At 35.8% G+C, this 144,179-nt stretch overlaps 1 protein-coding gene across 1 annotated transcript; it reads left to right on the top strand.

The window, feature by feature from the left end:
• Positions 1–48,605: 48,605 nt before the first annotated feature.
• LOC135085504 (uncharacterized) lies at positions 48,606–114,694 on the top strand. The gene is made up of 2 exons (XM_063980301.1): positions 48,606–49,740; positions 112,842–114,694. Exons 1-2 carry the CDS (start codon positions 48,984–48,986, stop codon positions 114,275–114,277), a joined length of 2,193 nt encoding a protein of 730 aa, XP_063836371.1. The 5' UTR covers positions 48,606–48,983; the 3' UTR covers positions 114,278–114,694.
• Positions 114,695–144,179: the final 29,485 nt, after the last annotated feature.

Below are 144,179 nucleotides of genomic sequence, written 5' to 3'. Positions count from 1 at the left end.
TGTAACAATGACGTGTTTCTCAATACGGTTATTTCTTTATAACTATGCTACTATTTATAATGACAGGTAATTGTTTCTCTTGATGTAGATACGAGTATATGACCATTTCCTACATACTTGAATTGTTGAAATTAATATTGTGGGATAGCACAGGTACAGTATGCACGAATACCATGACAGACACCGCTGCGGCGTCACGCAAAATATTCACGTGTCTGAAACACGTGGAGTCGTGGTGTAGACGGGCGGTGCAGGGTACGCAGAACAGTCTATGCATAATTATCTGAATTTTAAGAGAAAGACACTAAGGTCGAAATCAATCAACTCATTCTTATACATAAAATTTATTTATTTATTTATTTATTTATTTATTTAGGAAAACCAGGGTTTTACAGTGTGTAATAATGACATAAGATAGGCAACGAGTAAACCACTTATAGGTTCCCACAGGTAAAAACAATTTAAAAAATTTAGTGAGCCTTTGCACCAGGGTTCCTACATACTACGTACTACACTACTATAATATACTATGTATAACTAGATAAAAAGTATTGGAAAACATTGCCAAACAGAAAAACAATTTAGCTGTCCTTAAAAAAACGGTCGCCTAGCTTTCTCCTCGCCACAGCAATGCTAGTACAAAATATGTCGATGTTAGTCTCCTCGACAAATTCGTTCAAGTTCCTACTCGCCCGCCAGAGAAAACTATTTTGCCTGTAGTTAGAGTCTACCTTGGGGATGTATAGTGGATCATTATTGCGCAGAATTCTTTTTGGAGCATTAAATTGAATGTTAGCTAGGAGTTCAGAGCAGTCAATCTCAGCTGTGATAACTTTTATAAGATATGTGATATCAGATATTTCACGCCTAATGGCAAGAGGAAGGATGTGGTGCCTTTTACAGATGTTAGAGTAGTCCGACGAACTATACTGTGATCTGGTACGGTAACAAATAAACCTTATAAACTTTTTCTGGATATTCTCCAAGCGAGAGACGTATGTTTGGTACCTAGGGTTCCAGATCTGCGACGCATACTCAAGGTGACTACGCACAAATGTGCAATATAGTATTTTAAGTGTCTTTACCTTGTTAAAACAGACTGAGCTACGCATTACAAAACCGAGAGCCCTTGACGCCTTAGCTACTATGCTATCTATATGGTCATCAAAAATCAGTTTGGAATCGTGTATCACTCCCAGATCGCGAATGGATGTCTTCCTCTGTAGAGTTTGGCCACCCATAAGGTATGGATACAATTTAGTATTTAGCTTGCGACTGAAAGTTACAATAGAACATTTGGAGGGGTTGAGATCCAGTTTATTGAACTTACAGTATTCAACCAGACGTGACAAGTCAGCCTGTAGGGCAGCAGCATCCCGTTCCGACGCAATTGTGGAGTAGATTTTCATATCGTCTGCGAAGCAAAGAAGGCGGGAGGAGTGCAGACAAGAGTTAATGTCGTTTACAAATATGACAAACAACAACGGGCCCAGTAAAGATCCCTGAGGAACGCCGCTAGGGATGGGTATCCAGCTGGAAATGTAATTGCTCACCACCACAGCCTGAGATCTATTTGAGATATAAGATGCGAACCATCTAAGAAGGTCACCTCTGATTCCAATCATTTGAAGCTTGTTCAGAAGAAGGTTGTGATCGATTCGATCAAATGCTTTGCTGTAGTCCGTATAGATTACATCAACCTGCTCACCATTATCCATATTGAGGGTTAAGTAATCATTAAGCAAGACAAGATTTGACACGGTTGAGCGCTTTCTCAGAAAACCATGCTGAAAATCACTAAAAGAATTTCTTAGAGCCTCATACACCTGATCGTAGACAACCTTTTCCAGGACCTTCGAAACTATACAGAGCTTGGATATGGGCCTGTAATTAGTTACTTCCATCTTGGATCCACTTTTATGGACAGGTGTAATAAAGGCCTTTTTCCATAAGTTGGGCACTAAACCTTCAAGAAGAGATCTTTTGAAAAGCATAGAAATTGGAATCGCCAAGCTTTCAGCACACTGAATGAGTAAACGAGCTGGAAGGAGGTCAGGACCGGCTGATTTAGCAGGGTCCAATTTTAAAAGTAGCCTCTTGACTAATCGTGGGTTAATTTCTATAGAAAAAATGTCGGCCGTGCCGTTTGCATGAGACAAGCCAGTTGCTGAGGTAGTTTGGTTCGTATTTGAGTTTAGAAAAGTTGACTGAAAAAACGATGAGAATGCATTGCATATACCTACGCCAGAAGTAGCCATAGTTGCATTATATGTCATACTACTAGGGATAACACTAGAACCACGTCGCGACTTAATGAATGTCCAGAAGTGCTTAGGGTTGCTTTCAATGGAATCTTCGACCAAAGAGATGTACTTCTGGTAACAGACTAGTTCTAGGTCTCTCACTCTTTTGCGCAGAACATTATAAGAATCTAGGTCAGAACGATTTCTATAAGTTTTATATTTTTTCAGGAACTTACGTTTTTCTTTTATTATCTTTATTAGAGAAGGCGAATACCACTTAGGGTGTCGATTGTGGACAGCGTTTACGGACGGTATGTATTTATTCTTTAGTTCATCTAATGTTCCATAGAAAAACGCAACGCTCTCCTCGAGTGACCTAGCAAGAAACTCACCTTCCCAGTCAATCCTTGAAATATGGTCATTCATTGCGGTGTAGTTACCTTTACCATACCTATACAACAAAGATGCAGCCGGTTTAAGTTTGTTAAATTGCAATAGAGACATGGAGAAAGTAATCGCATTGTGATGGGGATCGATAGGTACCAGTGGATCATCACACTCGATTACCGATACGTACTCATTCGATAACACCAAGTCGAGTAACCTGCCGAATTTATTAATCACTCCATTATATTGACTAAAACTATGAGTACTTAATTCATCCACAAGCAGTAACTCGTCCGGTGTTTTACAGTTAGATGGCGAAAAAGTACCATCATCATTATTCAGCCAACCAATACCACTCAGATTGAAATCGCCAGCAACTAAGAACTTGTCTAAGGAGTTGTTCAATACAGTATTATTTAGATTATCTAAGTAGTTTGATAGCTGTTGAGAAAACGAGTGACCTAAGTTTTGGCTGCATAAGTAAAGTACACATAAGTGCAACTTTAACGATTTATTATTTGGCTGATCAAAAAGTAAAGTGACCCACCCAAATCTTCAGCTGAGGAGTGGAATTGAGGCTGAGGTGAAACGCAAAGATCTCTGTGTGTGGCTATCAGCACACCACCACCGCGACCCTGTCCCGTCCGGACGTAGTCACGATCGCGCCTCCATACAATATACCGGTTGTCAAACAGTTCGGAGTCCGATATTCCGTCTAACAACCATGTTTCTGTCAGTAAGATAACGTCATAATTAGCGAAAGATAAGTTACGGAAAAATGTTGTAGTTTTGGATCGAAGCCCGCGTACGTTTTGGTAGTAAAATACTATATTTCCATTCCCATTTGCTATATTACTTGCATTCATTTATTAATAATTACAAATTTAGTTAAAAACAATATAATATCAAAGTAAAAACATAGATTTACGACAGGTAAATACGCCGGGTGAATAATAGCGAGCGGACGATAATTTATTCCGTAGGCAGTTAGTAAGCGAAACCGGTAGCAATAGTTAAAAAACAAAGATAGATTAAAGTCGCAAAGCTCAGTTATTCGGTAACTACGGCAAAGCAGGCGGCGGAACGCGCGAGGTGCCAGTGCGAGCGGGACAGATAGCGGTTCATCGCTGGGATATTTACGCAATAATGACCAGAAGCGCATAGCACAATAGACAGGCGATAACTCGGCGTAGGCGAGCGGATGAGTAACATGCGAGGCAGAGGTTATAAACATTTTAGCATTACTGAGGCGGGAGAGTATAATGTTTGTTAAAGTGCATGGGCAAACAAAAATTATCTGAATAACACAATAACATATTAAAAATATAAGTATTGGCAGTGTAAAAATAATAAATTAAAATTAAGCAAAATAAGATACAGTCTATACAAGCCTGTTTAAATCGCTTTCCGTATGTATAACTACCACATGCGATGTGTCATTTTTTCGGACATGTATTTTTCCATATTTAATCCATATGTAGCGATAGTCTTTAGCTTTCAAAGCTGACTTTGTCTTCGTTAAGAGCTTTTTATATTCCGAGGTCAGGTGATCGTTCACGAAGATCCGGTCAGAATTTCCACTGAAGCCTATCTCATTGGCAGTTATGGTTTTCATAGCTCGAGCTGCAGCGACAAACTCTTCCTTGACGTATCGGTTGATGAAGCAGATAATAATCGATTTATCCTTCGAGTTATGGATAGGTATTCTCGACACGTAGTTAATTTGCGTCTTGGGAAATTCGTATCCTACTCTCTTAGCTATCGCTCCCACAACCGAGAATAAGTTTTCACCCTTCTTCATGGGCACTCCTTTTATCTCAACATTATTGAGACGAGCCCATTGCTCCTTAGAGGAAGACTCGTTTTTTACTTGGCATAAAGCCTCCTGGGTTGCAGAAATAGTCTCCTGGATACGCGCTACTGCAGGCAAACTCGATTCCACCGTGGCCAGCCGCGCAGCATGTTCGTCTATTTTCGCACTGCTAAACTCAGAGGCGGTCTTGAGGTCAGCAATCTCGGATTTGATTGCCCTCACGTCCTCCAAGAGAGTAGATAAGCTGGTAAGCTGAAGTTTAATTCCGCGTATTTCGTTGAGGATGACCTCCAGAGATGCCGATTCAGGTGATGCGGGAATCGATGAGTGAGGCGAAGAACTTTTGCACGCGGGGCATCTCCACGCAGCCCTACGATCAGAGCGTAGCTTACGGTAGGCTGTTTCTGATATGTTGGCACAAGCGAAGTCCAAATGTCTCTTGCATGACCCACATTGAGCTCCATCGTTGAAAGCTGAGTTGCACATCGCGCACTTCATATTGTAGGAGACAGTATATTATAAGCAGATTATATAAAGAAGTTCGGCCAAAAGGTTGGCAACAACTGGTTTTGGTGGTAACCGGTGTGCGTACGTGTTGTACTGGTAAGCTCTCGGGCTTGACTTAAATCATCAGTTTCAGTGAAAATAATCAGTTTTTCCCAGGTAGGCACTTCGTAATTACCTATGTTATGCAGGCCCCATGAGCATACCTTTGATCATATTCAGCGTTGTAATAAATCAATGTTCACACACATGTGCCCGGTTACTGGCTGCTCTGTGCGCACTGGGGCTCGTGTGGGCACTCTGCTCACGAGTGCGCCGTACCTATAATTGATAGAGTCGAGTATATTAGCTCTGCCACTAAAGGGCTTAATTTAAGAAGCACCCAATTAAATCAGGTGACCCGTCTGCTCGTTTGCCTCTTGTCACATAAAAAAAATGATACTTAATGCATGAGATTTTGAATACTGTTCTCCTTTTTTTCAACAATAAAGGAATGTTTCCATTGAGTAAAATTTTATATCTACAGCATTAAGAGTTCTTTCCCTTCAGGTGGTATTACAAAATTCCACCCTATGTATATGTATAAGCATAGAAAAAAATTGCCATTGTTGAGAGGATAGATGGTATGCGTACCATTTTCAATAAATACATTTTATTAAACAACATTTTATGTCACTAACCTCAGAGTACCCGTCTCACCTACAGACGTCTACCGACCGTAGCGCTGTACAATGTACATGCATTAAGTGTCAACCCTAAAAGGGTCGCAAAATCGCCGCTCATCTATAATTCAGTGGCGGCCGACCAGACTGCCCGCCGCAGAGACTAAAAAGATCCAGTCGAACTTTTTTGTGTGTGGGTAATCGAGTGATTTTTGCTGCGAACTAACATCGTTGCATCTATTGCAAGAATGAAAAAAAAACCTTATATTGTTTGAGCTACACCCTCTAAAGTAATTCGTAAATAACAAAAAGAAAAAACATAACTACCTATTTGCATATCAATAATTGTTTATTGTCACGTGTAGAGATTGGCGTCACAAATATAAATAGTTGTCTTAGTAATATTCGAAATAAAAATGATTTGATTTGAATGCAAAGACTACTAGTTAGGTACTGTGCTTCTACTTCATTCTAGGAAAGTGAAAGATTTATTTAGATATTAAGTACTTCTAAAAGACACGACTGATCATACTTGTATTACTTCATCCCAGAGGTATATAATTAATCTCTTCTTAATTAAAATGTTACTGATTCCACGAGGAACTTTTTATATAATATCTAACATTAATACGTGGTCTTTTTAGGCCTTTAATTAAAATAAACTAAAAACGTATCATAAAGGTTGATGCTCAAATAAATAGGCAAAAATGTGATTTTCATTGTGCTATAAATCCGATGGTAAAAGTTGTTGACATTCATCGAGTTTCCTCGTAGGTATAGAATAAAATCAGCGATGCGACATAAAATTGTCCAGTTGCAGGTTATACTGCCTTCATGCGGATTACTAATGAACAGGATAGTAACAGTTAAGGATTTCCTTATATCCCCGGCTTACTTTATGGGGCGTATAAACGAACATAAAAAGATATGACCTCAGGATGTCGTCATTTTCACGGAAAAACAATGAGAGGAGATTCACGATCACTTAAAACATTTAGTCCCAGTTGAATCTAATAAAGTTAGTCATGCAATAATTCTGCAGTTTCTCGTGCATTATTTCTCGTTCCCACTTCTACCAATTTGAATTTCTGAGTAGCCAGGATCTATTAGCTTTACCGCGTATAAAACCAAGTAATAATATGTTAAGCTAATTCCATGAAAAAGTTCACTTCATTGGTCTCTCACTACATTAATCAGCATAATTTATGTGTATCAGTATGTGCATGAGCAAGCAGTGTGCACTCGAATAAAGAATATTAAATTATGAGAGAATAAACTATTATGTATTATTATTAAACTGAAAGATGTCTCTACATCTCTCTTAGCTCGTTGTGGGCATCGAAGTGAATAAAACAGTCTAACTTATGTAGCGTTCAGGGCTGCCCTAAAACTTCGGGGAGTACTTTGTCCCTAAGACTTATCTAGATACACAAGGACATGTATTTAGTTTTTTTCAGCGATAACTTTTGCGCCTACTTTCAAGGTTACAAGGTCCTTCAAATTTATTCACACGTTTTTCCAATGTCCAACATGCCTTGAAAAATATAACAGAATGTTGATTTTATTTATATTATTTTGGAATGCTTTAAGGCGATTAGTGTCCTCAATCCGCGCCAAATGGGCATTTTGTAAAGCCTACTCCTCTTTTACTGCTGGACAGAAATAGTTGAAAAAAATATATGTTATACAACAGTTCAAGGACTACATTTGTGACGTTTGAATTTTCGCTACGTCTCTTTGTTTTGGATTAAAAAAATAAATACGGGACATCGATTTTTTACTTAAATTCCCTACTCCTCCAAAACGGCTATGTTAATTTAAAAGATTTTTGCACGAATAGATTGGGAATTCTTTAATCTTTAAATGACACGTTGCGTTTTTCAATCGAACATTACTTTCATTCATAAATTTTACTTTTGATAAATTCCGAACGTTTTGCTGTTGAGGGGGCCTTCGCGGGGTGCGGGCGGCAGTCGGCCGCTGGCCTTCAGACGGGGAGGTTGTGTCACTCGCTACAAACTGACATTAGCGATCAAAATGAATTTTTTCTTTGGCTAAGTTGCACCACCTGACGTGACCTAACTTTGACCGTAGCTTTGGCGATAACCGGTGTTTTTTGTATGGAGTTAGACAGACTTTTGACGCTTGTCAAAGTTGAAGTAAGATGGTGCAACCCAGCTTTTGTTCGACAATAGATTTTATGTCAGAATTGTTCATAGAGTACGTGCAGTCAGACGATACAATTGAATTATGACGCGCTCAGACGCTATTTTCTACCTGAATAGAATCTATTAGTGTAAAAAAACTATAATTGACTCCAAAACAACTGCACTAGATAAATACAAGTAGAAAATTTATTACGTTATTTATTTACTAGGCCTTTGCAATCAGTATCCAAATTAGGAGCTAGTCAGAATCTGTAACTTAATCGATTTACGTGAAGAAAACAATTTATATTTTTCATACTTATTAGAATTAGATTTTAAATATGTTTCTTCGCGAAAATACCACAATTAAAAATAACACCTGTAACGCCCCTGGGTCTGCGGGTGTCTATGGGTGACGGTAATCATTTACCAACAGCTGATCCGTTTGCTCGTTTGCCTCCTGTCACATTAAAAAAAATTAAGATAAAGTGGTATTGAATTGTTCTATAGAGCTTATTAAAAATTTGGATACTGATTACAAAATTAGCCATTTTCGGAGTCGGTGTCGGTGTCCTACCTTTTGGTGATTCGTTTTGGAGTTGGTTTTAATTTTTAGTGAAATTAATCTATTTCATGCCTTTAGTAGACTATAGGTACCCAGTAGACCTTGTTGTTGCCACTGAAGGTGCATAGGTACTCAGTACATTGATACCATATTTTTCATGTTAAGTGCAAATAAACTTCCCTAAATTACCAAACCATGAAACGTACCTATATTATTAAAAAGTTTCGCAGATAAAAACTGAAATCCTCTTATAAGGTAATGAATTTTAAGAGCATGTCATGAAACCAAAATTATTAGCATACAAGAGCTTGTTTTAAAAAAAATCTTTTTATTTATGATGGGGAATTCACTGCGGCGTAGTAGCAGAGATTTTCCGTTTGTAGATCGTAATAATTTCGAAGAATAGGGATGTTTCGTGGATAAAGCAAGAAAGTAGCAAGAGTTTGAATAAGACCGTCGGTGAACTTACCAAAAAAAAAAAAACTCTAAATGTATTTTTCACTTTTTTAAACTTATGAAAATTTAAAGAGATGAAGCGCACCAAAGTTCAGAAGATGAGGCACATGACGTCAAGGCATGCTTAAAAATGTGGCGATTTGTGTCGTCACGCGGAATTTCATCGCATCATTATCTTCGTAATTACTTGTTTAATTGAAAAATAAAAATATCCTGTGTCCAATATTTTTTGATAATGTAAAATTGACGGACCAAAAGTCTTTTTTAAAGAAACTAGCCTATTCCTATGGCCACATTCCAGCTCCATCATCAGACCCTGCAGTTTCCCTTAGAGAATTGAAGACTCATGATTTTCAAAGTAGCGTACCTACTTACATAACATTAGGTACTGCAGGGGTTTGTCATCTAGCCTAGTTGTCGTCAGGAAGTTGGTCTAACTAATTCAGCTTGCAACTAATTCAGTTTGCAAGATTCCACCCGAACAAACATTTATGTAATTACCTACATACATCATAAATTGCAAGCTAAATAAAAGCTTGTAATAAAGTCGGGTTTGTTCAAATTTCGAGAACGACTGAACCGACAAAAGCATTAGAAAATTTACGAAAAATAAAATAAAATTTTATCCCGTACAAAATGTTCATGGATTTTGTTATTTTTATTAAATACCTTTACGCCTGAGTTAAATGAGACCGACATCAAGGTTCATCAATTTAAGTTTAAAATAATAGGCAGTAATGTATGAAGAAAGAGCTTCTATTCTGTATCTACCTATGCCCGTGTATTTTTGATCGGTGTCAAATCGGAGTTTTTGGTGCGGGGTACGCGGGTGTTGCTCGCGGCGTGAAGGTCAAACGCCCAAGGTCATTGAGGACTCTAATCGCCTTAATCTTGGCATCTTTTAACCGGTATGTGAACAAACATTTTTAAATTAAACTGGCTTCATATGGCACATTATAAGTACAATCTAAAAGCTGAAAATTGCTCCAAAAAAGCATTTCTTAAAAATATACTAGCTAATGAAACATTATTCAACTTAGCACCTTGATTCAAACTGGAAAAAGAAATATATCAAAAGAAAATTCAACGAAAACACGCCGCGCTTTTTATGAATAATAAAAGGCCAAAAATTCCATGAGCAAGCTACGTCGTTACCCCAACTGCTTTGTTTATGTTCTGGCAAGGGTATCAACAGAAGCCTTACTTTCATAACTTGTGAGTTTTAAAAGAAGTTTTTAAAACATTTTGAGTGGGAGAAAACTACACAAGTTCTGACTTTTTATGGTTTTAAACTTTTTCTTTCTCCACGAGTGGTTCAATGAAGATATTTGAGGCTTCTACGGCGGTGTTTAACTTATAAGTAGAGATTGATAATGAAATTGGTAGAGCTTAGCTCTTATGTTTAGCCTACTATAAGGCCCTTCAATGTATCCGCAGCGGCGAGCGGTAACATTGACCCGCTTCGCCTAATCGTCGCGAGGGATCGCTATCAACTCAATCCAGGCGGCAATTGTATTACAATTTGGTTCAAAGATAGGGCTGTCTACCTAGATTTGCTGATGTGACCGTTTGTATAGAGTTTAATGTTTGCGAAAGTAAGCTGTAGGGCAAGGAAAATATTTGATGAATGAAAAATGAAACTCTATAACGAGTTAAATGAATAAGAAAAGAAAAAGTTGTTCTACTCGTAATTTAAAGGGGTAAAATAATATTAAACACTCATCAGCTACAAATATTTAGTTCGTTACGAGTACGTTGTTTGATTTGTCGTTTTTTTTTAAATTCAAATGCAGTAGACGTAGCACGACACTCAATGCACGGAAACATCTCTTTAGAGTTAGACTCACTTGAAATGTATGATTCAGTCATTTGATATGACTCAAATGTGGCAGCCCCACCGCTGACCCACTAACACTAAACACATACTTAAGCGTCGATTCAAATGAGCCTTGAAGGACGAAGTTAAATAAACATTTGGGACGTTATTTTTCGTAATAAAATAAGTAAAATACCCAACCTTAGTTAAGGATTAGGATCTCGTCCTTTGTTGAAAATACATAATGCATGATATTTTAACTGTAAGTACGTTTTACTGATAGACTGCCAGCTATGTTGAAGGTTGGTTGGTGATAATACTTAACAAGGATACAGTGTATAAAACATAGAATAAAACTTTCTTGTATCGAATCAGGTAAGGATGGGAATTGTACTATGCTCTGAAGAAAACATTACAAAGGCTTGGAAAATTAAGAACGAAATGTAAATTAAAGAAATTATATATTATAGAAATCATACAATCACAGGATTCACACACAACCTTGAAAATAACTAACAATGTGTAAGCTAAATGTATTAATGCTAACCACACGCTTAAGCTACCTCAAAGGGTTATTAATTACATCATAATCGATATCCTCTAATTGGAAATTCCAGGAATTGCCGTCCTCACACTTGTACACGCTTCGTCTGATTACTCACGCAATATACGTACCTAATCTATTATAAGGAATATTGAATCCAGAGTGACAGACCTTGCCGAAGGTATTTTGTGACGAAAATAAATCTTTAAGGGGGTGAAAATGGGGATGAAAGTTTGTATGGAGAGACTAACTCATCATGCTGCTTTGGTATTTAATATTAAATATTGTGTTTTTGGACGTAAGATATGTACATACTTATACGTTTTTTTCCAATCACTTCGAAGATTATAAACCCAGAGACCCTTCATCATAGTTGAGTGATAGCGCGACTTCATACATCAAAATCGATCAATCTGTCAAGCTGCGTTCTAACCTTCTCTAGCAGGTCATCATAATGATGCAATAAGTTATTAACATTGTAACATAAATATTAACAGGGTGACTATGTTCTCGAAATTATTAAAAGATTATATTATAAGTATAAAGTATAATTTTGGCAGTTTTTATGCCTTTAAAATAATTGCTAGTGTTATTTTATTATTCATCATGCCCTATTAATGCAATTTTCTGCAAAGCAGTTAAAAAGGCTAATAGTGATAGGTGAATAAGTAAGAAATTAATGAAAATCATTCATAGCTCTCAACTCATTACTTAATTAAAACTGAAAATTACCAATGAAACTGAGTGCCTCGCTTGCATTCCATGATTAATCGCACTCATAACTCAGCACCACAACCAATAAACATAAAATGTACCTCTATTTGCCATTATAATTAAGTACTATTATTCCTGAGTGGTTTTTTTTTATTATTTTTTTTATGCATAACAAAGCAGGTATTTGACCACAATCGCACCTGATGTTAAGTGGGATGCAGTCTAGGATGTTAGGTTTCTTTGATTTCAAGGATTCAGTGATATAGGTCTCGTCTAGACATCGCAGGCTAATGTAACATACAATAAATATGCAGTAATTATGTGATCGAATCAGAAATGAGGAGATCCATAGGAAAACGAGAGTGACTGACATAGCCCGCAGAATCGCTATAATCAAGTGGCAGTGGGCAGGGCACATAGTTCGTAGAGCTGATGGCCGCTAGGGCAGGAAAGTTCTTCAGTGGCGACCACGAGCTGGAAGATGTAGCGTGGGCAGGCCTCCCACTAGGTGGACCGACGATCTGGTGAGGGTCGCGGGAGGTGCCTGGATGCGAGCGGCGCAGGACCCGTCTTTGTGTAAATCTTTGGGGGAGGCCTTTGTCCAGCAGTGGACTTCTTTCGGCTGAAACGAACGAACGAACGAACAATGATGTAAAGTGAAGGCGAGGATAGGAGGATTTGAAACGTAGACTAGACATGTAATAATAAGTTGAATATACGAGTACTACAAGGACGTCTCCGATGTGACGTGCTGTGGTTGAGTGTTGCTTTTGGAATATGAAAATGTTATTTTGTTAATATTTCAACAGTCAGAGTGGGATTTGAGTTTCAATCCCACATTACATATCATAGTTTTGATGTGGGAATTAATTGCTATGAAAGTGGACCGGTGGTAACGATCGGCGCGCTTGCCTCCGGCTACGTGCAGAATACAAATTATTTTGTGAAAATGGTAAAGCTTTTGAATGTTTTAAGCTGTGGCTAGTTACGTTCACTATGTGTGCAAAAGTGAACTGCGTTTAAAAAATACAACAATCGCTCAGGTGTTCTTGTGCATAATAATGTTCTTTACACAGCATGTAACGCAAAGTTTGATACCAAATCACGAAAGGTAGACAATTTGATTCAATTAAGGCAGAACTTCATTCAATTAGACAAGGTGCCTCATATTCCAAATTAATTCCAAAGTTTGTAGTTACTAAGTCCAACTTGTACTCGTACTACGGCGTAGCAGCCTTCCCGCGCCGAAGCTACGGTCCGAGCTTGCAAGCTCAGTCGCGAAGTGCTCGCGCCACGGACGGACGCTACGCGCTACGCCGTAGTCGCTACGATCGTCGTCGTAGTTTCAGTGTTTGACGATTGATGGAAACAGTAAGTATGTACTTTCTTATTAATAACTTTTTTTACTTTTTTTATGCGTTATAAGAGTATGATGTATAATATTACTGCGTTATTAGTGGCTTTTTTAATATTATGATACTTTTTTTTATGTAATTTCTTATAAAAATCTGTAACCCTTTTTTAAACGCAGATTAGAATTGTTACTGACTTTTTACACGAGCAGTGTGTAAAACAACAATTATGAGATGATTAATAGGTACACAAAATAAAAGTTTTCACTTTGAAAATCTATAGAAGTCTGACGAAGGTGACTGAATATTTATCCCCATTCCCCATTTACACACACTTCTTCTCGTCATCATCTGAATATTGTGCTGAAATTTGATAATATTAGGAAAATACTTGTAGAAGAATTTGAACTTGAACCCGACCACAAAGAGAACCTAAATCCACTGGCAAAATCAAATAAACCTCGTCAGTATTTCGAGCCGGCGCTATCGGCACAATAAACATTCTCGCGTGTGCCCAACAGCCGATTGAGGACGCTCGGCGCCGCTGGGCCGGACGGGCATCGAACCTGCGACCCCGAGGGCTCGAAATTATCATGGATATTGTGATCCTTTTCACGTTTCCTTTTTGCGTATTCAGAAGTAAATACACCGTATTTTTGTGCAGTGTTTGGGTGTTCTCCACATTAAGGAGTCAGCATCTGATTTATAGTACCTACTCGTGCAGATTTTTTTTTTTCTTTTTTATGTGATAGGAGGCAAACGAGCAGACGGATCACCTGATGGTAAGTGATTACCGTCGCCCATAGACACCCGCAGATTGACAATGGTTAACTAATCGATACTTTTTTTAAATATATTAAAGCTGAAGTATTTGTTTGTTTGTTTGGATGAACGTGCTAATTTCAGGAACTACTGTTTCGATTTGAAAAAATATTTTTGCGTTGGATAGACGAGGATGGCTCACGCTGATTATTAGGACTGGATCAATGAAAAATGTAGCAAAAACGGGAAAATTATCCAAACAATTTTCGCTTTTGTACACAGCTAGTTTTAACACATAAAAATGAGAATTTAGCTTTTTATAAAATTCCTATAATTGCATTTTTTATCATATTGTTGGTAGCGAAGGTCTCTCTTTGATCATTAACTGGCATTATCCTTTATTCAGAATGTTTTAACTGATAAAACAATAACTGACAAAACAATACCTATGAAAAGGTTAAAACGTTTTATAAATGTTACATTTTTTATGGTGTTCTTATGATAATGACACACTTTGACCTTAAAATTTTCTTGTAGTAAGAGACCGCTTGGGGTTTAATGGATTATTACGAACGACGGCATACTAAACCAAACGGTAGTGTTTCATTAGTGGTATTTAATCAGTGATTTTTTCAATAAAATGTAGTCCGAAGACAACACATCAACCTAAACACTGTGCCATCATTATTTTGATTTTATTACATAACTACCATATTGTATAAGATTTTTCTGAATAAGTACGCAGAAAGTCACGTTTATTTTCTGACTATATTAGTTGAAATGAGTCACATTAAGTGATTGGAGCGCCCCCGCGCGGCGACTGCGGGTTGTTACCGCCTTGTCGCCGTGTTCCCGGTATTGACGCCGGGAATATTCTTATTTGAGGGGACAATTAACATTTCGCCGACCTAATAGCTCGTGCCTAATGAAACTTGCTGAAACCGAGGCCTTGAGCTGAGCCACAGGGGAGGGATAAGTGTGACTAACAAATCAGTATGTTCCGTTAGAGGGTTTTCAACAAAAGTTGGGAAAAAATTAAATGATATCTGATATTGTGTTAAACTTGAACCAAATTTTTTTTTTCTTTCCTTCTTTCAAATGACTAGTTATTATCAAGATGATAAATTTGATGTGGCAGGCGTCCCGTAGTTTTATCAATATCCTGGCAACCAGTCCAGCAATTTCCTACCCATAGACCCGGATTAGTTCCCACCACTCTGCAATAGTCCTTGCACATAGCGGGTGCTGTCTTTGACTATATTTCCTCAATAGTGCACGCAGAAATAGTATCCGCTAGGTGAAAACATCCCAACACATTATCGAATCTCTATAGGGCCTCTTCGTGTTGGATCTGTATCCAAATGAACGCCTTCCAAAAGAACCGGCCACAGGAGAGATACAAATAAATAATAATAATATCTGAGTAAGCAACTTGTCACTTCCGGGACTAGATCACATTACTTACAAGGTCTGAAGCTCTGTTGATTACTTTCATCCCTCTGGCATTGAGATCTCCATAGAAGCAAAGTCAAGTTCGATCGAGGCGGCGACCGTGATGTCATGGGAGACGCATATTTATAAGGCAGCCGTATAATACTATGCGACCTATCTAAAGGTCAGACGAAGATATTACTTTTTGCAGTCTCTTGCATCAGTAATCTAGGCTGCTGTTGCATAGTAATGTAATATTTCCGAGAATAAGTCACGGGAAGAAAAGGAAGCACACAATATTGGCACTAAGAGCCGGAGTATCCGAATCAAGCTAATTTGAGCTTTCTTTTATCATTTTATGGGCTTCACGTGAAAGTATGTAGTAGTAGTATTGTGAACTACCGATTTTAGCTCTTGAAAGTAACCGCTAGGGGCTCTGTACAATATGCCATATGTAAACTCACGGTAGAGCTACTGAACTCAAGTCAATTATACGACTTGTATAGTGGCATCGGATATCCTTACCAACATCTTACTAATTGATATTGAATACCATCCCTTAATTATTATTGATGGATACATTATGCTCAAAGTAGAACATTTTTAACAAGAGAAATCGTTCGTTTGTTCGTTTCAGCCAAATGACGTCCTCTGCTGGACAAAGGCCTCCTTCAAGGTTTTCCACAATGCACGGTCCTGCGCTGCCCGCATCCAGGCTCTTCCCGCGACCTTTACCAGATCGTCGGTCCACCAAGAGAAATCATCCTAGGATAATTTTATTGGAACTAAATAGATCTACCGACTTTAGAACAATTTTATTTTTATAAACCATAAGTTAATTAATTTATTGACAATGTTGAACGTTTAATTTTGCCAGCAATTTTTGCAATTACAAATTGAATAATCGACTAAAAAGACGACGAAAACTTGATTTCATTTCATAGGGTCGTCCCTTATAATTTCGTTGGGACCGTAATCGAAAAAATACGGTCCGGAAAACTCTTCTCAATTAAGTTTACAAGAATCCGATCAAGTGTAAGATCTGCTCGAGTAAAAATGAAAAAATCTGATACAATCTTTCATAATGTAGTCAAAGTTATTCATAACAATAACAATTGTTATTGGAGTCCCTAGACTTTTTTATACCCTGAAGGAATGTTGATCAGAAATGGGATAGTGGCTTTTATAATATTAATCATCTTGTTTTTGCACGTAGTTGTAAAGAATAAAATTTGTAGTACGCTGTTTTCTGAACTGATTTTGAGTCACTGAGTCTTGAACAACAAATTAAATTATGTAATACTTTATTTCACATTTATTGTTCCGTAGCTTAAAAATCATTTAGGTAAATCAGTAGCCAAAAGGGTCTTGGGGTCAAGATCAGTCCTAAGGCAGATAAATCGTATTAAAGCAAAAAAAAAGTATTTAATCAAAAGTCGTAATAACAGCGTTCCTTTTATATGGTTTTCAGGGAGGTGTGTTTTACGCAAACCCTATGTGCGCCAGCTCATTTCTATTTTCATCCACATTGTAATGGACGCATTATCATCATAATAGTATCTTCATCTGCATGTAATATATCCGCTGCAGCCACAATGGCCGCTTTGTGCGCACGCGACGCTCGGCCCTGCGCAAGGCCACTGCCAGGGAACACGCTCCACATTATAACGACAGTATGATGATGACGTTACCCCAAGACTGGTCTCCGCCAAACCTGTTGGGTGAATGACGTTTGCTAATAAATTCTGACTTGGTTTGATCGTGTGGTCACGATTTAAAGTTCGCTAGTTTTATCCCCATTATCCGTTGTACAGTCATGGTCGTTCATTCAGGTCATAAGGAATTCATTCAATTCATATTACTATTGTACTGTCTTCCGATATATTATTTAGGCTGGGTTGTACCATCTTATTATTGTTCTGTGCTTTAACTTCAACAAACGTCAAAAATCTGTCAAACACCGGTTACGGTGCAACTCAGCCTTAGTTATTATCTGTTGGGACTGTTCGATTTTTTTTATTTTCACGGAACAATGCTTATTAGGTAATTAATTTCCTTCAATCTTGAATACATTTTAAGTGCATTGACAACGCGGCGCCGGCCTTGGTCCGGGGTCACTGCCAAGCTCACCCGTGATTGTAATCACGATGGAAGAGACAAATTATACATTTCTTTTAAAATTGACATTGAGTTTGACTTCAATGACGTTAATTAAAATGACAAAGGAGTCAAGTTAATTCAGTTTCCTTTCGATGAGATACTCGTATGATACCGTAGTGAAAATAACTGAAAACATTACGAAAACTGGTATTATGCCAGTGGCAGTGGCAGTTAAACCAATTGAATTAAGATTATAACATGAAATATTTATAGGAAAAGGTAAAAGACCTAGGGCAAATCAGGAAAAGATTTTAAGATTAACTGGGACCTCTGTGCTCAAACCGAATCATTACGTCATCAATTTGCCTGAGAATATTTTAATTAAATATCGTCTTTTGGTATAAATTATTTTAAGTACCAAAGTTTTTCTTCCCCGTAGAAATCATAGGATTACGGTTTAGAGTAGCTTCAGTCATAGGTAAGTTTCACACTTAAGATAAAAAGAAAAGAGAATCCATTTATATTATCGCCGGATGAGAGCTAACTTCCCCGCTCTTGTTTTTGCGGCCAAACACGCGAGGGCGGCGACCCGAGAGGCAATTGCTTCAGGAAAACAAACTGATTGTTCATCGCTGGCCGTGACCTTGGTGCAATGAGGCAAACAAAGTGTTGAAAAATGCAATTGTTGTTTACTTTCTCGTATAGATTCTTACAGTTAATATTTCCAAAATTTGCTGTAGGAAGAAAGGATTATTCCTTGAAGTGCGTCCTTTTTGAGCGTATCGCACTTTTGGTTTAGGTGGTGCGATTCGAGGAATACTTCAAAGAAAAAGAAATATTTATTTCAGTACTTGGTATGTTGCCAAAGCGACTTAAATGCGGTTTTTGATAACGTCGTTGTGGGATATCATCTGCCTACTTCAATCATGTCTCACTACCCGCCTGGAGCCGCGGGGATACTAAAGCCGTCGTTAGGCACGACTCAGAGGAACAGTCTGGCTGTCGAGGGCCGCCGGTATTCAAACTGCCAACTTTTGTATTCATTACTCGTCTGCCGCGTGAAGTCTCGTGAGACCAAAGTTTTAGGTTTCGAACTGATTTTATTACAGTTTTTTTTACAAGCCCCTAGGAATTGCGGTTGATGAAATGAAAATAACATGTACCTAGGTAAAAAGAAAGGACAATGACCAAAAGTGGTCCAAAGACCACACTCCATACATTTTTGGTCATTGTCCTTTGCGATTATTTCTTATTTACTTTCGTGCATCTCTTGGGTATTGCAATCCAATACGATAATATACTTTATAAAACTTTTATAAAAGAGATTTTAAAAATCAGATCAATAAAAACATTAATTAAAAATATAAGTATTTCTCAGACTTTTAAGAGTTCAGCGACTCTGTTTGTTCTTGTCGGGATGCAATTTAATGAACGTTATTAAACTCGTGATCAATCTTTAATAAAATATACTTTCTTTAAAAGAACATAAAACAGTGTGCATGTCACTCACTGTGCGTCACAAATATTACTTGTAGAATCATAGCTAAACAAATATTACGCACAGCTATGTCAATGGATACAGCTGTTCAGTGTCGGGCGGGCGCAAAAAAATATTGCATAGAAATAAAAACGTACTGTTTTCTTCTTTCTTTCTTATACATATCACGATAACTAAGGTAAGTTAACTAACAACTAAGTTACTTATTATGATCCACCATCAGTTCCTAAAAGAATACGATACTGTAACAAAGCTAAATTAATAACCCATGATGATAAGACCATTCTTCGATTTCGTATCTAATAACAAATGTATGTAATAGTACAAACAAGAGCAAATCCAGTTCACCACTTGGACACCTTATGTACATGCACAATAGGTGCTATTTTTGCAGCAAAAATGCTGTCGACTCTACATACTTTCCCTGGCCATAGACAATTATGTGCTGCGAGTGATGGCGGCAATTCGCTCCGGCAATAAGCGGCTGATTGCTTCGTTTGTTGTTCGTTATCACGTGTACGAGTACGCCTGTATTACCACGGGACAGGAACGTGAAACCAAGTCTAATGATGAGCATTAACATTTTAAAAAAATTACAAGTCTGTAAAATGATCTAGATGGGTTTATGCAAAATGCTCAAGAATTAATTTACTGAGCCTTTATTTAATGTGTTCATTAACATTGCAAGATTAAGTAGCAATGGGCAGGGCGGGCACATACGTAGTACGTACGCAGAACTGACGGCCGATGGGGCAGCAAGGTTCTGGAGTGGAGGCCACGTACCGGAAAACGCAGCGTGGGACATCCACCCACAAGGTGGACCTACGACCTAATAAAGGTAGCAGGAAGGCGCTGGATGCAGGCCGCTACCAACTGTGCGATGTGGAAGTAATTGGGAGAGGCCTATGTTCAGCAGTGGACGTCTTGTGGTTGAAATGATGATGATTATGATTATCGTTACACTGGAAGATGGACATTTAATAAAAAGTCGATTGATTAAGAACGCTATCAGAGTGATTCCAAATTATATGGCAGCTCATAAAGAATCATTCTGGATTATTGCAGGGTTGTTTGTTACAGTTAATACGACTGGTGGTAGATCATCGTTCATCGGATCGTTTCATTTGGCTTTTATTTGCTCAATTACATCATGCAAAATAGTATTTTACGGTTGCTCGGTGTTCAGCAAACAAAACGTGCGAATGTATTTAATTTATTTAATTTGGAACTCATTCGTTTATTTGCTGGCATTTTGATAGTCTTTTATTGTGCTAGATAGTTGAATATAGCGCTACCAAAATTCAGTTTAATTTAGCTCACGTGTTTGCTGCTGTTTGTAAGCCTTTAAATGAGTGAAAATTAAATAAATATGATATTATTTACTTTGTACAATATACTGTACATGCAGCATGTAACATGCTGTAAAGTGGCATTTAATTTTGTTAAATAGTTCAAATAATGCTTGCATGGGCTGTAATGCTCGTAGACTTTGTGAGCGATTAAAAGAATTTGGCAGAACTCCATCGCGTTGCTCTGCTAAAAAAATTAATTTATGCATGCAATCATATTTCTCGCAGAAGTGCGCGCGAAAAGTATGACGCACCATAACTATTATTTTACCCGCACTCGGAATGCGTTGTCGTCTGCTCGCTCTACTTATCTTATTGCAATTTTTTGTACGCAAATTAATGAGAGCAGTAAAGTAGGTAACTTCGACAATTTGTTAAAAAAATCGCACTTATTACTATGCTAAGATGATTAGCTTGATAAGCCATTAACTTGCATACGGGGTTCAGTTAGATTTGTATAAGCGATATTTTTGTAGAAGTGAATGACTTACCCCTTGTCTGGCGGGGTGTCAAGCATGACTTGTGACGAGGGCGATGCCTTAATTTATTGAAGGTACAATAGTGGGGGAGGCCTTTCTCCAGCAGTGGACGTCTTTCGGCTGAAACGAACGAACGAACGAACAATAGTGAGTCACCTGGCTTATTTACTTAACTTTTTCATAATTTTTTGCTCTCTATTCACACTGTTTATTTTATTATACTAACCACGGTTTGTTATTTGATTGAGATACTATATACTCGTAGATCATCAATCAGGATTTAAGCATCCGAACAGGTTTGGAAGATGACCTATAGATTAAATAATTCAGTAACTGTCTGACAGTTCACTGAGATAAATGTTCAATCGACGAGTGATTAATGCCGAACGCCGAAATCCAATATCGATACCTAGATTGGTTTACTGTTGATGAATTACATATTAATTAATTGGGAAGCTCACAGATGCATACTCTGATTGTACCATAGTAAACATGTAAAGATATTTAAACACTATACTCAGCTAGTTTGCACATGTGGAAGTCGTTCTCAATTCTTGACTCCTTAGGTACATAAGTAGGTACTCATGAAAAACGTTAATCTATGTATTTTTGACACTACTTCCTTAATAGGACTGAAATCATGAATAGTAATGTTACCTACCGTTTGTACAACATAACAAGTGATGGAGTTTAATTAAATAAAGTACATTGTTAGGTTAATTACTTGACATTAAAAACTCACTTCAATCTGGTGTTTTGTTGAAATTAGATTTCCGGTTTAAAAAGTTGTTAGAGTTTACTTTAGCCGCGCGGAAATCCTCAATTTCTTTGATTAATTAGGATACTAAGGATTTCCTCGCCGACAAAGTTTGATTAATTTTAAATGTCAGTTTAAATGAAGAACAAGTGGTTTTCGAAAATTGGAGTTTTTGCTAAAGTTATTATTATAACATTAATTAAATGTGATTATGAAGGGCTGTTTGAATAAAACGTAGAATAAATTTCAACAAAACACAAAATATAAGTAAAGAAGATACTTTTCAAGATAAGTTTTCCTTTTCATTAAATGAGTGTAGGTACTTTTGTTATGAGGTAAGACCGCCGCGCCGACTAAAAAGTTAAACAGTTTAGAATGTAGTACCTATAAGTCAAAGACCCATCAAGTTAAGAATTCGTGTATCTTAAGCCCATAGTAGTTCTATTTAGTAACAAAACTGTTTTTAGGGCTGATTTTTCAATCGTCAGATATCTTTTAACTAAAGAATAACCTTGTCATTTTGACATATTTCCCATACTAAAACACACATTGACAGTTAAAACAAAACCTGTTAAAACTTATCCGACGATTGACAAATCAGCCCGTAGTCTTGTACTTTCGACTATACATGGAAATTAGTTTGTCAGCCTTAGTTTACTTCTCGGTCTGAAACCTAAGTTAACTTACCTATGCCCATAGGAATAGGTACAAGAATTTCAGTAGCGAATAACTAAATGTTAATTTGATAACCTTTGTTCAATTAAAGGGCTAATTGAGTGGTAAATGCCAGTCACGATTTATTTACATTTCTTGTTGAATTTAATTTGGACTGTTGAACCTTTGCCAACATCTAATTTATCTTTCTTTGATTATTACGACCTATCACCATCAGGACTATTAGCATGACGTTTTCATAGCAAAAATAATATTGACGCGTACTAAGGAAATCGAGATTGAAAAGATTTCATTGTTTCCTAAATTCTGGAAAGATTTCTCCGATTTTCATTACTCCTATTTTGTAAGTCCTTAAGATTTTTTATTTCAACTATTTAGGTCCGAGAAAATTTGTCATAAGTATTGTGTCATTATCGTTTTTCTTGTACATATTCAATTAACAATCCTGACTGTGCCTCCCCGATTTCAGTATCCAACTCGAGGGCCCTGGTCTAGGCATGCTGACCTCGCGTGACCTACATCTAGCGCGTCGATAGAGCTAGCCTACTTGCACCTTTGTTGCGCTGTAATCGGGTTGATGAAGGCATACTTACAGTTTGGGAGTTCGAAACTCTTTCTTTTGTAGCGTGCCGTACATTGTTCTGTTTTCTGGCCTCGATCCAGGAAATTTTAGAGTATTTTTCTAGTTTTTTCTTGGTAAAATGATTCGGTTTTTGGTTATCCGTATCAACAAGTGTATTTATTAAACGGTATTATTTATTTATAAATCAAAACTTGAATGAAAAACACTAATTAGTACTCGTCATGCTTAGCTTATGGACCAAATTGTTAGCCAATATCAGCAATATTGTTATTAAACTCTATAAATCGTTTCTTTGTAAGTATTAAAATGCTTCAATAACATGAATGATTTCTTAACTTCTAGGTTAATACGACGACAGTTTTTTTTATAAAGCGGTCATTCAAATAAAGCAGTCCTTTGAGAGACCTCATGAAACAAACACATGTTTGTGCGATATCAAAGAAAAGTAATACAAAGGATATTCAACTCAATAAGTTTTTGTGTTTATGGGAGTTTCTTACGAGAGTTTCTAGGATTATAGCTGAGTAAGGTGTCAGAGGGCGTTAAACCATAAAATGCTAGCCTTATGGGGGTCAACATTCGCTATAGAAGTTTTCGTAGATAAATAGAAAGGAGTCTTCTAGGTATTTGATCATTATTTAGAGTCATTATATTTTCTTTCATTGCAAATATAAATGACCTAGCTGTACCTACTTGTTTTGCTAGTCGTATCACAAATTCAGTGTCAGATTTTACAAATCAGCAATCACGGAAAATCTGGCAATTCGTTAAATTGCATCATATTATTTAGTTTAACTATTGCATGAGCAGTCAATTAGAACGTCTTGTTTTTAACTAAGTGTCTAATTAAAACAATACCTAGCTATAATTTTAGGGTAGATCATTAAATAAATATTCAAATAACGCTTGGCTATGTAGATCCATATAATCTCATCAGTATAATTTCGGATTTACAACAGTTACTTATTTATGTCGAATATTTTTATTTTCATCACAAAACAAAATAAAAGAAAAAAAAATGTTTACAGGTATTCATAATAAGAAAATCAATTATTTAATACTAAGGTACATGACTGTATTATGTGCTAACTTTCATTTTTTTATTACCGTTCACTCCACTTTTCACGAACCGTTACGGTAATTGTCAGTTGTGAAAAAAGCAACAATTACTCGTAATTTCTCGGAAGGTCGCGAGTACTAATACCGCCCACGTCTGTGAATGGCAACTGTCACCACAATGTGACGTCACGGTGGTGCTCTGACAGCTCCTGACTACGAGACGAGCGCTGCCAGTGACATCATCGCGCTAGCAATTGTTTTTATTTACTAGCGATAAAAATTGCGCCCTTGACCTTTCTACCCCTGTGAGAATGTCGCAGACAAAGATAAATAAATCATTTTCAACGTTAATGACGAAAAAATCAGTATCAATAAAAGTTAAGTAAAAATAAAACAAGTTAAATAAAGATTTAAATAGTCTTGTTGATGACAGTACTTTGCACACTTTGGTGATACAGTATTTTTATACAGTGTTTATATTCGTTGTCTAGTACCCATAGTACAAGCTTTGCTTAGTTTGGGACTAGAGGCGCAGTCTAAAATGTCCAAAGATATTTATTATTATTATTATTATAATTAAAATTCTGAAATCAAATTGTAGCGAGCTGAAGAAAATATAAAACAAAATTAGAGTGAAATTAACAAACCCAAATCTATACTAATATTAAAGGAAAGGACATAGGATAGTTTTTATCCCGGTTTTTGAAACAGGAACGCGCGTGATAAAGTTTTTCTGTGAAAGACAAAATTCCACGCGGGCGAAGCCGCGGGCGGAAAGCTAGTAAGTCAATAAACGAACAGTAAAAAGCTAATGGTTTTTCACTGAACAATGAACTAAAATTATAGATTAACACCATTACCAAAATTAGAGATTAACAAATTTTGGTGTCATGTCATTTAGGAACTCATCATAATTTTTATTATCTGTTATGAAGCGTTTGCAATTTGTTTTTTCTATCTACGACTAAATTGTCAGCAGTGTCAGCATTTGTTTTACTTGTAGCCTGAAAGAATAAAATATCCATTTGAGCGCGCATGGAGCGAGCACATCGCTGATTTAATTGAACGCGCGGCATCTGGCTCCACTTCCCTTTACAAATTGTGACCACAGTGCAGCTGCGCCAGAAATGTATGGAATGTTATGTGTAGCTATTTGTACTGGAATAGTTATTAAATAACATAGGCATATCAGTCATGTCGGTTCGCGTGGTAAAGTCAAAGTGAAGAGCAAACGAAAGCATCACAGTCATGCCCCGGGCAATGTGGGAGAGATTGAATGGGTGACCGGTTTGCTACAGTTTCGTTGGCTTTAATACAGAGTGAAACATCTAGTTTTCAACAATCTGTAGTCTTCAAAGACACGTCGCAAGTTAGCTTACCCTACTAACTCTCGGTTGGTTTTCAACTTGAGCAAATTATGTAATCCAGTTTTGAATTGTTTCTGAGATAACTAAGACAAAATAACTTGCAATAGTTTGAATAAACCTACTCGTGCGCGGAACGTGCTCGCACGGGAGCGCATCGTGATTTGTGATATCGTGCGCGGAACGACGACGGCGACAACTTTTGTAATATCACCTCTGACTGGAATATTAAACTACTTCTCGATATTAGAAGTAGATTCTCCTATCGATTCATAGAGACACCAGGATAAGGAAACTAGATTTTTTAACTTTCTATTTTTTACTAATCATACTCCGCTTCTGAATTTGAGACAACGCTCTATCCAAAAAATATATATCTCCGCTCTTTGGATGTATCGGTTCAACGCCCCACTATGGTGCTTTTAAGGATATTTAAGTTACAGTAAATTGCGTTTGGGTTTTTACACTACGTTCTTGTTTATCAAATCTTGGAATAACTCACTATCGCTTATTCAAATCATGCAAACACTATATCAGGATTATTTTGACGCTGAAATTGAGCCGATAAATCGGCAATACTTCGCGCAAAGTATGGAAATAGATCGGCTTTATTGGCACAGTGCGAGTTATGAGCACGAGCGCGCACGCCATCCAATATGCTGTAAGTTTGGTAACTTTTATTACAAAGGACACTTGACAGTTATCTCATCCTGAGGCTCTATTTTAGCTCCACATTGTGACGTTATAAAATAAACCATCACGCACTTTAGCGAAGGCTTCTTGTGTTTTTGTTGATGGTACTTACTACCTATGTAAAGAAAACGACGAAAAATGATTTCGCATATTATTATACTGGCCAATGGGGACGAGCAGTGGATTATGTGGGACTCTCCCCGTTTGAAGGGCGAGACCTACCCAAAAATGACTGTCAAATGAGTCTTTTCAGTTTTTTGCTCCGGCATTACTTTGCATACCGTTTTGGTATAAATAATAATAATTCCAGAATACTTTCAAGTTTACTGCCAGGCTTGTAGTAAGATGCGCGTCTAATCTATCACAGGGATAATCCAAGCTCTATGTGGGCGAAGTCACGGCCCGAAGCTAGTTACAAAATACTTTTCTGATTTAAAACAATTTCGGATTATTCCTTTCTACACTTTCAGTAAACAATCTTGTTTACAAACATCTTTCATGTTCCACGGGTTTCAGCTATGAGCTCTTTCAATATGAGTCTGACTTTCACAATAAAAGTCAGACTTCGACTCTTAAAGATGAAACATGGATTATTGTAAAAGAGATTAAAGTATCGTTAAGGAATATGTGGCTGACAGCGAGGTCAGTGATGTGTATTAAAAGTTTCTTGCATTATTCAGCGATTCTTTTGGCCCGTCAAAACTTTAATTTTTTGTTGCTAGAATAATTTGAAAACTCAACAAACAATAAGTTATTGGGTGGGGTGGCATTACATTATCTGTAATTTTGGAAGATGGGGATTGAAAATAAATTGGATGGATTAATACCTACTTAAAACAATAAAGTTTAACACTTTACTGGACAGTGAACTGCTATAGCAGTCATCACATCACATTTATTGTGTCTGGGTTAGGTGTACTGTCCAGGAAAGTGATATGTGAATGTTTTTATGGGTAAGTATCATAGCCACTGCTGTCTTTTGTCAGGTAAGCTCTACTGGAATGCGTTAACTTCGATAATTACTAGTAAAAGCAAGACGCTTCGACGTCATCCCAGGAAGTATAGTACGAGTATTAATTCAGTACAGGTGCTCTTTCGACGTGACCTTTTGCGGCGGATTGATAAACTTTCTTGTGGCTCATGGTTACTCTTTGACATTTCACTTGCGGAAAATTACTTACAGCAACATTGTATGAGGCCCGCAGCCTTTTCCACGTGACCTTGTGAGGCTACTTGTGATTTACGTGTAGGGGAGTAGATTTATTACTTGGAATAACAGATGTGGCATAGCGTATAACGCTTCAAATTTACCACGTAGATAGTAGATAATTATCGTTAACTAATATACACTCAACATCAAATAAATCGCACCTCCCGCAACAAGCACTTTCAAACGTATGCATCCCCACTTCCCACTAATATTGGCACCGTTTAAAAGCCTAGTTCTAAGCTTCATTTCATTAAAGGAAAGGTTTTTACCCCAAAAATGTGTCTTTAGAAGGATCCAGAGGCACTTCTTCAAAAAATAGGTAGTTACGCTTGAGCCAACTTTTATGGCTATAAAACTGTTAAGTTGGGATTAATCCATCTGTTAAAGAGGACACGTGTGGTCATTATTTGGTTTTATAACCAAAAAATTTGGTCTAATTGATCCCAGAGGTGAGCCCAAAGTGAGGTCTCTTTTCAAGTCACATTTATGGTATATGATAATCATTTATTTAGAAATTAAATGTGTTTTTCTTTAAGGATATTTATTGGGCTTTCAAATAACACCAATATTGTTGGGGCACCATGATGGTGTCAGAAGAAAATCTTTAAAGTTCGCGTCGCGGAAGGTGCGGTTTATTTGATGTTGAGTGTAGTATGTATTGTTAATTATTTCATAAAAATAATGTATACTACAGGATTTAATTACTTAGGCACAAAGTAAAATGTGCCAAAATGTTTATTTATTTGTGTTAACTCAGCCACTTTACTATATTAAAGGCGACATCATCCTAAATCCATTACTCTTTTGTATTTTTATTATCTGACAGTTAATTTACACAGACACGTGCCGTCTTGCTCAATTAACTTACATTTTAAGAAACAAATACAATAACAAAAACTACAAACAAAAAAAACAAAGCAAGAGTCCTTTAGGCCATTATCTTGCTTTGTTTTTAAATCCAGCCGTGATCCTGGAGTGACCTTTTAATTATTTATTAGCTTTTGTATTTTCCTGTTTTGTAAATTAAGTTTGAGGATAATAACATAAACGCAAATCATAAAGGTACTTACTTACAAAGTCATTATTGAAATGTTATAGGCTCGCCCGACTCATAAGATCTAACTTCTGAGGGTTTATTTTCAAAATGAAATCATCACCTTCATTACGTATTAATAACCCTCAAAGATAATTTATAATCTGTGAAAGTCCTGCTCTCTTTACCAGTCTACTAAAAGCTGGAACTAACGGGACTATTCCAACCTCTCTTTCCCACCACTGCAACTCCTGTGTAGCCAGGATCTACAGCTTGACCGTCACAAAAACCCAACCAATGAAGGTCAAGTTTGTCCCGGAAAAAATCTGTTAAAAGCTGGAGCTAGGCCATAGTACCTATCGTAATGTACCTAATAGACTGCAAATCAACAATTTAATCGAAGCAGCAAGCATAATCAGGTCACCCGTCCGTCAACCAGATCATGGTATGTCTAAACATCATCATTACAAGCGTTTAGTCGGCAATTTTATAAACCGATGCACTGTAGACATCCTTGACACAAAGGACACAGTAGATTGATCGGCAGACGCCATATTTGCCGGTCTACTGGAGCAGATCGTCGCCAAAGCGGTGTGTAATCTGCTGCTGGACAAGGGCTGATACCGGAACTACTCGATAATTCAGGATAGAAATTGATATGTAATTAAATATAGATAATACATTTTAACAGTTACTTCACTACTTCGCTAACGTCAAAGACAGATACCAATAATAATATCAACTGAAAACAGTGCTTTCTTCAAGTCAATCGCTAAGAAATCGAGTGTACAACTCGTCGGCGTCGTCGAACAACGACGTATCTGAAAAATGTTAAGTTTCCAGGAGAGCGTTTTGAAGTTTTGGAACCGGTTTTTTGTGTCTACAAAAAAAACTACTTGGCTGATCGGTTTCAAATTTGGGGATGTTATAAACATAAAGATGTTATTTTATATAAACTATGTACCCATCTCCAAAAATACTTAGTTTTTTGTAAAAATCACATGCGTCATTGTTCTATGGACAATTTGAGGATGTATGTGATAAACCGTCGTTGTTCTGCGAATTTTTTTAATCAAATATATGACATATGTCACTTTTAGTCATTATTCTACGGAACTTCTGCCATGAGTACCCGTCGGATGATGAAGAAAGTTGGAGGAAATAAATAAAAAACATTGTTTATTAGGTTTCATTATTAATTAATTTATAATTAAAGACAATAGGTATCAAAGAAAATTAACAAAAATCAAGGATAGATAAACCATATCCACATACTGCGGCAGGTTATGCAGAAGATCAAAGAGTATAACTCGCCACTATGCTTGGAGTTCGTGGACTATGAGAAGGCCTTCGATTTGATCGAGATTTGGGCAGTGCTGCAATCTCTCCCTGCACCGCGGCCGTATCGACTCTCGTTACATCGAGGTACTGAAGTACTTCTACATGAACGCACCAATCCGGCCCGAATACAGAAGCAGAGCACGAGCGCGATTCCACTACAGCGAGGCGTAAGGCTGGGAGATTTTATACCAATTTCCAAAATTGTTCACCTGTCCAACTCCTGGAATGAAAGGATTCAGCATAAATATCAACGACGAGTACAACACTCACCTTAGGTATGCCGACGATAATATTATGGTCATGGCAGAATCATTGGAAGACCTCGACCCAATATTAAAGACCTTAGGTAATCGAGTATCCCAACGAGGCCTTTGGATGAACATGGAAAAAATGAGCTTATGTCGAATGTCCATGTTGCACCCTACCCAACTTCGGTTGGGATCTCAATTCTTGAGATTGTTGACAAGTAGGATGTCTACCTTGGACAAAAGATTTAGCTAGGTAGGTCCAACTTCGAGAAAGATGTCAATCGACGAATCTACCTCGACTGGGCAGTATCCTTAAAACTAGACATCTTTTCGTCCAAAATACTAAAGTGCCTAAAGACGAGAGTCTACCATCAGTGTGTGTTACCCTATTATAGGTCCAAAACGTTGGCTCTCAAAGAAGCTCAAAGTTGCACGGCGTGCTATAGCAAGGATTATGTCAGTGTTTCTTTACGAGATCAAATCATAAATGAGGGAGGTCCGTAAACAAACTAAAGTCGATGACATATCCCGACAGATTAGCATGCTGAGTGACAATAGGCAGGACACATAGTACGCAAAACTTACGGCCAATGGGGCACCAAGGTTCTGGAGTAGGCTGCATACCGAAAAACGAAGCGTGCGACATCCACCCACAAACCAAGGCGGAACGATGATCTCATAAAGGTAGCAGGAAGGCACTGGATGCAAAAACTATCACCTATAAGATCTTGCATTTTTTGAATAATGTTGGGATCTGCTTGAAAGGGTAAAGGGGGCATTGATTTGACGGTGTAAGTGCTACTTAGAAATGAATAAAATAAATAAGTATAAAATTTAACTTAGACGAAAAGCTTTCTAAGCATACCTATACTTACAGGGTGACGTGTAATAAGTGAACATCCTTGTAAGGGATAACAGGTTATTGTAACCAAATTTTTTTATGTAGGTATATGCCTAGGCAAAAGTCAAGCATTTCTCAGTTTTAATAGGGACATCCTAACATGGTGTTCCGATAAAAATTGAGCGGGCGCCCCTTTATCACACATTTTTCTTTTATTTTATTACTTTTATGTTTTACTGTGTGTTTAATAAAGTCTTTTATTATTTTTATTATTTATAGTTTGGGCTTTTTCTACCTTAGCTTAAAAGCAGGAAAATTTAAAATCAGCTACGGGATATTAATAATTATTATTTTGATTTTTTGTATGGAAAAATTACATTGTGTTTTGCGTAGGCAAATACTTATCTAATTTGATTGCAAATGACATGCACTATAATCCTTTACAAGGATGTTCACTCATTACAAGATGTCATCCTGTATACGCAAAAAAAAACTTTATTTTTAACACAATGTTTATTTTGAGTAACAAATCGTTAAAAAGAAACACATTAAAATCAAATTATTGTAGTCTCAATTTTTTATTTTATTTTTTAAGCAATTTAAAAATAGAACAAAGACGCAATTGGAATACCCGTCCCTAGTACAAAGTCGGTTGTGTATATCCGACGTCAAAATTACCAAACTTTACCGAAGTACAACGATGGTTCTGATCAAACGTCAAACAAAAGTCCTTAGAACAATGTAAGTTCAGTACATCCGCCACCAAAAACAATTATTTTGTACCAAACATTCTTAATGTTTATACTCATCAATCTACCTACAAATACCATAAAATAAAAACAAAAGGACACTGTTTCTTTTATTTTCGAACTTCCTAGTACAACGACGGGTGTGTACGTACGTCACAGTTTTTTTTTCTCTGACTTCCCTAGTAAAGAGATGGTTGTGACTTTCAGTCATCAAAACGATAAAGTGTCCAAACTTATAGATATAAAGACGAAATTCTAGATACATTCAATATCAATACGAATACAAATGTATAAGCTATTCCAACAAACGATGTGCAGTCTTCCGAAGTACAATGACGCTTGCACAAACACGTCTCTGTACTGCGTTAGAATAATCACATCCGTCGGTGTTCGATTCTGTATCTTCGATATTATTACGAATTTTGAAAAATTAAAAAATTAGTTTATAAAGGGGCTATTTTAGAGTAGTTTAATGCAAAAAAACAGATTTTGACGGTTGCGATCATAAGACGTTGTTCGACGACGCCGACGAACTAATAAAAATATGTAACTGAATAAGTGGTGTGCAAGCTGTGAGCTTTAGTTAGCTTTAGCAAAATATCTAAGTTTCAAAATACAAACAATGCATGATGATGAATGATTAAAAAAATATATTAATTTGCGAGCAGTTTCAGCATAGAGCCGCTCGGTCTGGCGCTTCCTATTTTCCAACACATTGGAAACTCGGTGGAAAGCAGGCTTTCCAGGGGGCGGTGTGGCCACTAGTGTTCACGGTGGGTTAGCGCGTTGTAGGAATTTCCACAGTTTTATTGATTTTGAAAGCGTATCGTGTAGTATACTGAGAAAACAGATAAAATTGAAGGTAATATTATGGCGTTCATTTTGGAGCATAAGGCATAATAGAATCAGAAAATATACTCTCTGTGTAAAGTAACAATTAGACAAAATATTTATAGACTGCTTATTTTTAATTTACTTTCTAAATAAATATTTTATTGTGCCGATTTAAATAATATAGGTATGCAATTTTCATGTTATGTCAGCACAGCAATATGGCCTAAGCATGAATGTGACCTGATTTTCAGGTGTTGTGATGAGCTTGTATAATAATCATACTGATGCAATTAAAATATTCATTTGCAGTGTTACAATCTATGCAAACTGTTTTTGGATGCCAATGACACCAAACAAAACAATTAGCATGTCCCCAAGGCCGTACATTAACAGAATTAGCCTTCCATTTCCGATGCGCCATTCCAATTTAGCTTCCACCGTCCACAGTCGTGGCTAATCTATGACGTGGGTCGGAGTACTATTGCGTGTTATCATTGCACGTAATAGTGTGGGGAGAGAGCACAACAAATGGCAACCGAGTGCCCCTTGTTAGCCAACGCTTAGGGTCATAGCTGACTAGATATTTTTAGCACCGGTCAGCTATTTATTAGCTTTAGTGGTTTATTGGAAATGTCGATACTTTGCACATTATTATAACAAAGTAGGCAGCAACTAAAAATCATGACATCGCAAGACAATACTATCGATCGTAGTCAGTTTGCAAAATGAGATTTAATCCATGACACGTGCGATTTCTATTAAATAAATAAATATATTTAAACATGACATTACTCCATCTAGTCCCAGACTAAGCAAGGCTTTTATTTACTATGGGTGCCATTTTGTGCTTAATACCTTTTATGTAAATTTATACCTACATACATTATTGAACATAGAAAATCTTCTATGCTTCTATTGAATGTATAATGTATAATGTCATCAAAACGCGATGTGGTCGTAATCATAGAGTAACTTTGTGATAGGAAAGTTGTAATATTGCTCGTCGCTGTAAATGTAGCAAGTCTGCTGTAGCCCTAACATGTGGGGTCAGGACAGGAGTTGTGCAATTGGATTCTTCGGGAAGTTGTTTGGCAACGACGCGAGGCTCGGTAAACTTATAGGCCGCTGTCCAGAACTACCCTGGAACTCAATTAAACTAGTTTCAAGGTTGTGTTGATCGGACTTTACGATAGAATTCGACCGGCTAACGTATTGAGAGTTTTAGGTTTGACTCTAACTTTGGTAACTTTGGCACATGTATACCTTTAGTTAGACGAAAATACTAATTGAAAGTAGTTGTTGGTGATTCCGCAACCAAGGGTGCTAACACAATCTTATTATATATCTCCGCAATCGTATGACATATTGTAGACGTATTTGTAGACTTTTCAGGTAGTGTGATCGATTTTTTAAATTAATATCAGAAAAAAACTGGCTGAACTATTTATGAATTTCGTGCACACACACAACTTTCCAGAATTACAAGGGCATTGGTGTATTAACTAAAAGCCCTTCAAAAGTACACACCTAGTTGAGCATACTGTCTAAGACATTGTTTATGGGATCCATTATCCGATGAGACGGAAAATTACTTTAGCTTAGTCATGGGGTTGTAAACAAGCTAGAGTAAACAACTTGGACATAAGGTCGTTCAAGATTCCATACATTTTATAGTTTACTATTTAATATAGATTTTAATTTAGTTTGTAAGAAGGATGACTTTTTCAACATTTACGAGTAACAACGTTCACTTAGGAAAATTTCCTTTCATTTAATTGCCAAATCAATCCGTCTTTGACTAACCACCCACTCAGTTCTTAGTTTTAGCACAGAAAAGATAATACGAGGTTTTAGGCACGAGTCGCAATTCATTGATCAAAAATTAGAAACCAGTCGAGTGTATTACTCAAGTTTAATATCGAGCATGACATAATGTTTGTGGAGCTAGATTGGAAAACATCGCTAGAATGTTTGCTTTGGCAAATCGGCTGGCGGTTTGTTAATGAGTTGGTACTTGCAGATCACCGGGTGTTTACTATTGGAGACATTTGTGACGCATGCACCGTGTTGTATATTTATAAGCTTAGGCGCAGACCATCGACTTTTAGTTGGCCGATAATTAGGCCCGATTTTAATCTGTATGAAGAACTGGCCGATACCAAATCATCGGTGTGGGCATAAATGTGATTCGGCGATTCAATTCTAGGAATTTATGGGTAGACGCTATAATAATAAAATTTAATTAAGCGAGGGCACGTCGCAAACAAAATATGTTTTCGTTCGATTTATTACAATTTTCTATTTTAGTACGGCTTCTCCATCCTTCGTACTTTTATTATGATAAGCACAAATTGAAACCCACGTGTTCACTGTTTAGGTTTTGAATAAAATAATTATTATAGAGTTATATAATTGCATAGAGTATCCTCTTGTTATTATTATTATTATTTATTAAATATGATGTTTACTTGTGCCACAAATACATTACTGACCTTGAGACAATTAAGATGATAAATTGAGCGAAACAATGGCCACGACACATAACATACTTTACGGTATAATTGACAATAGAATTTGCATATCTAATACATACAATAATAATATTACAAATAGCTAACCATACAAAATAACGTTGTTACAAGTTAAGATTAATTTGATTATAAGATGATTTATTATATTTTAGAGTTTTGGCGATGAAAAACATGAACGGATTGAAATTAGATCATAATTAACATGAATTTTCTGTAAGGAATCTCATATTTGATTTTGATTAAAGTTAAGTACTCGTAGTACTTTTCTAAGTCCTGGTTGCCTTTCAAAACAGTGCCTAGAGTTCTTGAAAATCTCTATCGATTATTATAAAAATAACATCAAAAAATAATACACGACAACAGTCTCTAAATAAAAAAAATATATCTTACGTAAACGTATTAGTGACACGTACAAAGTATTCCCCGAACTCTAACTCACACATTCACAGCACGTCCCGCTTGCGTCATCCTTCATGCGCAGGAGTGTCTGCAAGATACAAAGGACAGATCCTTAGCTTCTATGTCTTTGGGGTAAAGTTTAAAATACAATGGAAAGGCATTGCATTGTGCTATTCATGGTTACTTCTGGGATTTCGGATAAGGTGCATAATGCAAATCGTGATGTACAAATGTTGAATTGGAATCGAGGGTTCCGTTTATTGATTAGCACTTTCATTATTGGTTAAATTTAATTTACTTGCTAATTCAGAAGACAAGTGTCCCATTTTTCAATCACACGAGGTATAATATAGAAACTTAAAATTTAAAACCGCAAATAATAATATGAATAACATTTTCAGGAAGGTAATGCCTGATCGTCTTTAGTATAATAATACTATACGACATGTGCCACGCATTCAAACAACTACAAAAAAGTCACGAATGAAATATTTCCCAATCTGGTGTTGTTTACTATTTCTGCGTTTTTACTAATCAAACTTTCGTCCAATCAAATCGAACATTCAGATACTGTGCATTCGGCCCCAAAATATTTTTCCACCGTTATACCTACTACAGATCTTTATTGATTTTATTCATATCCTCTTACTAACAGGTAATCACTAAGGGCAAATATGCTATTAAATTAAGTAGACAATAAACATTATAAAACCCACAATACCCATATTTATCCAAGTACATCAGCAAATTGTTTAGAAAACCAATCCTTGCTGCATATTAATTATCCGCGAGCGATTATTAAGCAATTTCCACCACATTTTCCGGCAAAACACGTTACATAATCTATTGCGATTATATTAGCACGTACAGTCGACTTCAAAAATGAACGATACTCTATATTTGTGAATTGAGCAAGTGGGACAATGTGGACACCGCCCTTGAATATTAGATTTGGTACCCTTTTATTTCTAACAGTTTCGCCATAGTTCTCGTATGTAGCTTGATTGCTGTCATACAGTGCTCTGTACCTTAATGTATTTTGAAAGGTATATGTGACGCTGACTGTACTGTTTATTATGTACGTCCCGTCAGTACGTCCTTACGCAAAAGGTGCCTTAAGGCATTGTCTCCCAACTCTGTGGTGCCAAACCAAAAATTAACAAGCCAATTTCGACCTTATCACAATAGCAATAAATAGCTATGGAGTATCTCATTTGTTTGCTTTACATGACTCGTGATGAATATTTAAACTGTGCAAGTCTATTGGGTGACAATAAATACATAGTGAAAGAAAACCGCCAACTCAGAGAAAATAAATAACATAACAGCTGCTTTTTGTGACTGATCTGAGAACACTTTGGTTCTTATAAAAGCTCTCTCAAACTTTCATAATTTAATTATAATATTTTTAAATGGGGTAGCAATCAATACTTTTATACTGTTTAAAAAGTTTTCTCATGCCTTTGTTCTAATTAGAAATTCCACTCTCACTCAATACTACTCTCATGTACTATATTGTAAATTATCTAAGTGGTTGTTTTGCTTGTGACACTACTGAATTACGAATCTTTGTCAATAATTGATTTAATTAATTTTTTTTACATAATTATTACACCTATTTTGATGTATTCTTTGAAGTATAGCAAGTTCTTAATTTAGTACAACATGATCTGGCTGTTGATTTTGGCATGTACCTTGCTTATGTGATTGGCGTGTATTATTATTAAATTAATACAATATAGATGGCGTTTTAATGGAGTAAGAATATGCGAAATGTCTCTGGAACGTTCTCATAAATTGCGTTGTGATCGTATGCATAATTAATACGATCGTTTGATTGCTTTAATTGTAGGCGAAGTCTATTGTTGGGGACTGTACATTACGAGCATATTGCTTCTAAAACTATGTAGAGCCGAAAACGTTTTGCATATTGTTAATAATCCAATATTTAAGTGGGTAAACTCTATTCTACGATTAGATTATGTCGATTTCTCCTGTTAAAGCTGCTTCTACTATTACTAATGTATTTTATTCAGGAATTTATTTTCAAGAAGTTAAAGTTATTACTGTAACACATTTTAACCAAACTTGAAACTCTATACAAAGTGGTTTCCACTTTGCTTCTGTGCCTGACCAGAATACCCTTTCAAGACCACCCCATATTTTGTTCCGAAGTGGTGGTAGTGCAAGCTATATTAGGGACGTGTATGTTTAAAAGCGCCCTGAAACGGACCTAAGTAGGTTCAGAATAAATGATTTGATTTGATTAGGTTCCAGGGTCTCTGATTACTAAAAATAGAAAAATAGCCCTGTAACAACTTTAACTGACAAAAAGTCACGTGATTTACGGCCACGTAGTAAGTAAAAACAGCCGACACGCCGCATGCGCAAGCGCATTCTTTGTCGTTTTCCTGTATAATTCAGTTTGCGGTAATTAGTAGTTGCCCGCCAATGACTGGCCATTATCCGGTAATGGCTAGATCACCGTTAAGCAGCCGTTCCTACCTGATGGCTGGTAGCAGCTGCTATACTTAGCAGAAAAGATTGAAATCATTATTTACTAAACAACGAATCGAGTATGTGGCAGCCATTTAATGTTCCTAAATTCAGTCAGGATAGGACTTTATGGAGATCTGGTGGCGATGGTTTAAGCAAAAGCCAAATGACATTCTGAATCTCAAATTTAATACATTATACAAAAATATTTTTTCTACAAAAGTAAAGTCTATTGAATAACACTAAAGTGAGAAAGCTTTTGTTAGGGCAATCTTCAAGGAGCAAAATACATAGAATACCTATACGAGTACATAAAATAATAAAAATTCAATAAAATTCATTTATTTTTGCAAATGGGCTTTTAGAAAGCACTTTTACACGTCCCAATATTAACCCTACTACTGCTTCGGGACAATAAATGGGCCAGTGCTGAGAAGAAGCAGCGCAAGAAACTCAGTCACTATTGTCAGCCTCCTTTTCAAGGGTTTACAGTCTTTAGAATATACAAAAAATTATAATCATAAGTATTGATGCGAGCTAGGTAGTTAAACATTCCAAACATTTTTATCTTTTATATAATCATCAACTTTATAGTAGCCCTTTTTCATTAAGGTGCTTTTGATATGTGCTTTAAATTTATGAATGGGCAATTCTACAACAGTTTGTGGTAATTTATTGAAAAGTTTAATACATTTCCCCATAAATGAATTACCAATCTTGTGCAGTCTGAAATTTGGAACGGCAAGTTTGTTTTTGTTTCTTGTATTGAACTCTTTCTAGTAAATTGCTCTATATTTTTGCGAACATATAAAAGGTTTTCATAAATGACATAGAGTATTGTGTCAATGTCAATTAGTTCTTCTAGATAAAGAAAATATAGCCGATATATAAATAACGTCAAAAATTGTCTTTTTAGAGATAAATCGACCGAGGGAATAGTAAAAACGTCGGCGTCTGAGTTGATACGCTCCCCTGGGATGAGAGCGAAACACGATCTGAGGCCGGCGTCGACCGAACTGAGTTTTTGCGATGGGTTATACGAAAAAAGTTAATGCCTATAGGGAGTCTTAAGATATTTTTACAGAAAATTGTCTCTTCATATTTAATTTAAGCAGAGGCTGAAATTAAAATCAAAGTATCTAATTTGGTGGATAGATTTTTCATAGGTACCTAATTGGAAAAAAGTCTGTATCTACTGTATCCTATGTATCTGAAGTCTGAACCAAACTTGTGTAGCTTTTACTAAAACCCATATATTTTGTTGGCCCGATAAGTTACAATTAGATGCACGATTCGATTAAATGTTCCCTCCAGAAAATATGCTGACCTTCAAGATCTAAGGTTAATATGATTGATGTTGTGTTCAGACGTTTCATTTCGTAAACATTAATAGGTACACCCAATTTGAATAGCAAATGAGCACCTAAAGCTGTTAAATGAACACTTCAGCTCTCCGATGGATCGGCAAATGCGTGCTCAACGTATCGCTACATCATTACGTGCCGCATCAATTAGTGCTAATTCGTAATTCGTGTTTGTACTGGACCTGAGGGCACTGAATTGTGTACATTAATAGAATTGCCACGAATACGTGTATCACTAGTTATCCCTATCTAGTCTCTACTAATTTAATATCTATAAATGTAAATCTGTCTGTTGTGTATTACATTTAAGCTTAAGGGTAGATTAGTCTTTGATGTTGGTATTAAAAGACAGATTTTGTATGAAAACTGAACGTAAGAGATGGACTAAGGCTATTTTTGTTGAAATTGGGGTTGAATTTTGTAAGGGAATATCTCTTATTTAGGATTAAAGAAACTTGAAATTCGATGTACATAACTGTTGAAAGTTTAACAACTATCAAACAATAATGTAATTTTAGGATTTTCATTCATAACTTATAAAATTGTACACGAGTTGGAGGAACTTACTACATAGTTGTAAACGTGTTGGCAAATCTTTACCAAACTTTTCGCATATACACGTGACGAGTTTCTTGATGTTGAATTATGATGTCACATTATTATTGGACGTCTAGACCGCATGGTCATGGACGGTCCTACCTGTTATTTATACCTACCTATACATCACATACTGTTTTTTATCGCCAATAACCAATTTTGTTACTTAAATGTTGATAAATACACTACTTACAAATACAAATCAATGTTACCTACAGTCTACGAACGTTGCATTAAATGCTTCAAGTAGAACTATGAATATTCGTAGACTAGCAACGAAATCTTTTAAGTCAACTCCTTGAGCTGATCTCGCCACCATCTACGCTTATCACGATCTCCTTTGAGATGTAGATAGCCTTAAGTGCTGCCAGGTGCTGCCTCAAATGCCCAAGGTCAGAGCCCAGGGCTGCCACAAATGAATATTAATCAATATTTAGTATTCCCTCGTTGTTATTCGTGTCGCAGCGCTCATTGTGAAGCGATGTATTGTGGAGCTGTCGCGAACGGCGTTGTGGACTATTATGAAAACGGGAGCAGGGTGGCGTGATTTCATAATAGATAAAACAACGTGAGACTGAAGAGGGTTTTCGTGAGGTGGCATGTTTGTTGCAAGATTCTACAGTGAATAGCCATTTATCTGTATATCGACGCTGTAATATTTTAAATTGATTTTAATATAATAATTCGCAAATATCCTCGTAAAAAATCCTATTCTGGCATGTACATACTCGTAGGTACTCATACCAAATACATGTTATAGCTGCCAAAGCCAAGTGAAGCTTGTCATAGGACAACGGATAGATATAAACACGCCATGAGCACAACCATGACTCAGACGAAGTCCATAAGTATTCTCCACAAAACTAACGAATTCTAGGATTTGAGTCCGTGACTACTGGCTTTGTACTTTGAAACGAAAACATCTAGTAAACAGATGACAAAACAAGAAGTGGCTATTAATTTACTTGTTTATAAACTCTATTATAACATTCGTAGTGATAAACAATTCATATGAAGTCTGCGCGTACACAGTTTTGAATGAATTTTGTCATGAACAGAAGTAAACTTCCTGTAATTTTAATTAGATCTCATTAGTGCGTACATCGGTATAACTAATTATAATATGGTTTACGTAATTTTAATGGCGCAGGACCGGTCTTTGTGGAAATCCTTGGGGGAGGCCTTTGTCCAGCAGTGGACGTCTTTCGGCTGAAACGAACGAACGAACGAACGAATTTTAATGAATTAACAAGCGGTTAGTTCACGTATTCAGCAACTAAGAGCTAATCATATTAGCAGTTACGTGTGAATTCCCTTTGGTTTGTCTTCGGGCCCGATAATATGTTGTGCATATTAATACACGGCTCTGTAGCGAGACTTGCGGAAACACGCGCGACTGCGTGATTGTCTATGATCGGTAGTGTCCCGGCCTTTAGACTGTTTGATCAGTAGCAGCATGAGGGTAGTTCAAATTGTATTAATATTTTGAGTTTTTTTATGTGATAGGTGGTAGAAAAGCTGATGGATCAACTGATGGTAAGCAATTGCCGCCGCCCATGTACAATGACAGTGAAGTCACTGCACTGAATGCGCTGCCATCCTTTTAACTCCCACTCCCCCTCGATTGGGCCTCCGGTAACCTCACTTACTCAGCGAAACACAGGGCAAGCGCTGCTACACGCCGGTTTTCTGTGAGGCCGTGGTATCACTCCGGTCGAGCCGGCCCATTCATGCCGAAGCGTGGCTCTCCCACGGAACAAAATAGAGATTAAGCAAGGAAACATACTGATAACTAAAATTTTGGCTCAGATCTAGACTCTGTTCTGGTACTGTCACATTTGCTAATCCATGCATAATAATCCGCAGTTGCGTGTACGGGAATACGTCCGATGCAGTTTCCCGTATCGGACTGTGTGAACAATAGGGCGCTCGCGCGTGAGAAGTTCCAATTACCTTACGGTGTTGACATCTATACCGACTAATTCCGTTGAAGAGATAGTTATCTCAAAATTATCGCTTACTATGGGCCTCATAAGAAGACCTTGAGGTCACCCAAAGGGCGATGGAGTTTTTTCTAATCATCTTGACTTTCCTGAGCACTTGGTCTTTTTCAGCAACAGTTAACTTGAAATGTTTCACGTTGTTTATCCGTATCGTCCTTGTCAGCTCGACTGCTGCCTGAAATAACGCTGAAACTCAGGCAGCTGTCAAGCCGCGCGGTATCAAACTTAATTAAAAGTTTTAGAGCCATCTAGACCTTTTAATTAATTAAACAAAACCAACTTCAGGAAAATTGATACTTCTTTTCTTTAAAGCTCAGATAAAGTGCTATTAATAAAACTTTAATTAAGGTATTGAATATTTATTTTAAATGACTTGTGTTAGGAAAATTTATTTTGGCAGCCTTTGAGTTCGTTTATTGGATTATTTTTAATTAGTAATCCGTGTCGATTTGCCTGTAGGTTTGAATTCGATTGACGAGATTATTGAATGGAAATACGGATTAGTTGGGACAGAACTAAGCTATGATAGAACAATATCTGGAATATGTTTTTTTTATAAAAAAACTACAAAGTCGCAATTACGAACGATTAATATGAGAATAGGTTATCAAAAGTTCTTCTGAATGCTCGGTTTATCTCACAAGTTTAGTTAGGTAGTGGCTCGCTTGAACTTTAAATCTAATTGTCAGACGGTTAAGATATCTGGGGTAGACGTACTGATCATTACATTATCTTCTTCTTATCGCGGAGCTGTAATGTTACTGTCAAAGTTATTTTACGGAATAAAGGCGATTTTGCTTTTTATTACCTTAGTAACTAGATGAATTTCAATAACCATAGAACCTTAAAGTAGAAGTAATTTTTGCTTCGAAACCACCATAAACATCTTGGCCCCTTAAGGGATCTCAGCTAGTGAAAAAGCTCAGGGAACCAAAAATCACAATCTATATATATAAAAGAAAGTCGTGTTAGTTACACCACTTATAACTCAAGAACGGCTGAACCGATTTAGCAGAAAATTGTCAGGGAGGTAGTTTAGAGCCAGGAGAAGGACATAGGATACTTTTTATCCCATTCGAAATTAAAAAAAAAGTCTGCTTATTTATTGCCATTAAGGCGGAACAAAGTTCGCCGGATCAGCTAGTAAAATAATAACTTGAATAGTGTAAAGGTACACTTATAAAATTATGCTCGTCGGTCTTATTTTTTTTTACGGGCTAATAAGCAATCTCATAAATTAATGAAGCAATTCTCGAGCCAAAAAATGTAAGTCTATCACTTCAAACCAACCAAAGCATCACAGCTTCGCAACAACATAAATATTCGTACCTACTCATAATCAAGTTGGTCTAAAATACATTATTAATAAGACAAGTAATGCTATAGGCAACTGCATTATCTAATTAGTAATGTATTTTAGTCGTCTGTTTAACTTGAGCTATTATCGCGATCATCAGTCAACAGCGTGGCGGCTATCGAAGTGACAAAAACAACGTTTAATCTCAGAAGAATTTTTTACTTCCGCTCAATTAGTTTTAACTAAACTTACAGTTTGATAATAAATTTGTTATATTTCTTTGTCTCTACGAAGCGTAATGAATGTAGGAATTTTCACGCATGGTTTTTACAATTTCCTAAACATGATCACATTCGACTTAACCGATTGAGTCCCAGACGGCATTAATTAATGTCATAAAAATTGATTATCTATTGTGTCTAGATTCGCGGAGCTTGAAGGATAATAATTAAATAATGTTTTCCTATCATGAGTTATTACAGATTGTGCTTTGCTGTTGAAATATTGTGAAAGAAATAGGTAAACTACAGTTGATGGTTAATCTAAGCCATCGATCTAATGTGACGTTTAATGATTATTTTTTGCATAAGAGGAAATCGTAAAACAGTGTCATATCTACATTGTACATGTACCATACACTTAAAGCCTTTTAACAGTTTAATTATCCGAGCTAATTCGACATAAAACTTAATGGTTTCCTCGTCTTCAGTGCCCGCACCCTTGACATGCTTGAGGAAAATTCTCGAACGTTTAAAACCAATCCAACCTTGTGTTCTATGTGAGAGGATATTGACATATCAGCATATAACAACAACGACAACATGTTGTGTACTTGTAAACAAAACACTGCTGACACTAGTGGCTTACTAATTTAACAAAACGTCTAAAAGACGCGTCTGTCTGTACGTACAGTCGTTACATCGAACGAAGTAGCAAAATAACCTGTGTTACAACGAGATAAGACCGTTTATTAGCTTGATGTGCCGTCCGTACTTCAAGAAATGTCCTCTAAATGCCCCTCAAAGATTTTAAATCGGTAGCACGTGCCCGTCTACTGAAATTAAGTTCAAAAGATAAGGCTCAAAGTTGAGTTCAAAGTGGCTGTTATCGGCTTTCATTAAAGCGTAACGTCCATTTTACGTATTGCGAATTTCTATATTCATATGTATCGCGCACGCTTGGGTCCCACAAATATGGCACAATCCACCAAGTCTATTGAGATTACTAACGCTATGTAACCACGTTACAGTCTACGCTCGCCCCCTAGTAATATGAATTTATATACCCTAAATCTGCGTGGCTACTCGGCACGAAATAGCCAATATTTGGTAGTGCAGGTATATTTTTATCCTTGTCGCTTACTCCCAGTCCAATGCTGTAGAAAATAAATCAATCAGTTTTTGAAAATGATTTGACAGTTAAAGAAATGTAATCCGTTAAGGAACCGACCACGAAATGAACCTGCAACCTTCGATGATCGATCAATCGCAAATTTCGATGAACTATTAGAATAAGGAATACTAAAAGATAGTGTAGGTACAGATTTATACTTGTGTATGATAAGAATTTTCTTGAAACTTTCTGTGTCAAAGCCACGGGAAACAATGAAACGTAGTCGATGTATTATAATAAAATATAAAGGCCTAGACTGCCATGATCGAAAACACACACAGAGCCGATCAAACGGTTTTCGTTACGGAGCGGCGCGCGTATTTTGTTACGAACAAGGCAAAATCAAATTCTCGGTATTGGGAGTTACAACCGTTATGATCCACGTGCCCGACGACGTATTGATTCGTCCGAAATTATCTAATAGCCAATTTCGTTAATGGTAATTCTGAGTACCTTATTACTTAATGCCTGTGTTATGTCACCAGACGAACGGCCGGTCATTTCTGGCCACCTATTGCTTGATTGATTACACACGCTGCTCATGATTTAACTGTTAGCATTAATTAACAATCAATATGTTAATTAGTGTTTGATGTCATCGATGCAAACGTAGTGTTGCGAATTGTTGCGCCACATATGAGTATAGTAAATACTCGTACTAGTGAGGTGTCATGAAGTAAATAATTTAAGGCTTTGGGCACATCAACGTTTGATTAGATCTACTTTTTTAACTTAAACTTGCATTTATAAATCATATAAAATCGAATATTTTGATGGATGGAAAGCATATTGATAATAAGTAAGTTTAACAAGATAAAAATGCCAGGTTTTATCTACTAAGCCTCGTTACAGCTGTTTCTGTATTGCCAAATATGAAATTTTAATCAAGACTGATTGTTACATTCCGAATACTAATAAGTGGAAAATCACTGCAACAATCGACAAATGATTTGTGATTGCAATTGTTTTAATATCAGTAGACAAATATTTTCGCGCCTAACTGTAACAAAGGCATTTCTATGCATGACCACTTGAACACAAGCCTATTGATCGCGCTACAAACTGACAATTTGCAAGTGCAGGAATGCAATAATGAAGAATGGCGACGGGCGCCCATTCAGCGGCCGATTCAGAGAGATGGCTATAAATAGACGATCTCTTGGTAGCCTGCTATTTTTGTTGCCGAGAATCTTAATGTAAAACTGAGATACAGTGACTCTGAATTTTAAATACCTAGTGCACACTATGTCTTAAGGATTTTCGTACGTAACGTAGTTATCTACTATTATAAATTGTTTGGCTTGATTATTTATTGATTGATCAAATCACAACCAAAACTATGTGAATAGAGCTTCTGAATCGAATGTACCTACTACTGCTATTTCTATTTATTTATATTAACCGGCAGATAGTGGTGACTGAGTTTGTTGCGGCGCTTCTTCTCAGCACTTGCCAAATGTTGGTCTCGAAGCGCTGGTAGGGTAAAAAGATTATGAGATATGTAGAGGCTCCTTAAGAGCAAAATGACGATTTGTAAGAACTATTTATTAGTCTAAACAAATAAAGAAATTTTGACTTTGACTTTGACTTTAGAGCTGATCTTAAAACATAATACGTTTATACAAAAAATAAGTATATAATATGTTCCCAACGATTAAAACCCCTCCTGAAAACATGATGAAAAGGGTAGCTTAAAGTTTCCTCAACTAATATTTGAGAGGTTTTATTTGTAAAGGGCAAATAAAGTTGGAAGTTGAAGTTTATTTTGAAACAATTTACTAGAGTAAACAACACAATATGACGCAGTTTGTGTAGTTTTCGAACTAATATTACTTAATCCAATATCCTTTAAACCTTCTAAGAGCTTTTTGGAGCTTCAGAGTCAGAGTAAGTCAAGTGACTCCACAATTACTTATAGGCTTTACCTTGTTTGTCATATATTTTGATATCTTACTTTTAACTCACCGTGAATTTTAACTCTACATTCGCTTTTTCTTAATTTGTCATGTAAAATAATCAACTCCACTAGGAATTTTTCCCTAATAATTAAGCGGAAGGAGACTTACCGTCGTCCCATGGGAAGATTTCTTGTAAGATCTTTTAATATCAACCATGTGTCTTTTTTAATTAATGAACTCATTAAGGACAATGATGTCAGGAATCTTTTTAATTGTCATCTTTATCTTTGCTCTATGGCTTTATTACTTTAACTTAAAGTTTTAGTCCTTTGAAGCTTTGTTCCGCAATAGAGCTTTTTTACCCGACTGCGCCAGAAGGAGGGTTATTATTTACTATTATCTGCTAAAATCGTATAATCCTATGTGCTACTTATGCAGGTTTTTCAAATACTATGCTCATGCTTAAGCTTGTGCATTAAAGGTATTTTTACACATAAATAGTGGACGCCTTCATTAAGTATACAGCCTATAAATTATATGTTACAAAAATGATTTTTTAACATAAATGAAGGCAATAAATTGTACGTAGCTGTAGCTATATCTACGTACGAGCGCTTCGCTGCGAAATCAATGAACGCGGTAGTACGCTCTATTTCGCGTGGCCGTGTTCGAATTGCGCTGAAAAAATATTAAATGCGCCAATTAAAAGACTGCCTGATATAAGGTGTTATTATAGTATGCAATTTGTCGTCGATCGCACCATTAATTATACATGGTGTTTCAATATGACCATAATATCGATTTTTTGATACTTCGAGAAATGTTTGGTACAGAAAAGCAACACTTTGTTTTATTGCAATGTAAAGATGCATTACATTTGATATGGAACATACTTTTTTATTTTAGTTACTTATCTAATTGCACATTTTAAATTGAAGATTAAATGATTTTAAAGAAAGAATATCAGCAGAATTCATTGTAGGTACATCTAATGATTTAATTTAAAAACCATTTCATTAAAAATGTGAATATTTCAAAAACCTATTAATAATGTTTTGATGACATACTGTATACAAACACCAATAAGTAGAGGAGTAGAATCAATTTAGTTTTTAATAGCGTCAATCGACAACAGGTTGGGTCTGTGGATGTCCGCGTCATACCTGTCACGATACACCTGATGATTTTCGCACTAAAAAATAAATTGTTTACAAATTCAAGCAAAGCATAAACTCTAGAATAGAGCTCCTCAGGGTGCCACAAACCAAAAATTTTAATATTTTGAAACAGTAAAAATAGTTTTTTCTATTTAAATATTTTTTCATGTTTATTTTGTATTCAAATTTAGGTATTTAACATTACATTGAATAAAAATAGATTTTACTGTGCATTACGATTCATATAATGTCGTATTACAACTGGTGCTCAGTGGAACATGGAGCATAACTCAAAACAAATCCTTCAAAGGACCTAAATACGTGCAGGCCCTTTTCCTAATAAAGCTAGCTCTACCACCACTTCAGCGAGTGTTGAGACGAAGTAGCGGAAAAACTCAATCACCTTAAGCTACTTTTCGCTTCCCTAAAGCAGAAAAATTAGATGGAACAATTGCAATACTTATTTTTTGAGAACTGTGTAATGTACGAGAAGAAATGTTTGAAGTATTTGTGTAGAGTCGCACCTGCTACATGATATAACCATTAAAAAATTAAAGCGGAGCACGTACGAGCGATATGGTGCATGCGCTTAATCGGAACAATGAGATTCTATTGCGACTCTAATAACCAATTAGCTTACAATTAGATGATTTAGGTTCGTAATGCAATAGATTCAACCATGTCTATGATGTTGCCTTGATCTTAATAACTTAATGAATAGAGCTATAATTGACAACTGTGATTTTATGTAAATACTTAGGAGTAGATATTCGTATTGCAATGTTTTCAAAACGTTTAAAACCGTGTATTGTTGTGATTCCTCAATGTGTAAATAAACAGTCATTCTCATTCATAAAAAACAATAAAACAGTTCTTCTGTCACCACACTGTTTAATTTGAACAGTGTGTTGCTTTTCAACACTGCAAAATTAATGTTTAACAAGGGTTATGTTTAAAATAAAAGGATTACAGATTTATTAAATAAACCAAACACTCCTTACTTCAAAGTTTTTATAGAGTAATAAACTACACTAGTTCTTTATGTGTAGACTTTTTGTCTCTACATTATAAATGCACTTATTAACAATTCCCATGTGCGCCCAGTTTGCGTAAAATAAATTAAAAACTGTTTTCTTGTTTACAGACCGGTGCAACGGGACGCATTAGCGCTATAATACTAGTTATTGGATCGTTAAATCAAAGCTGGGATCAAGTGCCTGCGCCCGCGCCGGCCGCCGCCGACCGCGCACTCCGCCGCCGCGCCCCACGCCGAGCGCACGTCGCGTTCGCGCTCGACTAATACTCCGAGACTGTGAAACAAGTGACTAACGCTCACATCTAATAACAAAAATCTGTGTACAAACAAACAAAACTTAAACCAAACAGTGCTTATCACCTATCACAAGTTTCTGTGAACGTTTTCTCCTATAAACCGACAAGTGCATTGAGTAAGTGTGGAGAAGGCTACATTCCAAACCGGTGTCGTTCTTTAATGGACGAGTGTACTACTCTGTGTGTGTTTTGTTGGTGAGGGAAGTGGCCACAGTGTTACCGCGCTCGAAGCTCCTGCGTTTGTATTTTATGGTCGGAACGTTCAGAATGTAATAGAGAGAAAACAATAAGTGGTTTGTAAAAGGACAATGGCTCGCGGAACACTGAGCGAGAACGAGCGCCAGTGCTTAGACGCTGGCGCAAAAAGTCAACCAGAGCGTCTGCAAGAGACGGAAAAAACCAATGGCGACAGCAAACCCAACGGACTCAGAGTCCGCTTCCTTGACGAGGAAGGAAAGACGGAGAGGACGGTCAGCGCCGACGAGGTCGACTTCGCTGTGTCTCGCGTCAAAAAAATACACATCCTCAAAAACAGAAGCTCCAGTGAAACGAGTATTCTACTCAGAAACGCTTCCCTGATGAAGCGCCACTATAGTACCGAGCGTCGCTTCAGCGACGGTCAAGGAGACAACATAAACAACAACTCTATGAGCGAAAACCTGAACGGCAGGTTGACGATTCTAAAAGAGGACAGAGGAGATAAGACTGAGAGCGAGACCGAAACCAAAGATGCAAACAACCAGAGCTTTAAGAAGAACTGCAACGTGTACAGCGTTAACCAGGCAAAGACGCTGACGCCGGAGCGGAAGAAGTCGATCCCGATCACGATGCCGCGCCTGATCAGCCACAAGATCCAAGAGAATGGCCAGAGCAAGTCCATCTTGCCGGGTGAAGTGAGCTTGGGAGACGGCATCACAGGGAAGGACTTCACCGCCCGTGCGATCGGGCGCTTGTCCCGGGGCCTGGGCAAACTTCTTCGGCGGACCAACAGCGTCCGTATCAGCGAACCGGACCCCGTCTACAAAGTGGCGTATCTCGGCAACGTCCTCACCGGCTGGGCTAGAGGTGAGTCTTAAAATTTATCCACGTCATAGGTCACCCAATCTGCAAATTTTATCGGTTCTGTTTTGACTATTCGATATAATGTTTTGTGTTTGTCACGATCTTCGCTATCTCTTGTTTTATGGGTCAGAAATTTCAATTGCCGGGTTATCATTGCGATAATTCCGTGATTGGTCACCTGTTGCTGTAGTGGTAACTGACTAAACATCGCAATAAAAGTCTTGCAAAAACATAATGATTACATTTCAACACAACATCCTAGTTATCATTGATGATAATTGTAACAATGTTCACTTGAAGTGTAAGAATAGAAATTATAATTATACTTATTATCTGGTAAAGTAGTAAGTTTAGTATCATGATTCACAAGACTTAGCAAATGTAAATTTGCTTTAAGATTGTGTATTTATTCATTAGTGTGTTTGAATTGGTTTTATTAAATTATCATGGATTCATAACTATTAGAAACGTTAAGTGTGTTGCGTAACTGGTTCAAGGCAAATCGTCCAACCAAAGCGAAAAGTATTAAATACCTACGCAGCCTGAATGGATTCCGATCAAACATTTATTATTTTTGTGTTTATTAAACTCGTATACAAATTAGACTTCTTATCGATTTTTAGATTTAAGTATTATTGTCTTGATTAAATCGATTAAGTCGGAACGGAATTTGTGTTTTAATTTCGCAATAACTGTGCGGTTAGTCGTAATAAGTTTAATTGTAATTGTGATTCAGATTCATATTTCTTCACGGTTGTTATGATCAACCGTTGCAGTTCCATTATCAAATTATTGCCGAATATTATTCAACAAGACTACAGTTATTCGGTCTAGTTTCGTTACTTATCCAAATTGTTTCATCAGCTAGGTGCGTAATTTTATTACTTGCTAATCTGAATCAGCGATAATGTATTTTTTAGCTATACATTATATCCGAATGATTGGCAAAAATAAATGCCGGCTAGCTGAAATGATTACCTTTCGGAGAGAGGAGTATCAAATGATAGTAATCACGTTAATATCTGACTTTCGTTGCGCGCCGCCATGCACAGTGCGCACGATGCCCGCGTCGTGGACGATCTCAGTGAAAACGAACACTACAATTATTGAAGATCATTGAATATGTAGATCAGTTGGCGAATCATCCGATTGTATTTTACAAACTCATCTATGGGCATGCAAGAGTGGAAGCTGTCTCTTCCTTTCCACCGAAGTGGTCCGCTCTTTAGATATTTTCGCGCTTGGCTAAATCTTTGATTAATAAAGTGGAAGAAGACTTTTCCGAGTATTTTGATGCAATCACCTGCAGCGATGAGATTTCCCCAAACATTTAGCTATAAAATCTTTATTACATGAAACCAATTACTCTCGGTTTACAATTATACGTATTTCGGTGTTCAAAGCAGCGTGTGATTCAAAACAAATATTCCAGATATTTATGCGAGTTCCGATGATGATGTATGTTCTGTGTTCTCAGTCTAATTCTGTTCGTTAAAATAACAAAGCACAATCACTGTTTCTTTAAACGTTAGTATTAGGATAGTGTGAAACAAACATCTTTAATTACCTAAATAATCATCAGAAACTGATCCTGTCTTGCTTCTAAATACAAAAGATTACATTGGTGAAAATTCCAAACAAATATAATATGATTACCAAAGAAAGCCAAAATCAAAAATATTGCGAAATTGAATAATAGAAGTAACTGATAGTAATAACAAAGAAAGTGAAATTTGCCGATTGGTTTCGACCGCAAATGCTCGATTTACCCGCTTGTGTCATGCTCGGGGTCGACTTATCGCGGCGCGGGTCAGGATAGTGAAAGTAATACAAAATAAATCAAAATCAAATATGACAAAGCTTGGCACTTTCATCGTGCTGACTACTAAAATAACTATTATGCTCTTTACTCGGATGTAGTAATGATAAAAAAGATTCATCGCGAGGTTTGGGGGTTCACGTTGACTACCACGTCCGCTGTAGAAGTGTAGAGACAACAATGAGTTGTTAGTTGGCTAGACTAAATTTCCGTACGACTTTGGGTAACTTCATGGAGATGCTAACTAAGCAGTTAAATGTTTTGCTAACGTACTTATACGACTTGTAATGAAATTATGCTTGTTCAGTGGACTTTAGAGGTTTTCAGTTCATATTATTATAATATGGACTACAGTTATTCAAACTTCAATTATAAAATCTACGTATTCCTAACATTAGATCGCTCTTATACTCGTACCTAAGATTATTACGAAAACAATTTAATGTTCTCTACTGACCGAGGTTACAAAGATATCTAGTTCATTAATTTCTTAATCATTTTAAACATGTTCGAGCTTATGCTCTTGTATAATGTCTATATAATAGATTTCTGCAAATTAAATCTAATGATATCGATAATATAAATCAATTGTTCCTTAATTAACATTAGTTATTGTCCATTAAATACTCGATTATATCTTAATAAATCGATTCCTGTTAAATTAAATTAGTGAAAAACTCTTTATTTCTTAAATATTGCCTATAAGAATATTGGTTAGTAAAAATATTACTAACTAAAAGAGTTATGCACAAAATAATTAAAATGGTATATGATTTTTCTGTTAATGAATTTAATTTTGGAACTTAATTTAGGTAGTTTTTGTTATGATTTAATTAAGATTAAAAGCCTTAACGTAAATGTTATAATTAACGATCACTGCGGTGGAAAGTTGACGCTATGTCAACATAATTATATTTATCTCATGATGCTGACGTACGAGATTAGTGCAACTGCGCAGAAGCAAGATCATGGATCAGGTCATGTGTTTGCGGATAACCGAGGATTACAAAGCTTATTTGGACTTACTTGAGACAGGGATTAGCAGTTTGCAGTTGCAGGCGATTGTACTACAAATGTTTATAAACTTTATTAGAACGGGTTTAAAACGTTTGAAAGGGATAGAAAATTAACTGAATAGATTTTTCGTCGAAAACTTCGAAGATTATTGTTGAAATAAATGCCATTATGTAGAGCAAGAGTTTTCGATCATCATATGTCAGTTAGGTGCCAGAGGCGGATGTGAACCACCAAAAGCCTAAAGATAGCACCCAGCAAAAACTACAACTTGCACATTATCTGACTATATCATAACTCCAAAATATATCTCGTGCCTTATTGTTCCATAACCATCTATTAGATTGGAACGTCGAGTTGATTAATTAAGTAATATCAACAACGCCGGATAGAACACCAAAATGTCAGATGTAAAAGAGTTAATGTGAAGGTCGAAATAGCTGACGATGAGTGATAATTGCCTTTTGAAGTCTTACATTGGCAGAAATCTCTTGCTCATTAAAACCTTGAAATTTTGGACGTCGTCAGTTTTTGGTGAAAGAATACTAAGTTATGCTAATAGCGCATGTTTGTCTTCATGTTTTAATGGCTTCGAGTCCCCTCACCTCACGGCGGAAGCGCGGGCGCCGATCAAGGATTTCCGTCTCTTTTCGCTTTGGCCTCTCACTCGCACCTTTTAGTATACCTTATCGAAATCTTTGAATAACCTGCAGTTTCTAGTTTTAGAAGATTGGAGTTGAACAAAAACTAGTTTTCTAAATGACATAGATAAAAATATTTATCAAATTTTGAGGTGAGCGGAAACTGAACCCATTTTAATAAAATATTGTCATACAGATCAATGACAAAGGCATGTTAGAGTAGAGCAAGGCAAGCAAGGTTATTGCCTAACGTGAGATTCTAAAGTTAAATTACATAGTAGATCAAATCAATGAATCAAGAGAGGTTTTGTCAATGAAATACAAGGTTTGGAGAAAGCGGGTAGTCCGTAGACGTTTTTGTGCCCCATTCTGATTAATGTCACCCTGTCAAGTAAATGCGACGTGTTATTACGTCACTCACGTTACGTCCGTTTGATTTAACGTCGAAGAGTAGTTGTATAACGTATGTGGCGAAAGGTACTAAGACCTAAAAATGCCTTTGAACCTCCGTTTCAACAATCTCTGCAGTTCACTTTCACTTCTATTTTTTCCTGCAGCCCATTTCCTTGCATATCTTCGGATTACAAGAGGCAGGTGCAATTCTAGATACATTATACAATTTTCATCTTTAGTAAAAAAAATGTCGCTTCTATTCATTTAAAATAAACAAAGAGGAACTTAGGTTGTCAACTTGTCTACTTAAGAATCTTGATGAAAATGGAGGATGTTAGCACTTTCCTGTGGCTCTATCTACTATACTTTTCATGGATCTTGGTGGAAGCAAAACAGTAAAATCTTTTGGATTCTTCCTTAAAAAAATATCAATTATTTGTTATAATTGAGTTACATTTACCATCTTCGAAATTGGTCTTATATTACATAATTTGTTCTTAATCTTACGTGGTCCTAAATGACAGCGACTTCACCCAAATACTCGGCATTCGTCTGACATTGCTCGGTTCGGAACTTAGTCGCTAGGGCCGCCTCACACCTGACCGCTTTTTGTCGCATTCCGACCACCATTGTACGCTCGCTTCCCACCGCCACGCTCTATGGCTCCCATCTTGATTATACTACAACCTACAGAAGAGCTTAACACAAAGGAGTAGAGTTCAAATTAGTTGACTCTTTCGCGTTCATTCCGAGGAATCGGTGCGTTTTATCCTGATAGTTTTATGAAGTGATAGTTCCATAAGATATGAGGCCGTTAACGTATTCGGTCTTAAATGTAGAGTCTTAGAGTTCAAACTCACTGGGTACGATGAGCTGATTGATTTAATTGCGCTTGAGGTGTACGTTGATGATACAACATTTTTATACTTATTATATTGTACTATGTTTCAAGTACGTACTTGAAGAGGCTATTATAATTATGAAAATAATAAAGCAAGTGCCGACTTTATAGCTTCATACTATTGAGGTAAGAGATGTGAGTTAATTTTCTAAAAATATATAGAACCAAAGTTAAGTCCTCATAATTACAAGCTCAGCTTAGTTTGAGGCTAAGTTTATTATTGTATAGCTGTAAAAATGTACGACTCTACCAAAACATGTAAGAACTACACATCCTAAAAACAAGTTAAACTAACTTTAAGCCTCACAAACACCAAGTTGACCTTTACCGCAGCAGTTTAGTTTAGTTTTGGTTCCAACGGAAGTAGGTTGTTTGAAGTTTCCTTCGCATCTCGCAGACTGCTCAATTTTTGTTTTTGCTCCGATACTTTGCGACGTGAAGTACGAGTATGCGCGTGATTAAATATCCTTTTATGGAAGTTACTAATTGAAGGCTAATATTATCTTACAAGGTAATTTTTAAGATATTATATACTTTGACAAGCAAACCGCAACACGACTCTACCTACTTATTCACAGAATTGCCAAGGTCATAAAGAAAATCAATATTGGTAAATATTTCCTTTTTTTTTTCAAGTTCAAGTCCATGGACAAGGTAAAACTCAATTGGTATGGTGGAGTTCTGTTTACTTAATCATACTCTCGTACGCTATAGGCCGGCTGAATAAACTCATATTTATCAAACAATTGATATTTTTTGCTCTTTGTTGCCAATACAAATTATATTTCATTTTATCCCAATGTCTTAAGCATTGGGTCTTTTAATTTCTTAAATACAAAAGACAAGACACCAATGAAATTATGTATTTTAAATGCTTAAGTTACGATTACAATTTATTGCAAAATTAATTTAATAGGTAGGAGTACTAAGAACTGATATAAAAGGTTGTTATTTTTTTAAGGTGGCTTCACATTGATTGACGGGATACTCGTTTTATGAAATACGAACCCATTTAGAAATAAATCCGGTTCGTACCGATACCTGAGACGGTATTGAAGCTCTACCAATTCCGAGGGAAGAGCGATGGAGGGTTAAATCCAAGGATCATGAAAACAACCAAGGGGTAATTAGATTTTGTCGACTCAAGTAATTCCTTCATAATATTAAACAATTAATACTTGTTTTAACCTTCGGCAGGCAACACTTTTTTTGTATACGTAAAAGGCAACAGGGGTGACCAGTCACCCCACAAATATAATTTGAAATAAAATAGCTTTGTAATGAAAAATCAAACTTATTAATGATTAGATCTATTACTTTGTTTCGTTATAAAACTAAAAATGCTTTCATTTAACAGTTCATATATTTTAAATAAATTAATTTTTAACATAAAGCACAGTTAAAGCAAATATCTTTTCGATTTTCAGGGCATGAGGGTAGTTGACATTTTATACGAGATGTCATAACTTTTTTGTTTAGTTTTCTTTGACACAGCACTCACCTTGCCTGGTTCTATAACTTTGCTGAAGGTGCACCCTCAGGAGGTCCCTAGTTCATATTTAGAATGCCATGTGTAATTGCTCTATAATTCTCGCATCTCTCGCAAGAGTTACTATATTTCGTCGAGGTGTTTAACTCCAAGGTGATGAAACCAAGAAGACCAACATGTCTGTTCTTACATAGTAGCACATTTTGTTTGAATTGTGCTAGTAGAACGTCATCGTCGTAACAATTTTCGCTATTGGAAATAAAGTATTCCTCCTCCGACTGAACTGAGATTATCGTCTGCAATTTTAGAAATCTTATTATCATCTGAGCAGCGTTTATCATAGGAATTGACATCAGCAAGTCCATGAAAGTATTTTTCGATTTGATCATCCGAAAACAAAGCCATTTTTACTCCAAAACCAACCATTTACCTTAGTAACACGAAAAAATAAAGTATACGTAAAAGGCAACAGGGGTGATGAGTCACCCCAGCAGTGTCAAAATATCAAAAACATGAACCTAACGCGATATGTTGACGCATGCAACTGATAGCTCTCCCTCCAATTAGAGAATAGACCAAACGACAGAAAGACACAACAACTGCAACTAAACGTATGAAGACTTTTTTGACCTAGTGGGGTGACTGGTCACCCCTGTTGCCTTCCGAAGGTTAATCTACATTATAAACAAATCACTTTTTCCTTACCTACTAATTTGCGCTTGATAGAGCTTCAAATTATCCTATGCACAATGCACCAAGCCTTGCAAACTTAATTGGGTATGATTCCAGTGAAACCACATTTAGTATGTGTATCGATAAAGAGGAATAACGCTATGTAGCTGATATGTAGTCAAATCTGGAGTTTAATAATATTCCCCAATTATACTGCTAGCCAGATCAGTATTCAGCACTCGTTTGCATTTTTTAAACAAGATACATGAATAAAAATACACGTCACAACACTCAATTCAAAAGTTCTTTCACAATACGCTGTATGCTGATTCAATTTGAACCAGGCAGGGTGAATCGGACTGTGCGTTTTGCGTAAAAGCTAGCGCTAGACCAAATTGTTAATTCAATGGAATTGTCAGAAAAACTCTTTGAAGAATTGTCGAAGTGACAGTTGACAATCGAAGACATTTCGAGAAGGTCCCGATCGAGCACTTTATCTGTGGCATATCAATAGTGCGGCTAGCGGTTATCGCAGGCTGTTAACCCACATGCACACGTGATATAACACATTCCGAGAACGCCCGGCGCATTGCGCGACGCTAACTTTGGACGGTGGGTTATGAGGCCTTATTGAGTTACTCATAAAAGCCTGTGCCACTTCAACTTGAAATCGATTCAGTATGAGTATCATTGCTGTTAAACATAGATTTTAACGGTTAGCGTCATAGTAAAAATACAAGATGTCCCTGTATGTGTGAATCGAGACAAAAGAATTACTTCTACCAATAAAATGTAACCTTTTCATACAAATTGTCTTCAGTAATCAGACATACACACTATAGGGACGTTTTTTAAGAATTTTGATATTGTTTCTATAGGAAAGCTGTTGCATTTTTATAGTTGCACCAATTCTTTTTGTTTTATCCATACTTGCAGGGACATCCTGTAAATCGTGAAGCTCTATGAAAAAATAAAGGAGCATCGAGTGTCGTCGTTTTAACATGCTGCTGAAAGCGCAACAAAATAATTCACTGTGCAGATAACAATCGGAACCCACCAGAATACGTGCAACACTATCGCAATGATCTGTAGTAACTCACCGGTGTTCAAAAAGTGGTTTCGAAAGCGAAATCTAGACCTCATTTAGATACGCTCGGAAAACATACAAAATAGTCTATTTGTAAGATTTTAGTGTAAACGACAAAAGTACGGCAAAGATATAAGTACCATATTATGATAAAATTTTATCTTACTTGTACTGTTAATTGTCAACAAATTAACTAGTCAATGAGTTCTTTAAATCAAAATCATAATAATACAAAGTGCACCGGTGTCATTACATCAATCAATGTGACTAAGCATCATTATCATCGGTCACTAATTAGTGTCCACTACAGGGATACGACCCTATGAAATCCAGAGGCGAATGAAGGATTTGGCTTACACTCCCCACTGACTCGTGGAAGCTTTTTCTGATCCTGATAGACAAAGTACTGATGAATTGATGTCTAAATAGATTCAACCATTATTTCCCCATAATTTTTGTCTTGTTTTTAGCTATGCTTCGAATAGTCTGGCGCAGCGTGAACTGACAGGCGACCTTCGTGGCCCCGGCGCAGCCACGCGTAGATCCTTGCGCCCTCTCTAGACCTTTTAGGCAACGAATTTGACAATGTGTGTCTACCTACATGGTTCCACAGAGAAGAGAAATACTAATAAACTGAGAGAATTGTGACAAATTAATTTGAAACACACAAATATTGCTGAGGAATATAAGTAGGTTTATTTCTACCGAAAAGTACTTGCATGACTCTACGTCAACACAATAAAGGTAATCTCATGATCCCTCGCCATAGTCAAGAGCTATAAATTCCTTGATAGTCTCTTTGGGAAGTGAGCTCATGTCGGTACGTAATAGTGAATGATACATTAAACAACGGTTATATGACTATGACTCAACAGCGCAAGTCTGTGCGAAAGCGTTCATTTGGATAATAACAGAGTAACCCAGTGGGAACATAAAATTTTTGACTGCGCCTAATTATATCGTGTAGTATGGATCATCTTCACAATTATAGATTTCTAGCTTCTGCTTGCGCCTTCGCTATTGTTATGTATGGGTTATATCACAGATTGTAAAGTTTTGTTTTAGTTGTTACATGACGAAATAAGAAACATCCATCCACATTTGTTACATTTTTCTAACGATTGAATTCAAATTTCATAATCCATAGAATATTTTTCAGTTCATTTAGGCAAAGTTTATTATTGAACCCACCACACACGTTGGTAAATAATAAAGCCAGGTATAATATATTTGTTACCATAAACCGTTAATTTCTATTTCATGTTGTTTCCTCATTGCATATAAACGAGGAAGTCCGTGTAGGTATGCCGCACTAAAATAAATGAAGAGCCTACTTTATTGGATCAATAGACATAAAGAAATAGGAGTTACTGCCTGACATAGGTTGGTTTCTGTACGTTAATTTAGATTTTCTCACTTCTTCTTCTTACAATTACTAATTACAATTAACAGCTAGTCTACTGGTCATGCTATCTCATTCCTTTATATTTATTCCTATTAAAGCATCAACTACTTGGCTCTAAATTAAGCGAAGCTAATACTAAGGTCACCGATATAACTCTTTTTTCCCGAATAAAATAAGTAACAAGACAACGGATTATCAAGCTGAAAACTAGCATTTTATGTAGCTGTAACAAGTTATATTGTGCAACAAAACTGTATAGTAGTTTGATTGAAGCTATGGATTGTACAATATAGTGCAAAAGAATTCTTATTTTGTTCCTAAGTGTAGCTAAAGCCGGCGAAAGCGAATCTGAATGCCGTCGCGGTTGCCAACTTGCGATAATTTCGACAGTATGTACTTTCGTCTCTGGAACGTTTCGACAACGAGCGTGCAATTTGACAGCGGTTGCGTTTGTTTTTTGTATTTTTTTTGTCAGTTGTTCGGTTTTTGAAATCGAAACGATAGTCAGTTATTATTTGCTTTGCACTATAATCTGTAACGTGAAATCGTGAAACAATACCGAAAGGATGAAGAGTGAAGAAGTTACGTAGTGTGATTGCAGGTTATAATAGTTATATTTGTAAATACGAATTTTGACATGACACTGATTGCAATGCCAGCTTTCATAGTTCGCTAAATTGACAATTGTTATTTAAATGTCTAAGAATTTAATTAAGTTAATTTGATTCTTTGTTTCTTTAACGACTAACTTGTAAAGCAAATGTATTCAGTTGTTGCTGCATTGTCTCACGGAAATGCATTAAGTATTTGTACAAAAGCAATATTTATTATTTGTTTAACAATAACATTCATAATCTTTTATTTTATCATGACAATATAACAGTTGCAATTGAAAAACGACGACATCCGCAAACTTAGCTTAATTAGTCTATTAGTCAATCAAATACCGGTTATTTTCTTATTTATTATTGTGTTAAAGTTAACTTATTCGTAAAAACGTCATTAATTTAAACAGTAAGATAGAAACCAGTGTTTATAAAGGTGATTCCCATGACTTCGCGCTGATAAAAATTTTCACATGTGCATATAGTAGAGTTACATTTCGTTCGCGCAGCGAAATTAAAGCCGTATTTACCACACCTGGCAATGCATTGCCAACTGTTTTGTTTGTGCATTAATATCTCTTACATAACTTTTAAATATAACTCAATTTATAAAAATATAATGGCAACAGTCATAAAAAAATGGAACTTTGCACTTAAACAATATTTTATGTAAATGTCAAATATTTCTTTTGCGTCGTACTCGTGTGCCGTTTTTTTGTATGTATTTAAAAACCTTGACAATGGCGCAGAATTAATATTAATTAGACAAAGTTGTCAATGTATTTGTGTTAATTTATTTATTCAAACGTAAATATTCTTCTTTCTTCTAGATAATGTTACTCCGTCTCAAGATATTGGTTATGAAACTTCTCAAAATTTACAATGACATAAAAAGATTTGTGTCATTTAATAAAATTATAAAAATCTTACCACCTTTTTTTCGCCCCAATACGAAAGAACCAACCCCAATATTCACCTTACTGACGATGACACGTAAAAACTGCACAAAACTATCACCTGTGTAAAGTTTATTGTTTATTTTATTACCATAGCGGCCATAAACTTAACCGTGCGGTTCGTATATTCAATAAAGCTATGCGGTTTTGAGATTTGTTTCTCTGACCTTTACTTATTAGCTGGTCAACTCATTTGAGCCATATATCTATGTCATCTAACTCAACGGGTTTTATGTAGGTATACTTAGAAGAATAAGCCTGTGGTTTGATAAGTAGGTAAAAAAAAATATACAAAAAGAATCAGGATAAAATCCTGTTACCACTCGTATTCTTATGAAAAACCTTGACATTAGTTGGTAGTAGTTATGTTAAATAAATAACACATAAAATATCTTGTATGCATTTACAAAAAAACTATAAATTCATTGTTTGGTGTTCATAGAATAGGTGTTACTTATTTTGAGACAAAAGCGCAGTTGTAAATTTTCTAGAATATTGATTTACTGTTTTAAATGGTCATTGTAAATACCTATACAAATTATAAATAATAATAAATAAATAAATCTTTGGACAATTTCACACAGCGCCAGCTAGTCCCAATATAAGTAACTTAATGCTTGTGTTACGGGTTTATTATTACTAATTACTGTATTTTATTGAAAAAGAGGCTGACAAAGGTGACAGAGTTTCTTCCGCCACTTCTTCTCAGCACCAGTCCATTTGTTGTCCCGAAGTGGTGGTAGGGCAAGCTATGTATACTTGGGACGTGTATAAGTGCCCTGGAAAGGGCCTATGTAGCTACTAAATAAAATATTTAATTTATAATTTACAAACAAGGACTACAAAATATTGGTATTTGACGAATATTGGTACCTATTTACGATGGTACATCAAGCTAAACCTTGTCGCATCGTAGTATAGTTATAATAGGGATGAATTTTCAACAAATATATATTGTCTGTTATGCTGTCGTGTGTACATCTTTGAAATGGTAAAATGCGTGATAATGAAATCACAGCAGCCACGTCAGCGCTCCGCAAGATTAATGAACGTTATGTGAGGCCGCGACCCTCAGCCGGCGCTTGATTGAAGGGTCAAGACCGTCAATACTTCATTTTACTCCCAAGACAGACATAAGAAATAACTTTTATTTGCTTGTTTTCGTGGATTCTGTCACGAAAATTCAGTATGAAACGAATGTTATTGTTATCATACCTTACTTTATTAGACGTAAAGTGTGTGTTAGAAAAAATCAAAGTGTTAAGTTGCTCTACATAAATGAAAATTAATTTATTCTCCTCTGCAAATGTGAGGTATTTTAGTAGACCTTCATAAGCTGATGCAAAGTCTATTTCAGAGGAATGAAATCATTTGAATGTGTAAAAAATAGGTCAAGGACAATGTGATTTAAATTGATTCCAATAAATATTCAATTGCCATGTTACTTGATCACGTGAAAAGCATTTATGTCTGTGGCCAAAAATCATCGACACTTTTAGCTCCTTGACTTGCTACACTTAAAAATAAAAAATATTCTTTGCATGGATGATTAGTGCAATTTAAATATTTTAATAAAGATGAATTAATAAATTTCAAGGCCAAAATAGAGATCAAACAGGTTCGGCAAGTTATGAGGCCAGCTAAGTAGAGTAGCTTCATACTTGAATCCATAAAACGCATTAAAATGCATTTTATGCAGATTTCTTATACTTTTTGGAGGTTGCGAGTGACAGTAAAGTTATGATTTCATATGTATGTCTCTTTTTGTAAAGCAATTTCAAGGATGATTATGAATGCGCAGTTTTCAATACTCTTCATTATTTTGTTTGTTATTGGTAAATATTCCTCGTTAATACCTATCTATTTTAAAAAGGTGAAAAGACGTACTTAGATAAGAAGCAATGTACCTCTACGTTTGACGTAAATCTTTCAATGTTCAGTTTGTGTACAATTCTGCCAACCAGTAGGTGAGGTTAGAGAATCCTACGAACAAACAATACATTGCATTGATGTTTCGGAAATTGTCAAAATAAAAATTAGAAACTGAAAAAACAAATAGTACTAATAACGGATGTACGAACATTTTGTGTTATTTATAAATAAACAAATATAAAATTCTTAATAAACGTAAGCCTAGAACATCGTATACATAAATAATATTTCTAAGACCATGTTAAAAGTCTTATATCCTTAATAGAAGCAATTATTCAGCCTTAATATCAAATGTTAACGAAGCAACCGGGTGATATCACGCGTGTGACTTTAGTTCCTCATATTATAGCTATTTATGTAACAAAGACATTATTAATTATGCAGATATCGTTAATTGACCAATTTACTTACCCGAGGCGCAGGTAGTCATCAGCCTCGCACTATTTTTGCAGTAATTAAGACATTTCCTTTTGCATTAATAATTACGTTAATTAGTTTTGTCATAAGAAATTGATAATGGAACTTGTTATTATAAAGTTTCAACAGACTCCTCTAACATCGATCAGTGTGAAGCATTTTCTAATTAAGATAATTTACAGATGACATATAATTTATTTAGAATATAATTCTGAATCTTTTAAAAAAAGGACTGATAAAACTTTGTAACTGGCTGAATAATTATTATTCTTTGGACTTTTTGAATGAAATTACTAATCTAGAGTAGATTCATATAAGAGTGTCATTTTATATGGACCTTTGTACATAAAACTGATAAATTATACCTAAGACTTTAGTCAAAACAAAAATGATATAAATTTTCTCTGATGAAACATCCTAAGATAACTGAAATAATATGTTTTTTGATCCATTGCACAATGAATTAATAACTTTAGTAATTAAAAGATACATAACCTACATTATTTTGAGTTATGTACGAGCTATTGTGCAAGTACTAATTAAACTAAGTTATTATTATCGCACTGACAGAACGATTGCTTTATTCAGTCGTAAATAGCGTTTAACGTACGTAATAATTATTAATAACATGTCACAGGCCAGCTTCTTATACCGCGTGTTGTACTGTTGTCATACTGTATTTGTTGATATTGTAACCAATGTGTACAATCATAAAGAAACACGATTTATCTTTATCAATACGAAAAACTTTGCCTAGTAGTTTAACTTTTGGCATTCACTTACCTAAGATAGGTAAGTTAATTAGCTTTGTAAATGATTAATGAATGTATTCCGAACTTCGTAGAGTCATTAAAGTAAATAAACTAATTGACCCGGCGAACTTTGTGCCGCAAATAAAAAGTGGTCTTAACTTATTATAGCCTATGTTCATCACGGATTTTTTCAAAATTCCACAGTGCCAAAACACCAGAGTTTTTAAACGCTGCAGTTTCTTTATAACGTTGAACAACTAACAACTACCAAACCCGCGGCCAGCCTGATGAGCCAGCAGTTTAAACCTGTTTCCAGACTGATTTACATATCGACTGTATAATTTTCTAACGCATACATCTATACGATAAATATGTTTATTAGTATGTATGCAGCGCGGAGCGGCTTACATCGAAATGTCCAGTTTCAATATAGGTAATAATAACAGATAGTTTTTTGTGTTTAAAAGCGCTTATATGGGACTAATCTTGAAGCTCAATTTGTATGAAAACGGATGTATTGTTGTCCACTATTTATTTTAAGTACTTCAGCAGCCCATGATCGATCAGTGAAAGAGCCCTAGAGAGACTTTTGTAGAGTAGAAGCATGCCAAAATCATATGATTTTTCATTCATTTATTTACACATAAAGAACTGATAACCTAAAATACTTACATTATAGCGATAGTGAGGATTCTGGTCACACTTTAAATTAGAACTCTAGTTTTAGAGCATTACATAGTAAGTCTTAATGAATAAGCAGCCATAACCGCGGCCAAAGGCTAGTCGTTAAACTGGTTAATATTTACGACCCGATGTAGGTTTATTAGTGTTTGTGTGAAATTGTAAATTATGTTAACGTGGTAATTATTCTACTTGCAATAACTAATTTGAACTTTGTGTCGCTGTAATGAAAACGTCTGCAGAAAAAATAATTAGTTAAATTAATTAACTTAACACGTACTAAGCACGTTCTCAAAATCAACAAATTGATTTTGAAATCTTCACGTTTTTAGTGTTTGCGTTTGTTGGTAATAAAATTTTAAAATGCTGTAGAGTTAAAAAAAAATATTTGTGTCATGTACAACTATTGTTAGGTATTTATTTATGTACGACTAAAACACTGTGTTATAAATTATTAGTTGGCAATGTTTTTTCTATCACCTTGTGATGTTGCTCTTGAAATGAATGAATATCAATATCAAAAAGGGTGCATTATGTATGATCTCCAATGAAGTTTGCTTCGCAAAAATTGCCTATTTACCTCGAAGATTTATTGCGGGTTCGGGTATAGGTAAAATTTCCAATACCATTTGCAAACTCAGCAGCAAGTTTACGGTTCACTTTTCGTACAGGTACAACAGAAACCCTTTAGGAAAGTGATCCGGTAAAACCGTAATCTTGATCAGGAAATATAAATGTGATCACATAATTATTTGAGTTACCTGTGATAAAACAGGGACAAAAATGTAGGTACTTAACATTTATTTCGTTTAAGTCTAAATAAATAAAATCTGTAAACAGATTTGTTTTCATATTGGCATCCTAAATACCTATGCTTAATTACAAAACCGGTAAAGAGGCACAGACAAAAACAAACTGCGATTAGTTCACGCAAATACCTACGTTTCTGTTTACTACTAATCTTCGATCCGCGTAAACAGATAAAAAGATTTTTTACCGCGCGAGAAAAACTGCGGACAGAAGATAATTATAATAATTATATTGCAATAATTGTTTATTACGGTAAGTGCAAGTATGGAACATGTGAAGGTCGTGAAGACAGCAGAGCTCCTCGGCCTTGGTAGGTCGTCGACCACATGCCTTGGTCAATGTTAATGGGCGCCCTTTGAGGCTGCGATCCTTTGTCTCTTTTAAAACCATTACTGTCAGTATTTTGGGTTTTACCATTAAATGCACAATATATTCATCGTGCTTTTAGAGGTTGATGATAGCAAGATCAAAGTTAAATTAATTGGTTTAACCAATACTTAAACGGCTTTTGCTACTTTACAGTGTTATCAGTGATTTCAGGTTCAGTGATTTGATGGCAGGTTATCAGTGAATAAATATTGTAAAATGACGACCAATGGAACAAGCACTCTATTAAAAACCATTTTTAATTTATTAAGAACAAATAACAGAAAAGCATTCAGTTTTGCCGACATTTTATTGATCGTACGTAATTCGCAAGGAATTTGAAATCAATTACTGAAAACTGAGATATTTTTTAATTTAGTAGGAAAATACCGGAAGAACGTGTTCTACGGAACTCCATAGTAGATTGGTCTTACGCTGTCATCCGTCAATCAGTCAGTTGGTAAATAACTAAACACACGACTATAGGACAGGCTACCAGGAAAACCATAAGGAAAACCGGACAAATAAATTTTCGATTTTCGTTCTGAAATTAGCCGCTCTCAAAAAGGCCATTGAATGTCATTTTTATTTTTGGCGCGTAATCGAATTACGGGGGAAGTAGCCGTTTAAGATTTTCGGATGTTTTATTCACGTCCAATGTGAGAGGTCGTCGACCTGGAGCCGAAAATATGGAAGGTTGCCTTGAAGAGTGTAGAGAAAAATATTTTGTTAGGAGATTTTACGAATCCAAATTGTTCTTTGACGAAAAATATGTACTTACTAATTTAGGGAGTAGTTGACTTCACATTGCCCCTTAACAATATGGACAAAGACAAAATACATTACACTGACATCAACAATTTTTATTTTATTTCGAGGAGTACAATTGTCATATCTGTAATTTTCTACTTAAGTAATAAGTTCCTAATTATTTTCTTGATAAAACCTCCTATAACATAAAATAGGAATTTTAACGGACTTTGTCCAAATCGCGAATCACGATTTTCCCTTTATTTGTGGATCCAAATTCCACAGCCTCTCGCACAAAAACCATAATAATTGCTGTGCAAAAACTCATCCGACGACTTTTTATGGCGTCGAGTTGTGATTAAATTAGGCTTTGGCAAAAGAACGTCGTCGCCGCGTCATTTTAAATAGATATCTGCATAAACATGTTATTTACACACTGTGTGGTAATGTATGGAATAGTGTGAGATGTTTACTGAAAAAATCATCAACAACTGTCAATCATAGCTCTGACTTTTTGGTAATAGAATAGAAAAGAAAAAGTTAAATAAAAAAAAAAGTCCTTTGTGGCAAACATACATGTCTACACATTATTTTAATTTGATGTTTTCTATTTATTTTTCACTAACTTTGTTTTACTTTAATATAAAATTAGCTTTCTTCGCGAGGCAAAAAGTATGAGCCAAACTCGGTGTAAATAGACAAAGTTGAAATAACGCTTCTTTTGGAAAAGCTCGGCTTAACGTGACGTTAAGTAAAATAAAAACTTGTTTATGAAGTTGTTACAATTTTCAGGTCAAGTTCAAACAAGGAAGACTTGGGCATTTTTACGCTTAGATAATAACAGGGTGATGGCATTTCTCCTGAAAAGTTTCGGGGTTGTTTTGTAACTTCGTTAAAAGGTGTTTTTCAAGTCGATTGCCTGTACTTTGTTTTTATATTAGTTTGTCACATTAACATTCTAAAATTATCTGAGAAATCAGGTGAAATGAAAACAAAGAATTCTGGTGCATGAGGATTATTGTAATCACTTGTCTAATCTAAGAGCTATCTGGTGTTATCAATGTGTATTACAGTAGTTGATTGATAATTATTTCGCAAAACATAACAATATTAGCTACGTAATTGCTAATCTTCTAATTTGCTGGTTTTTCTAATCTGTAAATTATTCTAATGCCTACTTAATTAACCACGTGTATGCCCGCGTAATTGATCCGACGTTTAATCGGTCAGTTGATAATTTCGATCTAGATTATGGTAAATAGTAGAGATGAAACGGATATCCGGCAACTATCCGGTAGGCCGGATATCCGGCCTAAATTTACTATCCGGCCGGATACCGGATAGTAACTCACTATCCGGCCGGATACCGGATATTAAAAAACTACGACAATTTCCTATTAATAAAATGAAATACATTAATCTTTGAGGTAAATATCAATAAAATGGCTTATAATAATGACTGCTTTTATTTAAAGTCCAAAAAGTTACAAAAAAGCTATTCTTCAAAAAGCCTTTCAAAAAACTAATTTCTTTTTCTGGGCTATTCACTCTAATGACGAATTGAAAATTGAAGGAAACGAAAACTGTACATTTTATAGAACTTTAACTATTGCAATTTGAAGAAAATTTAATGCAATTTATTTTTAAATTTATCTTTATTAAATAACATCGCCCAGGAGATTTCCTTGACGCTTACAACATTCGATCAACATACATCAAAATCTTGAAATGTGTTCGTTAGAATTACCTCGAAACCTATTTTAAATTTTTTGCCGAATGCTCAGCTTCAGTTGCTGCATGTTTGTTGGATTATAAAAGTATGTTCTATTCTTAATGTAACACCACAAAAAATAATTTTCTGGAGTGAGATCAGGGCTTCCTGGTGGCCAGGAGATGTCACCCCTGCCTGAAATCATTTTTTTGTGGGAACATGTCTCTTACCATCTAAATGCTCTCATTTTAAGTGTGACACGTAGCCCCATCTTGGTGAAACCAAGTGCTCCGGTCATAGCCTTGCAAATCTTGCAGCTTTAAAAATCAAGCTTTTCGGCCTACCAGTATAGCATTCTCAAAAATTAATCATCCTTTCAATGCAACAAACCAATTATGAAAAAAAAATTAAAAAAATGCAGGGATGAAATCTCACTGCCTCTAAGAAGCGCTAATCTCATTCCAGCAGACTTCTTTTTGCGGGGTTACCTTATGAGCAGAGTATACTCCAATAATCCAAAAACTCTGCAGCATTCATCCATCCTGAATCCATTTCGAGGTAACTCTAACTAAAGTTTTCCAAAATTTTGATGTATGTTGACCGAATGTTGTAAACGTCAAGGGAATCACATGTACGATAAAATTTGTAAAAGGAAGTAAATTTTAAAATAAATTGCACTAAATTTCCTTTAAATTGCAATAGTTAAAGTTCTACAAAAATGTACAGTTTTCGTTTCATAGAATTTTCAAAAGTGAATTTTCTTCTGGGCCACCCTGTTAGACTAAGAGCTAGTGAACGCCAGACCTACGTCATTTTATAAAAGCTGAAAGTTTGTCAGTGTATGCTCCCAATATAGGATATAATGTTGGTGAATTATGAAGTTTGGGTCGTGGTGGCTTTGGGAGCTACCCTAAAAAAACTGTCTGGCAAGAAGTTGGAACTGTCAAAACTGTCTGGCTGTTGGGGAAAATACTTCTAATTATTGCCCAAATATTATACATAAAAATCAGATTTTATAGTATAACGTAAGTCTAACTTTTACGGTGGCTTTTTCTGTATATTCAAAAGACTGTAATTCTACTAACGTTATACCATTAAATCTGATTTTTATGTATAACATTTGGACAAAAATTAGAAGTATTTTCCCCAACAGCCAGACAGTTTTGACAGTTCCAACTCCTTGAAAGACAGTTTTTTTAGGGTAGCTCCCAAAGCCACCACGACCCAAACTTCATAATTCACCAACATTATATCCTATATTGGGAGCATACGCTGACAAACTTTCAGCTTTTATAAAATGACGTAGGTCTGGCGTTCACTAGCTCTTAGTCTATGTAGTAAATAATATATGTTAATGTCGAAATATTGCCAAATAAAAAGGCGATCTTTTTTTCACTGATGGTTTGATGAATGGATGCATGCAGTTCAGTCAGATTACGCAGCAAGTAAACTAATTTAATTTCCCCCCCTACAAAAACCCCCTAGACAAGTGGCAAAATCTGACATTCTATTCGGACAGATTCGATTTTCGAAAAGTGTGACTATTCTAGTCTACTAATAGACCCACTGATCGCGTTCGAAGCACCTGTGCGGCGCTAAACTCGTCACGACATGAAACGAGACAATGGGCCAACTATCCGGCCGCCGGATATCCGGCTATCCGGCCTAGCAGCTGGCCGGATATCCGGTATCCGGTATCCGGTATCCGGCCAAACAACTATCCGTTTCATCTCTAGTAAATAGGTCTCAGTCGATAAGAAAATAGTGGGTGAATTAAAAAAACGGAAAATTGAAGAAAAAATAATCAGACGGCCAGATTTATCCTTCTAATACGTAAACAAACTAGAAGCCAATTCAAAGTTAATTCTTTACTTTGGAACTGAAGTACCTACTTGATTTACCCGGACCTTCCCTTGGGAATCGAACTCTGTAACCACAAGACCTGAACTGTATTGTGTGAGCTAAATTGAATTGACATAGAAACCTTTTATTTGTACGAATTAGGTTTACATTGACATCAATAGATAAATAATAAGATTTTTTTGCCTTTTCGAGATAACACCTTCAAGGTAACATGACCTAAAACATACATACCTAACTAACGTTTTTGATAAGCTTTTAATCTCATATTTATAGCCATTAAACAAATATAAAAAAGTAATATTCATTCCCTTAATTTTTTTCTGCAATAACTTTTGTACTTCCAAATCTAACTCTACCCAAATCCATTAGAATTGAGCGGCGTAGTTGTGAAAACGTAACAAAAATACAGGAAAAATGACTTTCGTTTGAATGATAACAGTATTATGTTTATGTAACAATATACCATCTTAATTAGTAAAGCTGACCTGTGAGTGTTGTGATAGGTTAGGTAGGTATATAATTAAGTCGTCCATATACGCAAGCGCTCAATGTAAATAAGAGGTCTCGGAGTGATCTATCAAGCAAAGGTCAAATCTCTATGGCCTGTGATTTTCCACGAGTGCCATGCAAATAATCACGTTCGAGAAAACACTTAACTAAGATAGTGCTAGAACATAGTAAATCTTACAATCTTAATAAAGGCGAAATAGGATTTTAAATGTAGCTCTTTCTTGATCTTAAAAGGTTCTACAAACTATTTATCGGATTAATTACATATTTATAAAACATTACCGGCTGAAAGCTTCTGCTCTAATCTGTAAAAGTGTAAGTAAACATCTTAAATTGAAGTCCATATTTATCTTTCTACGTTTAGTTTGCTAAAAATTATAGCACTCCATACGTATACCGTCGATAGTATTTAAAAAACTTTGTCTTTCGAGCTTTATCACAGATATTATAATACTTTTATCGAATCCTTCGTTACCATCTGTCATCCGTTTATTCTGGCTGGAGGGAAGTCAATCAAAGTCAAAGCTTTGAACTTCTCCGATTTTCTTTTAATTAATTTCGCAGCGGGTCTAATGACAGTTTACCGTTTAACTGTATCTAACCCAGCTTTACTGGTTGCGTTTAATTAGCTGTCAAGCTCTAGGTCGTTGCTATACAGGATTTGCAAAGGCGGCTAGTGGAATGGGAAAAACATTTAATTTTATTACGAGTAGCTATCACATTAATCAACTAAAGTCGCCACAAATATTTTATCTTAAAACAATGCCTAATATCTCCCGAGCTATTTCGGTACGCACTTGCGTAAGTCCCTAAGTGTAACGAAACACTATTGTTGTTGCTCGTAGATTTGATATGTCTCATTCACGGCGAATTTAGAAATATTTCAGCTTTTAAAATTCTAGTACAGCATATTACAATGTGTGGCCTTGAAGTATGGCGCATCAGAATATTTAGGTACATTTTTGTAGCAAAATATTTTTCCAAATAAGATGCCAGTGTTTAGGATGATATGTTTATCATGTCATTATTAAATTCCTTTACTATCTCCCGAAAAAATATGTGCCTACATTATTTTAAAGTAGTATTAATTCAATATTGCCATTCATAACTAAGTTATGTACTATGATCATTTAACTAATCAAACATTAAATGTTTTATAAATATAAATACTTAATACTATGTATTTCATTCGCTCATATCGTTCTTTTCTTTTGTATGTATAGTGAATCTTGTGATGTGACTTAAGTTTTCTATTTCCTTTTTAACTCTATCTGTGTTTAATTTTAGATTTGTCATCATTGAAATACCTTACCTAAGTATTTATAATTCTCGTTCGTTTAAAAGTGATAGTCAAATATTAATTTGCACATAAAATTAACGTTGATGACTATTTAATGTATGTAATATAGTTTATAAATCTTATCTGATTAATAATAATGATCTTCAGTTTATTTTGTTTAAATTGAAGTATGCTCTAACAAAACATTAATATTATCACGAAGCTATTTATAATAAACTTTATGGTGAGTAAACCAAGTATAATAATTTAGTTACTTTTGGTGCAGTTTAGTAAAATCAACAGTAGTAGCATTTCTCTTTAGTATTTTAAACTCGGCTTTCTTTATATAGCTTCAAGGTCTTCTGCATTAGCAATTCGTTTTCATTGATAACAACCATCCCGGAAAAGTAAAGTTTTCGTATAGACAAGCCGACGTTTTATAAACACTTTTACTTATTAAGTGGTGTAGGAGTATTTTTACTGTAGAATTGGTAATTTTATTTGGCTGAAAAATGTTTTTTATATGAGCCTATCTTTAGCATAAATAGCAATAGATCGAATCGTTTTTTCATCCTGTCAGATGTGACTAAGTTTTTGGTATTATACTGGCATCAGTTGTCCTACTATCGCGTTTATTTATCAATGGTGAAATCGCCCTTAAGTGTAAAAAGACAAGAGAGTCTTTGTGTCTCTCTCTCTCTCTCTGTATGCACGTGGCATGGGGTATGAATGTAAGCATCGTGTAAGTTACGTGTGCTGGCGACTGTCGAACTTTATTGAAAGGTATAGCCGAATTCACGTTGCGATGCATGAGTGCCATCCACCGGATTTTTTAGTGTTATGGTAGGAGAAGAAGTCCCACTTAACCATTTTTTTTTATTTTGACTTTCCTTAACGCTTCTTATAAGTTATAAGTTTAATGTTGTCATGAAAGAAAAATCATATGGCGCAGCAACCCAAAGCGAGTCTTGGCCTCCGACAACATTGCGGTCTGTTTTGCGCCACCTCTCGCTAGTTACCAACGTGGAGATCTACTACGACTACAAAAATTAAGACTAACACTATAAAGTAAAACTAAAATGCTCTTAAATCCGACATATCCGAATCTATGGCAGGCTGAATGAGGCGCGCGGATCTCCACGCCTCCGTTAGCGTAACGGGATCGCGTGCTCCCGCGCCGGCCCTATTTATAGCCTTTCAAAGGTTACTTATTAAGCTTTTCATCTCTTACCTAGCTGTACTAGAGCTATTGGCATATCTGAGCCACAAGTCTGACCGACAAAGGAAATGTTCTGCACAATTATGACCTTCATTGGCATTTAGTTTTCGCAAATCTTTAGAATTCCATGCGTGGAGCTCCGCAGAATCGCTAATGCGAACGAAAGTTTTGTTGAAAAGTGAAAATGTGGCTCTTGCGCTTTAAATGTGGAACGCAAAAAGTTGACAAGTAGGTATGTGGATACCAAGGATAAATATTTTACTGTCACAAAAATAATAATGTTGTTCTCCTTGCATACTTGTCGATAAAAATATTTAACTTATTGAATGATGTTGGACTCTTGTCACGAGATCCATAATGACAATTAACGTTCTCTATTAACTGTATTAAAATTTTAATTAGTTTAGTGCTAAATGAACCTATACCGTCTCTAAGAAAAGATCCCTTGCAAAATGGACTGACGATCTCAAGGCAAATCCTAATTGATAGATGTGAACTAACGTTATTTGTACAAAAGAAATACTCGAGAAATTATCAGTCCGTGTTATTTCAATCTCGAAAATATGGAAGATCAAAATCAAGGTCTTCAGATGATAGTTATGGCTTTGAGTACTGAATTTATTGCTCTGTTGTTAAAGTGCATCAAAGAGAAGTCCGGTATCGTAGATCAGGCGATAAATCAATGAAAAATGCTGAGAAAACAAAATATTGGGAGAGCTATCGGAGCTCCGCGCCAGATGTTGGCTTGTTGCAGTTGGCAAGCGTTCAATTGGGAGTTCCGGATACTCAATAGTTAAGTTTGCTTTAAATGGTTTTAGTGCTCGTCTAACTGGACGACACAAACAGAGAATGACTCTACAAAACTGTATAAATTATACAGTTTGGTTATATTACGATAATATTGGGAGGTGTTTTTTGCACTATACAGGGTGTTAGGTAAATGGGTATATGAGCCGACACTAGCCCATGTTAACATAGGCATATAAATGGTATGGTGAAGTCAGAAATTTGATATCATTATTTTATTTTTTTAAATTTTCATACAAAATAAATTTTTATAAAATCCGATTTGTATGAAAATTAAAATAATTAAAATGAAGATATCAATTTTCTGACTTCACCATACCATTTATATGACCATGTTAACATGGGCTAGTGTCGGCTCATATACCCATTTACCTAACACCCTGTAGTCAACTTACTCATCATAAACTTTACAATGAAATTATAAAACAGTATATTTATTAGTTAGATATTTATTAGATTGTTAATGTTTGTTAAACTTTAACACTTATATCATCAGGTCTGCTAATTATTAGCATTGACGTCATTAGAGATCGAAATCATCTATGAAATATGCTGTTGGTTAAGAAAATTATAATGACAAATGACCTGTGAATAAATTAATGAACACAGTATCATCAAGAATTTAAATAGCTTTTGTTCATCGTCATAACGGGCAGCTTAAGTTAAAATTTCAGTTGTATTATTTAGACATTACACTCGTCAACGAGTAATATTGAGTCATTAGTTAAGTGGGAAAGAAGAAAATTTACTGTTGGAAAAATTAAAAGAATATAGGTATATTTAGCTGTCTTTTCCATAGCATATTTTTTATTTCATAATTTCAAACATTTTCAATGTTTGTTCACAGGTAAGCATCAGTATGACTGCACATTGTGTATGCCGAAGTCGTGTAAGTAAGAGGATTGGTTATGAATTTGTTTTGGGGTTCTACGTTACTCAGACGGTCTCAAGATTTTTCAGAAATTAATATTTTTTTATTTAAAGTTGATTACAATGGTTATGCTTACAATCTTTGACTAAACTTTTTGTGGTAATAAACAAGGACGCGTTGTTAAATTGCTCTGTAATTAGGAAAAACGTATAAAAACGTGCTTTTAAATTATAAAACATATTATGCTTAGATTCTAATCTTCAAAGGTATTTATGTAAAGCTGCCACGCAAAGGGAATCTAGGCCGATGGGCAGTTAGTTCCCAGCCGGAGATTGTCACTCCAAGCAATACCGATCGTGTCTCTCGCTCGAGTGCACCCGTGTGACAAGGACGGCAGATTTGAAAGTAAAGAGAGAGATAAGTAATTATGACTTGAAATGTAAAGTTATGGTTTAAAACTTAAATGTGGAATGAAAATTTTTCGTTTACATATAAGTGACAAAAGCTTTAAATAATAAATATTGTTAGAAATCTTTACGAGTGAGTGTAATCCAATGGGTTTATTTTATATTCGTCTATACTCACTCGTACATCTAAATGATGTTTGATTAATATAAAATGTGTCATGTGCCAGACTTTATGAGCTTTCATTGGCTTGGGCATATGACATGGCTTGACGTGCCCAAAGTATCATATTACAAAAAGTCTGGTTGATTGTGAAGGGATGTTACGATTTTACGTAACTCGTAGTATTAGGTACTTACCTAACATTGCATACATTATGTGTAAATAGTTTTGACCTTGTACCAGACAATATGCAAAACGTATTGAATTATGTGAGCTATGTAATAATACGTGCATTATAGTAATGGTATCATATTAAACAAATTGTAAACCAATTTTTATTGTGATCACTACTAATACGGATTGAAGGTCGGATTGATGAACATTACGATGGATTAAATTATAGACAATAAAACGGTAGACAAATATTTCATTACTGAGCGTATTATCTTAAGTATATTAGTTGTAATAGGTAATTGGGCAGGTAATGTTTTTCATAAAACAGTTGCATCTGACTTGCCGGCACTGTAGGTACAGTATATGCATTCGTATGTAGACATCGGTTTAAATAAAGTGATGTTTGTATGTAGAGTTTTAAGAAATTCCAACTAAATTCTGAAATTAAATAATAATTTTTAACGCAAATCTACGTATTTTTTGTTCACTTCACTAGAATAATGTACTTTAATATTTTTAAAGCAAGTTTATTTTAAGATTGTTAAGTCAAAACAGTAGTTACATGTACACCTACTCTGAAATTAACTTACAAAATAATTGTTATAAAAGTTAATACATTTTTTTACTGTAATGTAAGCAGGTATAAAGAATTAATGTAAAGCATATTATTAGATAAAAAGTGAATAGAATTTGTCGTGAAGTGTTGAGACAAGAAGTTAGTCTTATTGACGTAATCATGACGTAAACCTGGACAAGAAGAATGCGATTTTATGATTCTGGTTTTGATATTTATCATAAGAAAAATATCATGTTACTAATGTCTTGTTGACTAATGCCAGTAGGCATATTATGTATGTACCAGTACCTATTTAAAAAAAACTAAATAATTTGGAAATTCGTTACAAAGCTGCAAAGGTAGGTAAATGTAAAATTAATTTTCATATACGTATCTACATAAAAACACTCACAAAGTTCTGACATTGATACCCTGGTGTCGTTCTTTGAATTGAAAACATGAAAACCTTCCTAAGTCTGTACATAAGTAAATATTATGTAGGTATTCTATAAAATATCTTGCAACAAAATGCACTCTCAGTAATCAATCACTCTCAAAATCTGATGATTTATGTATTCTACGTCAAAGCTTAGGTAGGTACTCGTAATTTATTAAGTTTTGATAAAAACATACCAAAAAATCTGACAAAACCTTTAATTCTCTGGGGTAAAAAACGATTACACACAAGAGGGACCTTCTTTTTACCGTGACTGAGAGTATTTTATGATATTAAATGCTCATCTTCTTAATGTGGACTTTGCCTTTATAATTCAAAGTCAACTCAAAGTCAAAGTTTCTTGGACTTAAGGGTTATAACAACATTATTATAGCATCAGCGATTATCGGCTTTTCGGGAACTCGCCGGCGCAACCGGCCGGCCTAATCGACGCACTTAAAATGCCTGTCGCGATGTTTAAGTTGCCTTCGTGATCCAGTAGTTTGAAGGTTAGACTCTCTTGACACGAATATTAGAGGTTATACGTTAGTTGGAACTGCAAACGAAAAAATCATTTCGAAAACGCGCGAACATAGAACAAAGAATGAAATCATAATCACGAAATCACTAAATCGCGACGTTTAATCGCAACAATCGCCTGTCGCCGATCTCACAAGTAGCGTGCCAGCCGTGGCCCTCGCTGCGACGGCCAAGCAGACAAAGTTGTTGCAATTCGTCAAGTCCCAAACTGGTTCTATGTTTTCATCTCTAAACAGGTTTGATTGTGGATTTGGATCCGTTTAAGTTCGGCTGACGCTGGAAGTTCAGTGTGAGAACGCGATAAGCAAGGTGACACAGATAAAACGCAAGTCTTTAAGATCGTTTATTGATCGATTAATACTATTATAGCGATAGTTAACTCTTTTAATTTGATTCCTTGGGCACATAAAATTATGCAAGAATCTTAAAAGATGGTTTTATTTCGCTATGCACATTGCAAGCTTGAAATAATGTAAATCATTGATTGAAGCGTGCTTCCGTGGAAGCAAGTTAAGCCAGTTAGAAGTAGGAGGCCGTTATACGAGCCTGTTAAACGCCTCTGGAGGCTGCAACGGCTCACAAAGCCTGACATAGGGTTGTTACAGATATTATAAGAAGTAGAAAATTGTTCAGTTTATTTTACTTTAAGTCCTAAGTATAGTACATACTTCAAATATGTACTTTTGGTAAGAACTGATAGAACATTAAACGTTATCTAAAGATAACTTACATTGGCTTGATAATAGGCTTGTGCACTGACCTTTTTCATAATATTGTATTCACATTTTTCTGTATGCATAGTGACGTCCGAATGGATTCATAAAGAGATTCTTTTAAGAAATCATCATAAACTACGAGAATGTATGGACAGCTGTGACTTTGGCGTCGTGTCGCAATGTAGAGTTGATTGCATCTGTTTTTTGATCGAAACTTTTCAATAATAATCGTTCTAAGATACTTTTTAATGAGAAACCTGATTTTGAGTCGAAGATGCAGCTACCAGTGAAGCTAAGATAAAAGGAACTTTAATTTGTCTCTATCGATGAAGCATTGTAAATGTTTTGTGGACCTTACTTGAAGGCTATTTAATAGCTTAAAAAATTAAGAACGTTTTTGCATGTGTGGAAGTTTATTTTTTTTAAATAAAATTTTAATTTATGAAGAACTTACTCGATCACGACTCAGTTACAAAGTCAACAACTCGATAAAAATAAAAGCATGAATTATGTAAATTCTTAGCTGAAGACAATAGCCATTGAGTGTTTATATAGAAACAGTTGGTTTCTATAAAACCGTCTTGTTTTCAGTTTTTGTACGCGATTGTGTGAGCGTGCTCTCTAATGAACACTGAGCTCTCACTTTGATTAATTAGATACAGCATGGAATATACCCATCGTTGATATGCTAATAAATAAATTACTTGTTTAAATAATACCGGTAACATAACGTATTTACACCGTATTCTGAGTAACATAGGAACTTTTTTTTCTAAAATGAAGGTAGTTGAACTGACCAAAGTGATTTGCTTACCTAAACAGCTCCCTCATTTATTGCCTGCCGTTGACCTTTAAGAAAAATCACTGCGTATTTTTTAAAATCAACTAGGCGTAGTTGATATAGAAAGAGTACAAGCGCCTCATAGCAGAGACGCAGTAAACAAGTTGATGAAACAGCGCTTGTTTGTTTGCACAGTGCTCGATGTATCGCGCACACAGCGCAGATGGTGCTTGTGTGAGATCAGCTAAAAATTCAATCTACAGTGCAAAGAGTTGTCCACACTTTTGCAATTTTTTAACAATTTACTAAACTTTTTCCGCGGCTCCTCCTGGTTAGATTTTAATTGGTCTTATATAAATTATCTCTGGATTATGTTCCGAAATAAATTGAATCCCGAGTTTTTCAAAACAGTTGTAAACTGACTATATTATTCCACACACATTATTCCTGGTTTTCTTGGAAAATGTTTGTCACATACTAAAAAACAACAATGTTGTAGCCCATCACAAGTATCTTATTAGAATTTGTGCTGTACTACGAGTCATAACTCAAGCATATCTAATGTATCTTCAATAACATCTTTTCGTTATGTCCTTGGGAAACTTTAAGTAGCTAACACAATAATGTTTTTACTGACCGGTGTTTAAAACCAAACATTGGCAACATCTGTAGACTTGATGAACACAATAAATATTATTACAGCGTGTTACTTTAACTCGGCTGTGTCGTAGTGCACGACCATTGTTACCCAATAAATTATTGCCAAAGATGTTAAAATCCTATTTTTGGTGAGGTTTTTATTAAGGTAGTTATTGAATGACGTTCAAATTCCATATTACCGGAATAGACATCCAATAATAGAAATTGCGTAGTCACTCAATAATGTATACTTATAATGGCGCAAATGTTTAAATATACCGAACCGGATTTTATTTATTAGTACTATTTAGCATATTTTATTAAATACTTTAGATTATTTCCCTAAATATGTAAGACTTCTAAATATATTACACATTCCATTTAATTTTCCTTGTAGATCTGTCTCTTGCTACAATCTTATGACAACCAAATGTCTTCATGTCACATTGTTAGTAAGTCCAAGTTAAATTCTTTAAATGCAAAACAAAGACATTTAGTCGGTGAAAGATCCAAATCAATCACAAAATCATGTCCGAGTAATCATGCGCACGACCGGAAGTGGGCCGGCGCCATCTTGACTACACGTGACTTCCGCAGCCTTTCTACGCGCTGGTGTTAATTGTGATTTAACCTTTTACGTGCTGGTTACATTGTCCGTTGACATTATGAAGTTTTAAACATGCTTTTAAGCACTCGATAAAGGCTATTATTTTAATTTGAGCAATACCTACAGTTTTATTAAGAACATCAAAGTACACGCATTTTTGCTTGACAGATCAATCATGGCTTAGGCTTAAGACTTACGTGTAGTAGGCTAGGCTTATACACTAGTCTACTGTGCACTAGTCTTTTATCTAAGTGATTGCAATGTGAAGAAAACACTTCGTCAGCGAAGCATTATAACGAAGTGCCTTAATCCATAAAACAAAAAACACCGCTTTATTGAGTTTTCAACAACCAGCGGACATTGCCTATTCATGAATTAGCCTCAGCTTTACAATTTCTAACTGAATAATAAATGCAATCAAATTTTCGACTCTTCAAAGTCCTCACCTCTCCTTTTCTCACAAATAGCCTTTCTTCTAGGTTACCTTATGAAATATGTATGCTCTTTAAACTGAATTATATTGTTAAAGAGCTTTTTATAAGCCTACTTGCAAAATGAAATTGAATTGTATTAAAGCGTTTTATTAGCGGTCTTCATTAGCATCATTACATTAGAACAATAAGTGGCACGCATTTTGTTATCTATTATATCATCTTTTGTGCTGAATGGTCAGCTAAGTGTGAATTCTGTGTCTCATTCATCAAAAACTCATTAGAGACTCTCTCCGGCTGAGATTAACAACATCTGTTAGACATGGTTGCCTCCGCGAAGAATGTCGTTAATTCTAAAAATGTGCATCTCTCAGTAGGTCACGTTTTAAGTTATCATTCGAATGACAAAATCATTGAAGTTGAGTATTTTAAGCATAAATGGGAACTTAACTGATTTATCATTAAGAAAAAGCATTAGCTAGCGACATCGTTCAAGTATAAAAAGATACGAGTAAAAAGTAGTCGAACTAGTTTGTATACTTCTCTGATAAAACTGTAACTTTATAAATTTTATATCAAACTCTCTACAATAATATTTGCGAGAAAAGTCTAAAGCTTTGAAATAGATCCCTTCATATTAAGCAATGATTCAAAAACTACACAAACATACAATTAGGTCAAAGCAGAAACATGTGTTTTGAAGCCGATGATGTGCAAATCCGTGACCAACTGACTGATTTTACGTAACGTGCGATTTGACAGAAAGATGCCACTGATTCGGCATTTTTGCAATCGATATCGAGGGAAAAAGGTCATAATCGATGCGGTTTTGTAACGCGCGGCGAATCGCGCGTATGTAGGCAAGCATGGGCAAGGTTGCCACGAGAGGGGATTTAAGTAATTAATACAATATTTTATACATAAAGAAGTCACTGATCGTCGTAAGCGGTTGACGTAGCTGCCACCATTTAGTCTAGCCTAGCCTTTGCTTCACTTTTAATATGGAGGTCAATTATCATTCTGAAATTCATTAACATTTTATGAAGTTGAGGACATCATTTTGGTGAACTCATCGATACATTATTAACACGCTTGAGAAATCTTATCGCATATCCAAAGCACAAAGTCACCAACTGTTAGCAATGACATAATGAACTCTATTTTTAATTCAGAGGTTCATTGATCAAGATACATTGCTAAACAACAGATTAACACATATGGCAACCCTAATCGCGATAGAAAGTCGCAGGCGCACAGCAGATCGAGGTCACGTGGTCCGCTGCCCGATAAGTATTGTTATGAATTTATGAATATCAAACACCAGCCGGAGCCGATGATCGAAGGTCGACACCTGCTGACATTGTGACTGACGCCTAAATAGTTGCTAGTGAGACAATATGTTTACAACTTATGTTACTACTTAGTGAATCAGTTCGATAAAATATTAAAAACAGTGTGTGTTGAATTATATTTAAAACATATTAATTCAACGTGGAATTTTCCCAAAGAACGGAAGACGCGACGTACGCATGAAGAAGGGAATTTTCGCTGTCATGGACCTCATTTCAAGCCAATTGCTTATGATGAGCCCATTTGGGAAAAAAAAAATACTTTCAAAAGTCTGATAGTGTTGTGATTTCACGTTTTCACGCATAGCGAAGCATTATGATATTAAATCTAAGACATCTGCTCAGATAACCTAGAATTCAATCTCAGTCATAACTGGAACAGATTATATGACTTAATCGAATCAACCTTGATGATAATAGAAACAAAAACATATCAAGTGCATGAAAATGCAATGTGTTCGTATAAATGTTTCATAAGCATGCCAGTATCGCTGATCGCATGCAGCCTAGTCCTGCGCGTACGCAAGGCTCTGCGCAGTACACTTGCCACTTATCGCATTCCGCGGCTGTATGCGTCGGAATGCCTTTGCCTCGATGGCGGAACGAAAGCACTTTAAGTCAATTATTTACCTTATCAAAGGTCACATCTAACTGATTGTAGCCACAGCTGATAGTGGAATCTAAAAATATCAACTTTCGTTTTTTTAATGATGTTGGTATTTGTAATGACAATATTTGATGGACTTAAATATTAAGGTCAATGAAGTTTGAAAACAAAAAGATGCCTTAGTTATCTTGTTAAAACATGCAATCAAAATAATTTGATAAGTAAACGTTTAAGATAAAAGTTTTGATATTACATATGAATATAATATTTTATGTAGAGTTTTTACGATGTGTCGCGTGTTAATCAGAAATTAAAATGAATCCAAAATACAATTATGTAGGTACAATCTTGTAATGGTGGCATCACTAAGACACTAAGTACAAGTCAACAGTAGTTGTGTCAACTCATATCCGTTCTTTGCTTCACAACTTGGTCTTTGAGTGATGTACTCACGATCGAAAGAACTCCTGAGTCGTGATGTTAACACTATAGTTCTATAGTAATGTCACGAAGCATGAGACGAGGAAAGTAAAGCGTGTCGCATCACGGCCATTGTCTCCAGTGAGAATGTTGCCAGTTGTGCAAATAGATGCAGCAGCAAATAGGTTTTACTTCGTTAATGATATGTGTGCTCTACTAAGATCAATTTCAAAGAGTTATTAGTTATATTCACGTTAGGTATCCCGCGAAATTTACTGCGAGAGAAGTTTCGAACGCTCGCATTTTGTTTCAGCAATTTTCCTAAGGTCTAACTAAAGTGTAGCTGAAGTTTATATTTTCCACCGAAATTGATTTAGTATAGTTTTTTTTTAAATTTATGTAATGTACCTACCTAGTATTTTACGTGACTCACCTCAGCCTACGGCTTGTTTAGGTTCGTCACGCAAAAGCTATCGCAAACCCCTCGGGAACGTTTACATTCCCGGAACGAAACCTTTAGATAAGGGTTACAACGACCCTGAATTAGGGTAACCATACAGAATTTAATGATTTCCCAAACATAAGTATAGCAAAAATCACAAGTAACTAACAATTGGTGACAATAATAGGCAAAATAATAGGACCTCTTCTGTCAAGCTTTCAATCGGAAATGTTATATTAGTTCAAGGATTATCAGTTCCTATCATAATAAAATAAAAACTATTTCTCGCTCAAAAACTTGAATTGACGAAAAAATATCAACTCAATAATCCATAACAGAATCTGCCGCCAAAAGAAACAAGGTCTTAATCATCAAGAGCGAATCGTTTATGGCTAATTCAATGTAATTCGGATTAACCTCTTAATAGAGACCTCGCTTCGCAAAATTGACAAAACTAAGCAAGTGCAGAGGTCACGTGAGTCATGTGACCGGCGCACGCGCCGCCGTAGGGCTGTCCAATTGTAATTAAAGTCTTAAACGTGAAACGATTGGTGATATTTTTATAACGACTAACATTACCATTACCACACTAGTAATTATATCGTGACGTAAACGCACGCGTGTGTAATGCGCTCCATTATGAACTAAGAGGTGCATTAAGAGCCACATATTCGCTCGTAAGAAACAAATAAGTGTGTTGAAAAAGTAATAAGTTTTAAGTAAGAAGTTGAAATTAACATTGCAGGCTGAAAACTCTACTTACTTTAAGCGTTAACACGATTATTTCTACTTCCTAGAATGTGTAAAGATGTCCTGCAGGTACTACTTAGTGGTTTTTATTAAGATCATCGTCACATGATGTTCCTCGAGTCAGCATCTACATCAGCTAAATTATAGGAAGTTTGCGACTTCAACGTATCATTAGGGCAGCCCTGCGGCCATCTCGTGCGCGTGCGTCACTAATGAGTGTTGTAATGCAGCGGGTAACTAAGTAGGAAGCCGGTGCATCACGGCAACGTGACTTACACGCTGGCCGAGCAATTACAGGGCATGTCAAGCTAATCACGGTGCCATTTTATGCAGTTGAAAGAAGCGCCAATTTGCTATACTCAAATATGGCGCGGTTGTTAAGGAAACAGACTTTTTAAATTTTAATTTGCTATAGTTTAAAAAAGATCAATATTGAGCCCCATGTAACTAATATCCGAACTCTACTCATCATTGGTAGAAATAAAGATAAAACATGTTTTCGAATGAACCGTTATTTCCTAGCCATGCTGAATCACATTTTAAAGGCTTATTAGATATTTGATTTGATGATACTAAGTTTAAAAGGCACATAACCGTCTCTAGTTTTCCGCTCGTTAAATTCAAAACGTAAGGTAAACTTCAATTCAATAACATTTTCCTTATTTTAGTTTCTCAGTACACCTGCCTAACTGATTCGTCTGGTATTTTACTTAAGTTCGCCAGTCAAGAACTTTCCTTGAGCAATTTGCTTAAGAAAACAACCTTGTTTCTTTAGGCGATTGATAGGTTTCAACGTTAAGTTTACATAACCTTAGTGAAGCCTGAAAAAGTTTGACATTTGTGCCCTTTTGGATTGACTTAGGAACGCCTTTTATGACTTCATAGTTTGTTAAAAAAACATAAAACGTCTTGAAAAACGCTTGTACCTACTCGTTTCTCGACCTATGCAAAGAATAGAAAATATAATTCTAGCTGATTTTTTTATTTGTATAGTAGGTATAATGTTATATTGAAGATTTAACTCTCGATTGGGATCATAAGCTTATAAGAATATAGCTACTTAATTTCGTCTTGTATTAAACTAATAAGTGCATTATATTAATGGGCAAATTTTCTCGTCTCAAATCGCTCTTCTAATCGAGACATTTAAGCAACTTTAACGGTTAATTACTTCGGAACATGACTCGATATTCTTTGGTTATGTAACATTTTCAGACTTGCAATGATGCAGTTTTCCTTCACCGACTTTAAACTTGGTATCAAACACGCAGGTTGCATTTTGTCATTCGCTTGCAAAAACATTTCTCGTGTACTAAGAGTGAAAGTGGCTAGTCGTACTTTATCATACGGAAAATAATTGTTATACCTATTTTTCTAGAGTTACACCGACCGATCTACGATCGATGATAGAACCTACGAACTAAAATTTATCCTTGCCCATACTATGCGGTGAAAGCACCAACACGTGTCGTATAGGTACCGAAATCATCCTAAAATCCTAGAATTTCCTGAACGGTACAATATTTTTCCAGTCCCCGTTGCCTCCAAACGCACGAGATCTAAATTCCATCAGCCTGCACGCCGCACGTTGCGCCTGCATTTGCGAGGCAAATCCCGCATCCTGCGGCGAAACCGACAACCTACGGGTTTCCGATTCAAACATTGAATTTCACACGTTATGTTCTGCCGGATGATGTTTGTGGTTATGTAATTTGTATGTATGTGAATCGTGACTCACAATAAGTTTCACTCATACTATATCTTTATCTTATGTGTACCTACTTCTTAAACAAAAGTTTTCACTTTCGAGATGTATCACTTTTATTTTGTATGTATCCCCGAAACTCTCATCCACTTAGCGGTAAATATCCCACATGGCGTCTTCATTTTATCATAGTTTATGAAACTCTATTCAACTTGATTAACACTTCAAATTGCTTTCACTTCAAAAGCCTAATTAACAATATCGTCCCTTAGCTAACAACACCACGTAAGTCATTTTTAGCAACTTTTCAGGAGACGAAAAAAACTGTTTATTTTAAAAAATCGGTGGATTTTTCCTATTGTTACTTATTAAATACTTTATTTAGCGGTTAAGAAATAATTATTTATACTTAATTTGACGATTTACTTTATTTTAACCTATATTTTATGACTTGGGCGGTGTTGACTGATATTTTTGTAGAGTTAGGCGGTGTTGTTTGCCGAAATGTAAAGGAATAAGGTATTAATAGATGATTTACAAAGACAAATTTTATTAAGAATTATTTAAAAAATAATTAAACAATCATTATAACCTATGTATCTTTAACCTAAATCTTAAGAATCACAGTGTGTAGATCAAATATTGTGATGGGGGGCCTTCAACGCGAAGCTGGGCAAACGAAACGAAAATGAGCTGGAAGTGGGGCAATTTGGGTACGTAGAGAGGAACGCACGTGGCTAACTGCTGACTGGCTTTATGGAGAGGGATGATGAACTCCTTCTTCAGAAAGCCAAAACAGCGAAAGTAGATTTCGCTGCATCCCAATGACGCTATGAAATATGAGATCAACTTCATCTTGTCGACGTAGAAGCATGTTGTCTGTGTGGTCAATTTGGTCAAAACAGGAAGCAATCACCAAATGGTAAGAGACACATTAAATATAAGTCCGAATCTCGATAGATGTTGACTGATAAAGTCTACACTCCGCCCAGCGTCCATCCAACCCCGAAAGCTCAACTCGAGTTGCAAAATCGTTCCCAATGCCAGGACATTGCAAAAATGTGGAAGAGTACAATGGCAGGTTCTTGGGAATTGTCCAAATGACTGGGTCTAAGGTTTTTAAAACCCGTCGTTTAAGAGAAACAAAAAAGATCTCTGATCTCATCAACAACCTTATAGAAGAGAGACGAAACATGGATCTGCAGTCATCTGAAGATGCTACTCAGTATCGGCGTCTTAACAGATAGATCTCTAAGTCTTTTGACTCGCGACCTACGCATATACTCGTAATACAGACGATTAAGCATAACAAGGGCTCTAAGGTGTTCGTAAGAGATCAGCCTGTCTGTTGGCCAAAGCCAACTGACCAAGCTGAAGACCGAGAATAGCGTCGGGGCCTGAGATATTGAAAGAGGTTGAGAAGTTCTACGGACAATTATACACGACTGTGTTCACACCTGTTACAAATCTAGCCGAAGACCCAAGAGCTAGATTGACCCGACACAATACCTAAGATATCCCGAATGCCAGTCTACACGAGCTTGTTGTTTATCAGCTGTTCCAGAGTGGAATAGCTCTGGAACAGCTGGTAAACAACAAGGCCCCGGGTGATGATAGAATTACGGCTCAGCTTTTGAACGGCAAAGCAGGTGAAATGTCGATGCTAAAGGCTCTTTGAAAGCTGTTCTATTCGGTCATCCTCGAGGAAAAAACTCCTACGGCACGGCACCGAAGTGTGGTGATACTCTTCTTCAAAAAACGGCGATAAAACCTTGTTAAAGAATTATTGACCCATCTAGCTGTTTTCGAGTAATTATGAAATGTCTAGCTCGCCGACTCGACGCCTTCCAGCCTCCTGATCAAGCTGGTTTCCAGGCTGGCTGACAGGCTTTAGTATCTTAGATCACATACATACGCTGCGGCAGATTATACAGAAGACCGATAATCAGCCACTTTGCCTGGCGTTTGTGGATTATGAGAAAGCCTTCGATTCGATTGAAACCTGGGCAGTTTTTTACGCCGTTTATGTCCTGCTTCTTGTAATTGTGCACATAAAAATTCATCACCTGAACTCGGAATACTTCAAGAATCAATTCCTTCTCCATCAATAGTGTATTTCACTTGTATAGCTTCCTAAAAGAATTAAAATACAGTTTGAAACACCGCCTAAGTTTGAAAAAAAAAAAATGTAAACACCGCTTAAGTAAATGAAGATATTTTCTATTATCATTTCCTTATATATTAATACGCGTAAATCATTAAAAAATACATTATTATATAGCTTACCTCTTAATCTTCTATTAAAACTTCTTTCATAGACCTTTTCGCGATAAAACTCACTTAAAAATATAAAAATTACGGAGCGCGAAGGAACTTTACGAGAAATGTATGGCAGAATAACGACTTGAGCGGTGTTGCGAGGCAAACCGACTTGCGCGGTGTCACTAAAATTCAAATTACGGCTTCTTATTGGCTGAAATCTATAACATGTGACCAATGGTTAGACGCGCGATGAGCAGATCTATCCAATGGCACTAAAATGTCAAAACCGCCAAAAATCGACTTAAGCGGTGTTGTTAGCTAAGGGACGATATGTGTATCAATTAGGCTGCACATTTTTAGTGTAGATACTTGAGTCTAAAATATGGGACTTATCTGGTGTGTTCTTGATGTACTGATCAGTAAAAACCATTTACCATCAGTATACAAGGCTATCCTTTTTTATACCAAGGAAAGAAAAGAAAATCTTTGCGATGAAATCCGTTTCATAAGTTGCAGCTCATTTGTCCTCGTTCTGTGGCAAATAAGGCGTAATTTTCCGAAGGAATCCCGGTTGAAAGTTGATGTTCGCTACAGCCATAACCCCGCCCGTAAACTTTCATTAGGTCCTAACGAAACGCGGCATAATCCGCTTTACGACTGTCTGCAACATTTATTGAGTACATATTACCTATCTACGAGTACAGTTCCAGAAGGTTCTATACGCAGCTATGTATTTTTTGTTTGCTAATAAGTTTTTTGAAACAATGCCATATTGTATGTTCTTTGACTTCTTTGTAATTGTTGTTTATTTTAATGCCTTAACCTCACAATTCGCAGAACTAAAAAATATTTATACTAATAGTACCTTTTGCGAATTTTGAATAATATTCCGATATTCCGACGTTAAAGCTCCAGGCTCTTCTACGCCCTCAATCGAGTAATAGAACAGAAAAAAGTAAATAGAATAGTTGTAATTTTACTAATAAAACATTACCGTATTATTAAATAAATAACTGAAATTCAGATTCGTTAGAACAACATGTCCTGTATGAGTGCGATATTACTCAGTTTACAAATAATGAAACTGAGTCAACGTGAGTCAACCAGTTTATCGGGCACATGTTGTTTGTAAGGAAATAACTAGCTATTTGCCTAGATGGGAATAAGACGAGAGCTCACTGGTTTGAGTGCTGTTTGTATGATTGTATGAAGTTTATGAAAAGCTCTACGTTGCTAGGCAAAAGCTTTTCTCAAGGAGCTACCACGAGCTTCCAGACATTATCTTGAGGCTGTGGCGCCATCAAGCTATAAATTCACTTTTTGAGTATTTTCAGCTTTTCCATTAGGTACCTAGCTATTGTAGAACTTTACACGTCACGTCATTGCCTCTTAAACTGTACTTTATAGTTACTTGAATTAATTCATAAAGATTTTCTTAACATGTAATTTAAACGTATGAACAGACAGCGCCACAAAGAACATTCCAGATTAATCACAATTTAATTATTTGTTTCTTGCTTTACTACTTGTATATGTGAGTCTGAAACCAGTTAAAGAGTTAAATAATGTGGCTCTACCAGTGTTAATTATACAATCGACTATGTATGTTTGTTAAAGAACAATTAGCTTAGTCAATAAAGATCGCTACTTTGTATCAATATTAGTAGCTATCTGCGCCCGCGTTTTGTATGCATGGCATAGTTTCCAATTAAATACGGCCCTTCAATTATATGCAACCACATCCAGAAGATGGGTCTTAATATAATTTCAGGCATTACATTAAAATTCAAATGTTTCTACATACTTTTATGCAAACGTTTGATATCCATCGATTTTATTGTTTTTAGTATTTTCATCGATAAAATTATCCATAGATCACGCCCTTAAAGTTTGATCCCTACTTCCCAGGGACACACTGTATACGAGTATATGACGCTAAACACTGCCTCTGTTTTTTCTTTTTCCTAGTTAATGTACTGAAATGCATCAAATATCTACCTAAACATAGTTTTATCGTATGCATAGACACACTGGTTTCTACACAAAGTAGCTGTAAGGAGTTACTTCATGCGAGTGGTTGCATGAAACGCATTGAATTGAATACCCATTAATATTTAGCATGCAACAGAACAGCAGCGACAGCCGTTTTACATTCAATTAGGGTCCATTCGACCACAAGCTGATAAGGCTAATGCTGACAGAAAATACGGAGGGAAAGGTTGACACCCAGAAGGTATACAGTTTTTTTCCCTCAATTTAAAAGATTAACTGGAATACTAAAGAACCATGAATACGGACTTTCAGTTAGACAGAGGATATGAAGCAAAAGGACTAGGACGACAATATGAACGACTCAGAAAAAGTGTGTAGTGTTAGATAAAATTATATTGCAAGGAATTTAAATAACATTTCGCTTTCATGTCTTTGAAATGTTACTTATGCAAAAACTATGCAATATCCTGCGTTCTAGATTGCATTCCAATTTATTTGCGTATTTTACATACTTTGAAACCGATCTATTCGCAGCAATGACTGTTTTTATTAGCGGCACAGGATGCCAAGAAATTCCATTTCTATCTTAGAAAAGGATTAACGAATTGGGAATGTTGGAGTCACGATATGACCAAGATGGCTGACTTGGCGCGGAAAATGTATCTGGTACGCGGATTAAGTTACTTCACACAAAATAAATTGAATTAATATCTTATAAATGTAAGAAATACATGTCTGAGGGCTCGATGTAAGAATCATAATTTTATAAATAGTATTTCACTAGACCTGAGACTTCGGTTTTATGTTGGTTGTTTTGACAAAAAGTCTTCTTCATTTTCGTTTCGAATTATCGCGGTGCGACGACTTAACGTAAACGAAATCTTATTTTTGACACTTATGTATATTCATTCGGCAATCCAAAGCCTTAACAACAACAAGTAGGTACTAAATTTTGCCACATAAAATGTGCTTCAATTATTGGAAATCGAATCTCAGAGCTGAGGAGTCTAACGTTGGTTTTAATATTATAACATTACATAAAATTTCTATTTTGACCACCCAGACAACATTCCTGCGTGACAACCTTTACTCATTTATCTATATTAGAGTCTCAGCATGACATAGCAAACATTTCGCGCTCCATAAATCTATATGTAGAGCCCATTCGTTTTGGGCATATTCCCAAATCAGTGAGAACTCAGAGAACGTTCACTTTGGGCATGTCAATGACTCTCCCAATATGGAAACTTGTTTCGTGCAAATTGCAGAATTTAGAGTTTATTACGTAGTTTATTGTTATCGTTTTGTTAATAATCGTTTTTGAATGCAGGTTCTTATGCAATGTGTCAGATTTTTATTGGAATGGAGACCATGGTCGTAGTCTGATTAGAAATAAGAAATAGATATGTAGATAGGAAAAGAAAAGGTTTACTTTAAAAAGGCTCTACCGCGTTTCACAAATAAGATACAAATGTGAATAGGTTTTACAATACAAATCAATTCATTTTAAGATGTGAAGAATAACATGTAGCTCCAAGCTGAGTAGATATACCTACATGTGACTATATCCATCTCTAGCTTCAATGAATGAATGAAATCAAATGCTCCCGTTAATTTAAATTCAAATTCACAAACCCCAGCATCTTAATTTTTAAACTCTAGTCTTAATTAAATATAAGTTGCTAAGTAATTCAGTGCTAGGTAACCAATTATTATTGATTTGATTCACCGACTAAAAAGTACAAGGTCGGTTTTGTTTAACCGCGAAGCATGAATTAATATTGAGGTTTAGGTATTTGTTTGATCGTTTAATTCAATGAAGAGGGCATTGTACGCGTTGTACTTATTAATGAACTTTTTTTTAAGATTTCAAGTAATTTCAGCAACATTTAAAAATTAGAAACTAATTTTGACCTTTGTTTGTTCACAGGTAAGCATCAATTCTACATTAAAATTTATCCCTTGGGTTTCTTTTACTTGTGGTTGGTAAGTATACAACTTTAGTATTAATGATCAAGTCAACTTGATATTACTCATTTTCATCATCTAAAATTCCCATATATAAAAATGAATATAATAAAACTTACATAAAAGTCGAGCCCAAATCTATCTTAGAGATAAAAATCACAATAAACCAAAAGAAGGTACCTAGATGTTGCTTTATTTATTCGGGAGCGACGAAACTTAAAACCATCTGTCAGAGAGAATACAATCCTCCATTAGCAGGCCGAGGGTAGAAGGTCAACATCTCAAAGTTACATTACTCGTGAATTTACTTATTGTTTAATTTCGGGTCGATGACCGGTAAATGAAATAAAAGTAGTAGCAAAAAATATCTTTTTAATAAGTTAAAAAGTTTTAATTGCCAAAGAATCATTAGCTTACGGTAAACACAATCATTATGGAACATCTCAGTTTCACTGCCAAAAACTAACGAAGATACTAAGATAAAGAACCTGCCTACAAGATGCGCGATAACATGTCTATCTACCTATGTCAAACTGAAACGAGTGAAGCCACAGGCAAAGCTTGTTTACAAAATTAACACGATCATTAAGCAGAATGTAGCACCCGTCTAAACATAAACGCATGTTGGAATGCTCTAACAGTAAACAACTGGTAAACCGTAGATAAACTTATTAGTTAGACAATTAACGGTGTTACATATCTCTAACGCCTAACAAAACATAGCTAACGACTCGCGATCGGTTTGAAGCCTCAAGGTAAACAAACCCATGGAATCCACTACGGAATGGCATGTCCAAGGCTTTGGTCAAACAAAAATGAAACTTAAAACGTATGCCGTAAGAGCTTTAGAGTTTTTAAAACTGCTAGGCAAAAATGAGACTTAATTCTAAACTAATTAGAGCGTCAACTAAACAAGGCTTATAAAAGTCTGGCCGCAGACTTAAAACTTCACTCCCACACAGGTTTTTAAAGTATCTACTATATCTAGTGGAAAAATTGTTTAAATTAAAAAGCATTTGCTCTCACCAGTGTACCTATCTTTTCATTGAGACCTATATGATATGATAACTTTTTAGGCAGAGGGCTAGTCATCTCTGTGTCAATATTGAAAAATCAAGCAGAAACAAATAATACTTCTAATTTCACCGACACCCGAAAGGTGCAAAGCGCGAGCTATCTCAACCAATAAGAGACTTGAATTTTCTTGAGTTTTAATCGAGTTTACAGGGTCATTCAATGAACATAATAGGAATGTTTCATGGGTAAAAAAGCAAGAGTTTTAATTAGTCCGTCAGTTAGCTTATCAAAAACTACTCGACACGTATTTTTCACTTTTTAAAAATAATGAAAATGTAAAGAGATAAACCGTGCCAAATTTCTAAAGAAAAGGCCCGTGACGTCAGTGAGTGCGTAAAAGTGCAGCACTTTGTGACGTCGCGCGGAACTTCAACGCACTATAACTTTGTAATTATTTGTTTGATTGACAATTAAAAATATACGTGTCCAATATTTTTTTATATTAAAATTGAAGGACTTAGAAATTTTTTTTTTAGGAAATTAGCCTTTATGCGATTTACGTTCCAGTTTTGCGGCCGGCCTGTCGAACGGTATGTCCACACGCCCATACGCGGCGCCTGCGCGGGCGCCGCCGAGGCACTCACCTTTGCGGCTGATTACGCATTCAAATCTTGATCTATTGTGGCAAAAATACCAGTTCGTTTACAAGTCTGATCGCGAATCGGTTCAGTGTGGGAATTTAATTTTTTTATTACAATTTATTTTGTATAAAATATCTTTAGATAGATAGAAAACACTTTTTGTACACCATACAAAAGAGAGGGCACAATTATTTAGGCGGTATATTCGCTATGAAACGATCTTGAGGACTAGAGATACTTAGATATTAGAGATAGTTTCATGTCACAATTTCGTATCTTACAGATACGAGTAATTTCTAATAAACCAATTCTAAATATGATAACCAGTTATTTATGAATGAGAAAGCAAAGAACATAACATAAACTTTAAACTAAATTGACGCTGTTTTCATATTTCCTGTCTCCGAGCAATTCGTTGGGGTTGTTAAATTAACATTTCCCCATTTTTATGATCTCGAATATTATTCACATACAACAAAGTACACGTAACTAAACAATGACACAGTCAAACACTGAACCAAAGCTCATAACAAACGAGTATTACTCCCAGACACACGTACTATTACTCTACGTAATGGCTCGAAAAGTGGAAAAAAGAGCAAATTGAGTTAGTCGTTGTTGCATAAGGAACAATGGTCGGAAACATTCGGATATTGTCTTATTGACAGTTGTGTAAGAGCGTAGGTAAGCCTTATGTAATGCTAAGAGACTGTAGAGCGAGCTTTATGTTAGCGAAAATAAAAGAGTGGGTATTTTATGATTTGTATATTCGGTGAGCAAGTCAAAAGAAATGTGAGTTGTACTAAGTCTATCCCTAGAAAAGTACTTATTTTGATTCTTCTTCGTATAATTAGAGTCAACAATTTTAAAATTAATTCGCGCTATTAGGTACTCTACATTCTAGGTTCTCTCCCAACTTGCCCTTGCCAATAAACTTACATGTCGTCACAAGATAATTTCTATGGGGGAGGATAGAGATTAAATTATTTTAATTAGATAGATTCCTTAAATAAAGGGGTAAAATAGGTGAATAAACAAAACTGCTATTTTGACACGAAATTATTGTTAATAGGTATTTCTACGACGAACTATGGAGGATCATTGTTTTTCGCGATAGTAAAAGAATTTAGTAGTACACGAGATTAATTAACTTTATCTGTGACGTCACTCATTATCGCCGGCATATTACGTGAGCAGATTATCTTTGCATAATAACGCGTATCATCTTAAGAATGACATTAAACTTTTTATATCTTTTTATCTCTAAAATTGTTCGTCGGCTGTTTGGTGTAGTGGTTCAGAACGGACTACTATGCCGAGAGGTCCCGGGTTCGATTCCCGGCCGGGCAGAAATTGAAATGATGAATTTTAATTTCTGTGACGGGTCTGGGTGTGACTATGTATAATATTTATGTATTTAAAAAAAAAAGTATATAAGTAGTATATCCGTTAAGCTAGCACCCATAACACAAGCATTAATTTGCTTACTTTGGGGCTAGCTGGCGCTGTGTGAAATTGTCCAAAGATTTATTTATTTATTTATCTTTTTGCTAATAGTTCAATCTATTCAAATTATCTGGGTAAATTGGAGGATAATCGATGGTGGATCATAAAATAGTTCATTGAATTATAGAAATAACTATTTCTTTAAATTCTGTTAGGTTAATTTCAATTTAAATTATGAATTATGGTCCAATAGTGAGAGACTTGAATGGTTTTCAGACCCAAGGTCATGAATTTGACCACCAGTTGAACTAAACAAAGTGGTGAAAATGCGGTCACTCCCAGACGTTGTACAATAAATATACCTACAATTATTTAATAAGAAAAATGATTAATGTATATGTTTTCCCAAATAAATAAAAAAATATTCTGAAGTTAAATCACAAATAATATCTCGTGGAAAAAACTCCTTAATTAACTTTGTTGTATCATCGTATATTTATTTAATAAATTACATTAACGTTAAAGCCTTAATAATACGCTTCCTCGTATCTCAAAGTAGTGAGTTTTTGTATCAAATGCCAGTACGTAGGCAATATCGCAGCGTAGGTTCTAGCTAATTGTAAGTTATGACAAATGGTCGCTTCCGCGTTTTTTATTTCTTGAATCATAAAAGGTCAGCTTCCGCGAAATATTAACAAACACAAAATAAAGAAAATACACTTCATATAACTTTAACATAGTGTCTGAACTCATGAAACTTGTTGTAACAACCATGATAGATTTGAAGAGCCGTCATCGACATTTGGCATGGCTCTATCTCGGTTAACGAACGGGCCAAGGAGTCATTTAATAAAAATGTACGTAGGTATCTAGCAAAAATATTCCTGTTCTACTTCTACAAGTATACATACAGTCTATCTGCAGTTCACTTATGTCACTATGTTTTCCTCTTTCATACAAATACAGATAACTGATGGGTGTAAATGTGTACCTTCATTTGTTAGGACAACGGCACATCGAATCAAAACCGTGACATATTATGTAAAAGTAATATGTAAATAAATGTTTTGCTATAAATTATGTACTCTGATTGCTGGCGATTAGAGTAAATTAAATTCTAAATACTGTTATGTTTTATCGCCACACTAATTAAATAAAACGGAAATTCCTGAAACAACTGCTCTGATAAAAATAATAAGTATAATACAAACATACCTATACAATTGTTTTCAGAATAATCACAAACTGCATTTTCAGACAATGCTTTTAATTGTGTATTCAGTTCACTGTAACGGACAATGATCAGTATTGTTTTTTATGCGACTGCGTGTAAAAATAACGCTGAAACTGTTTCATAAAGCCTTACTGTGTTAGTGTAACACTGTTAATACAAAACGTCAGTGTGTAAGTCAAAAATGTGCATTTCACAGGAAACTGGTCGAAAAAAAGCACGCGGTCTTTCTTCATCCAATGACATCAAAATGTTAAAACCGACAAAAAATGACTTGCACACTATTAGAACTTCACTAATGAAATTCATATAAAATTTTCCACCAGCTAATACTTAAGACTGTATTAAAGGAAAATCTTGAAAACGAAACTCGACGTATTTACGAATATTTTAAGACATACTCGAACGCAATTTAGCGTCATTGGATGACAAAGATACACGTGATATAAAATGCAATGTATTTTTAATGAGACATAAAGACTAATAAATCGTAGTTTTTTATACTAAACTTAATTGATGCTGTCAACTCCTAATTAGTTGATTCGTCAAAAGATCTGCTAATTAATTCTTTATTTACTTTTCATTAAACGTATTTTATTGGAATTAAGTTTTTTTGTCCTATTAAACCAATGAAATGTCTTGGATAATGCATTTTAACAACAAGTCAAATAACACAGCTAAGAGTAAAGGTATCATTTTTAAAAAACATAACACTCCTTCTGGCGCAGTCAGGTAAATAATTGTCTACTTATTTTCAAACCGTTACCTATTTTCGCTTAAAAGAGGGCCTTTTCTATTGTCTATCAAAATTAACACTTACTATTGTGGCACGTCATATTTCGCACGAAACTATTTCGAGCGATTTGATTGTCGTCCATTTGACACCTACATAGGCTGTAATGGGCAAGCAACACCATTGTCTTGTGATGATGCTATGCTTCGACAATACATTTGGGACAGCTAAATATGTACCACTTGTGCTGCTAAGAAATGATTAGCTGTCGATTAGTGGTGATTTTCTAAAAAGCGTGACCCGGTAATAGTGTGATTTCTTAAAAACTAGGTTATTGTTTTCTGTATTCTGGTGATACAAAAAAATAATAATATTGGATTTATATTTAATTTTGTTCAAACTCAAACAAAACATTGTGGCGGACAAAATTTTGTGGCTGCTGCTAAAAATAGCAGCAGAAATAAATGCCCATAATATTAAATGATAACAACATTAAAACGCATTATTCATCGCAAAACATCACAACAATACAAATGGTCATCAATACTTTGCGGTCTACCATAATAACAGACAACACTCACACGCACGCATGGCATACGTTTCCGGCGCGCGCGCAGCCAGGAAGCTTTGATTTTATTGATGCTCTATATTTTATGGCGGGGACCTTGTTTTGTAAGCAACGGACAAGTTTTGAACAATTAACGGTCTTTTAATTTAGTTAACTATGAATGCTAGGGCCCATGAATTTTATGAGGTAGATGTAACATGTAGAGTTCTATAGCAGCCTGCTTGCTAGTTCTATACAAATGCTGTGCATTTTCCGTCTATCAGATCATGCGGTAGTCTTTAAGATTTTCTCGTGAAAATCATAATAACTATTTTTGTTATTGAAGCCATAAATACTTAAAAGGACAGCATGAAATACGAACTATACTGTTAACAATGTCTTTACGCCGAAAATGTCGTATTTTAACTTACTAACTCAGTTCATTCAGAACAGTGCAATAGTGATTTGTTTGAGTGTCCCAATCAGTAGATCTCTACGAAGCACTTCCTGAAACATTAGCCCGTGGGAGCTTGCGCTTCGCGCCGGGAAGCATTAAGCCCAGTGTCGTTGTAAGCTTGCTGAGCTTGCACTTGCGTGCGCATCGATATCGATTGCTTTCGTTTTAAAATAATACAGTATACTATTTTGGGCATTTTGTACTTAGGTATGTTATAAAATTATAGGTCTCCAATATTACCTGTGATGGTCAGCATGCGAATCGTTCGTTTGTTCTTTTCAGCCAAATGACGTCCACTGCTGGACAAGTCCAGCATGCGAATATTAATTGTTTATAAATATATTAATTGTTTAAAATTATAAATTAATAAACATAATTTGTATTTTTAATGCCTGGATTAGTGTTGCTAGGCTCAGTTTTTAGTGATTTAATTAAAGAAACTAATGTAATAAAAGATGCTTTATTGCCTATTGCAGCAATTAAACCCTTTATTCGCATAATATCAGATTCTCAAAATATCAGATTCTTAAAATATCAGATTATCAAAATAGCAGATTCTCAATATAGCCAAAGTACAATCAAGACAACATTTATTTTTTAAATCAAATTTATTTTTAAATATGAGACAAACACTTATTGAAAACAAAAAAGATCACCATAGATTTATAATTATATCCAGCGGCAATCATACGCATAAATTATACAGGGTGTTTGGCGGAAGGTTAGACAAACTTCGTGGGTGTATAGGTAAGGTCATTTTAAGACTACAAGTTAGCCCATTTGACCCTAAAGCTAGGCACTAGGCAACATTTGTTGATAAACTGTTTATGACTAGTGTGAAACAAGTTTACCATAAACACAGATTTCTGAAACTTGACCGTCCACACTTGCTCTCCACTCATGGCGGCAGTGGCGGCGTAAGGCGTAGGCGACGTGGGCCACCGCCTACGGCCTCGCGGAACAAGGGGCCTCGCGCATCAAAAATTTTGCTCACATGTCAAATTCAACTTTTAAATACTACTAAATACGAGGGGCGGCTGAAAAGTTTTGAGCCTAGGGTATTAAAAATGCCGATAGAAAAGTATAAAAAATATGTTTTTCTACTTAATCTCCCTCTACTACAACGCACTTCTTACATTTGTGTAAAAGAGCTTTTAACCCACTGAAAAAAAATTCGAAATCTTTGCCCTCGAAATGAGCCTTTATCGCCGCCTTCATTTCTTTGTCAATCAAAAGTATTCGTTCCTGAAGGTCATTTTTCCAATTTGAGAATTAGAAAAAGAAGCTAAGGATCCGGACTAAACTGTGTGGTAGGCGATTAATTTCTTGAAATCCAGTTTTACCCGGGGCAAGCCTTGCAACATGCGCGGTGTTCACGGGCAAATTTTCTGGCAATAACAGACTTCCTTTCGCCAGTTTGCCTCTTATTATTTCGACAACCACTTGACGCACTCTTATCAACAGTACAGCAAAATAATCCCCGTTTATTGTAGTTTTTTTTAAGTAGGTAATCAATGAATAAAATTCTTCCACAATCCCAAAAATAGTGGCTATGAGCTTCGGTATCGATCGCTCTGCTTTGAATTTCCGCGGCGGCGTTTTCCCTTTTCAATCCATTGCATTGACTTTTGTTTTGACTCTGAATCGTACTGCCGGATCTATTATTTATCAATAGTGACAATGTGAGAAAAAAAATTGCTAGGATTATGGCCAAAGATGTCCTAAAACTCCTGCGAAGTTGTGACTCGATGCTGTTTGTCGAGTGGCGTGAGCATTTTGACACCCATCGCGCACACCCCTTTTTCATGTGCAAATGAGTATGAAAAATATCGCCGATACGTTCCTTGCTAATGCCTATGGCTTCAGCTATCTGTCACAGCTTAATTCGCGGATCTCTAGAGCAAGATTCTTTAACTTTTATTATTTTATTCGTTAATGGCGAAATCTGGCCGCCCTGACTTGCGGTCATCTTTTAGCGATTCCCTGCCATGCTTGAATTATCGGATCCAATCTTTCATGGTGGCAAATGAAGGCCCAGACTCCCCATGAACTGTCGACATCTCACCAAATATTGCCGTCAGCGTTTTGTTCTTCTTTGTGAGGCATTTTATGACAACTGTGTACTTAAATTTCGTACATTGCGCGGATGACTGAGACATGATGATGTTTACGGATTAATTACTAATAACATGATGACGCTAATGAAATGAAATTTTGTACATATACTAAGGAGGTTATTGGAAAATTAATTAAATTTAGTGCGAGTCAATAATAACACTTGAAGATACTTAGGCTCAAAACTTTTCAGCCGCCCCTCGTATAAATTATTGATAGCTAAACAATGTAGTTAAAAAATTTTTTTTCCAAACAAATTCAGCCATAATCAGACACAAAATTAAGCAACAACACGGTTTTAAGTGACAAACATTATTCTTTGGCGCAAAATTCCTTTAAAAATAATCACTGAATCAAGAAATCAGAAACTGTCAATGAATAGACCATTGACCCTTTTTTTTTATTATTTCATAAAATCCGTCTTAAGGTCGCCACAGAACAAGGCCTCGCGAAATCTGTCTTGCCCACATCAAATTTAGGTCTTGCCCCGCCACTGCATGGCGGGGAGCACGGCAACATGTATCATAAACAATGTTTCATCACCTATGTTTATGGACTGTTTATAAACTGTTTACAGAGATGATGAAACATTATGAAACATTTTTTATGAACAGTTTTCCGCCAAACACCCTGTATTCTGTGCATAAATTAACATTCTTCATATTTATTTTTAAGTAGATATCATGTTCACTTCGGCTTGACCTCTACTTTCTGGACACCCTGCATAGGTAATACAAATATATTTTTCACGTTGAGTGTCCAATTTCGGTTATATTGAGATTCTGCTATTTTGATAATCTAATATTTTAAGAATCTGATATTTTGAGAATCTGATATTATGCGAATAAAGGAATTAAACAATAGCAGGAAATTGTAATAAAAAAAAGATTAATTAAAGAATAACTAAATTATTTTCCTTTTAATTTGTCAGTGCGTCATGGAGTAATAAATTTTGTGTGCTAGCTATCATATTGGAATAGGCAATTAGTTGCTTTAACAATTTTATTACAGCCCCTCTGATCGTGAACATGAAAAGCATATTACACTTTTGCTGAATAACGTTGAAACGTTTTTTGATCTCTCACATCATTAACATGTCTTTTGTCGGCCGTTTGGTGTAGTGGTTCGAAACGGACTACTATTCCGGAGGTAGCGGGTTCGATTCCCGCTCAGTACAAACATTTGTGTGCATGAACATATTTTTTTGTATTGGACTGGGTGTTTTCTATGTAGGTATAATAAGTAAGTATGTATTTAAAAAAAAGTATTTAAGTATGTTTATATCCGTTGTCTAGTACCCATAGTACAAGCTTTGCTTAGTTTGGGACTAGAAGCGCAGTGTAAATGTCCAAGGATATTTATATTTATTTATTTATGTCAATTGGTCAAAATTGCCGATATCATCGACAAATTGGCACACCACTATCAGCCATCAGAGAAAGCGGCATCTCGCCCACTTACTCGGCAAACACCCCGCCATGTGCACTCGACACTGTCTCCTCCATTCATGACAACGGCACAACTTCGAAAATCCCGGCTTACTGGTCAAATATACACTGGGTCACTAAGGCTGAGTTGCACCATCATAATTTAACATTCACAAACGTCAAAGTCTGTCAAACTCCACACAAAAAACACCGGTTATTGTTAAAGTCACGATGGTGCAAATCAGCTTATGTGACTTTGCTACAATATGTCAAGATTTTTAACTTGACATCCTACATCATCATCATTGATATCCTACATAGATAATGATTACATAGATAATTTAATAAGCTACCTAAACTAATAAAATCTCGCTTAAAAACTTATGCAGCGTATCAGGGGAGGCTTATGTCGAATAATGGACTGTTACCTATATGGTGATATTAATGATTTACCTATGGTATGGTAGACCCAAGGTTTATTACTAAAGGTTGTAATGGTTTAGGTTCTGTAGAGCAAATAACTTCGTAAAATGCACTTTCGAATATTTTCGGTCTTCAAGGTGCGAGTATGATCTTGATTGGAATTCGTGTGACATATTTTCAAGAGTCTCAAGAATGTTTTATCAAAAGTATACTATACATATTAAAATCATACCTTTTTATATTAAGGTAGCATTTATTTACTTAGTTATTTCATCATGTTGACTTTGACCTACATGTTATCTCTCTCAATCTTCAGGAAGTAAAAACTTGCATTTCCAACTCGTATATCATAATAATGTTTAAATAAGCATTTTCGTCATACACTTCCTCCCACAGTTCCGTGTTATGAGCAAACCTATGGCTTCCTCCCGGCTGTATGCAACTCTCTAGCTGCGCCGCGCGGATCGCATACTAAACGACTAAACGTCGAGGTTTCAACATTTATGTTGTGTTTACCCACTTACTACAGAAGCTACGTGACTCTGCTTCATCCTAGATGCCAGTTGTTTATTTTGATTCTCGATTTTTCTAGATTAATATGCGTTGGAGTTGCTTTTGAGTTTTTATGCTTTACTCTAACTAGATTCCTGGTAAATTAATCCATTGAAAAGCTTTCGCAAAGCTTTTTGGTTGTTAAAAACAATTCTAGAATGACTCGGACTAATTCCAATTTTGTTATATTTTGATTTAATCAGTATTCCAATTCATTTGCAAACTATTTCTACGATCAATGACCAATTTCAATCAATGCGTCTAGACATCGCATAGACAAACAACCATGTTACGCCCCAGCGATTCTTCAAAAACGTATTTCTCACAAGATATGGACGCTTTTAGATATAATATTTTAATAAAATTAGTGAAGTGTAACCAACAGATCATGCAAACTTAAATTTCTATTTGTCCCTCTGGGGCCAGGGTCGAATCGAGGGTACACCAGCTAATGTTAAACTTCACGATGAGCTTATCTCGTCACTACAAGGGTGGGCATATTAGATACCCCGCAGAGAGCAGACTTTTTGTCGGCCGATAGTTTGGTCGGGCTGTTATTAGTATGATCATGATATGGAAATGCGCAAACTAAGCCGACTTGGTATCGGCCGATTCCTCTTACAAATTGGAAGCCGATCCGAAGTCTCAAGTCTACGGTGTGCCTTAAGTTTGCAACATGAGTTCGATTGTAAATCTTAAGTTATCTTTAAGATTTTACATAATTTAAAATGTAGGTAATTAGGCACAATCTTTCCATGTCTACAGTATTCGGTCATGTTATGAAGTTGAAATTTAAACAAGCCGGTTACAAAAGATTCATCTCTCTGTTTGCGCGAATATAACAATACTTCATCGCCCGCGCACGCAGGGTGTTACATAACATCTGCAAAACGACGCTTAATTCTTTTTATTGCCATTTATACAACAGGCAATTAAAACTATTTTTTACGTGTTTCACTCGGTTCAATTAAGTCTTATAGTACAAAGTTCAGTGCTAATTTGAAGAATACGGACATGACATTTTGCTTAAATATTAATAAAGATAATAGGTACTTAACTTTTCTCTCACGTGATGAAACTTTTTAACTGGTTGTTAGGTATTAAAGTTACCTGTACAAGACAATTAATTAAATGACTTTCCTGTTCGATTACGACATCATTTTGTTACCGTGGATAACCAAATGGTTTTATTACGTGCATATTTTCCTCAATGATTTCTTAGAAGGACCACACTAAATATTCTTATGTAAGGGATCCCCCAATGGCTGTGATGGATAAGTGCCAAGATGTCTACCAATATACCTGTCAGGATAAAGAGATCCTGACATTTACCGTCTTGGCTTAATGTTTCAAAAGCTCGCCTTAAGTGATTGATGTATTTGATCCAAAAGCAAAATGGAATGCAATGTCCAGAGAATCGATTACCAACAAGACTCATTCAGAAGTTTAGGTTAAGCCCACTAGTAGAAATATTTATATTCAAGAGTTTGAAGGACTAAGCGAAACGAAAACAAAAGAAGGAGAAAAGTGATTGACCACAGCTAGGAAGCGAACGCGTACTAGCGGTCAGCGGGTCGTCGACCGATCATTGCCCAGTGAAAGTGCTGAGTACTCGCCGGCCAGGCTTATCGTACTTGAGAGTAATCCGAGGTGTGTCTGGTGTTCGATAAAAAATGTACGATCTGGCGGATTGGCGAATATGTTTTTACACGTATTTGTTTATTGTTGCTAAGTGAAATAAATAGATAGGCTATCCTTGTTCTTCTTACATAGGAAAATATTATTCTAATAAAAATCTTTGTTACTTGACCTTCGAAAAGTAGTCCCAAAACCACTAGCTACTTACAAACCTTACCACTGCTTCTTCACTTCGCTGGCTTAAAAGCATAACACGGTTTATCTTCCTTTGGCACCATTGGTCTAAAACTCTAAAGATAAATTTATCCCTTATTCATCACTATCCCTTCGTAATGAACCGTTCAACCAAACACAACTCGGTAAATTATTTCTTGGACTTATGTGGACCACTTGATTTCTTTTCCATTATGGTTCTTAAACAAAAATGGACCCCATTTTTCACTTCACACATTTTCTAGGTCCGTCGCATCTTTTGAAGACCAGTTTGGATACTTTCGCCCAGCGCTGACCCGCGGACGCTGTGACCTGCTCATCGGTTTCGCAACAGTCGGTCACTGTGTCACAAATACCTATTTAGTCTGTCTAAAGCTAGGCCTACACTACTATTGCTATGCTAGGCAGCGAGATATTATTTAGAGCTTAGCAGAAATGCATTACGTGTACTTGCCATTCACATGCAGAACAGGTTTCATGTGAGTCACCCGCAGCCTGCCTTATGCGTTGTTTTGCCAAGCCAATCGCGATTTATACGGAAACACGGTTATAATTTTCATCTCCGCCCTCACGCCTATAGACGTATTCCGCCACGAATGTGGTACTATACAGTATAGTACAAAAGTATAATCAAAGATGTGTAAAGTATAAAATACTGACATCGTGTTTTGAAATACCTCGACTAACCTCAAGGCTAGAGACAGATATCAGTATTTACTTGAATCTCATTTGTTTTTTCGAGTGCCCTACGTAATAAATAAGGATAACAACTGTCAGTGTAGTTATGCCCGTATATCTTCAGAAAGCTGTCAAGACGCTATGAAGCGTGCTGTTTCTCTCGGGAACAGAATTATGTAACATTAACATTTCATATTGAAAGATACTGAGCAGATAAATATTTGCAATTTAACTTTCCAAGGACTTATCGAAGGACTCTTGCTAATTGACGAAACGAAGAGTTGAGAGAGTGGTATAAGACACTGTTTTCATAGATTCTCGTAACTTTATTTTACGAGTATGTTATGGCACAGAATAGATAATAATATAATGGCTCTCGTAACTTTATTGAACAATATTTATATTCGGTAAAGTTCAAAGCTTTCTAAAACCGCTAACAAGTAGGTACTATCATTTACTTATATCCCATGATGAACGGTATTTTTATCTTTGCAATCTCTTGTTGTTTCTAATCTTCATAGTTAGCGAACCTTGAAATGCTTTTCGTTTAATGAATCAATTTATTATGAATCAATATTTCGTGAGTATCAATTCGCTTACCATTTTAATTAAGAACCAATTAATCATAACTTTGCAAGTAGGAAGTAAACAAATTAGCTTACAGCGATCGTTAAAAACCAGTACCGAACCTACTCTTATTCCGATTACTCAACGAGTGATAGTGGGAAGTAGAACCAGAGTGTGCTGATTGGATAAAGATTTGTCTGCAAAAAATACAAGCCGAAGCAGGCCTGTTCATCTCCGCGAGTTTACATCGAAAACAAAACACGCACGATGGCCCACCTACAGGATACTATTCGACAAGGCCTCACATACGAGCGAACATTGACTCACGCACGCGTATTCTTGTGTATGATGGAAGAAAATAAAGAAAATGGTATACTAAATACTGTGCAGTATTTAACTGCCTAAATAATAATAAAAACACAGAATGTACTTTTTTAAGTTGCCTCAAGACACTGAGAGGTAAATAAGTAGTTAATATTATTCATGATAATTCATGCTAAATCATGTATTTCCTCCGCCATTTTCCGCAGTTTGGCACCTCACGTCACATCATTTTACCGGCGCAGTGCCGATCACTGGCGTTTGTCAACAAAATGGTGCTTGACTCTTGAGACAGGCTAAATTACACCATATTGTTATTGACATTGAGCATATATTTTTTTAAATACCTTCGCGAAGTAAAACTTCTGTACGTAGTACTTATTATTATTCTGTGGCCGAAGTAAGTTGTCATTACGAGCTTAACAAACTGCTTCTCGTAAGCTCGTTAAATAATTCAGGTACCTAGTTTAGATAACATGGATAATATGTTCTTAACTAAGACTTACTATAAACTGGGCAAAAAAGGTTGAAAATTAAAAATAAATAATAAAAATACTAAGATAATACTTCCATTACAATACCATTCGGTATTCCCCCATTTAAAAGATGTCAATCAACCAGAAAAATACATAATAATATTTGCAAATAAGTCTCCTTTTCAAATATTTGCAGGACGTACATTGACATTCAGACGAAAATTATATGCCGGTAGGTAATTTACCATCCCGAAAGCACGTGTCATAAAGCTGGTGTTTAGATATTTGTTAATTTGCGCACACTCAGCGTATGTCTTTGAAACTTTACCCTCAGTTTCAAGATATGACTTGTACCACCATCTGGGAACTAATTAATTATGCGCATTATAAATGCGGCTCATTAAAATTTATTCAAGCGCTTTGATATTTAAATGGGACTGAGATTTTCAAGTTCCATATTCCCGGCAGCATAAAATATGTCCTTAACTAACTATTTCACAACAATTTGAGGGGTTTCTACTTAACTCCTACAAAGATGATTATTTGAATAAATTATATCTCAGTCAAAAAAATGTGTTTATTCTTCTAAACTTTTTTGATATTTGAATGTTATATACGAATACGCCTACTGAATTATACCTAAAAGTTGACCTCGCCATCTACAAGGATAATCGAGCGATATTACTCTACAAAACCACTGACAAAAATTGGCTTTATGGATTAAGGACATTAAATTCTCTTTTCCTTATGAACACACAATTGCACAAGGAAGACAGAAAGCGTGATTGAAGTGTTTTTCTTTACTTGTTTCTTATTACATTACACAATGTCCCAGAGTGGGGAAGCACCGACGTCCCGATGTAATCGAAACGGGGAAGTAATTATCAGCTGATCGAAATTTGAATACGTAAGGTCACGTTTCTGCAAACGATTTCCTAGTTGCTTCATTTTATTGCTCGAGATTTGTTCGGTTTTATGTTTCTTCTAAGGCACGTCAATTATCTTTTGTCTGTCACTAGAATATTCTTTTACACTTATCAAATAGGATTGGTGGAATTAGATCCCTAATAATAAAAAGTAAAAAAACTAAAACCCAACTACGACAAAAAACGACGCTGAAAAAGTATAAAACAAGATTTTCAGAATACTGAACTGAACGAAGTTGCCAATGTAGTTGCATAGTAATTTTCATGTTTGGAAAACCGCAGTCACACGTTGTCAAAGTGCTATAGGTTTAATAACGTGTGACTACGCCTTTCCAAACATGAAAATTACTATGCAACTACATTGGCAACTTCGTTCAGTTCAGTATTCTGAAAATCTTGTTTTATACTTTTTCAGCGTCGTTTTTTGTCGTAGTTGGGTTTTAGTTTTTTTACTTTTTATTATTTGTACTATTTTGGTGTTAAAGAGTATTTGTGGCGCATAATATGTATTAACAAAAGTTAAATTGATGAACTAATAAGTAGTAAAGAAGCTATGAACGAAAAGATCTGAATTATATGCAATCAGCCCATGAATACAGGTAAAGTCACAAGCAAATGCTAGTAATATATATATATTCAAAATGTACAAGTAAAGCGCTTTCAAATGATACCAAACACGGCATATTTATCTTAACTTTATTTTTTTACTCTGTATGTTTTGTCCGCTAGAGGGCGCCACATTCGATTTTGTGAAACCCCATATAGCCTATAACCAGCGGACAATTAAGACGCTTCTAATGATATGTCATTTGTCGAATTCTGATAAGTAGTTTAGAAGTTACGAGGGAACACATGAACATACATACATACATACATACATACATACATAGCCTGTCAAACTCATAACCCTCCTTTTGCTTTGCCGTAGTCGGGTAAAAAGAGTTCTAGATTTGTCGGCAAAACGTGCTGTTTTGAACCTCTAAACTGTCACCATTGTAGTTACTTCGACAGCAATGTTTTTACAATGCAAAACAAGCGGTAAGTTTGACGAAATCACCGATTAGTCTCCATTGAGAGCCAGCATTGGCAACAGCGTACGAGCCGGTGCGTCCAATTGTGACGATGTGTAACGCGTGCGTTTGCGCAACCAGTGGCGCAACGATACGCGAGTGGTCTGCTGAAGATGAATACCGGAGGATGGCTCAATCGTGTCCTGGGGCCTTCCTTGAGAAATGACTTCGATACAATCAACTCAATGCTTTAATGTCTCACTTATAGTTACTTGTCTTTAACTATAATTATCTTGTCTTAGCTATCTCACACGATCGAGGAACATAGAAGATTGAGGCAGTGTTAGTTGGCATAATACAGCACATATGTTATTATGCCTACATATTTTCAGCAGATTCAAAAAATACGTCACTATTTGCACAAAACGTATGATTCCATTATATCCAGGCAGGTATTATGCCTATATGACCGAGTTTATAAAATTCAAGGACCTTTAAGAGTTCAATGAATCAGAGCATGTTGACTTCATACAAATATACCCTTCAGAGAGATTCGGTCAAAAAAAGCCTATTAGTTTGAAATGACAAATTATTACTGTGCATTATTGAAGACATGAAGGTCATTTAAGGTTTAATAAGTCATTGATATCGAACAACATCAGTGTCGAAGGACGAAGCGTCAAAACAAATTGCAAATGAACGCGTGATTGGACTTATCAATTCAATCAATTTAATGTTTCGCACGCACAAACGTCTTTTATGATATTGAATTCAGATTATTTCTTTACGATTAATAAGTCGTTGAACTTGATCTTACGAACTTTAATTAAAATTCTCCTTTGCTGGTTAATAAACTCTTTTTGATTAATGAATTTATTGCTTCTAATCACAAATCAACTCTATTCAATCCATATTAGATGTTTATGGCGTATTCGACGAACTAGTCTGTACTAGTTCGCCAAATACGGCCATGATCATCGCCATAAAAGGTCTCGTCTGCTGACGAGTTCTATCGCTCAAAGTTGATGTCGTTACGTAATTTGACTTTTAATAAACATAAATCAGTTGTTTAGCAAAAAATATTGACTTGTTTTTATAGTATTTAATTTTTCGAACAAAAAGTAAGGAGGGTTTTGGCCTTTTGCGTCAATGAATACGCGAAACTAATTAAGTTAAGTTTACGTCTTTATAATTTATAGACTTGCGAAGTAAATATTTTCGTGCCAAAAAATAACAAACACTTCCAGTAGATGAAATACCGTTGTTATTGTATCACAAAATGGCTTCCTCAGTAAACTATTAGCTACAGAATAGTAAATAATTCTGCTTTCTTTAGAACTATTTTACCCACCACTGAATACTGGCTTCGCAGCATGAATCACACGCCGTGGGAAAACACTTGTGTTCCAAATAACTTCATTTCAGCCAAATATTTTCTCATCTTATCTTATACCAAAACAATGCAGAAAATGTAAACTACAATCTGGTTCTTATTGCTTGTTAGAAAACTTCATGAATTCTTTCATAAAATATTTTATCGGTTCTAGACGAAAACGTTATAAAATAATAACTGCACTAAGGCCGTATAAATTGTAGCAATTTACACGATGTTTACCAACATGTGCCAACATTGTCGTAAAAGTTTTATGTCGCCGTGTCAAGCCGAGCGCGTCCGAGCAAAAGGAACTAGCGGACATTACGCTACAAAACGAGGGACATTAAGACCTTTGGGGACAGTTTACGAGATAAAGGACCAATTTCCGAGGTTGCTGATGTCACCACCACCATCTCACAACCAAGCTGGTTTCAGTTTTCTTCTTAAGCCTAGTTCAGTTAAACCTACTTTTAATACTACATGAATTAATTCCACCAGCCCCCTTCCATCATCGGGGAACCAGACGCAGGTTAGCGTACCATCCCTATATTGTTGACATTCCACCAGCTCGCACTAAGCGTTTCGATGACTCTTTTATAATGCGAACAGCTAGGGACTGGAATTCGTTGCCTGCTGCTGTCTTTCCCGAAAACTATAATCCGGGCCTTTTCAAGGCGAGAGTGAATAGGCACTTACAGGGCAGATATGTACCATCCTAGACCGCATCCCACTTAACATCAGGTGCGATTGTGGTCAAATACCTGCCTTGTTATGCATAAAAAAAAAAAAAAAAAAAAAAACCACCACCATCTCACAACCAAGCTGGTTTCAGTTTTCTTCTTAAGCCTAGTTCAGTTAAACCTACTTTTAAATACGAGGACCTGTATTTTTTACTGAATTTGTAGTGCCCGCGACTTCATCCGTGTGGAATAGTTATTTGTCTTAGCGTGATCATAAAATCTAATAACCTTCCTCGATAATTGGGCTATCTAACACTGAAAGAATTTTTAAATCGGACCATTAGCTCTTGAGATTAGGGCGTTCAGACAATCTCCTCAGCTTTAAAATATTAGTATTAGTATAGATTTCATAATTCGTCCTACAATTACAGTCAGATACATTTGAAAAAATAAATTAGCCTTCCAAATACGAAATTAGCACGGTACGATGAAATTTAGCAACTTCCTATGCGCCTGCGTCGAGGAAGTCACGACGCCTCGACGCGTGGAGGCGTGAGTGGCGAATATATCTCATATTTTGCACTAGATCATAAACTTGTTTGCATTATTACATCATGCTACTTTGTTCGCATGATGTGTAGGCTGAAAGGTATCTTTCATAACACCTTTTATCATAAAAAAAATGCTGAAAAAAGTGCTTTATGAGCACGCTACAGACGTAATACTTTCGTTATAGTATGCTCTAAGTTTGGAAATACATTTTCTGTTAGGGACACCATAGTGATTTCTTCTACTTGATTTACTTAATGTTCCATATAATCCTCAAATATTTTGTTTGATTTGATTAAGATTTTACTTATAGCATTGAATTTTAATCATCTACGAATGGAATCCAAGTCACTTACGGAACAAGTATGACAGTACAGAACAAGTATACCTACGTTATTTATTAGATAGATGATCGTACATTCGTCAATCAAGCCGTGACCGATGGAGAGGCATAACTCACTCATAAACGTGGAATACCTTTCTTACAATATTACATGTATTGAAACTTATATACACGAGTCACATTGTAAAAGTCATCAACCTAATATTGACTGTTACTTTTATTTAACAGCTCCTACAGTAACAAATCTTCAGAAGTTTAATAGAACTGTCAAGAGTTGTTATTATGTTTCCAGAACAAAGCAGTCTCATTCATAATAATTGAACATTGTGAAATTATAACGTGTTGCGAACAATGTTTTTCAAATAATCAAATTGCTATAAGTTAGTCTCTTACGTAGAGCTATTTCAAGGAATTAAGTTAGCAGTTTTTAGCACTCCATTTCGGCTTCAGCAATCATTGAACATTGAGTGCTAAAATAAGAACGTAAATGTTATTTACATTCGATAAATTGTATGTTTGTCTCGACCTTTTTACGCATTGCCCGAATCATACAAATGAAACAGTAATTTATGCATGTAATCTAATAAAAATAGAGTCAAGAATATTAGTTGTCAATTCCAAAAATACGTTTGTTGACTTCTTGTTTCTTTGAATTTTTAGTATAAAATAGCTCACTAACTTTATGTTCCTTTTATACCACTGTGACGTTATTTAGTTCAGTTTAAATAATTTCCCTAAAAGGAAGGATGTAAGAGTCAGCGGCGAACCGACAGGCTTAAGCTAGTCTAAATAATAAATTTAAAAGTAAACAATGAGTTTATAGGTGCAAAATTATCATAATTTCAGAATGTGCTTAAAATATTAACACGACGCCTTATGAAAATGATAACGTTTAAGCTATTTATTAGCAAACTTGCTATTTTGAGCATTCCTGCCTTTATGAACAGTATAATGATACTAATCTGACAGTCATTACTGATTACTTAGCTAGCGGCTGATATTATAAATTAATAAATAGTTTTGTTAGACATGTATTATGATGCATCCGCTATAGGTATCGACATTTATATGTATCTATAAAAGAATCCATGACATAAAAATGTATTTTCATTTACCAGCTAATCTGTTTTTTATACATAATGGTAATATGTATTCCCATGTAAATTAGGCATTTTTAATCTTTATATTGGAAAAATACATTCTCGATGAATGCACGATAGCATTTTCTATTATGTTAAATTGTGTTTTTATTTAAAAACCGGCTACTAAAATATGTAACTAGGTCACATTCATCTAAATATTCGCATGTATTAATGCTGTACGTTTAGTTTTCCCAATAAACCACAACAGTACTTTGAATATCATATTTTATTCATCAATTCTCGTTAACGCAAATGTAAACAGTATTTTTCAAGCTAATATTAATGTATTATTCCATCGCTATATTATGCAATCGAAATCACTTAACCTAATCGGTTTAAAATTACCAATCGAATTCACATTCCACCTGCCAATTGATACTAAAAGGTACTTTTAATTTAGTCAATTCCGCAAATATTTTATACCCAAAATGTAATATTGACAGCCAGAGAGGTAATTTTGACAGATACTGAACTTGAAAGCAAAAGGGACTGCTCCTCGAAACATCCTCGTTCTAGTTCAGCGAACCAAATCCGAGGGTCGACCTATTGTTTAGAAACCTTCCACATACACTTTAACGAATTTAAAACACCTGCATACATTAAATTACTCGTAGATACAAGAATCTTTAGTTGTTTACCTCAATTTATCGTAGGATTTGTAAAGTACCTTCCAAAAACTTTAATGATTTCTTTTTCTCATTCCAGGTGAGAGCTGCATAGAGAAGCCACTGGCAACGCTGTGGAGAAACTACCAGCAGTCGACAAAGCCTGACGTCGTCATGAAGTTGTCAGTCACCAACTCCGGCCTCAAAGGGTTCACCAAAGAACACGGTCTCACCGAGTACTGGTCGCACCGCGTCACCTACTGCGCCAGCCCACCTCACTACCCCAAGCTCTTCTGCTGGGTCTACCGCCACGAGGGAAAGAAACTCAAGCACGAACTTAGATGCCATGCCGTTCTATGCACCAAAGAATCCATATCAAAGAAAATCACAGAGGAACTACAGGTCAAACTGAAACAGGCCCTAGTCGAATTCAAAAAGGACAGAATCTCTAAACAAAACGCGAGGTTGAGTCTCGCCAACAGCATATATGACAACCCCAGCATGCCCAGAAGAAAAATTCTACTGAGCGTAGGCGCAATGAATTACCGACCTCCACTTGAACGATCTAAATCGGCACCCAAACTTGGAGCTATCGAAGAATTGTGCTCTGAGGAAGACGAGGAGGAAGCTGAGATGAACGCAACTCAGACCGTTTGCAACAACTGGACGAGCAAGGAGAGCATTGACAATTTCTTCGGTTCACAAACCCTCGACAGGCGACGACCAGAAATGAAGTCACCACGGAAAATGTCATGCCCAGAGGGCGTCATGAGCAGGACCCGGACGAGCTCAGAAGGACACGAGCCAGTATCAGATGAACTGATCAATCTTCTTGTCCAGAAGAGCGAGAATTGTACTGAAAACGAAACTAGTCATATCGAATCAGAGAACGTGGAGTCGAGGCTGCAGACGCTCGAAGCCATCTCGGAATCAAACGAGACTAAGACAGATTCCGAAGGCGAGAGCAAGAGTCTGCAGCTGCTACCTCAAAGTAACTTCCTCGTCACGGATAGCGACGACGGATCCGTTTCTTCGGGCTGCGAGACCGCGAGCACGGTCACCTCCTCCGACACTGAGCCATCCTCGCTTCCTTCCAACTTCCCCCACGAGGAAACTCTGAAAGAGCATTCGGAGAGCGAGGAAGAATGTGCACCGGTCTTTGGGCAAAACTTCGACCGTTCTACTAGAGGGAGTATCAGGAGCTACACGAGCTCCATTCACGCTATGGGCAGTGAGAGTGAGTGTCCCAGCATGACCTCTTCAGAGGAAGTAAATCATGTACCGATTGGGGAGAAAAACTTTCGTCGACGGTCGACTTATCCGCCTTTACGCGTAGAATCCATTCTGGACGGTTTTGACTCTAAATTCGAGCCTCTCTTAGACAATTTGACTGATGTCGACAGTTTGCACTCGAGCACTGAGACGGAAGTGTTCAAGAATGCTGGAGACAATGACAGCGCTTGCAGTGATGAGTCTGGGTACTCAGAATTACTCGATGGTAAAGAAAGTATCATCGGCAACACCATTATGGTTTAAAACTAGATCTGAGATCGTCAAAAGTGTAATCAGAGCAATGCACCTAGAAAAAATAATAATTATTGTAATAGATGTGTAACTATAATTTTTAGTTGTGTAAATAACAGGGTACACGATGTACTTTATCCAGTTAATGTATTATTACGTTTAGTTGTTTGTATATATTGTAATGTACGCTCACGTAAATTTAAAGCGTTTTTTAGAGATTTTATCAGAGTTTCATGTATATTTGTAGTTACTGCATTAGATCAAGATCACGGCCATTGTTTGTTGTTTTCTCGTCTGTATTTATTTAGCAGTTTGTAACACTCATCATCACACGGTCTGTAGGTACTTACACATTCCATTACTATTCAGGCCTTCCTCATGTTTCTGTAGAGAGGAATATTTTCGGTGGAAATAAAAAACTGAATTATACTGACTATTCTTTTATTCAAAGTCCTTAAGTTTAATTTCCCGTATGATTAGAGAATATTAGTTACTTTCCGAACTGGATATGCTGGATACAAATCCTGATTTATTATGTATTTTATAAATCGAAATCGATTTAAGTATTTCAGCAAGTGAATCGATTCTCACGATTAAGCTACTGCTGTACTTAACCTTCACTGGGTGTACATTGGTGGTTATGACATAGGCCTATCTGTTACAAAAAATAGCAGAAATACTACTATCAATTAAAGTAAAAATCCGTACTATCTATACTAATATTATAAATGCGAAAGTAACTCTGTCTGTCTTGCTTTCACACCTACATAAGATAGCAGTTTTTATCCCGGTTTTTGAAATAGGGACGCGCGCGATAAAGTTTTTCTGTGACAGACAAAAGCGACGGAAAGCGAGTCTTACATAAGTAGGTAGTTTTAGTTTTATTTTGGGTTCGACTCCCTCTATTGTTAAGGTTGAAATAAAATAGATAATGTAGGTACGAGTAAAGTGCCATTCAACCCATAAAAAGGGATCATTGAATTTTGGCCAGTTACCCTTTTAGTTCAAAATAAATACAAAAGTAACGCATAAAACGGGAGTCCCAACTGCCAACACATATGCCGAGGTCAACAGGTGCGACTGCGCAGTGACGTCACCACTACGCACAATGGACACACAGGACTTTAAATTCGGAATTTGGCCCACGCTCATACCAAAGCATTGTTCACTGTCAGCCACAGCACAGAATACATAATATTAGGTCCTATGAAAATAGCGTTTTTTTTCTTCAATATTCATTAGTAAGTTTTTTATGAAAAATTTGATTTCAAGGACTTACTTTTACGTATAAAATATTTAACAAATTTTTATTTTTTCAATGAGAATTAAATCTTCAAAAACAGTTCGTCCGTTTCCGTTACAAAAATAAAAATATTTTTATGCAGATACCAATTTTCAAAAAAATCTTAGCTTTTCACATGCTTAATGTTGTCTTAATCTACTTCCTTCAAAATACGCAAAAATTTTAGTATGGAAGAATGAAATTTTCGCGTAACTCCATATAAAACGCTAATTTCATAGATAAGAATCTAATAGTAGCAAGCCCCAGTGTGAACATAAAGTTTGAGAGTGATGTTTGTTCACACTTTGCTGTCAATTACTACGCAACCAATTAGCGGGTAGGGCAAACTCTGTGATTTCCGTATATGAGAATCGAGCTGTCTGAAGCTAAATAAATAAATATAAATATCCTTGAACATTTTACACTACCAACCGGGTAACATGAAAAGCATTGGGGGAGGCCTATGTTTAGCAGTGGACGTCCTATGGCTGTGATGATCATGATGACGATGATGATGATGATTTTACACTGTGTCTCTAGTCCCAAACTAAGCAAAGCTTGTACTATGGGTAATTAGACAACGTTGATAGAGACTGTGGGCTAACTGTATCTATCCGTTTTTCAACTAGGTACTAAAGAAAATTAGTAGTCAGAACTTTTAAATAAATTATATATAGTATGCTGGGCATACGTAGAGTACTAACAAAAAAATTAGCTTGTAAGTAAAGCATACACCGAATAACTGACATGTTAACGATACTCTAACAAGTTGTTCATTTTGGAAAGCTCAGAAACTAGAGATGCGCTGTGAAATAACACAGCCTCAATCAATAACTGTTAAATGAAATAGTTGATGTAGAGATAAATTAGGCTGAAAGTTGTTAAACAACTATGATAACAGAAACGCCAACAGGTCAAATGCGGCAAAAATTTTCAGGTACAATATTGCTCGAAGCAACTTAAGTTTACCTACCCAAGTTAAAACAACTAACCTAAAGAAGCAGTTATTGAAATATTCAGGAATGCTAACCCTGCATTCACACAACGTAGACCTCGATTAAAGGAGAGTTTCAAGAAATCCAAAGCGATCGCAGTGTTGTGGCGCAGTCGCCATAGAGACCGGCTCCGGCCCCGACCCGGTCATCCGGGTATTGATTGAGGAATTTATGATTTCTCTTCTGAAATTAAACATCATTGGAACAAAGAGAACATGTTCTGTGAATTTGCGAAGAACTCTACCAAATTAAGGGTCACTTGACGTACTGGGATAAATATTCGCTTCAGGTTGTGACTCGAACTTAAGACTTTACTTGGAAGTTAGGCATAGCTGGGCATTAACTCGTTAATCCGTTAATCGTTAATTAACGAAGTTAACATTTCTATAAAATGTCTTAAAAAATGTTAACGGACTCGTTAACTTCCGTTAAATTATCATAAGTCCGTTAATCGTTAATCCAAGATATCGAAAGACTAGTTACTGATTCTGAAAGTGCTTCACGAGCTCTTTCAAATGGTACCAATAATAGGTTACAGATTATGGAAACTGGTAACATTGAACTTTGGATTTTGTAACTTCTCGTTTCCACCCTGTATAATCCGGCTGTATCTCCAGGTCACCTTGATACATTCCATAGCAGCTATTTAGGTACATACATTTACCAATTTTGGTGATAAATAGGCATTTAGTATTAGTTTTTGTATGACGCCTGAACAAAAACAAAGGGTAATAATTTGGTGTTTCATTCATTCATTTCTCATTTTAATCATTCATTTAGTCTTATTTAATGCAGGATTAAATGCCCTTCAACCGTCAGGAAGACCACTTTTCGATAGGGTAAGTCCTTTACGCGGTATAACCGGAAAACCGAAAAAGCGCCCCTTTCGGGGGCCCCCACCACTTAACCGCTTGAGTCCTAGACGGCATTCATTAATGTCATAACAATTGATTATCTATTGTGTCTAGATTCGCGGGCCTTGAAGGATTAAGCATAACTCCGTCGTAGTCGAAAACCTAGGAGAGTCTTAATGGGCAACCAATGAAGCCATTTAAAGCAATAAAATCTTTTGTAGGAATTATTTCCGATTTAAAATCTAATTCTACTGGCCTATTATGCAAGGTTCATAATTTCTAAAGCTTGGAGCGCAAACATAAAAGAGGTATAAATTCAATGCGCGATACAATTATTTTTTTCGTTTTATTATCATGTGTTAACGGATTAACGATTAACGTTAACTTGCGTTAAATCTTGCGAAATGTAACGTTTTAACGTTTAACGAAGTTAATTTTTTTATTAACGGTTTAACGATTAACGAAGTTAACTATTTGATTAACGGTGCCCAGCTATGAAGTTAGGCATGCGTACGACTGCTATAATATAATCATGCCACTGAGCTACAGAGTCGATTGTTTTTTTCAGCCTTATGTCGAAAATATAAGATATACAAGAGAATCCTTTAATTTATATGGAAAATTAGTGTCAACAATAAGAATAAGAAATTTATTTATAACTAGCTTTCCGCCCGCGGCTTCGCCCGCGTGGAATTTTGTCTGTCACAGAAAAACTTTATCGCGCGCGTCCCTGTTTCAAAAACCGGGATAAAAACTATCCTATGTTCTTTCCCGGGACTCAAACTATCTCTATGCCAAATTTCATCAAAATCGGTTGCGAGGTTTAAGCGGGAAAGCGTAACAGACAGACAGACAGACAGAGTTACTTTCGCATTTATAATATTAGTTGGGATGTTCATTACATGTCAAATTTTCAATATTAATAGCAAATTGTCTATTCTATTCTTTTCTATGAGTAGGTACCTAGGTAGGTACCTAGTACGTTTTGTTAATTTGCAAAAACATAAAATGGACAAAATTTTGCCAGCGCTCCCGGAACTACGCTCGTTGTTTTGAATAGTTATGAATTAACGCTGTAAATCTTTAAAACAATGGGATTATTTTAATCCACAATAATGAGAGAACCGCGGATTGTAAAAAGATAATGTGTTTGGATTTAATAACGGCAGCCGTCATAATAACAAGCACAAAATGGCATTCACTGATATGATTGATGATGATTTTTTTTTTAATTCAAAACAATACCAGGTGTACACTATGCATAACATAATAAATGCTTTGTCACATCTGTCAAAAGTTGTTTTCATTCTATTTCATTGACAAACGATGCAATAACATTCTTATAATTTTCTTCAGGCGCGTAGGCGGTTTGACGATTTAAGTAGATAGTAAAAATTATGTTCCGTTTTGGTTGGTAAGTCTCTGCCAATGGAAAATTATGAAAGACTACGATATAATACAGTCCCTGCTATTAATTATAATTATTAATTAGCTTATTACTTAAAATCAATTTTATTCAACAGTTTATGATTTAAAATTTTTAGTAAGTAGGATTACTTGTAACAAAAGTTAGCAAACATATTTTTCTTTAATCATTGGTATATCAGCGCCACCTGTGAGCAAAAACTGCAACTACCTTCTAATGACAACGAACTGTGGCAACGAAAATGTTAGTTCAATAATTTTCCACTACGTAGTGCTATAACAGGTCTCTATAAGATTTTTCCTATGTACCTATTATTTAATTTATTAGACTACCCTAGTAAAATTTTATCCAAATGATTAAAACGTATTCTCATAGAATAAGTAGTTTAAGCTCTAAGCTTCGGAAGCTCCTGACCTGACTCCTGACTAAAAGTTGATCCGTAATGTTTTGACTTGTAGCGCCATCTGTGAGCGTAAGCGCATACCGGTAACTGTTTAGTTTGATATTGATGTCATAGGTGGCACTGTTGTCTACAAAGTTTTAATGAAGCTACACAAATTTATTTATTTATCGATTTGACATCATTGTAATTATTATTACTAATGTACCTACTATGTATGTACCACAAAATAAAATAAATGTTTTTATCTCTTTCGTTCTCGTATCTCGTTTTATCTAGTAAAAAAGAAAACACGTTATTCCAGCCAAACTCGAGTATATTTCCACTTACACACTTACACTTCAATTACTCAATATTCAACTCAAAATAATTATTATAACCGCTATCGGACATAGATTCGTCAAGTGGTCTGAGTTCTATCGAAGCTAACAGAGTAATCATTCTGAGTGAGCTCTAGGCCTACAACAAGCCTCTCTATCCCCTCCACATTACCACTTCCTTGCCAAACAAGATTGAAGTTTTTAACAGTGTTGCCACTTTTTAACTTTAAAATACATAATATACTAAAATCGTAACATTTTTTTAAATTCACTAGAATAATAACAATATTTTCTAAAAATCATGACATTCGGCCATCCGATATTGTGCTGTCTCCCGACGCACACTTATTTAAGAAAAATGAAAATAACTAAACATAATTAGTGGATCTGATTAAATAAATGAAATAAATACTGGAACATTAATTCCTTAGTGGTATAAAAAATTATACATAGTTAAATCTCATGAACTTAATTATGTAAATTGTAATTTAGTACACATTTTGATAATGTTAAATCATGACATTCGCTTAGGTACATTTATTAGATTAGCTACTGATTAAGTTCATTATATATTTTCTAAATCAATAGAGCGTAAATATATTATTATCAATATACACTAATTCAATCAATAGAGTTTTAATATAATATTATATCAATACATACAATATTTCATAAATCAATAAGATGCAAATATAATATCAATATTTAAATACACTTGGCATGCACATTTTTTTAATAAATTTTATACTGCTTTATAATTTAAAAATATAATTTTCTACTTTTAACTTAACAATTAATTGAATGGTTATTCAGATTCACTACTAAGCTCGCTAGAAGCGACTTCCTAGGTACAGGTTCGCTGCTCGACGTGGAAGAAGAAGAAGGACTCCTTCTCCACTTAGACTTCTTTGCTCGTCCACGCCGCTTCGGAAGCAAACCAGGCGGCGTTCCCCGTGGTGTACAGTGTTCGTCATCAGAAGTCATTTGTTTCTGTAATTTATAATAATTCACCGAAATAAACCGTTCCAGACTGTACCTATGTAAAATGGCATGATCAATCTAAAACTATTTTATTATTGTATGTAGCTTTTCTATTAAATAAAATCTTGAAAATATTGGTATTTCATTTGATCTAGTAAAATAGCCTATTTAATTAACAAACATTATAGCTTTATCCAGTAAGCAAACCTAGCTTACTCAAAATATCCGACAAATGTATGCAGGTCACTCATAAATCCAGCGGGAAACCTACCCACTCAAAAATCCAGCGGGAAACATACCCACTCATAAATCCAGCGGGAAACATACCCACTCAAAAATCCAGCGGGAAACATACCCACTCAAAAAATCCAGCGGGAAACATACCCACTCAAAAATCCAGTGACCAAACATACACTGCCCCCTAACTAGTCCAGTGAACATACATAGCCCACTCAATCTAGCAATAATTTCAATTGATATCAGTATACTAAACCTAAGCATACGTAGACCATTCAAATAAAAAAAAAACACTTTATACTTTGTTATTCAATTGTAAATCATTGGTAATTCAAACTTTGTGGAAAGTTAATCTATATTTTACGGAGAGAACAAAATTTGTCAGCATCTAAACGCGTAAATCAAACCATTAAATCAATTTCATTACCAAGTTAATTTAAAATTGCCACCATGCAGTAGAAATTACTTTAAAAAAAAATGGGTACTTTCGTCGTAAGCTTAAAGCAAAAGGAATCTGGACCATAAGTATTATGTGTCCGATACCCTGGCCGTTTGAGCAATTTCATTTTTGCACAACTAAAGAATATCCTTAGCAAAGTGAATAACACAGTAATTACTGTTAATTTACTTTGAAAATTGGCCAAATGTTATAATAATAATAATAAAAAAAAATTGATCAGATAGTTTCATAATTTTCAAACGTAGAAAAAAAAGAAATTAGCGTTACATACCTTTTGTTCTGTTTTTATCCCACTTCTGAGATAAAAAGAAACCACTTTATTCCAGCCAAACTCGAGTATATTTCCACTTACACACTTACACTTCAATTACTCAATATTCAACTCAAAATAATTATTATAACCGCTATCGGACATAGATTCGTCAAGTGGTCTGAGTTCTATCGAAGCTAACAGAGTAATCATTCTGAGTGAGCTCTAGGCCTACAACAAGCCTCTCTATCCCCTCCACATTACCACTTCCTTGCCAAACAAGATTGAAGTTTTTAACAGTGTTGCCACTTTTTAACTTTAAAATACATAATATACTAAAATCGTAACATTTTTTTAAATTCACTAGAATAATAACAATATTTTCTAAAAATCATGACACTAGCCTCTTGCCAAATTTTCATAATCTTCGTAATATAAAAGTCGCGGGAAAAGACTAAAATTAGAAAATGCAGTTAAGGTGTGGATTTCAAATGTTCAATTTCTAATGTCCCTCATAATTATCAACATTAAAGGTGTGTCATTTGTTCTTTGTCTAAATGGGATTGGATTTTGGACAATTTAGTTGTAGTAGGACCATCACTTAACAAGAAGAGTAGTATATTTTTAAATTATTGTGTTATTTATTAGTCCTAATTATTCTAATTTAATAATGTATGTAAAGTAAATACTTTTTATATGACTTACATTACATCATCGTAAAGTAGGCACTGACTCAATTTTGTAATAGTTGTGCCATGTCATATCTAAGCAAGTTAATTTCACGTTTTTATCTGGATTTGGTATTTTTAATTTTATCGAAAAAATTACTGGTGACCATTTTATTTTTTGTGTCTCTTCACTTTCAAAGTCATTCGTCGCGCTTTTTTATCTCTTATTATAAGTTCCCATTATCTGTCGCACGAAGGAGCCACCCAGTGTCCAGGATTGCTCCTGGATTCAAATGTACTGAGAAGCAAGGTGTTTGTCCTTTGTTCTATGTCTAAATGGGATTGTACAAAACAAGCATTGTCAATACAGGTATTGTTATAATTGAGAATAAGTAGGGCTGTGAGTTTCGAGAAGATGCTTGTGAAACAATAATTTTAAAGTATTCAAATAATCTCGTACTTAGTCGTCGCTAAAAAATGAATAAGAATAAAAAATTAAGAAATAAGAAATACTACTGTTACTTTTGATTTTATCTATTGGCGAACTCTAAAGGTTGGTAAGTACAATCCTTTCGACTTTTAACTTCAAAAAATCTTACAAAACCTTTAATCAATGCAGTCAGAAACACAAAACATCATTTACACCACTAATTCTTCAGTACAATTTTGGTAGAGAATACGTAACTGGCCCCACACTAAATGAAGCACCGTGTACACCATAAATCTGTTCCCCCATAAAGACGCATATAACTGACAAGTTATCTCGTGTTAACCTGCAAACTGCCAGCCCTGCCATCCGTCATACCTGTCGCCCCAATTGGCAGTAAACCTGTCGGCAGTGGGGACAATGGGAATTGCAGAAGCTGCTTGAGGTAAATATTTTGGCGGCCGATTGTCCGTGATGTATTCATGCGCAGTGGGGTGCCGTATTAGAGGAGGTAAGAGTTAAGGGGAAGACGTACGCAGGTAATTTGAAATAATTTATTAATTTACTACGCAAGAAATAAATAACCTACTTTATGTAAGTTTTATTCTAATAACTAACGGAAATATCGGAGACTCGAAATTAAGGCAGGTACATAAGTACATGGTAGCAATCCCGTCAATAATATTATTTTATTCTGAAGTATTTCAATTAGTACTTATTTGTCGTAACTACATTTACAAACTGTATAATAAGAATAACCGTTACGTACCGCTCGAGTAATCAAGTTCTGGAGGAAAAATTAATTGCAAAAAGTAAATAAAATATACTTCGATATAACTTTCTTTATTATTTCCCGTTCAAGCCAACATTTATCACTAGGCGTCAAATTGAAAACAAATAAAGAGATCGACTTGTATGCCTTCGCCTTAAGCCAACCCCCCAAGGGCTATTCATAAGGCACCTTGCGCTAGCGCAGGTCTCGGTGCGCGCGCGCGTCAGGTGTGACCAATGAAGCCCTGTCACAGAATAAAGCCCTGTGTCATTTGTTGCTCGATAGGGCAGAGAGGTGTAAGTATAATCGATGTTATTAATTTTAACATTAAAAGACATTTTGTTATGGTTATGACAACTGAAAATCTATTTTTTAAAACTGAAAACTGAAAAAAGCTCGATTCGCGACTAGATGCGTAGACAAGACGACTAGTAGTAATTCAAGCTGTAGGAATTGAAATTCAGGTTGTATTTCTTCAGCTTTATTTGTATTTTCTCCAGGATAAAAACCACAAAAAATAGGAAAGCCTTAACCGTCTTAATACCAATCGTCTTCTGTTTGAAATCCCGTCGTTCTTACTTCCTCACTCATTCGTTCCGTCTCACTCACTTCCTTGCGTTCCGTTTCATACTCCCACACTATACATTAATGAAAGATTATTTTTCAGGATAAACTCGTACGTTTTGTAACATCTTCAATAATTTACAAGCATATAATATGTATTTTTACAAGTTTATTTTAATTACCTATACAACAACTAGGTATAGGTAGGTATACCATCCATTAGTATTACTATAGGTACAATTAGTAAGATTTGAAAATTGTATCGATACTCGCATGTAAGTAGGATATACCGCACTAACCATTCCTACCGAACCAATATCTGTTGCGCAAGGTGTCCGAAAGACGAACAAACATACAAAAGATTGATTGTCCCTTAGCTACTGGTTGTAAATTACATTTTAAAAATGAAGTGCAACGTCGCACATAAATTGCACTGTGAATAACGTGTAACTAACTTGGTGTCAAACAGCTTTTGTTTGGTGCTACCTGATTGTTCATTTTATAACCATAAAACTTTGCCGGCTGCCGAAATTGTATTGTTTAATATGTATTCTTTGGCGGTAATACGAGTAAGTCAAGAACTTTCAGCATGGTAAGTATAATTTTTCCGGTTCCATTCAGTGACATTATACTACTTATTGTAACGTAGAGTATGTAAGGAAGACTTCAACCAATTTGAAAACTAATCTAAATAAATATGTAAAAGGAGAAACTGACTGACTGACATATCAACGCACAGCCTAAACGGCTAAACGTAGGTACCTACTTGAAATTTGTAAGGGACGTAACTTAGGTACCGTAGAGGTGCACTAAGAAAGGAATTCCCGAAATTCCCACGGGAACGGGAATTAGCGGGAAAATCCTTTTGTATGAAAAATCTAAACCGATTAAGTTAGACGCTTGAAATTTGGCATGAAGGTACCTTAGTAAACTTAAAGCTTAGTTACAACAGGATATTGTAAAATTCCCACGGGAACGGGAGTTAGCGGGAAAAGACATTTGTATGAAAAAATCTAAACCGCGTAAGATAGATGAAGGGGGTAAAACGGGATCCACGCGTACGAAGTCGGTTATAAACAGCGATCGATCTATAGGATAGACTTAAAAAAAAAGTTTTATATTTTGCTCATCCGTTTTTGTCTTGAAACAGAAAAGCAATTAGGTACTTTTTATTATTTTTAATTGAATCTATGTTCCAGTTATTTCTATATTTTATGTGCCAGTATCAGTGCTTTTTGTTGTCACTTGAAAGTCAGTTTAGTCAAATATCAGTTTCAAAGAACCACTATTACCCGATGCATATGTGTTAATTATAAGCAATGACCCACAAAACACTTAATAATAAACCCTTACAGGACACCCATCACAACTTGACACCTTCATTAACCTGCTCCAAGTCGAGTCGGTTCCAGCAGTCGAATGGGCACAATCGATTCCTCGCGTCATCGTTCTCGAGACCGACTCGGACAGAATGTGGCACACCAAATTGTGGTTTGAGAGACCACCTGCGAGTGAAGAAATGTCAGGCGTTTATCAACACTTACGGCTACAAAGTCGCTGGTTAATGGTAAAAATGTAATGGTAATTGTCTAGGAGTGGTCAAGACTTCGCGAGAAAACTTTTAAGTTTTTAAAACTTTTTTTACGTCACTTCTAACAGAGAAAAAACTGTTACTGGTACCTACTGCTACTCGTAATCTATATCTATACGAATATTATAAACGCGAAAATAAATCTGTCTGTCTGTCTGTCTTGCTTTCACGCCTAAACCACTGAATCGATTTTTATGAAAATTGGCATAGAGATAGTTTGAGTCCCGGGAAAGGACATAGTTAGGATAGTTTTTATCCCGGTTTTTGAAACAGGGACGCGCGCGATAAAGTTTTTCTGTGACAGACAAAATTCCACGCGGGCGGAAAGCTAGTGATTCTTTATTATGGATACAGAATAAAAAATATTATTTATTCTTAAAAAGATTAACATATTTGGAAACTAATTTAAATGATTACAAATTAAATTCTTATCAGCAAAAGTAAAACTCTGTCATATCCCCGTTCATGTGTCACCAGACTCCAAATACATTTAATTAATTAGCAACGTGTAAATTATTGAATTTACAAACATATGTCACTTCTACTCATTTCTTATTCAGGCCAGCGTTAGTAAAAAATATTTGCGAAGTGGTAGACTGAATGATGATAATGCCATCGGAGTGCGTGGTGATTTGTCAACAGCCTAATGATGGAGTAGGCGGCGAATAAGTTTAGTAGTTCAACTTTTTCTGACTGCTTATTCACTGTAGCCGCAAAAATAACTATTATAGATGAGTAACAGTTGTCCAAACCATCGTTTATGTTAATTAAGTTGTTAATGCCTTTTTATGGCTAACTGTATGATTTATTCAACTGATATTTAAAACTAACGTTTGCTGAATTTATTGAACTACAAGTATAGTACGTCTACGAGTATTGATGCTTCATCAACATCATTTCAGTCACAGGACGTCCACTGCTCCCCCAATGATTTCCACATCGCCCGGTTAGTAGCGGCCTGCATCCAATACCTTCCTGCTGCCTTACACGCTTACACTCAAGAAATATGCTAGAAAAGTCACGTCACGTTCCTGGTGAAATAAATAATTTCATGTCACTCAAAGGACTAAATAGTCAAAACAGAACTCTACATATATTTTTTTTCCAAAATCTTTATTTAATTTATTCCGAACCATTTTGTTTTATTGCGCTACCAAGCCTCAAGCTAAGCTTTACGACCCCGCATTCTTTCCGAAAGCGTTGCATTCAATTGTAGCAAAGAAAGACGACATTACCTCTGACGCGGTCCCGGAACAATTGACAATGACTTTGAGACAATGCCGGCCATTGTCCGACGGTTCTCGCCGTTACCCGACGAAACCCGGGTAACAAGCCGGAAGATATTTATTGGCATTGGTATTTATCAGGAATTTGGACAAAATCAAGAGCTTTATAAGTAAAGAAAATATAAAATAAAAAATTTCCAGCCATCACATCTTTCATCTGAGAGATGAATTTTTCATAACTGGAAGAAGGATTCACATAATGAAAACATTCTACAGTGACATAACTGACATCAACAATTCGGATTCGTTTCAGCTACTTACTGTGAAATGTAAATTGACGAAATATTACCAAAAAGTTGATGAAATACACAAAATATTTATTAATTTCAGCAGTGGACTGTAAAGGGCTATGATGATGATTTATTCATTTAAGAGTTGAAAATCAATAAATGAAGAAAAAATACTTGAGCCCAACATACTACCAAATCCTTTGGAATTTGAACCAGCTCATAACCTAGGCAACAGTAGATATCTTCGTTAAATTACGGTCCGAACTACAACACCATGTAGGTTCGCACCCAGTAGTCGGCAAGCGTTTGCTTATTAGCCTTATTATTTTAGCACTTCAGAACACCCAGGCCAGGCTCAATCAGCGCGCGACTTAACCCAAAATGCAAGTGGAGCGCGCGGCACCGTTTCCGTCAATTCGGAACTTGCGCGCGCGCAGCCGGCGCTGGCACACAGCGCGCGAGCTTTGGAGATAATGATAATAAATAAGATAAGATAATTATTTAATTTTTTAACGTTAAGAGTCGCATCTCAAACCAATCAATCAATCTTCCAGTCGCCGAAGAGCAGTCACCCGGCAAGCGGAAGGTCGTGGGTTCAATTCCCACCTTAGGCAGTCCGATTTTTTCAAGTTATTTATAATTTTCAGATAAGATAAGATAATTTGGAGATGTCAAGCAATACTTTATTATGCGATTGGAGCCAGTGCGGATTGGAGGAAAGGTGTAAATAAGGTAAGTGGGTAACCTTTCTGTCAGATGTCATCAGTCTGACATCATCCATAAGGCCTCTGAAAAGGTTCAACAACTAAATAAATCATTTTTTTATGTTATACGAGGCAAACGAGCTGACGGATCACCTGATGGTAAGTGATTACCGTCGCCCATAGACACCCGCAGTCCCAGGGGCGTTATAGGTGCGTTGCCGGCCTTTAAGGTGAAGATACGCTCTCTTCTTGAAAGCTTGCAGGTCGAATCCGTCCGGAAACACCGCAGACGACAGTCCATTCCACAGTTTGGTTGTACGGGGCAGGAACAATGCTACCATATTAGCTGGGACCAATATTTGACGTGCCTCCCAAAGCTTGGAAATATTTGTAATAAATGCCACGAAATCAACGAGAATAGGTACCACCCCCGTCCATTCCTGACCGTGGGGGTATGTTGTTTAACTGTAGGAATCATCGCTTCTGACCTACACTGCTTACCAAATCAAATTATCATACTTAAGTAATACTGGGACTTGTAAAAGCGCTTTTTATAAGCACATTTGCAGAATAAAGTACCTACTTATGTGACTTTTAAATGGTCCTGAACCAGTGACATGTTATTCTGCCATTTCAACTACATAAGCAGCCGGATCGCTCTCCTAGTGTAGCCCACACTTAAAATTTTGCCGAAATCGAGAGCGCGTTGATTGGCCGCGACAAAGCAGAGCGCGGCATCCATTACGCGACAGCTGTCACACTTACAACGAGACGGTGGCGAAGGCGAAGCCATAACGAGCCCAAATTGCGCGCTATTAGCGATCACTCCCAAAGTACCAATAATTGATATCGAAAAAGCTCAATCGAAAAGAGCGGGCTAATTGTGAGAGCAGTTATAAGTAGGCAATAATGGTTTCTGTAAGTTTTCCATTTAATAGTTTTATTTTAGTTGTAGATTGCTTACAATAAAAACGCTTTTTGAATAAAAAAAATACGTATCTAAGTGTTTTATAAAAGCTGGCCTCTTAAATGTGTTATAACCTTTTAAAGTTCTATACCAGTCTCTAATGATCAATATCTAACGGTCAATAAGCTCAATATCTTAGAAATATAAGCCGATATCTTAGGTAGGTGATAATAACAATCAATTTATCTAGCACCAAACTTCAAAGCTGCCTTGTTATGCATAAAAAAAACTAAGCAGAGCTTTTACCATCGTATTTTTTTTTTTTTATGTGATAGGAGGCAAACGAGCAGACGGATCACCTGATGGTAAGTGATTACCGTCGCCCATAGACACCCGCAGACCCAGGGGCGTTACAGGTGCGTTGCCGGCCTTTAAGATAAAGATACGCTCTCCTCTTGAAAGCTTGCAGGTCGTATCCGTCCGGAAACACCGCAGACGACAGTCCATTCCACAGTTTGGTTGGTATCCAGATAATGTATTCGTTAAGTAGACAAATACTCATAGATACCTGTAAAAATACACCTATTATGTACGCACGATAAACCTCGCTGTATTCCAAGTCGTTTTCATTTTTTCCCAGTGTCATTTAAACTCTTAGGGTGCACCATCTTATTTTAACTTTGACAAACGTCAAAAATCTGTCAAACTCCATAAAAAATGCACCGGTTATCGTCATAGTTACCGTTAAAGTAAGATGGTGCAACTCAGCCTTATTGGTTCTAAAAGTATTTCCTTTTAACGATTACTTAGTAACTATTCTAGATCTGCAAGCTGCACATGGTTAACAGAATAAAACTATGTATACTTTAGCTATGTAGTCTTTCTTTACACTGGTTAAATATGATTTTTAACAATAAATCAGAGGAACATTGGCAAAACAGATGTATAATGCCTTTCTTTTTTACTTTAAAAAACAATTATTAACCTTGGGTAATGTAATTATTACTTTGACAAATAGAACAACGATCAATGACGCAAAGCAAACAATACTCAACATCACCCACGTGTTTCACATCCAACCATGAACAGTTTGGGTCAAATATTAGGACCAAGGTTTGACAGAAAGCTCAAAACGTATCCAACACAATGATCTATTAGCACATTATTAGAAACAAAGTTGTAAAGAGAGATGTAATTATCATCTTTTATCTTTTTTGGAGAAAGACCTTTCTTTTTAACTTTGCTAACATCTGGCTGTGTCAAGGCGTGGTGTTCTCCCATTGCGTCAAAAGTAAGTACATACATATTTTGTAAGAAACACGTGTCCAAAATACAAAAGTGATAATAAGGATATTTTAGCCCAGGGACCAGTGTTTCAAATGTGTATGTAAACAACAGCAGTTCTTTATACCGTGTGCCAGTTTTTCCGGGAATCATTTACGAGTATATTTCAAATGTTGAACTTTCAAACTAATAGGTATCGTAACCGTTCAAACCTAACAATGATATTAAGTCTAAACATAATCTTTAAAGTTAAGATACAAATCAGTGGCACAGACCGATAAATCTAACGTATGACTGACAGCATAACAATTTAGATACAATAGCATCTTATGTAGTTTATTATAGGTGCGATTTTGTAACGAATATGTATGAGTATTAGTCTCAGTACATCGCTGCCAGTTGTACCACAGAATAATAATAAGTACTGTTGTACCTACTACATGTTTTTTGCCAAACCAAAAAAGTATACTCGTAATTAAGTAAGATTACATAGTAAGATACACTATACAGTACTACTATTGCAAATTATCCGACTATGCTTTACAAAATAATTATAAAATGTAGTTATGTTAAAATTGACATAAACATTACACAATCATTTTTTTTTTAATTAATAAGGATCGTCACCCGCTTTCTGAAAGATACAGAATTACAGATAGATAGATTTTAGCTTGAGCGTGCTCACCTTTTACTTTAAAAAGTTCTTAAGAAAATTAGCACCCTTAAATTTAAAATCTCCATTAAAAACCGGGGACAATTCATTAATTAAAACAAGCTACTCAAAAACATCATCGATTAAAACTGCTCGGGCATTCCTCGCGAAGAATAGCATCTCAATCACGACAATCAAGGATGCGAGTGATTTGCGTACGAGTAATTAAATCATTGTTCAGCTCGCGAGCGCCATACCGCGCGCGCCGCCGACCGCGACGCGCGTGGCTGGTGCCTGGTGGGAGGCTGCTGTGTTTGTGTCTATCGTCTGTTATTCAAGACGATGCTTCATCTATTCTTTATAGTCGTCAACAACAGTCATCGGCTACAACACGAAGAGGTCAAAAAGATCTGAAATTCGGGCAACGGTCACAACATGGACATCACCAAACTGAGTTACTTGTTATGATCGTTCAAAATGTTGTTTCTGAATTGAATGAATACTTATGGAGTTACAGGTTTGTGACTACCAATTTTCCCTGCATATTAAAAATTAAAAAATTACACATTTAAGGGATTATTAATTTACTTTTAAAATGTTGCGAATCAATCACGAACTTGAACTAAAATCTAATGATGTATCGTCTACCTACAGAGTATAGTTCTAGTTTTCAAACAATTAAGATCTTATTCAAACACTTCGAGCATTGGACAGTTGTAGCGGTTGATATCAGATACGAAGTCCTCGACACAGTAAACTTAATTGTTCGCTTTATACTGACAATCATCTTTTTTGTTACTCAAGTACCACGATAGTCATAATTACACGCCGCAGTTATGTGTTCTGATTATAATATTCGCAAATACCACGATTGGTCACGCCACCAATCAGGCGGACGCGCAAAAAGTGATGCCCGCTAACTGTACTGTTCAGTCGAAGGCAAGGGCCGACTGTTGTTTAACTGGACTCTTGTTGTAATTTTGTGTACCTACTTACAGCAGCCTATCAATACCACCACTTACCGACAAGCCTATTAATCTGCCTAGGCAGCTAGCAGTTAGCCTCAACTTACTGAAAGCTTGAAACGATTTTTCATTCGAAGTATTTTCCGAGATGAAAACCCTACTCTAAAGTTTACATATTTTTATTTTTTATTTAAATCTCTGGTAAGTGTGTAAAATATTTATAATTGGAACACTCAAATACCACTTAAAAATGTCGGAAAATTAAATATTTTACTAAAGATGAGCTGCACTGTGTAAATTAAAGGGTATTGTTACTATGTACATAGTAGATGCTTCGGGCGCGCACCGCGGCTGCTAACAACCGTATTGATAAAAGCAACGGAGAAAAACCGGCCAAGTTCACGGTCTATGTTAAGATTATAAGAATTGATTTTGTGTTCTTTCCTATTTCTTAAGGCGATTAGTGTCCTCAATCTGCGCTAAATGGGCATTTTGTAAAGCCTACTCCTCTTTTACTGCTGGACAGAAATAGTTGAAAAAAATATATGTTATACAACAGTTCAAGGACTACATTTGTGACGTTTGAATTTTCGCTACGTCTCTTTGTTTTGGATTAAAAAAATAAATACGGGACATCGATTTTTTACTTAAATTCCCTACTCCTCCAAAACGGCTATGTTAATTTAAAAGATTTTTGCACGAATAGATTGGGAATTCTTTAATCTTTAAATGACACGTTGCGTTTTTCAATCGAACATTACTTTCATTCATAAATTTTACTTTTGATAAATTCCGAACGTTTTGCTGTTGAGGGGGCCTTCGCGGGGTGCGGGCGGCAGTCGGCCGCTGGCCTTCAGACGGGGAGGTTGTGTCACTCGCTACAAACTGACATTAGCGATCAAAATGATTTTTTTCTTTGGCTAAGTTGCACCACCTGACGTGACCTAACTTTGACCGTAGCTTTGGCGATAACCGGTGTTTTTTGTATGGAGTTAGACAGACTTTTGACGCTTGTCAAAGTTGAAGTAAGATGGTGCAACCCAGCTTTTGTTCGACAATAGATTTTATGTCAGAATTGTTCATAGAGTACGTGCAGTCAGATGATACAATTGAATTATGACGCGCTCAGACGCTATTTTCTACCTGAATAGAATCTATTAGTGTAAAAAAACTATAATTGACTCCAAAACAACTGCACTAGATAAATACAAGTAGAAAAATTATTACGTTATTTATTTACTAGGCCTTTGCAATCAGTATCCAAATTAGGAGCTAGTCAGAATCTGTAACTTAATCGATTTACGTGAAGAAAACAATTTATATTTTTCATACTTATTAGAATTATTTTAAATATGTTTCTTCGCGAAAATACCACAATTAAAAATAACACCTGTAACGCCCCTGGGTCTGCGGGTGTCTATGGGCGACGGTAATCATTTACCAACAGGTGATCCGTTTGCTCGTTTGCCTCCTGTCACATTAAAAAAAATTAAGATAAAGTGGTATTGAATTGTTCTATAGAGCTTATTAAAAATTTGGATACTGATTACAAAATTAGCCATTTTCGGAGTCGGTGTCGGTGTCCTACCTTTTGGTGATTCGTTTTGGAGTTGGTTTTAATTTTTAGTGAAATTAATCTATTTCATGCCTTTAGTAGACTATAGGTACCCAGTAGACCTTGTTGTTGCCACTGAAGGTGCATAGGTACTCAGTACATTGATACCATATTTTTCATGTTAAGTGCAAATAAACTTCCCTAAATTACCAAACCATGAAACGTACTATTAAAAAGTTTCGCAGATAAAAACTAAAATCCTCTTATAAGGTGATGAATTTTAGGACCATGCCATGAAACCAAAATTATTAGCATAAAAGAGCTTGTTTTAAAAAAAATCTTTTTATTTATGATGGGGAATTTACTGCGGCGTAGTAGCAGAGATTTTCCGTTTGTAGATCGTAATAATTTCGAAGAATAGGGATGTTTCGTGGATAAAGCAAGAAAGTAGCAAGAGTTTGAATAAGACCATCGGTGAACTTACCAAAAAAAAACTCTAAATGTATTTTTCACTTTTTTAAACTTATGAAAATTTAAAGAGATGAAGCGCACCAAAGTTCAGAAGATGAGGCACATGACGTCAAGGCATGCTTAAAAATGTGGCGATTTGTGTCGTCACGCAGAATTTCATCGCATCATTATCTTCTTATTACTTGTTTAATTGAAAAATAAAAATATCCCGTGTCCAATATTTTTTGATAATGTAAAATTGACGGACCAAAAGTCTTTTTTAAAGAAACTAGCCTATTCCTATGGCCACATTCCAGCTCCATCATCAGACCCTGCAGTTTCCAGCTCCATGTCATCACAATATTGCATTGTCACCCGAATTACATGTATATCCGAAATTTGAACTCAATCAATTGATGAAGGATTTCTAATAAAAAGACAAATACATTTTCAGTTTATTCTTCATAAGTGATAGACAAAAGCAGAAACATTTGCTTTTTTAAGCCATAGACCATACTAGGTAGGTACTATGCGTTCCAATAGGGATGATGACTGGGTAATGAAATCGAAATTCTATTTAGTCCGTCAGACAGATAATATATTTAGATAATATTAGACTCATATTTTTTAATTTTTTCCATAATCGAATAATTACAGTATTATATTGAGTTGAAATGTCGCGTGACGTCACATTTGAGTAAAACTTCTACTCAAGCGTGGCGTATCGCGCCATTTCAACTCGATGTAGCACTGTTATTATTTAATTATGAAAGAAAATAAATAATAACTAATATTTTCTAATTATCTGTCTGGCGGACAAATAATTGAAATTTTGTCATCTAGCCTAGTTGTCGTCAGGAAGTTGGTCTAACTAATTCAGCTTGCAAGATTCCACCCGAACAAACATTTATGTAATTACCTACATACATCATAAATTGCAAGCTAAATAAAAGCTTGTAATAAAGTCGGGTTTGTTCAAATTTCGAGAACGACTGAACCGACAAAAGCATTAGAAAATTTACGAAAAATAAAATAAAATTTTATCCCGTACAAAATGTTCATGGATTTTGTTATTTTTATTAAATACCTTTACGCCTGAGTTAAATGACACCGACATCAAGGTCATTTAAGTTTAAAATAATAGGCAGTAATGTATGAAGAAAGAGCTTCTATTCTGTATCTACCTATGCCCGTGTATTTTTGATCGGTGTCAAATCGGAGTTTTTGGTGCGGGGTACGCGGGTGTTGCTCGCGGCGTGAAGGTCAAACGCCCAAGGTCATTGAGGACTCTAATCGCCTTAAAGCCCAAATGTCTATATAGATAACTCGTTACTTTTAACACGGTAAAAAGGCTACGATAAATATATACTTGAAAATATTAAAGAAATATTTCGCACATGGAGTCGTTTATATCACATAATATGTTAAAATAATTTAATTTATTTTTTAAATAAGTATACATTTCAAGCAGTAATATCAGCCACTGCCACGTAAAACTTGAGTCAATATTAACTTGCTTTTGCTTTTACCACGCGCTATTATTTCTGCTATTTGTCGGATTCTTTCACATTTATAACAACGTAATAAACGAATACCTGGTTGCAGTTGGTTGCGGTGGTTTATGGCATTGTCCGAGCACAGTTAATTGTGTCCTGTTTACTATCAATACACAATAACTAACACTTAGTTTGGGTTGCGGCGGCGCCTTTGAGGGAAGTGAAATGTGCTGTATACAGTATACCTCCTCTGCGTTGGGCGGTAAGAACAGTTAAGTTGTATATCCGCAAAATACTTTTAAATAAACTCTACCGACAAACACGCCGATTTTACAGCCGCGAAATAACATACAACATAAAACAGTAAAAAACATTGGCACAGCACAATTAAAACCGGGTTTTCTTCGAGGCAACACATAGGATATCAACAGTTATTTAAAAAAGGAAATACTGAAAAATAAAATATGGAGAATTATATTCTTCTACTTGAATAAGCGTATTTTTGTTACTGCCACAAACTAATTAGCTGAATCGTGCTATTTGTGTTTCCTTGGTTGAGTAATTATGTAAGTATTTGTTAAAAAAAAAATAACAAATCGGTGCGTTTTTTTAGGTTGCCCTATCAAATGATCGCACGAATAAAAACACCATGGAAGACGTATTTTATACAGATTTACAATCTATGCAATACACTGGAAAAAAAATAGATTGGTTACTGCTTACACAAATGAGTGATTAGAGAACTGGAGGTTACTACTAACTAGGTTACTATGGTTATAAGGAACAATTTTTTGTATTAATTCAACAAACTATTTTGTACTGAGCTAAACCTGGTTTGGTTATAAATTAATTTGACACTCAGTTCGCTAGTCACTCATTTGTGTAAGCAGTAACGAAACATTGTTTTCAGTGTACGCCTCCGATCGAGAGGAAAATTTTCAGCTATATAAAATTACGTAGCAAAATCCGTTGCAGCAGTTCTTCACGGGAACTAACGAACAATCCTTTCAAAGTCATAGTTATTTACACCAGTCAACAATTATCGCGAGTAATAACTAATAATCGAGGGCAGACCGCAGGAAGCCATTAGCTAATTGCGGGCGATAACTCGTTACGTAAGGGGATGCGCCCGCGCACGCGATACGTGTTTGTATTTCTTAATTTAATTTAGTGCTTGATGAAACAATGACCTTACTGTTGTTTTGTTAGGTATTTGAACTGAAACACTCTGACCTGAAAAACTTCGAAACATTACAATTCCACTCTATTTGTTTGCTCCTAGGTCATAACTTATTCACCACTTCACATAGACCGACCTCCATAAACTCAACTACGAATAAGATTGTGCCGTATGTTGTCATAAGTTGTCCCAAAGTGGTGGTAGGGCAAGCTATATTTGGGACGTGTATAAGTGCCCCGTAAAGGGCCTATATGTACAGAATAAACTATTTGATTTTATTGTAACGTAAGAATGAAATTACCAACCATTCAGAGATACATACAACAATATCCAACCCAATCTAATAAACTAGCGTAGAATAAATCAAGGGAGGTAAAGAAACATTGGTAAAGTGTATTTAATACTTCTAAGAAAGCTCGACAGGCTGGGCATTCGTGGGCCCTTCTTTGCCATTTTGTCTAGTTATTTAAGAAATCGATCTCAATTAGTTAAGCTTGATAAACACATACTGAGTACAGTAGAGCCTACACTGTTATATGGCGTACCACAGGGTAGCGTCCTTGGACCTACCCTGTTTCTTTTATATATAAATGATCTAACCTCATTAAAACTTGATAATGCATCCATCGTTTCTTACGCCGACGATACGGCCCTCCTTTTCCATGGACAAAACTGGGCTGAAGTATACAATAAAGCGGAAGTAGGTTTACAAGTTGTAATAAAGTGGCTTAAATATAACTTATTAACACTGAACACCGGAAAAACAAATTACATGACTTTCTCTATTTTAAATCGTTTCCAACCACCGACTGACCTTCAATTAACAGCTCACGGATGCAATAACTACCCGGCTACTCCCTGCAAATGCACCGCCTTAACAAAAGTCTCATCTGTTAAATATCTCGGCATATATATTGATCAACAGCTTAACTGGCATAAACAGATTGAAAACTGTACATCACGTGTGAGGAAACTGATATGGCTTTTTAAATATCTTAGGCATGTCTCCGATAGACAACTTTTGATACAAATCTATAAAACCTTGGTGCAGTCTGTCATCTCCTATTGTCTACCCATCTGGGGTGGAACTCATAAAACCAAACTGATCCAACTTGAACGCGCCCAAAGATGCATTTTGAAAGTTTCATTACTAGTAAAACCTACTTACAGTACCGTAAAAATCTATGAAGACTGTAACGTGCTAACCATAAGGCAGCTATACATATTTCTATGTGTCTTAAAAACTCACAAAAACACAACTCCTGATCCTATTATTAATGCAAAACGTAATCCATACAATGTTATTCCAAATTTAAACATCCACACAAATTTGTCACGGAACCAATTTCAGTCTAGATCGATAACCCTATATAACCGGATAAATAGAATACTGCATATCTACAACATGTCCTGTAATGAAGCTAAGAAAAAAATTTACGACTGGTTGAAACAGATGGACTATATGGAAACTGAAAAACTATTGATTTGTGAATTATGATCTTAATTAAAAGCAGTGCGTTAATTTCTTATGTTTTTCATAGAGATTTTTATAAAATTTTGTTTACAACATATTGCTGAGCTTCGTGGAATTGTTAAACGTAAAATTATTAGTTACCTACTCATGTTAGAAATTTTAAACATTGTGAAGAGCAGCTTTATCCTAGGACAAGTTTTTAAAAACTTAAATGGATAAGGCTAATTTGTAATGACAATGTAACATGTGTTTCATAATAAAATATTTGTATTTGTATTTGTATTTTTAATACAAATATGTATTACTTATACTACCTATATGTAGGTATACAGTACCTATCAGTTTTTAATGGCATAATGATAATATTCCCGCTAATTCTCGTTCCCGTGGGAATTCCTAAGTATACTATAACCTACCCAGGAGTATGAAGAATAATTGTACCAAGTTTCGTTAAAATCCGTCGAGTAGTTTTTGTTTCTATAAGGAACATACAGACGGACAGACAGACAGACAAAAATTTTACTGATTCTATTTTTGGCATCAGTATCGATCACTTATCACCCCCAGATAGTTATTTTGAAAATATATTTCATGTACAGAATTGACATCTCTACAGATTTATTATAAGTATAGATATTCACAGTAGAAAGCTAGCAAACATAAGCGAACATAAGCTAGCAAAGTCGTTCTCGACTTTGAAGCCGCGTACTAACGCGTTGAAGTCTTAAATACGAGTATGATAAACGTTTGCGAGATAAGAATCTCGTAGCAGCGAGTGAGCTACGATCCTATCGCTTCTCTCAATAATAAATAAACATAGTTATAGTAGTGTTTATTAATACTATGACTTATGCAGCTATTGCAAAATTATAATTTGATGTTTTCCGTTCCATTAAGGCTGAGTTGCACCAACTTTAACCGTAATTATAACAATAACCGATGTTTTTTGTATACGTTGTTGGAACTTAACAGATTTTTGACGTTTGTTAAAGTTAAAGTTAAAGTTAAAGTAAGATCGTGGAACTCAGCCTAAATCGTTTGTTTTAGGGTTACAAAAAGACAAGTTTGGAACTAAATGGCGTAGTGTGTGTAGAATGCCCAAGATTATTTGTTTTATTTTTAATCATGTAATTATTTTTTTACCTAAATCTTAAGCAAACTAAGCAAACTTATTAGTTACTATTAAGTAGCGAAGTACTATTATATTACTAATTTTATGGTAGTATGCAGAAAGTTATTAACACAAATACTTTCACAACCAGCGTATGATTGCTTCACGAAATGAAAATACCTACTCTTCTTAGACATAACAGAATCCATCTCGCGAATATTTCGGCCTCGAGCTAACGGGATCGTATGACACGTTCTGACGGCGTCATCGCGGTTGCACAACTCGGCGTCATCGAGTGGGCCGGGAATGGGGTCAGAAAAATGGGATTTGGGGCAATGGTTATTAGTTAAAACTACCGTGTCATCACGCGAAATATTGATATCATGTTGTACAGTCGACAGCATATTAGAAATGTAGTTTGTACTGCAAATTAGTATCTATTACAACCACATAAGGTAACAGTGTTTAGCATAAGGTGCGATCATCCGTACATGGTGCACAAACTGGAAGAGCTGGTACTTTCTCTTAATGCTGTCATATGCAAAAACTGAATGAATGTCATTTGTTTTGAACGATTACAACTGCAGGGTAAAACTTTTATTTGAAGTATGTAGTTATGTACTGCAATATTTTTTGACATAAGTAAAATTTTTGTATGTTGACCTTTTTAAAAGTGTTTTTATGTTGTCAAATCCCGTTATATGTAGTGAGATATTAGTAAAATCATCAGTAATTGCAGAGTGCAAAGGCAGTTTAACCTCTTTTTGTACCTTAATTCCTAAACGCAAAGCTTTATGACACCTTGTTGGGAACTTTCTTCGTTCTTAAAAACGATTCCTCCATAACTGTTCTATATCAGGTACTTATTATTTATGGTACCCCAAACAGACTAACAAGGCGGAGCGTGAGAGAGACGACCCGAGGGAGACGGATATATGTAAGGATGTCAGTGTGTCGCGTCGTTAGCTAAAACCGAATTCAACGCGGAGAGAGGCGGCGTGCCATGGTGGCGGGCGGCAGCGGGCAGCGGCAATTTAAGATAGATCAAAGAATTAATTTATTTATGCCAAATATGGATTTTACTACTACTTTTTTATAAAATTTGCTACGCTTAAAACCTCATTCGTTTGTTGTAAAAAATTACAGATTTCCCTAACCAAGAAAAAGCCTTTCATAACACTTTTGTTTTTTTTTTTCATTAAAATGCTGTGAGAACAATTTTTAAAATATTCAATGATGACTTTATTGATACCATTTTATCAATCATCTTCAGTCTGTGTTGAGTTTGTTATAAGAAATCATCTAAATATTCTTTGATGATTGATAAATTAACGGCATTTCATGATCAATCAATTTCCACCTACGTATGGGCCTATAAATAACATAAACCTAGATACTGTACAAAAATAGCTACAAGTAATAAGTCGTATTATTACCCTAAAACAACAGACGAAAACTAGACTCTCTACTAACACCACACCTCTAACCGCTGTTATAGACGAGCGATTCGCGATCCATCCATCTTAGTAATGATGGCTACCACAATGCATTGATGTATGGCCATACAGCATTCCCATACAACGGTACAGTAATTATCGAGATATACCAGCCGATAATTCGCATTGTCATATTGCTATTTTAATTTGATTTGATGATTGCTTTTTGTACGAGATTGTTAGAGGTAAACGAGTCGTTTTTACTGCCTTTGTGCGACTTGAAAAAGTAATGTGTAATCTTAGATTGTGCGATAAATTTACTATTTCTTTTTGTGGAGTTAGACTTAGGATTATTTCTTAAATTATTGTCAATAGTAAGAAATGCCTTCTAATTGAATATTAAACACGACAATTATCTGCAGTTTTTTATTAATAAAAAATAAATATTATGTCACTGCGAAAATGTATGCTTTTTGGCAAATAAATATTCATTTTTATGATTTATTTATTTGTAATTAGTTTTTGTCCGTAATTTCAGCTGTTAAAAAGTAGATTTGTAGTTCTGATGTAAAAATCGATCCAGTAGTTTTTTACTTTCTATAAAATACACTTTAACATTATACTTATCAGACAGGCCCCATGACAGTCTATTTATATTACGTGTAAAATAACCTTTTAAATAGTGAGTTTTTTATTTAACGAACTAGTTCACCGAGTTACAAGTTTGAAAAACACAATTAAATTGTTAAGTAACTACCCATTTATCTTCTTTTCCGAGTAAAAATAGTTCTGATACTCATTACTTAAGTTTTGTGCAATTATTAATGATAGTTCATTAATTTACATCTTCAGTTTTCGTAGTCCTTAGTCGGTAAGTATCAATTACGATTAATGAATGTTTTAACTACATAAAATAATCTGCAGTAAAAAAGTTTCGCAATTAATTATTTGTCATTTTACTCATGAATAGTCCTAGAAAACATACTGGTATATTTTTTTTATTAAAGTTACTATTATTTCATGAATTGAATTGAATCAATTATATTTTACTACTTCACATTACTGTAACCGGTGAGGCAACTTTTCTAGATGTTACACTTGAATGGAAAAACACCGGTCAAGTGCGAGATACATTAACTTACATTCCACAATATTATGATATTTACTTGTGGAATGAAGACAATAAACAATATAATAAAAACGCTAAAACTACAAGGAATTAACACTGAAAATGTGTATCTAGCATTGACACATGAAAACGAATAATCACATGTCTCATTCTCACCATTGCAACTCCCTGTAAAGCCAGGGTTAGCGTCTAACTAAAGAAAACCAACCGGATAATGTCCCGTAGCTGATAGAAAAAATAGCGATACATTAATTGTTAATAAGACATGCATCAATTTAATTTTAACTACATTCACACTAGGGCATGCAAACCGGTTAACCGGATAACCGAAAAACCGGATAACCGACACAATTTGAAACTCGGTTTTTGTCAGTTATAAATCCGGGTTTTTCGGTTATTTCGGTTTTTCTTCTACGATTTTAGATAATTTAATAACTCATACAAGAACATGCTTCTTTAGTCATATCAATAAAAACTATTATTGTGATGCAATGTGAATGAGTAGAGTATAGTCTATCTATGGCTATGGTATTGAACTAAAGTACCATGTATCTTCTAGCTAAAGCTATAAGCGCGCGCGCAAAATGGAACGCGCTTTGTATTTGACCATTGCCGCCATTTTGCTTTGCTAGTCTCTGTCAGTGTCTACTTACATATTATTTAATTAAGCATAACTATGACCAACGACTTAGATTATGCCGATGACCTCTGTTTCCTGAGCCACACGCATCACGATATGCAATCCAAACTTGATGACCTACATCGAGAAGCGGGTATCACAGGGCTCAAAATTAACTGCCGGAAGACCCAAGAGATGCGATCTGGTGTGAGAAATTGCACGCCATTACGGATTGGTGCAGAGGATGTGGCACGAGTCCACAATTTCACCTACCTCGGGAGCGTCGTGTCAGAAACTGGAGGTACCGAAGAGGACATCACTTCGCGCATTGCCAAGGCCAGAGCTACCTTCGCACAACTTCGCCCCATATGGCAGTCACGGAAATTGACCCGAAGGGTCAAGATCAAAATATTCGGGTCCAACGTTAAATCCGTTCTGCTCTATGGGTGTGAAACGTGGAAGGTCACCATGGTTATCTCGCACCAGCTGCAGGTCTTCATCAACCGCTGCCTTCGCCGAATTCTCGGCATATACTGGCCCGAGAAAATCTCAAACGTCGAGCTATTGGAACGCTGCCACGAAATTCCGATCGACCAGCAGATCAAGCGCCGCAAGTGGAACTGGATTGGCCACACTCTCCGAAGGGACCCCGATCACATCCCTAAGCAGGCTCTGGATTGGAATCCCCAAGGAAAACGCAAACGTGGTCGACCCAGGCAAACTTGGCGGCGCACTGTAGCGGACGAGGCGAAGAAGATCGACAAGACCTGGAGCGAGTTCAAGCGAGAAGCTCAAGACCGAACGAGATGGAGGACTGTTGTGGACGCCCTCTGCCCCATCTAGGGGACATAGGACCATAAGTCATGACCAAAGGTTCTTCTTCTTTTTTGATGATGTTGGCAATACACGTCGAGGTCGACTTGATTTGTGCCATTTTCAAGTATATAAGTGATACGAGTTACAAAATGAGATCAAGTAATGATATAATGAAGGATGATAGATGATACCCTTTCCCACCCTTTGAGTCTCAGTAAAGTTGTGGTGCTTTACTGAGACCTCCTATGGACAACTTGAGAGAACCAGAAGAATCACTATGCACGTTTTGCTTCACTTGCCCACACCCATGGACGTTCACGAACACTCAATGGTTAATAATCCACTATTATTACACATTACCGCCAAGAAGTCCTGACCAAAGGTTTTGCTTTGCTAATGAGCGAAGTATCCTATTGTTGATCTCTTTATATTTGATTTTTAATTAAACTATTCAATTGATCTCACAATATTATGTTCAGAACATGTAACTTCATCTTGTCAAACTAGAATATAAAAGAAATAAAATGATTTTTATTATAATTTGCAGCATTTTTATTTACTTACAAACAGTAGACCCGAAAAACCCGAAAAAACCGGTTTAGTTCGGTTTTAGAAAATAAAAACCGAAAAAACCGGTTTTTCCAAACCGCTCGGTTTTTGCATGCCCTATTCACACCCGTATTCACAAACGATGTTTACTTTAATGAAGCAGCAAATCGAACGCACAGCGTTAAATAGTGTTCTGTGATTGGATTGGTTCGTGTGTAATCCTGTGCATCCACGTGCACTGTGAGACCTCATAGTAATGTTTGTGAATACGGGCGTCAATGTTTATCCGTCAGTCTCCAAACAGAAAATGTCGCTAGAAACAAAATAATAAATAAATACGTGACTGTCAAGTTATCCGGCTAAGTCCTAAATTTGGGAACATGTCACGAGATCAATCGGGTCGCAGGCACAGTTACAGAAACAATGGTGTTTGCACAATTCGCGTCTTCCTAATTAAGCAGACAATTATCATAACACGATTCCGTCTGCTAGTATTCAGCGTTGCTCTCTTTTGCGTGCTTATTTTCGTGCCAAGGAGTTTATTTATTTGCAAATAAATACTTGATTTATATTATTTTCTGAATGTAGGTGAAAAAGGAAGGCAATAACATATTTGTTTTTCTTAACTTACACATATTATTTTGATAATGTTATGAATTTGTGAATTTTTTTTTCACGTGTCGTTTACTTACTAACATACTAAAGCTGAGTTGCATCAACTTAATTTAACTTTGACAAACGTCAAAAATCTTTTAAACTCATACAAAAAGCACCAGTTATCGTTATACGAGTACATATTATTATGTAGTTACGGTCAAAGTTAGGTGTTGCACTCAGCCTAAGA

Source organism: Ostrinia nubilalis, chromosome 2 (assembly GCF_963855985.1).
Source record: "Ostrinia nubilalis chromosome 2, ilOstNubi1.1, whole genome shotgun sequence".
Taxonomy (NCBI): domain Eukaryota; kingdom Metazoa; phylum Arthropoda; class Insecta; order Lepidoptera; family Crambidae; genus Ostrinia; species Ostrinia nubilalis.
Note: the sequence above shows the minus strand (reverse complement) of the source record. Positions and strands in the feature narration are given on the sequence as shown.

Bases quoted from the DNA above. Each gene is read 5' to 3' on its own strand.
- LOC135085504 (XM_063980301.1), top strand. From the start codon at position 48,984: ATGGCTCGCGGAACACTGAGCGAGAACGAGCGCCAGTGCTTAGACGCT. The intron at 49,741-112,841 runs GTGAGTCTTAAA...TTCTCATTCCAG, and splicing joins CCTCACCGGCTGGGCTAGAG to GTGAGAGCTGCATAGAGAAG.